The 144,179-nt window shown below is 29.6% G+C and overlaps 1 protein-coding gene across 4 annotated transcripts; it reads right to left on the bottom strand.

Moving 5' to 3' along the window:
* Positions 1–29,305: 29,305 nt before the first annotated feature.
* On the bottom strand, positions 29,306–142,610 carry LOC107455726 (protein tyrosine phosphatase domain-containing protein 1). 4 transcript variants are annotated; one of them, XM_043048992.3, is made up of 15 exons: positions 142,517–142,602; positions 101,419–101,516; positions 99,575–99,668; positions 84,447–84,590; positions 70,409–70,489; positions 59,973–60,088; positions 57,410–57,431; positions 54,086–54,164; positions 51,591–51,706; positions 50,588–50,677; positions 47,579–47,678; positions 43,464–44,156; positions 34,732–34,833; positions 34,560–34,643; positions 29,306–30,163 (listed from the first exon to the last, which is right to left on the bottom strand). In XM_043048992.3, the coding sequence occupies exons 3-15, from the start codon at positions 99,658–99,660 to the stop codon at positions 29,789–29,791; spliced, it is 2,088 nt and encodes a 695-aa protein (XP_042904926.1). In that variant the 5' UTR covers positions 99,661–99,668; positions 101,419–101,516; positions 142,517–142,602; the 3' UTR covers positions 29,306–29,788. The 4 variants fall into 4 exon arrangements, with proteins under 4 accessions (XP_042904926.1, XP_015928881.1, XP_015928882.1 ...); XM_016073395.4 differs by lacking the exon at positions 142,517–142,602 and adding an exon at positions 115,778–115,914; XM_016073396.4 differs by lacking the exon at positions 101,419–101,516 and having other exon boundaries at positions 142,517–142,610.
* Positions 142,611–144,179: the final 1,569 nt, after the last annotated feature.

The raw sequence follows: 144,179 nt of genomic DNA, 5'->3' as shown, positions 1-144,179 counted from the left end.
AATTTAATAAAGAAGGAAAATAAGTATAACAGCAACATCAATAGCAGAAAGCTGCCTACAAGCAGCGTTGCATAACAAAGACGGACTAAGATAGTTCTAAAGGAAAGAATAAGTCAATTAAATATTCTGGGACTTTTCCCGTTCAGACACTGGCACCATGAATTCCGGAACTTTTTCCTTGTAGTCAGTCTGGTTTGTTCAACAGGGAAGTAGGTGGTTTCGAGAATGATGGTCAATAATAACTGCAACATTTATTGTATCTTTTTTTAAAAGATTACATTTAATTTGTGGAAAAGTAATCTATTAAAAATACAAATGAATTAAGTGCTTCAATTGACATTGTATGACTTCTAGGTGAAAATTCAATACTGTTATTCAATGTTTTGAATATTTTACCATAATAAATATCTTTTATTTTTTAATATATATGTAGTACTAAAGTTATAAAAATACTTTAATATTAATAAAAGCATTAAAACTTTTTCGTTTTCATAAAATGTTTTAGTTATAAAATTAGAGTACATATATTCTATTTTGGAACTTCAAGGCTGAAAACATGCCAATGAATTATAATTAGATTTATGTTTCAAAAGAGGAGTTATTTTAAGATCTTTCACTTCCATATAAGGAAAGATTAAACGATTTTCTATGAGTATTAAATGATTTGCAATGAGGCGTAGGAATACAATTAATGCAATATGACTGCCCTGTTTACCCATTGTAAGTATCGTATAAAACCAAGGAGCGATGGTTTTTGCATGTCTTTTTGTGTTTTATGTTTACCATCTAAACTCCGTCTGATTTGAAGGGAAATCTGTGTCTCTCCCCCTCCGGCTGGAGAGTGGATGAGATTTCTGTTTACATCATATTCCAGTAAATAAAGCCTGTTAAAGTCTATCGGCTTATTATTTCTACGAATGTAATTTAAAAACAATAACAAAATATTGGGGTTTGTTTCCCTGATATGATATATACTTATATATATATTTTCATTTAATCATTTCAAGTTGCATTTTAAAAAGTTAGAAATTTTAAATTAGCTTATTTGAAATATAAGTTCTAGAAATGTAGTTCTTATTATACTTCAACTTAGTCCGTTTTTTTTAAAAAAAAAAAAAAATCTTTGCCCTTTACTGAAGTGGGCCAAGCTTGAAAAACCGGGGAGTGTTTTTTGGGAAGGTCCTTCTTTTTCAAGGTAGGTTTTTTTCAAAAATTACTGCACTAAATCAATATTTCTATTTCAGTATCAAAAGATTGCAAAGTATTGTTTTTAAACAAAGACTTCCAAACAAATGATAATAAATTAACTTGATAATTTAATTTAAATTGTAATATGATTTAGCTAAATTAGCTTGATGTATAAATTTAAATGTGTTTAACTTCTTTTGACAGCATACTAAAATGTGCTATTAATTAGGATGGAAAAGTGAAGTATGTAAGTAATCTTTATGAAAAACACATTGAGGATCATTCATGGCAATAATTTTACTTTCGCAAATTGTTACAAAAGTAAAAAGTATGTACTCATATTTCGTTACTTTTTACTTGTACTTTTCACAAAAAAAGTAATGATAAAACAAGTATTTTTTAAAAAATTTTTTGAAAGAAATAGTTACTTTTTTCCGAAATTTTTTCTAAGTTTTCTTCTTTAAAAAAAAAAAAAAAAAATGTAGAAATCTAAATTAATTTTGTTTTGAATCTTCGTTTTTTAGTAAAATTTTTTTTAGTTTTGTTTGTTATGAAATTTTTTTTACTGCCCACTCTTTTCACAAAGAAAACAGTCCTTTCTTACGAAAACAGTTTTTTTCACTTCCTTTTCTTACATATGATCACAATGGGGAATGGAGATGCAAAAAGGTCATAGGTCACAGCATAACCATCTGTAAGTTCCTAGAAACCAATATCCACCCCACCTACTTGATCAATTTTGTTTCTATTGGAAACAAAATGTTTCCAGTGTCTAAGAGTTTAAGCCATAAGAGTTTGTCTTGTGCTTATCTATAAAGAATACTTTTCCTTGAGCCATCGAATCGCTTTTTTGATATGTTAAGAAAATATTTATTTACTTTTCTTAAATGTCAAATGCTTGATTTAATATTGTGTTACCTATAAAAGTTGAATTAATAGAGTTTTCTTATAATTAAAGTTATGTTAAAACTTACTTGGGACAATATAACTAAAATTTTAAGGATTGTTTTTTTTTTATGATTGGTGAAGGTCAAAGTTATGGGTTAAAAGAAACTTAAAATTTTCAACTTCTCATTTTTAATTTGCTTAATATTATTAAAATAACTATAATCTTTAAAGTTATCAAGATCTACTTTACTCTTAGACTTAATGCTGGAAAAAATATTTACTTTAGAAATTAAAATATTTTTAAGAACTAATATATATTAGTCTAATGATTAAAGAGTTTATGATCGTTATTAAAGATGTTATTGCAAAATTAACGTGTTTTAATATTTTCCTACTATTTTGTATGGATGTGTTTGCTCAAATGTAACCATGGATGCTCGCCTGTCCATCTGACTGCTTGAGGGTTAAAACACTTTAGGTTTTGAATGATTGTTACATGAGTCACAGACAAAGTGGAAATGCGTGAAAATAAATTTTTATTAATGAAAAAAGTGGTTTGCCACCTATTTTTAAGTTTTTTTTTCTTATTTAAATCGACTAGTATTTTCCTATTTTAATCAAATTCAACAGATTTGAATAAAAATCTTGACAAATTATTAGCTATGTAACTGGACAACAAAAGTATATTTTTTCTAATAGTTGACTGAGTGCAGTAATTGAACAATTACCACCAGTTATTCTGAGAGTGTAGCTCTAAAAACAGACATTATTTATATATTTTTTGAAATAAATATAAATTTTTTCAATTAGTCAATCAACAAAATTATTAAGAAAATAAAAAATATATTCTTAAATAAAGGAATATGCAGCAATAATAGCAAAATAATCTTGGAAATAATGATCGCCATCTTTTGCCAACCCCCGGAACTTCTTACCAGGGTGACTTCCGATTGCTTTGCGATGTGGAATGGATTTCCTATAAAGTAGAAAGAAATCAAAATGTTGAAATGGATTGATGTAAGTTCACAAAAACAAACAAACAAAAAAAAAATGCAGCTTTACAATTTAATTGTTCCAAAAGTTAATAAAAATGTGTACAAATTAAGAAGAACTGTTCATCTTCAATTCATCGACAAAAGAAATAAAATTTTACTTCTTATAGTTTCCGTTAAACTAAGTAGCAAAATCAACTTCCTGCTTGCTATCACTCTCCAGTCCTCTCAAATCCGCCTTGGTCTTGTTTAATACCTCAGCTTTTACTCTCCAATGTATTTTGTATGAATTATACTAGAGGCTCTATCCCTACTTGCCAAAATTGTTCCATAATTTATTAGAAATCTTAGCAAAGTAAGACTTGTTTGTCTTTTTCAGTTTATCAGCAAAATATACCTCTTAACTGCTTATGCAGTAGGCAGCTCATTTAAAATTGTTTTTGCTCACTCAACTATTGTTCCATACCCCAGTTTTTATACTCTGATATCTTTTACACTAATGAAAGTAGATGAAATGTTCCTACTTGATTGCTCACCAGCCACTAAAATTGGGATGGATTTCCCCCTCTGTAACTGGCCCTTTTTACCGTTACTATTTTATATGTTGTAAAACATAAGTTTACAGATGTTTTGAATTCTGAAGTTGAAGTGTTTGTAGGGTGTTTTTGTTTCCCTAACAAAATATGTTCTCTCTATATTAAAAAAAGTTATGTGTATTATTAAAAGTTAAACAAAAATTTAAAAGTTTATTGAATTTGTTTAAAAAATTAATTTATTACTACAAATTCCAAAAGTAAAATTTCTAAAGATTTGGTAGCTTTAAAATTAACATAAATTATATCTCCTTTTTGTATACAAACTTTGATTTTTGCTTTTATAGTTTAGGGTCATTCCAAATGAAATCGACCAGTTGCTGTTGCCGTCATTGTCAGAGATGTCTAAGAATCTTTTTGTAGGAAAGTACTACCTAAAAAACCGGTAAAATTTTTTTCTCCAGAAATTTGTCACTTTGAAATCTGACTTATTTTAACAAAATGGCGTCACTTGATACCGTGGTTCATATGTTAGTAACCTCTATAATTTTTTTTTTGTATCATTAGAAAAATGGAGGTACCAGTTATATGTTAAACTATTAAAATGCTAAATATATATTAAAAAATGTTTTAAAATTAGTACTGAAAAAAAATTTGTAAAGACATTTTTGGCAAATTTTAAGATTTTTTTGTAGTGTGTAACAATTTTATCACTTAGATTTCTTTTTCTCATGATGCTTAATAACTTCCTTTTCAACATAGAAAAAAAAATTAGGAGGGTGTGTTTTGTTTTTAATAAAGTAAGCAGTGAAAAAAAATATAATTCCTATAAATTTCCCAATCTATTTGCAATTAAAATCAAAACATTTTATAATATGCTTTTATTATTTATTGAATGAGAGTGGTTAAATTAAAATAGCACATTCATTATGGCTTTTGATATTATATTACACTTAATTTTCTGTTCTTGGTTGAAAATTTTCACATTGAAAATTGTAATTTGATGTGCTAAGAACCAAATTGTTTTGTAATGTAATTATTTTTCATTCTTTTCAATTTTTTTTCTCTTTAAATTGGATTTTCTTTTAATTTTACTTCTTTTAATTTAATTATACAGGGCCTGATTATCACCTAGGCTAAATAGGCATGGGCCTAGGATCCACAATTTCTGAGGGACCTCAAAAATTTGTAATTGTCCTCAATATTACTGTTTCTTTTAAATACTGAAAGAAAAAAAAAAACAGTTTTTCTCAAAAATGCATTTATTTTATTACAAATTTTTTTTATATATCGTGATACAACCAAATTCACGTAAACATTGCATTAATCAAATTCGAAAGTGCAGCTGAATTTTAATTGCATTGGTGCATTTTTTGATTAAACGGCTTAAAAGAATGTTTGAAACTGATTTACACGCTTCTACAATATTAAAATTTTGGTTTTCCTGATAGTTTTGGATTGATGAAACCTAATCATCAATCTGGTTGTGCAAAAAGAGAGAAAAAAGGCTTTAAATGATGAAGCCAACAAAAAAATGAGAAATTTTAATCAAAATATTTCTCTGTTGAAAAATTAGAGCCACCTGTTACTGATGAAGCTGCTCTCATTAAGAGTTTGATTAAATTTTTTGTTTTAAGACTTTTAATTGAATTCATCGAGAGTATTAAATGTATCAATATTTTGAATATAACTTTTTCATTGAATATGAATTTAAATTTTTTAAAATGTGTTATATATAAATAAATTATTATTTAAACATGTTTTAATTTTCTATGAGTAGATTTAATTTTGGCTCTTTTTGGATATCTTTTCTGTGTTGAAATGTATTTTTTAATGAAAATTATTATTAATAACCTTAATATCTTAGCATACATGCTGAACTTATCGTTGAATCTAATGAAAGGTGGGCTAGTTTTGTGTTGGTTTAAGTACTAAATAAAAAAAAATTCAGCGAATCATTGACTTTAAGCAAAAACACTTATTTCAATTGTTTGTGATCACCAAATTATTTTTATTTTGACATAGCATTGTTTTGTTGTTTTATATTTTTCTTTGATGCGTAATAGATTAATGTGTAAACTTTATCTTAGAAAAATAAGGTTCAATTGTCTGCTTTTAAAATTTTTTAGAATGTTTCTCTTGAATCATGCAGTTCAAGAGATTTTTTTTATTGTTAGGACTACTCTTCAGAAATTTAATTTCAAAATATTTTGTTAGGGGCCCAGAAAATGTCTTGATCGGTCCCTGAGTACAAGCAACTTATATAAAAGACGGGCTAATCATGCAGTGAATTTCTTAAGTGCGAGCAAAATGAAACTTATTGTGTAACCTTTATGTGTTATTTCGTACCCCTTTGTGGGAAGCTGTTACTTCTGGGTTGGCATTTATGACAGTATTCATGAGTTGATGATAGTTATTTTTTTTCTTACATAGACTTAACTTCCAAAATCCGTCTTTGTTACTAATGTGCTTATCATTGGTAAATTTCTTAAAGGAGTGCTGCTGTCGCAAAGTTTTTTTTCACTTAAACTTCATGGTTATACTATGAAATTTAATACTTTAGTAAATTATAGTGCCTGTGTTCTGCTGATTATAAATATTATTGGATGAAAAATAATTATTTTGTCTTCTCTCTAGTTAAAGGCTTTTTTATTTTTGACTAATGTCAATGCAACTGACTGTAACACATTTTATAATTTCTCTCCTTTTAAAATGCTAATGTAGTTCTCCCATTTACTTAGAGAAATGTATAATATATTCCTGCATTTTCTATTATCAGCAAATTACGTTCAATAAAATTAGTTTAAAACGTTATTTTATACAAAATTAAATTATTCAACATACTAGTAAAATTTGGTTCATTAACGATTATTTAAGGCAATTTTTGGCATCTTTTTAAAGTCCCTGTAAAAAACTTATGTTTTCGCATTATATTTATAAGCATTTGTCTATTTGTGCAAAATTTTGAAACTAGGCATAAATAAAACTATTTGAAAAAAAAAATTGATTTAAATGAGAACTGTGTCCACTATTTAAAGAAATTTTCTATTACTATTTTTCTTATAAGGGAAACTTAAGTACTGAGTTATTACCTAAGTTTTGTCGAAGCAAATAGAACACGAACATACAGTATACATGTACTCAAACAGTATTTTTCTCTCCAGATTTAGTTGCAGGTCCTTTTTTTTTAAGGAGAAATTTCAGGTACGATAAAAATAGAGATAGATCCAAAGATAGAATTTCATTGATAAAAAAAAAGTTTAGTGGAAAAATACTTATCGTCGAAGTTTGGTTTCATTTTAATTATTTTCCTAGTTATTACAAAATTATTAAAGGAAATTGCGAATAAAAATTACAACAGAGCTGTTTGTAGGCTGGAAAAAAGGAAAAAACTGTTAGGAAAGCCATTTCATTGCTGCCTTATTTTCAGGAATGAGAAGAAAAAAATATCCCTGAGTACCTAAACTCGTAAAAAGTTATAACATATATGCAGGACTGTTTCTTACCCAGTAGAAAATAAATAATGGTGGATAGTTAAAAATAGGAAAAGCTCTTTTAAAAATTGGGGCTGTAAGAGTTTTTTCACTGATAAATATATACAGTGGAACCTGTAAAAGTGACCACCTGGGTAAAGTGAACGCCTGAGAAAGGAGACCATTTTCTACAAGTTTTATTTCAAGAGTCCTTTTTAAAGAGTCTTCGTAAAGTGACCACCTCTATATAGTGACCATTTGACTTGGTCCCGAGGGTGGTTAATTTAGACAGGTTCCACTGTATGTTATAACTGTAGAAAAGTTCTGAATAAAAGATATTTTCTTTTGAAAACTAACTAGAAATGATTTTATTAGCAGTTTTTTCTTTTTTCCGTAGTACAAACAGACCTGAAAATTTTTTTAGGCGCTTTTAAATTTTTTTTTCTTTCTTTCTACAAATAACGCAATGGGGATGATGGCCAGCATTAAACAACATTCGTTTTGTGAATGTGTGAAGTGCAAAGAAAAGATCTAATTTGTAGGTTTTAATAAAAGTCCTAAATATTGAGAGTTACATGAACTCTATTATTCATGAACATTGGAAATACAAAGATGCAATGAGTAAATTTTTTTTTTTAACTTATAGGGTTGGTTGTTTTTATTGCTTAAATTTTATAGTTAAGTAATTATTAATATTTTATTTTTTAAGCTAAGATCAGCTTATAAGTTTTCTTTTTTTCATGAAATTGAATTAAGCATCTGAAGTTGTATGAGAAAAACAGACACGTGATTGCGCGTCGAAGAAATAAATCTTTTTTTTCTCAACATGCAGTTTTTTTTTTTATTATTTTTTTAGTACTTAAGTTCTTTTTGTAGATGAAAGACTGTCATTTTTATGTACAAGAGTAACATTTATAAAATTAAAAGAATTTTTTTTTATCTAGTTAATTTTTTTCTTATTAACACCAACGAATATATATATTGAAACAAATTACATCCTTTTTTGTCATCGCATCAAAAAATAGATAGAAAGTAAGTCACATGGCTTCAATATATTACTATGTATAAAAGAAATTTGATAAAAAAATAAAAAAAAAAGCGTGAAATCAGCAGCAATAACTGAACTTTCATTCTAATTATCAGATTTTCATGTACTAAGTGCCAATCTGAATGGTTTCTGGGGGTGACCTCAAATATGCTAATTGTTTAGTGCTAACTATTAATTAAGCTACGAAATCGAACACAAAAACGTACTTTCTATGAATAAACATATATATTTTTTTGCATATTTGGATTCTTAATCTTCAAAATATAGGGGGTAGCCGCAATCTGGGAAATGTCCCCATAGTTAGGACCCCTTAATGTTAATTTTGAGTTTTTAGTAATATTTTAAAAACGAATCACGCAATTAAAAAAAAGAAAAAATTGCACCCACTCATAAATCCCATTTATGATAATTTCATGTTAAAAATAATTTTTTATTATTTAATGAAATTGAAGATAAAAAAAATGTTGAATTATAAGGTACGAATTTTTTTATACCATATTAATCTACATATTTTTCAATTGAAAAAATCTAAAGTTTCAATTGTTTTTATTTAGTAGAAGCTGAGAAAAATTAATTATTTATTAAAAAAAATAATTTGGCAATGAAGAAATATTTAAATGGGGCGATATTAATATTAAAATGTGATTAACTTCCCAGAGAGAGAGGAACTTTACTTCGCGCGTAGCGTAAAATTTCATATTGTTTTCGCTAATAACCGATTGCTAATCTTTTTATTTTTTTAAAACTATAAACTAGTATGTATCTATGTTTCTTTTTTAGTCGTCTAAAAATTTACTTGCAATTTAGTAAAGAAATTTGAATAAAACATTTTGTTGAATAAAAAACATTTTATTCAGCGAATGTCAAGTTTTATTAAAGCATGTTTCTGATAAAATATGATTATCAGGGATGAGATTCTTCCGCGGATTCGCGGATTTCCGCTTTTTTTTCAGATTTTTCCATTTTTCCCGCTAATTTCCGCTGAAATTTTTTTTTGCCCAAGTTAAAATGTTTTATGAGGAATTTAATTTTCCGAGGAGGGAAATTGTTGAAGTCCCTTTTCCTCCCTCTGAAGTTTCTCTAAAAATCATTTCCTTGGGATAAAACTGGTTGACCTTTATACAGGGATGAGATTTTTTTTGTCTCTCAAATTTCAGCCTTTTTATCAAAAACTCCGATTCTCTAAAAGTTTCGTTTTTTTAAATAAATATCCCGTTTTTTTTAAATTCAGTCATTGAAGTAAAATAATTATATTTATTTACGATTTTCAAAGATAAACAGAAAATTCAATCTACGCCCTAGCTGCTAACCCTTCCGCATTTTTACTTATTTGAGCTATTTTCTCCGATTTCACGCACAGAAAATCAGATTTTCCGTATTTTTTATCCGTCGTCTGGATAGCTCGTATTTTCGTAATTCAGATCTCGATTTTTATTCACGCGATTTTAATATCAATCATCGATTTTCGCATTTACCTGATTTAAAAGTTGCACATTGCGATTCTTATTTACGCTATTTAAATATCGTATATTATGATTCTTATTTACGACATTTAAAAATCCAATATCGTGTTTTGTATTTATGCATTTTTAAAATCTCGATTTTATTATCAAATCTCGATTTTCGTATTTACCTGATTTAAAAGTTGAACGTTGCGATTCTTATTCAGGCGATTTAAATATTGTACAGTGCGATTCTTACTTACGAGATTTAAAAAATCAATATCGCGATTTGTATTTACGAGCTTTTAAAGCCCTATGTAGCAATTCGTATTCACGTGAGCTTAAAATCCAATATCGTGATTCGTTTTTGTGGTTGTAATATCGCGCGATTTAAAAATTATGCATCGTGATCAAAAAATTAAAAAATCATGATTTGTATTTTCGCATTTTTTAAATTCGATGTAGAGTTTCATATTTACGTGATTTAAAAGTCTCATATCGGGATTTATATTCACATGGTTTACAAGTTTAAAAATCGCACTTTTTTGTCAAATTTTTGTTTATATATATATATATATATATATATACAGGGGTCTGTTTAGAAGAAATTTGGGTCCGTTAACGGACCCTTCACAAATTTGTTTATTTTCATTATTATTTTGTTAATCGAATAAACCCTTTCCAAGGCAGAAAACAAGAGAGATGGGTGTAAACGAATTAAGTTTTGTCTTCGGCAGACGATTCTTCCATTATTCGTCCGAAATTAATATTCTGCGTTCAGCAGTATAAGCTAAATACCAAATATCATATTTGTATGTTGCATCTCTAATTTAGAAGGAGCAATTGTTGTTAATTTTTTAAAATTTAATTTTTTTAATTACAATTTTACAGTGTTGAGCGAGCATAATCTTGTATGTCTATAAAATTTAAAAACTCCTTGAAAATTTTTTTTTTTTGCAATAACGGACCCTATTTGCACAAATTCATAAAAGCGGACCCTGGTTGAAAGAATGTGAGTAATTTTTTCACAATTTCACGAAAAACGGACCTTTCACAAAATGTCTGGACAGACCCCATATATATATATATATTTTCTTTTTTTTTTCTTTCTTTTTTTTTCTTTTTTGGATTTCCTCTTTTTTACTTTCTGACTACTCTCATCCCTGGATTATACACCAGGTTGTGCTTATTTAATATGATTATATTTTATTTTTTAGTTTGTTTTCTTAATAATTAATGCAATTTCAATAATATACATAGGTAAGCATAGATTTGGAATAATATATTTATCAATTTCTTCAATATAGGGTAAACTAACCAGTGAAGGAACACTTAAGCTTCGCTTGCCTTTTAAAAAATCATATTAATTTCAAAATTCGTAATTTCAGTTAAATGACAGTGTCAACATATTTGTTACTAATTGCAAACTATGCAAAAAAATTTTTTAGAGAACTTACATAATATTGTTTTAAAGTTTTGGAGGTTCAAATAAAAAGTAGTAAGAAGACCCAGTGAAGGAACAGCTCTTACCAGTGAAGGAACACAAAATTGCCCAGTAAAGGAACACTTAATTTTGGTTATTTTTAATGCTCTTTAGGAATTTTTTAGACATACAAATATACAAAAACAAGACTATTTGTGAAATTATAACATACAAGCACTTGTAAAATGCTAACTTTATTCTGTAATCATGAACTAGAAATTAAAGTGATGTTAAATTCAAAATAAATAAAAAAAATCATTCTTTCTTATAATTTGACAGTCAAATCTAAATCATTGTGTCATCCGATGCTGTTTATTATCATTATTATTTTATCACCTTTTTGTTTACTCTTTTTCCTCTTATTTCTTGAAGCTTTTTTCTTTTTTAAGAATTTTTTCTTTCTTTTTCTTTTCCATGTTCTCTTGTTTTAACTTTTTTTAGATCTTTCAGCCTTTTGAAATTTTTGCCATTTCTCTGAAGTTAGTGCAAAAGTTAATTTATTCGTTTTTCTTCTTATTTGACCTTTCTTTTTATCATCAATATTTGGCCAATGTAAATGGTTCTTCCAAACTTCTTCTGATTTTTCAGCAACATTTCTAGAATGCCTTTCTCGAAAATAGACAGGGGAAAGGTGTCTTGAAGTTTGAGGCAAATCCATCTCTTGTTGACTTATATCTAGAGGATCTTTAGAAGTACTTATTTTACTTATAGAATCATTTCTTTTTTCAACTAAGCATGAGGATCAGCATGAGGACTCATTTCAAATTCGATATCTAAGATGCATTCATTATCAATACTAGCTTCAGTTCCTAAGTTTGACTTAACCAAGTGGTCTTCTTTTAAAACGTACTTCTTCCATATTGAAAAAAGTACAGGCTCTTGGATATTTTCAATATTAGATTCTTCAGTCAATGCTGCGTTAAAAATTTGCAACATATCTTGAGGGATTTTCCTCTCAAGCTTCTGGAGAAATTGAGAATCGTTTCTGTTTAACTCTGTTTTTTGTTGAGGAGTTTGCTTCTAAATTCTAACATTGTAAAGTAGTTTTTATAAATTATATAATCACGTTGCTATCCTATAATGATAGCTTATTAGGAGTTCTTGGTGCAAAAGCCAGCGAAAAAATGTTCTATTCAAATTTTTATGATTATATTTGATTAGTTTTTGATTTGTAAACATAGTTTATTAAGTTGCCTAACATTTGATGTAACTACACGCCCCATTAATTACTATAAATTATAATTTTTTCATAAATTAAGCCATTAAATTAACATTTTGAACTGAAATTATTTCAGGAATTATTCATACAATTTTTAACAAAATTTTGGTTGTCCTCTATATAGCAGAATTACTTATCCTAGAGTCATGTAAAATCATATTTCACACATTACTGTTTATTCACTGGAAGTATTCCCAGTGAAGGAACATGCCTGTTTATTCACTGGTTAGAAGTTGTATTCTGTCTTTTAAACAGAATTCATGTATAATATGACTAAAAGTACAAGAAAATTAAAAAATTTCTTTTATTTTCCTTAACTGGGAAATGAACTCAGTAAAGAAACACTTGTTCCTTCACTGGGTTTTCATCGCTTGGTGATCCAGTGAAGGAACATGCCTGTTCCTTCACTGGTTAGAATTTTTTTTTTGTCTTTTAAGCAGAATTTTGATGTATAATATGACTAAAAGTACAAGAAAATTAAAAAAATTCTTTTATTTTCATTAACTGGGAGAAAAACCCAGTAAAGGAACACTTGTTCCTTCACTGGTTTTTCATCGTTTGGTGATCCAGTGAATAAACACCCTCTTATCTCAGTACTTAATTATGCTATGGTGCTTTAAAAAAAATAAAATGCAACTTCAATAACTATATTTTGAATTCTCTTTTTCACAATGAGAAAAATAAGACTACTACTTGCAATTAATTCCACTTCAAACATATAAATACGAACACTCACCTTATAATTTTTTCAACGAAACAAGGTGTTGCAGAGATAATAACAGATTCAAAAAATTTTCCAGAGAAGTCTATTTGACCAGGTAATCCAAAATATTGCTAGATGACTTCCTATTGTTTGGCAGTAAGCTATTGTTACCAATCAATCTAAAAAAAAAAACTTTCAAATTCTTATTTTTAATCAATATATATGAAATGTTCCTTCACTGGGTAGTGTTCCTTCACTGGTTGGTTTACCCTATATTTATATTAATTAATACGACATTAGTAGTTAACATTTTTAAGCATCTTAAAATTTCTCAACATCTTATATATCGTCTTAATCTTAAAATACATTTTTTAATCATCTGCCCTGGAGAGTTTCGCAGAACTATTTTACCAACGATTTAATTAAATTTTAACATTTTTAAAAATCTTATTCTTCACTTTACTACGTATATTATTTCTTGATTAATATACTAATTAATTTTTTTATTACTTTAATTTAGGTTTTCTTTAAAGTTAAGTTCAATTTTAAATTATTGTCAAGGTTTTTTTTAAAAGAAAACTTAGAAGAAAACTTATTGTCTGCTAGCTAAGTAAGAAACCTTGTTAAGAAATTCAAAACATTTCGCTGTTTAAAATTATTTCATACAAAAATGACTGATTATTTACTAAGCATCATACTATTTTTTTTTCTTTCGAAAAAAGAATATAAATTATTGATTGTCCTTTTTTGTTTCTTCAGCATAGATTATCTAAAATAGTGTTGATGTTTATAAGTCACTACTAAGAGTTTAAAGATACCGAACATAAAAACTGTCGAGTACGTAACCAAAATTTTTGTGCGGTATGGGTCCTCGTTAAACTGTTCTACCGTAAATTGCTCGGCATCGCGTGCAGGTCGTTGGTGTTGAGAATTTATAATAACAGATGGCGCTGAGCGCAAACAATTTTTTTATTATTTTTCTTCACTTCTTAAGTTTCAGTTTGGATTTAACCACTGAACCACAATGAAATAAAATCCTTTTTATTATTACAATTTGTGTAATTATTGTTGAATTCGAGTCAGTTGGGCTACCAAAGCGGGGGTGCCCATCCCCTCTGCAGAGGACCAAATGTCTTGATGGCGTGTCTTCGGATCATCCTCAGGGATGTTTCCCAGACGGTCGCCAATAGCCCATTGTGCAGCTCTAGTGCGACGTAAATTAACTACAACAACAAATGCTTTATGCTTATTTTATGTCCTTAAGGCTTGCAGCAACAAAAAAAATAATAATAATAATAATTACACTGCATTGATTTTTTTTTTCGAAAGTAGTGAATTATTATATTTTCAATTTGCCTATATCATACGTAAAAATTATTTTAATATCAAGTGAAATAATTTAATATGCTGTGTTACTAAATGGATAATCCCAAGAAACTGAATCGAAAATATAAAAACTTCATTGATTTAAAGAATAATAGATGATAATAAATTTTTATTGACAATAGCGTGTCTATTATTCAGAACATGTATATTTAGACATGTTTTGAGCGTCCAATACGTCGGCTTCGGTGGTCATATTTTTATTTTATTTCATTTGTTTCTTGTATTGATACTTTTTTCTGAAATTTCTGCTGCTTCTTAGCGCGTTTTTTCAAAGAAGTTTTATCCTTTTGAATTTAATTATTTGTGTTTTCTTTCAGTATCCAATATTTAAAGTCACTAATCATTCGCTCCTGACAAGTCTTGAGAATGGGCGCTTATATTTGAACGCTCGAAACATGTCGATTTTTACTATCCTCTTCATATTTTTTTAAGTCAGTTGAGTTTTTATCATCAATTATACTGTTTTACATTTGGGTCTTGATCATTAAGGATTTTACGCTCGTGAAAGTAAACATATGCATTTTAATATTTTAACAGGATTCATAAGGTCTTTAAAAACGTAAGAAAACCCTAGCATCAATGTTGTAAAAGTTACCTTTAACTTCACCATTAAAATTTTGAGACCAGATATTTTGAGCTAATGAAATTGAATATTTTATCTTATAGATAAAATATTATATCGATAATACATAAGTTTTTGTGCCCCCATTTCAGTATCTTTAGGACCTTACGTTTTAAAATGGAGAAATTTTTACTTATATACTGCACACACATATATATATATATATATATATATATATATATATATATATATATATATATATATATATATATATATATATATATATATATATATATATATATATATATATCTGTCTTTAATATTAACCTATAATATTCAAACTTGGTCAGGTATTATACTATAACACACCAAAGGAAATTATTACAGACAAATAAGTGAGACCACAACGTGGCACAATATTTAAGTATGTCTGCAAATATTTCTAATTGCGTTTTAAGGAGTTAAAATGAAGAAAGTGTTGCTTATATACTGCATACATATATGGGCCTAGATCTACCCTTAATATTAACCTTTAATGTATAAACTCGGTCAGGTATTAGATTATAACATACTATACTACCATACAAAAGGAAAAAAAAATATACATAAATTAGGGAACCCGGGAAATAATTAAAAGAAGGAAGCGTGGCTCTTTATAAGATTTACGTATAAATGTCCCTTAATCGCTCCTCAGTGGAGCACCCAGAAAGTCATTCTAGGGGGTTTTTAAAATTGATAATTTTCGTTTTACTAAAATATTTTAAATAATATTGTAATAAATATAAAGATGAATTTTTTAAACTAATAGCTATTTTTCATCAATATATTTAATTTATTACGCAACGAATAAATTGTTTATTAATTTACATGGATAAAATACAAAACATGGATTGAGTATATTTAAAGAAAAAAAAATCATACTTTCATTTTCAATTTAGTTATTTTCCTTGGTCTTTCGAGGACCTGAATTCAGAACCTTCTCTTCGGAAAATGTAGTTTCTTCATAATATGGAATGCCATGAATAACTTTTGATCCAATGATCAGATTTTCCACATACTAGGTCTCAAACTGAATGATTCATAGGGGTGACCTCTAGTATTCTATTTAATTAGTAGACGATATTTTAAGTTGCCACAATCTGGAAAATATGGTCGCTATAGTTTGATCAGGAGAGCGGTTCAAAGCTTGGTTCTCTTTATGTTCATTTTTGCGTATTTCGCCATACATAGAGAACTTTTTAAGCAAAACATTTTTGCACACAATTATAAAATTGGTTTATCTAAAGATAATTCCTTGAAAAAATTATTTTTAATAATTATTTAATTTTATTCTTTTTAATAATGGTCGGAAAAATTTGAATTGTAATATTTACAAACTTTTAAAGAATTTAATTTTACATAATATTTGAACAAAATCAGTCGAAAGATTCCTAAGAAATCGAATTTTAACTATACGACTTTTTTAAAATTCATTTTCTTAGGAATTATGCCACCGATTTCGAGCAAATTTTGCCATACAAAATGACATTCTTTGAAATTATGAAAAAAAATTGTATACCTTAAAATTCAAATTTTTTTCCTACTATTCTTAATTTAAGTAATAATAAATAATTATTAAAAATTATTTTTTCATTGAATTATCGTTGAATAAACGAATTTTATAATTGTATGCAAATTTTTTTTCAAATCGCTTAAAAAGTTCTTGAGATATGGCGAAATACACAAAAAGTAAAATTAACATTAAAGAGTCTAAACTTTCGACCGTTTTTCCTTTTATTTTTATCACAAGGTAACAAAACATTGCGTCACAAAATGAACTCATCCGTCATATTTTCATATAAATCATAATATCTTTTCAAGAATATTATTTTCATCCCTATTTTTTTGCCGTTATTAATAATGATTTGCTGTAGTAACTTCTAAGAATTTGGCATCATTTGAAAATTCATCCATGAAACAGTTTGTTGGTTTCAAATCTGCACTGCGGGAATATTATTTCTAATTGTCTGTCAGTGCGTGGCTTAGTTATTTGAATACCAAATTTAGTTCAACTTATTAATGATTTGAATACATATAATAAAATGGTGAATATACAATAAAATGGTGAAAAATAAGCCTCAAGTAAGATTTTTAAAAAAGTTCTTAATGGTTTTTTATAAATGGGTCTTGCGAAAAAATTTTTGACCGGTGCACGAATTTTGATTTTTCTTTAATGGTCCTCTAAATTCATTTTTTAATTATTCTTTTCCTTATTTATCTAAGATGTTATTTAAAATTCAAATGCCATTTTAAAAAAAAAATCAAAAATTTTACCCGTTTTTTAGATTTATTATATAATTTAAAATCCTTTCCCACCCCCTTAAAGGAAAGCATGTGGTATCGTGGTGGACTGTGACATGGCCAACTTCCAGTTGGCCATGGTTGTGATATCTGGCTATCAGTACTTTTATACTCATTTTGAACGTTTTCCTGTAAAAACTGATGCTATGTCCTCCTGTTTTTGGCTAACTTTATAATTAGACATCGTTATTAAAGCAAATCAACAAAATAGAGTGATTCAATTCTTTTCTTCTAATTATATTTCAGAGAAAGATATTCTAATTACATAACTCTAATAATACAGAATAAAAGACATGTTTTACCATTTGAATCATGCATGAATGGGCTTATAGAAAGAAACTGATGAATAGTGGATTGAACAATGGGTAGCTGTATCAATTCTGCTCCTTCCATTTGTTTTGCTTTTAAAATAGTTTGTCTCCCTTCTACATAATAGATTCCCTTTTTGAAAATATGAAAAGGGTTCAAAGAAGAAGTCTTTCAAACTGTTCTGATAATATATTCTGTTCAGAGATTCTTTACTCAAAAGGAATATTTAACTTCCTTACTCAAATGAAAATTAGCTTTAAAATAATTATTTTTCGTGTAAGTAAATTTCAGATAAATTAATGATTTACAAAAACATTACGTGCAATTCCTAGGGGTTTTAAACCCTGGAAACCCTATCCTGGGTGCACCCACTGTCGCCCCCTTAATATGTATCTATATTAACCCATAATTTTCAAACTCGGTCAAGTATTATATTATAGAAAAATATACTACGATATCAAAGGAAATTATTGTAGACAAATTAGAGGGCCCACAGCGTGGCACAATATTTAAGTATGTATGTATACATTTAAAAAATAGTTAAAATTGAGAAATTGTTGCTTATATGCTACATACACACATATGACCGTATATCTCCCCTTAATATTAATCTATAATATTCAAACTTGGTCAGGCATTAGATTATAGCATACTTACTATACTATAGTTCGTTGAGTTCGTTCACCAGGAGTTGGCACTTGGCTCCGCCTTCATCACGTGGTATCGGATGATACTATTTCGCTATTTTGGGGAGAAGGATGTGAACAAGGCTGCTATTTGGCGATCGTGTGACAAAAATATTTATTTCGCGATCTTTATGTGCATATTTTGAACATGTGCATTTTATTTCATAAACTTGTTGATATTTATCTCTTTTTATTGAAGACTTTGTTCTTTTTGAGATATTTTGCTGGGAAAAAGTTTTTAAATATAAATTAGCTAGAATAACGAAACGTGTAATAGCTGATGATAAAGCGAAGTAAGTGGCTGAAAAATAATTCACTGTTTGTGTTTGGCCATCACCTTCTACATCAGAAAACCTCCACACGGTTTCTTATAAGTAGTCTGCGCAGACTATTTAAAAAGTGAACAGTTTGAGCGCATGAAACCAAATTCTATTTTAAAAGTGACTGAGAGGAATTTGTCATATATATTTGAGAATAGAATCTGTAGTGGTAGACAAGTAACTAAGACTAACTAATCATATTCAAAAATTAAGCAAATTTTCAGACATATATTTGCTACCACTTTTTTGCTTTTACTAGATTTTCTGTTAAAGGGCTTTTTCGTAAACTGGTTTGCTTTTATAGTGGTCTGATTGGACTACCTATAACAGGGATGGGGAAACTACGGCCCGCGGGCCAACTGTGGCCCGCCGGAGGATTTTATCCGGCCCGCGGATAGAATTTTTATTTGCCGATCAGCGGCAAATATAAACAATATACATCCATTTTATTGTCGACTATGTTTAAAATTATTTCTGTTTTTCCTTTTTTAACAAAGTACTGATGACATTTTTACTTTCTCTATTTTTGTTCTACAAAACATAAATTGATGGAAATAGTTAGCACAGACAGCTTCTATTGGTAAAATGTTGAAAGCAGAAGTTCTTTATAGAATAGCCGTAGATTGGCTCCAACTAGCGTTTGTCTTTCTTGAGGAGCTGACTCATGGAATCTAATATGGGTAAATTGTACTTCACATTTGGCAGACTGCGCATTTTACGCTCCAAAGAGCGGACAATCTAACAATCATCTGAAGCAGTTGTTTCTAAATATGCCTAAGTTTGACAAATCATTACCAAAAGCTAGTTTCCAAAATTTAAAATTTCACGCCCAGAAAATCAGTGCTATGTTAGCTTAATCTTATATACGTGAACAAGAGTTTTCAATTATGAACCTTAGAAAAAATTATTTCAGAAGTAGACTAACAGAAAGGGATTTAGCCTTGTTCCTTAAAATAAGCACATCTCACTTCGAACCTTAATGTAAGGAACTTTTAGAAATGAAATCGCAATTTCCTTCATCCCACTAAATATTTAAATTAAAACTTGTATATCGCTTTTTTTTCTTTCTTAAATTTTGAAGATCTTACTTGGCCCACCAAACATTTTTTTTCTTGATTTTTGGCCCTCGACCAAAAAAGTTTGCCCATCCCTGACCTATAAAAACCGTGTGGAGGCTTTGCGCGCATTAGAGGATATCTCGATTTCAAGCGGGGAAATGTTTTTCCTCTTACTCCCGGGGCCTCCCTGGCCGAGCGGTATCGTCGGTCCAAACGCTCTGTTAAGCGTGGAGGTAGCGGGTTCGAATCCCGCCGTAACCCTGGATGTATTCTTTGTGATGTCTTTCTCTGAATTGTTCTATCTATATTTTCTACTTGACAATGACTTATAAGCCTATATTGAGCACACAAGTCAGCAAATGTATGTAATTTCAATAAATCATTCTCTTACTCCCCCATCGCTGAAATGAACTCTGCGTCCGAGAAGGTGGAGCTAAGTGCCAACTCCTGGTGATCGAACTATACCATACCATAAGAAATAATTATACACAAATTTGGAGGCCCATAATGTGGTATATGCAAATATTTCTATTTGCGTTTTAAAGCGTGAAAATTGGGAAAATGATGCTCATATACTATATAAATGCATGGTCGTATAGCTGCCTTTAATATTAATCTATAAAATTCGAACTTGGCCAGTTACTATATTATAACTTACTATAGTACCTTACCAAAGGAAATTATTATAGACAAATTAAGGGGTTTACACTGCGGCACAATATAGTTCCATTGTAAAATTGCAGAAATTATCTATGAAGCTTGTTATAAGCTGGAAGGTCACATGTGATCGTAGGATTAAGGGATAATGAGCCACAAATGGCTAGTCCCGAAGGTCTGAAGTTTGAACCACGGACATGGTCAGTATTAAAAATTATATATAATAAAAACAACTTTTTTCATTTATTCTACATTATTGTACAGTAAATAAAATGTTCCTTTGCTTGAAATTTTTCCTTTTCTAAGTATATATTGTATATACTTGCTTATATATATATATATACTCTATAACAAAAAAATCGACGCACCAAGAAGGAGTTGTCCGCTTGAATCGAAAATTGGTGGATAGGAAGACAATGTACAGAATAGTAAATGATTAAAATTTCAGAATAATTGAATAATTTATTGCAGAGTTACAGAAACAAGTTCAATAAGGTGTTGACCCACCTCTAGCCTTGATACAAGCTGCCACACGGCGTGGCATAGCCCGATAAAGCTCCCGGATGGTCTCTTGCAGTATTTCCTGCCAGATTCGATCCAATTGTCGAACGAGGTCATCCACATTCCGTGCCAGATGCAATCGCCTTCCCATCATATTCCAGGCATGCTCGATGGGAGAAAGATCTGGTGATCTGGCAGGCCAAGGAAGAGTTTGACAAGCTTGCAGATAGTTCATAGCAACACGTGCCGTATGTGGTCTGGCATTGTCCTGCTGAAAAACCAGCCCAGGGCGCTGCAAACGGAACGGTAGCAAAACAGGTCTTAGGATGTCGTCGACGTACCGCTGTGCATTAAGTGTACCTCTAATGATGACCAAAGGGGTCCGGCTGTCAAAGGAAATGGCACCCCAGATCATAATGCCTTGTTGAGGGCCGGTGTGGCGTGCAATAGTGAAGGCAGGATCCCTCCTCTGCCTCAGGACACAGTTGAAAGCGGGATTCGTCGCTAAAGACTATATGTCCCCAGTCGGCATCATTCCAGCCATATCTGTTGAAAACATTCATGCATACGAAATTTCAAAGCAATCGGATGATTGCTTCTTGGTGCGTCGATTTTTTTGTTATAGAGTGTATATATATATACACACACACATAGCTCCATATCTCCCCTTAATATTAATTTATAATTTTCAAACCCTGGAAGGTATTATTTTATATCATACAAAATCAAATGAATTAATTTTAAACAAATTAGACCGCCTAAAATGTGACACTATATGTAACTATGTTTATATATATATTTCTAAGTGGGTACAATAGTATTCAAATGGAGAAACTACTGCTCATGTATTGTATATAGTACGTTCTTATTGTTATCTGTACATTCTATTTGTAAACTTGACTTCAGTAATTCCGGGTCTTGGTTAAGCTACGATACAATTTACTTATTAAAAGTATTAATTTACGTCCTAAATTAAGTACTTTGAATAGGATAAACACTTAATCATATTTGCGAAATTTTCCTGGTAGACAGGATATTCTGTAAATGTTGAGACAAACTTTACTGGGACACATGATAAGGATAGCATAGGAACCCATGCCCGGTTATCTAGGGGCACTTTCCTACTCTATAACATGCTTTTGAACTTTTATTGATCTAAAATATCTTAATTTAAATTCGATTAATTATTTTCGAAAATTGCCTTCAAATAGGCTCATAAAATAGTTCTTTTATCGTCATTTTATAATTTGGGTCCAGTGAGTCGTCAAATCATTAAATTACGATAAAATTAAGACAATTTAGAAAAATACCAGCTCACAGGCACACAAAGAGACAGTTTATAAAAGGCGCCTAGTAATGTGCGGTAATGGTTGTTCATCTGCAATTCTTTATCCTTATGATGTGCCCTATCTTCCCTAATTAGATGATCTTAGTAAAAGTAGCCAATGTTAGCTATTATGTAGACTATCACCCTACTTAGTCAACTAAGTTGCGAGGTTCTGGGATGCTGCACTTTTTCTTATAAATGAAACATTTATACTGTAGCGTATCTACCATTACAAAATTACAACTACAATTCACTAGTATATAAAACATGTTAACTCGACTCTATACAGGGGACCAGCAGATTCTCTCTTGAGACTTCGAGGAGTGAGGTTGTTTTATGACTGAGCTCCAGTACTGAAATGTCTTCCTACCATAGATTTGGAAGCGGAGGCAAACGTATATGTAGAAAGCCACCTCCCATACCAGATCACGACGAGATTAGAAAGGACTGCTCCAGTTATGCCGGAAGAAAAGCATCTCCTGAAAACATAGACGACCTGATCAAATCTGCGAACACAAATCAGAATCACTACTTGCAGCAATATAACAAAACCGGAGACGAAGATTGCTACGAAAATCATTTTCGAATGAACTGTATGCTCGAAACTTATCTGAAGATCAAGGAGGAATGGAATGCAAAGGAATCAACTATGCCTGAAATAGCTGAAAAGACTGACCCTATAGAGATTGAAACTCCCCAGCAGACCGAGCCTCCTGAGACTCCAGCAGAACAAATGGAAATTCGTTTTCCAGACCCAGTTCCGACTCCCAGCCCCCAGACTGAGGAACAACATCTTAGCTCAACGGAAATGGAAATTTCAGAAACTCCGGCCAGCACCGAAAAGAAAAAGAAGAGAAAGAAAAAGAAAAGCAAAACTTGTGTCAACTCGGCGATGCAAGTAGACCCAGAATCGGACGGCGAAACCAGTAGCCAGAATCCACTGTTAGCTCCCGCTACCCCAGCGGCCCCAGTACCGGCGGAGAAAGAGGAAGAAACCAAAGCCCCGGCGGCGGTGGACCCTCCCACTCCAATTACAACTTCTAGTGACTCTTCATCGAGTAAAAAGCTCAAGACCCTCATCAGAGGATTAGATATCGATACCGATTCTCAGGAATTGGAAAAATACCTGAAAGACTTTGGACTTTTTCCGCAGAAGATCTCAAAAGGAGGTTCAACTCAAAAGGAGGAGTGGTCAGGAGCTTAGGCCCCTCCCACTTTTCTTGTTTTCCAATCGGAGAACAGCACCGCCAGAAACATTTTCAACATCAGTTCAGTCTTAGGAAAACCTGTGAGAGTAGAACGCTTCAGAGGAGGCAGATACCAGATTCAGTGCTACCGTTGTCAACAATTCGGACACACGCAACGAAACTGCCCTGCATCCAATCCCGCCTGCATGAAATGCGCCGGTGCACATTTCTCGTACCAGTGTACAAAGCCAAGGACGACCCCAGCCACCTGCGTCAACTGCAACGGTGAGCACCCAGCCTGTTTTACGGACTGCGGTGCAAGACTCAGGAAAGCGAGGAAATCTCATCCCGTGAAAGCTACCGACAACGCCACCAGATTTCTACAGCTCTTCAAGGAGATGAAAGAACTTTTGAAGGATGAGGAGCTTATTAAGCTTCTTCGTTCTTTACTCCCAGAGACCCAAAATTGATTTTGGACACACTCCTACCAGGATTTTTTTATATATCCTGACGTCACGGCTCACCGCTGTGAATAACTTTTTTCATTTATCTCATATCTTATAGGAACATAGGACTTCTAGTTTTACGACCTACCAGAATATGACGAATCAGTTGGTGGCCCTTCGGGCCAAATACTGAGATCCCACTTATACCAAACTATACAGGGGTACCTTTTCATAGATGATGGTTGACATGGTCGATAACTACTCTCCCCACATTGGTGACCTTCGGACGTGATGTGAACACGCCTACCTGGGCAGTAACGCCCACTTCGAAACGAACACGCCTATCTCTACAGTAACGCCCACTTCGATCTGAACAGGCCTATTTCGATGGATGGTCCACAATGAACAGTTGACTTGCTACTTGTGACTGCGACATTATCCACCTCCTCGCACTGTTGCTACTCAGTCTCGTCTCGATCACGCACAACGTCGGCATGCATACACCCGACTGCTAAAGGCAACACAGGAGCGGCTACGACTATGATCTTAATACAGCTCTCATGACTAATGTTCAAAACCCGGTGACCTTAATCCAGCTCTCCCGGTCTGTCACAAATACAGCAACTAATCGTATTCATGTATCGAATTCTATCACAGCTATAATTATGGTGGGGGAATACTGTAGCGTATCTACCACTACAAAATTACAACTACAATTCACAAGTATATAAGACATCTTAACTCGACTCTATGTCGGGGTACCTATTCATAGATGACGGTTGACTTTGTCGATAACAACTCACTCCCCACAATACCAACCTATTCTTGATAACAGTGAATATAACACCTATAAGTTAAAAATAGTAATGATGCACAAAATCAACTATTGGTGATATAAATTTAAATACCATATTGATTTGGTAAGATAGGAAGCATTCAGGGTCATCTTTAAAAGAAAAATATATAATTTAAAACGATTCCTCTTAAAAACTTTACGACATTTCTAAAAGATATTTCATATTCTAAGACAAATAAAAATAAAATAAAAAAATAAGAAGAAATTCTGTATTTCTTCAAACCAGTGACAAAATGGCTGATTAGTATAATTATTTTGACCCATTATAATGTATTAATTTTATTTATAAGAATTACTTTTTTTTTCATATACACTTAAAGACATATGCACTTTCATATCCTTTCATATATACTTTTTCATTTACACTTTTTTTTAAATGGCTCATTCATGATATTTACTAGGTATACGAGTTACACCCATAACAGAAACTATTATTTTCTATACCAGTGACAAATAATTTTTTACACAGAAAAGCTGTTTGAAGATCACTGTCAAACGAAAAAAAGTAATGAGTGGTAATAATTTTAGATTATTGGCATTTGTGTAGCAAACTGAAAATCTTAAAAAAAAGAATGAAAAATCTCAAAAATTGTAGATTAGTGTTAATATCAAATATAATAATAAACAAATTTGAATGGAAAAAAATACATTTTTATTAGAGCTAATAAAGGCACTTATACATATATACATATCAATTATAAAATATGCCAAAATTAAAAAAAATAATAAAGTTTTTTTAAAAAACGGACAAAACAATTTTAAAATTTTTTGATTTTAATAATTCGAAACAGTACTTGAATTCGATTGCTAAATTAATATTTACAAATTGTTATTTATATTTTGATAACATATTTTGTAGATGCAATTATTCCGAAAAAAAACATCAAAAGGAGAAACTAATAAAAATTAATGGTGTTGAATTAAAGAATTAAGGAGAAATAGGGATGAATATGAGACATTCTAGCATAACTTTATTTTATTTTATTTATTTATTTTTTTGCATAGGGTTTTCTTTCTCATTTTACGCTTTATTGTTAATTTTTCCCCGATATAGAAAATTAAAACGTGGTCATATACTTTTTATTGTCAGTAGTGGAAAATTTACTGTTCGATAACAAATTTTAATTTCAATAAACAAATCATCATTCATCAAATAATTTAGTCTGCATTTCGTTAGTTCTGAAGTAAATAAAAGAAGATTTTTTTAAAAAAAGAAAAAAGCTTTGTTTAATTTTTAAAAAAAAGTGAAATTTTTTCCTTAATTGTCATTGCATTGCTATTAAAATACGTTTTTAATGCCTTTCAGTAGTTCTTTATCAAAGAAAACTTACGCCTTAGGGAGAAATTTCAAGGGGGGAATGAGGTCAGTCTGATGATTATTACTACAGACTCCTTCGTATCATCAAAAATTGAATTTAGGTGGTCTGAATTTTTAATTTTTTTTTAAAAAATCCATTTAGTTTGACAGGCATATTTGCACTCCTCTTGTTTTTTTCAGTCAGAATCACATTTTTTATATTTTATGCACAACTTTTTGTGTAAGAGATTTTCTTTAATATAGAATTGCCGGAAAATTTAAATTGAATAATCGAACAAAAGCGGAATTTTGAAAATTTGTCCTTGTAAAATTCTGATTCATTTTATGAAATACAAAGGTAAAACATATATATTAATTAAAATATGCAAAATACTTACAAAACTTACTGTTTTATCTATTGTATATGCTTACACCAAATTTTCGTTTCTTTGCGAATTTATTTTTGCTATTTTTTTTTAAGCAACGAGTAGCACACTTTCGCCCGCAAAATGCTTCACAACTTGCTTGTATATTTCGCAGGAATATGAACAACTAAAGTCATTTGTTAACCCAGATCTGACTAAACAAACTTTAGGGAAAAGCTGAAATGAAACCATGAACGGGAAAAGAGTGGGTTGCACAGTTAAACAGACGGAAAAATGCCTCCCCGTGGAAATCGTGGGTTGTGCAAATTTTGCTACTTCAATGCTGTACGTGGAAATTGCGGGTTGTGCAATGAGAGAATGCGTCTTACGCAATAAGTGGCAGAAAGGCCATTGTTTCCATTATTGCAAGTTAATTTCGGTACAGAGGAAAAAATTTTTAAAAAAATATGTGCCTTGTGTATTTACGAAATATCAAAGGAAAGAAAAACAATTACAAGCAAAAAGTGATCCACTAAAATGAATTACTCCAAAAAATTGAGATATACTTGATAATGTAAGAAGTTGGTTACCTACAAAATTGAATTGTATGCAAAAATCGGCATCCTTCGGGAGATTGAAGCACGATTTTTTCCATCTAATTAATTTTTGAAGCTGATCAAGTTACATAATTAAATACTCCGATTTGTTGTGTTATTATTTTTTCTAATAATCGAAATATTTTTAGTTTATTTTGCTTAAATAATTGAAATTTAAATATAATAATAAACAAGAAATCTATGAAAGCGTTGAATAAATAATCCCAAGAAGCTGGAGATACACTTGATTAAAAACTTGATTGGCTTCAAAATATTTAAAAATGGTAATAAAAGTGTTTCAAGCGCTCAAAAATAGGCACTCATTACTAAGACTTGGCAGACGTGAAAACAAAAATGATTTATTTTCTTCATTCTCGAAGACTTGAAAATGAGAGGAAACATTTTGATGTCAATTAAGTATGAAAGATTTTTAGTTTTTTAAGTCTTTTGAAGGGGCTATAAATTGGAGTCATCTAAAGAACGTCTTTGTAAAATTTATTTTTCAAAAGGATTCACTTTTTCATCTTTACTTGTGAAGTGTAAATCCCCCCCCCCCAAAAAAAAAAAGAATTATGGACTAAATTAAATTAAAACTTTTGTAAGACTTTTACAGACACATTCAAATTAAACTCAATGATTTTGTTTGCTAATAGATTCATAGATTTTTTATCCTTCATATTAGTCCAACTTTAAAATCAAAGTACAATTTCTGAACATTATTTTCAAGAAGCATCAAAATTTTGATTTTCGTCACATTTAAGGCAATCCTCATTTAAGTGAGGCTAAATATTATATTAATACATTTGAAAGATCTAAATCTATGTACAGTAGTATAGATATTTAAAAAATGTTTTTTCTTCTTCTTAGAATTGCTAAAAATATTTTTAAAAATTAATTTAAAGCTGGTTTTCGAAGGCTTCACGTGCTTTTGTGATGATTGCTTTGAGTTGGCAACAGACTCTTATCCCTTAATGAAAATGGCAGAAAACGACACAAGATGAAGTTCTAATCTTTAAAAAGTTATCTGGGCTCATAAAGATGGGCAAAAAATGATTAATTTTGATACTTTTCAACCAGAGGAAAAAATCTCCCGCCAAATCGAAGATTTTTAAAATTTTTTTGTTCATTCTAAAGCCCAGATAATTCTTTCTAGCTAGATATAGTTTAAAATTATAGCTTGGGCACTTCTTCTTGGCAATTCTACTATGGTAAAACTTAAATTTTTATTAAAATTAGTTAGTGTTGCCAAATTTGAGAGAAATTTAATACTTTTCAATTAATTAATTATATTACAAAAATGCTCAATACTTTTTCTCAAGAGAGAGTATATATTTGGAAGCATAAGTTCACTACAATAATGCAATTATAGCAACAATAATTCTTATCAGTGGTTCCCAACATTTATCCTCCGAAGAATTTTACTGCGAAATGATTTCTCGTCGCAATTCAAATAAGAGTTTTCACTCTAATTAAACAACAGATCAAGAGGTTATATGAACAATCAATTTTTATTTCGTTGGATTGAAAAGGAAATTTTCAAGTTTATTATAAATGGAGAAGTTACCAATGCAATTATTTATAACTGCATTTATATTTGAAAAATATACATATCTTACAATATACATCTAAATATACATATCTATCTATTCAGTTAAGCTTGTAATTAAATATTTTTATTTTTTGTTCTTTGCGGTTCTCTCTCAATTCAACATTTTAATTTTCATTAGAAATCATATTTCAAAAAAAGTTTATCCATTCGTTTATTTGCTTTTTAAAAGTAAAAAAAGGAAACTTAAATAAGAACTATGCAGATTTAAATAAATAATCCCAAGAAACTGAGCTAGTAAGATATTACTTGAAACTTGTCGACTGTTATTTCCATTAAGTGTATTTTTCAAGCGGATGAAGTTTATATGTATATATATATATATATATATATATATATATATAGTTCAAAATGTAGAAAAAACATGGAAAAATTACAGAATAATGAAAAAAGGGAAAAAGAAAAATAATAATGAAAATAAAAGATATAATATTTTCATCAGCTCCCACGATTATATCCGCAAAAAAGAGTGCTTTCTAATATTGTATCAATATAGCCCAAAGCAAAATTTATCAATACAATAGTGTGTGGAGCACTCCAAAAAATTTGCAACAAATAAAATAAATAGAACACATTAAGTAAAAAATATCACGTAAAAACAGAAAACAAAATATAAAGAAAAAACAGAGTAAATCCGCTTTATATTTTTCGTTTTATGTTTTATTCTGTTTTTTTTTTTTTTTTAATATTTTATTTTCTGTTTTTACGTGATATTTTTACTTAATGTGTTCTGTTTTCCGGCTTTTTTAAGTTTTCTAAACTTTTTAAATTTTTTTAAGTATTTTCTAAAACATTTTATTTATTAAAATTTTTTCTTCTTCTCTTTAAAATTATATATTTTTCTTTTTTTCTCTGTATTTTTAATTATTTTATGGGTCTTTTATACTTACTGCTTAAGCGCAGTAAATAAAACTTATTATTTTTTTCTTATTTTTTAAAAATTTTGTTCGTTAATCTCTTTTCTTTTATTCTTTTTGTCTCATTATTGTGTTTATGGGCACAATAATTTTATTTATTTAATTCTTGTCCAAAAAAATGTATACTTTGAATTAACGTTGATTAAAGTGAAAGCAAAATAAGTGTGTTAAATGTTTTTCCATTTCTGATTTCGTGGAATCGCTCGTGGGTCAAAAAGGTCATAAAGATCAGAGGTAAACGTTTTGGGAACCGCTGATTATATCATTAAGAAAACTAAATTTGTAGTATAAAATTATTCCAATCTGTGCATAATTTGTATCCATTATTCCTGAAATATTTGGAAGAATTCTTTTAATCGTAGAAGCATTCTTCGAAAAATTGTGATTTATACTGTTTGAACTGTCAATGCGTGGTTGGCTTTCCAATGGCTTTTACCATTAGATTCAATCCTAAGTAAGCCCTACCCGCAACTCTGCTGAATTTGTTACCATTTATGACTGATCGAGTATTACTAGTAAGAGTTTCTTCTTTTGTTGAATTCTTATTTCCTGTAACAATATCATAAAGTCCTTGAACAAACATCATCATATGCCTTGTTGTTCCTTCTCGCATTTTGGGCCATTTTGATCCCACGGGACATAAAGCTCCTTTAATTGCAATACTCTGATGGGTAAGAGATGCCACCAGTCTTCTTAAAAGATCATCAACAATGTTACCTGAATTTGGCAGTAAGCGGGCGATAAAACGGATTAAATATTCCGTTGTGTACCTTGTACCCTAAAAAAAGAAGATCAAATTAACGATATTATAAGAAAAAAGAAAAGAATTCTAAAACGAGATGAGAAGAAATAGATGGGTGAAATATTTAAAATTTGGTCTCTGCAATGAATGAATTCTCAATTTTTGTACATTACATTTTAAGCTATGAAGGCCCAGCGTCCAATATATTGGACAACATTTGGTACTATTTTATCACTTCAAAAACAACATTTTAGGATTTTTTTGCATGTCTTTACAAAGCGATAGTCTTTTTAAAAATATAATTGGACGGGGTTTTTAATTACGAGGAAGAAATCATTAGAAAGGTTAGATTTTTTTTCCGTAGCCTTTTGGACAGTTTTATGGAATATCTTATAAGAGTGGATTTTGTGTTATGACCAAAACGTGAAGAAATACAATATCCTATACAATGCAAAAAAATGTTGAATATTTATCCCAATTTTACGTAATAATTGAAAGTAATTAAAAAAAGTTAGTTGAAATAATTGCTTTATTGCATTTCTGAGTTCTTCTAAATTACACATTTCTAAGTAAAAATATTTCACAGGAAATGAGGTTTCAACATTAACCATAGAAATTCTCAGTTTTGTATTCATTAGGTATTTAGAGGTTCTATTGCGTTCCATTTAGACAAATCGGATTTTTTTTTAGATTTTCAATACAATTTAAGAATATTTCCCATCTCATTATAAATTTTAAACGACTGTGAACATTCTACAAAAAATAGTGGACTGTACTCTGAATATACATTCATAATATATCTTTGAGTAATAAACTCCCTTAGGGTTACACTTGATTTTTACCTCATCAGGTGGTAATCAAGTTCCATTCAAACTATTATTGAGATTCCAAATAACAAAAGGGAATATTTTGTACTACGCATAAATAAAGCAAAGGCATAAAAATGGACACACTGTAGCTTCGGGTCTATAAGCCTTTTTCAGTGTCGAAACACAAAATGACAGAAGAACGTAACGAGACAAACACGTTGCAATAAAAAAAAGTAGTTTAATCAACAGGATAAAAGGAACAAGCTTGGAGAAGATATTAAAAGGGAAATACAAGAAAGGTGTGAAGGGGTTGGGTTATCCATCTCCTAACATAGTTAGAATTCTAATCAATGACTATAGTTGACTAAAATCATTCAACATCGTTTTAATACTACGGTCCTTGACTTTCAAGAATCATTCCATATTTTTCAAAAAAAAATAAAAATAATAATAATAATTTAGCTAATTTTTTTACTAATATAAATTTTTTTACTAATAAATTTTTTTTACTAATAACATATATTAATTTTTTCACTAATCCCATATATTAATTTTTTTACTAATATCATATATTAATTTTTTTACTAATATCATATATTAATTTTTTTACTAATATCATATATTATTTTTTTTACTAATATCATATATTAATTTTTTTACTAATATCATATATTAATTTTTTTACTAATATCATATATTATTTTTTTTACTAATATCATATATTAATTTTTTTACTAATATCATACATTATTTTTTTTACTAATATCATATATTTTCTCTATCATATACTTTCTACTATCATATATTTTAGTAATATATATATATCATATATTACTAATATCATACAATTTCATATATTACTAATATCATACAATTTCATATATTTCTAATATCATATATTTCATAAGTCTGGAAATCTGTTCTCATTTAATTTCTACATCTTGCACTTCGGCGATTCCACCATACCCCATCACACCTGTTTCTTCTTTCCCTTGTATTATCAAACTTGTTCCACTGTTAGTTAAATAATTTTTTATCTTATAGCTACGTGTTTGTCGCTTTCGTTTGTGTTTTTATGGTAGGGAAGATTCTTCTTTATAGAACAGAAACCATAGTATTTTAATAATTTTTGAACATTTATTTGTGCTTTATTTATCGCAGAGATCGTTAATACTCCGATGAGTTTAAAGGACGAAGTTTTATGCAATGGTGAGGGCTTGCGTGAGGCAGTTTCAACAGAGATCGAAAGTTATGATTATGTAGAAAAATAACAAAAAGTTATAAAAAAATATAAATAAATTTATGCATTTCTAAAAAGAAAAGAAATCTTACTTTTGGAATAAGTCTTGTAAATATGCAATTCAAATAAAATACAGTAATAAAACAAATACAAATTTTTAAAAAATTTTTTTTTAAGAATTTTTCTTTCCGGTTGAGTGAAACATTAGGAAGAATTTCTCACTCAAAATTAATACTAAGTAAATTGAATATACTTCCAAAACTTAAAAGTAAATATATTTCATTACAAGTTACTGTACATTTTCCTTAAACTAGTAACAAAAGTAATACATTTTAAAAGTAATGCAATACAAGTAAAAGTACATACAAAGTGCTCACAATAATAATAATATTGCACTCTGAGTATAACTTTGATTAAGTGAGCATATTTTTAACACTAAACAAGGAAGCAGAGTACGGTGTGTTAGGGCAGTTGCTTAGCAACCATGGAATCGAAGGGTCGCATCGAAAAAAGTTTATAATACAAAAATATGCTTAACACTAGAAAGACGGAAAATTAGTATATACCTATATTGCCTAAAAGCAGTCAAAGTGACAGGATTGTGAATGCGTAAATAAATTTGTGTAAAATTAATTTTTAACTTTTTTTATATTATTTACAGTTATTTAACAAGTTATTAGTAAATATTTAACAATAAAAAAATTATATGTTGCACAAAATGTCACAAAATTCAAAGAAATTGTGTCATTATAGACATCATTGTTTTTCTAATTGAAATTAAAAGCAGTCAAAATGACTTCCTTAGGCAATCTAGTGTTAACAGTAGATGAATTCCCTGAACTGTGTATTAGTTACCATAAACACCGCAGAATAGTCCTGTACAGGATTCATAATTTGAGGACCCAATCTAAAATGAGTGCAGATGAGTAATTTGTCTCATGAAAATTAGATACACAGAGGTTTTGTCTTGAATGGACTCCCAATTTTTATTTGTTTATTATTAAGTATTATTATTTTGATCTTTAAAACTTTTTAAGTGACTAATTTTCGTGTCATACCCCGGAAATAAATCAAAACAAGTTTGCACTCATTTCTTAAATTCGCCATAGATTAATTTTTATTATTTGATTTCTTAACGATTTATTTTTTGACGTTTTTTACAAACTCGCAATCAATGTTAGTTTAAATAACAAGGTTCAATGAAATTAGTTCAGTAGTTAAAAATTCACTACATTAAAAGTGACGATTGTTAAAAATGAATCCTTGAATGTGAAAATAAACTGTTTCAATAATACAGTGAAACAAGTTGAGGTGCGTTGATGTCAATTTAGAAATGTTATATAGGTTTTTTTTCCTTCTTATATCCTGTTATTCTTATACATTCTACAATTTTTCAAATTTAATATTAAATTAATTATTTTAAAATGCATATTTTGATAGTTATGCATGCCAATTATTTCATATAGATATTTTCTGAAAATATCAAGACATATATAAGCATTGTATTCATTTTAACGTTTTAAAATTTATTTTAATATACTTACAATCCTATTTGTTACAAAAAACTGTTGGAAATTCCGAGCCACGCTGCACTAAAAATTGGTATTTATTTGCTGGCTACATAAATTTGAGCTCAATTTCACCATATTTTGATATTTTAACTAGCTCCAAATATGAGTTGCACCAAAAGTAGATGTTACGAAGAAACAAAACACCTATTTTTATTCTTTCTTTTATAAAAGCAGAGGAATTTTGCACCATTATTAGGTATTTTTAAAGCACCCAAATGCAGGCCAAGTTACAGTAACAAAACTATTTATCCGTAAGTAGGTTAAAATCTCTAACCATTTTATACCGCCAACCAAATTAAAAAGGCAATATAAAAGAAATGCTTACGGCTTGTATAACAGGTGAACCATAATGTCGGGCTTCATTATATTAAAAGCCGTAAGGGTTAATTAATGTAAACAAAACATTTACCAATAAGTTGACACTTGGAATAACATGCATTAGTCGTCCCGATACACCGAATATTGGCTTCGTGAACAAATATCGTCCCGTTTACCGTCAAAATTGTGGGCCTTTTACTAAATTTTGGTGCAGTCAGTTGCACCATGGGAGTATTTTTCGATCACACTTCACAATTTATGGCGTAACTAAAATAAAATAAATTTTCATTTAACCAAACTTTGGGACCTTTCGTGAGAAACTTTGCACCAAGTACTGGTTGAGGATTTTTTTACAGTGTAGTTTTCCGTTAACTCACAAAAATAGCATTTAATACATAACATAATGGTATAGAAAATTTCAACATTTCAAGGAATAATTTTGCCTTATTTCAATGGTTAAATTTTTATAATTTAGGATAACAGACACTACTTACTTTATCCAATCTTACTAAAGCATTCACAGGTTTTTCAGCTCTTAAAACAATGTATGTTAAATCTTGCTTGGATAAAATTGGTTCCTGAAAATTAAATTAAAAAAATCTCCAATTATTAATTATAATCATATTTACTTATCATATTCACTCTTCAGAATAGAATATATTTTACTTTTAAGTGTTCCATGTAACTCCACATGAGAGCTGTCAAAAGTCTAATATCTTTTTCACGTTTCAATCTCTCCCATGCAGATGAACGATTATTTAGTTCCTTCTGAAATTAGAGCTTTTTATAGATAGAATTAAAGAAAAAAATATATTTTTGAAAAAAATTGTATTTATCATACAAGAAATGGTACTAATTATTAACGCCGCATGACTTACGTATGGTTTCGGGGAATGCTTAGCAGTAATATGAAAGAAAGATAATATTCTTACGTAAATTTCGAGTTTTAATCTTTACCTTACGGTTGGTACAACATGTGGACCATATGTGAAGGAAGAACATCGTACACCGTAAGCAAAGGGTTAATAGTCAGTGGCTGATGACGTTAAACGCGTTTAATTGATTGTTGAGACATCATTTTTCCAGATTGCGGCTGCTTCCCTCCTTTATTTTTTGAGGGTCAACTTCAAAGAAAGGTAAGTTTTGTATAGAGAAAATACGTTTTTGTGTCGGCTTCGTAACATCGCCTGCACTGAATAATAATTACTAAGGAAAGGCAGCGAAATATCAAGATTTTGCTCTAGTACGCGAAACTTATGTTGAAACTTTGTTAGGAATTCAAAAAAAGTAGAAGCTTATTGTACCTTGGATAAGTGTCAGTATTGTATTTTGTACAGGTCTGAGGTATGCACTATGTATATTTCTGAACGTGAACAATCCTACATATATTTCCATGTGGAATTTGCCGCTTGCAACATGCAAAGGTTTTTTTGTTCTTAGTAAATCTATATACCACTAAAGTAATTCGTTAATGGTTTATTTTAATACTGTTGAAAACTTTATTAAAACAGCAACTTCAGTAAACTAAAAAGTATAGTATAGTTCAAAATGAGAGTGATTCAAGGTGTAACATCCAATGATCTAAGGTACAATCAGGGGTAAAGTAGGGCCAGAACATAACGGAACAACGTTTCGGCATTTTTTAAACCGGATATATAACGAGTATTACACGTTTTTTTATTAATTCATAAGTTTTTCTACCTAAGGAGGTTAGTAGTATTTGCTATTTTTCTTTCCTTAAATAGTTCAAACTTCTAATTACATCATTCTAAATAAAACAGATTATGGGGAAAACTGCAAAGACTACCGAAATCAAGAGGACTCAAGCATTTTTTGTAATTTGAGCCTTTTATGTTATGGTGGTCAGCAAGGCAACATTAAAAAAATGTATTGCTTAAAGCTGGTGTCTTTAACGCGCCTTTTGTTTTGTCAAAATTATGATGTGGATTTGTTGAAAAGGTGTAAATTTGAGTTAAGACAATTTCTTTGTTTAATGTGAAGAAAATATTCAAATTTTTACAAGAGAAAAATATCACAAATTGGGCAGTTCAGGAAGTAGCTGCAAATTTCTTTTATTTAGAATAATTTTAAAAATCTTTTCTATCGGAAAGATATTTTACATTTCGGTACTTAATTGCAGTAAATTATTGCAAAATTTAATTATTATTAAAATCTTTTTGAAATATAAGATTTCATTTTTCGATACATTTTAAAGTAAGTTGAATCGCTGGTTTGTTATAAATCATTCTTGTCTGTTTCAAAAATGTTGTTTTGCTATTTTTTTGTGTTAAATTTAATTTTTTTTAAAGCGCTGCGCGAGCTTTCTTAGACAAAATTTCTTTATTATAGTAATTAATAGTTTTCCATCAATTATTATAATGAAATAGATGTTAAGTTTTAAAATTGTTCACTAATATATCATTAATAGCTTGTGAATATCACAATTTTTAATTAATAACCTACTATGTCTGCAATGCTCAAAAAATTAACTAATCACTCTGAATAAATTTTGATCTAATTATTGGATTTTTAAGTACCAGAACGTGAGTTTAATGGTTCGAGGAAAGTGACCTCAAATATGCTAATTAATTAGTGCAAACTTGCCGACCAGGTGGCCGAGTGGTTAGCGTGCCTGACTGCGGAGCCGATGGTCGCGGGTTCGAATCCTGCTCAGGACATGGATGTTTCTTTCTCTCTGTGTTCTATGTCCTTTCTCCTTTGTGTGTGAACCTGCCCTATAAACGGGTTTGTGGTTGTGTGACGTGGGCGACGCTGCTCCACTGCCGTGACTTCGCCACAGGTGCCCACTGGGTAACGAGAAGAGAGTAGCAGTTCTGGCATTTTCTGAGGCCAATGGGTCTTCGTCCCAGGTGCCCACCATTAAAAAAATATTAAACAATATTTCAAGTTACGACCTCAGACATAAAAAACATACGTTCTCAGAATAATCATACTTTTTTTTGACGGATTCCTGGCCTCTAAAATATAGCGGGTAACCGCTCTCTGGGAAATACGGTCCCAATAGTTTGGTCAGGCGAGCGGTAGAAAATTTGAACCCAGTAATGTTGATCTTAAGTTTCGCGTATTTCGCCTATCTCGAGAACTTTCCAAGCGAATTAAAATATTTTCGCACGCAATCTTCAAATTCATTTATCCAATTATAATTTCATGCATAAAATAATTTTTAATAATTATTTATTATTTTTCATTATTTTATTTGATAATGGGTGAAAAAATCTATTCCTAGGTATACGCATTTTTGCATCATTTTAAAAAATAAAATTGTCTAAGGAAAAATTCCAAATTTGAACAAAATCGTTCGAATTTTTCCTGAGAAATCGAATTTTAAATATCTGACTTTTAAAAAATTCGATTTCTTAGAAACTATTTGACCGATTTCTTTAAAATTTTATATTTTGCCACATAAATTTAAAAATTTGCATACTTTGCGATTCAGAAATTTTCAACCATTACAAAATGAAATAATTTTTATTTAAAACTAAAGGTTAAATAGCATGCTGAGCCTCAAATTAAAATTAATTAAATCATTGAAAAGTATTTCACATAATGAACTATTGATTAAAATTTTTATGAAGAATACAAACAAAAACTTTTACTCATAAATATTTCAACATGATAAAAAATATATTATAACTTAAGAGCTTAAATATTCTCCACTTAACAACCCAATAAACATTTAATACCGGAATCTTTTTTGCACATATGTAAAATTTCCACCTCGATTGTTAGCAGGGCATGATTTCATTTTTCAAAAGCAGAGTTTGCTAAAAAAATACATGAAATCAGGGTTTATAAAAGTGGTATCGTAATTCCTTACGCGATTCAGATCATAATCATTGTTGTTAGACTTATTGCAATAAAACGATCACTGAATGGTAAATATTTATTGTAGAAAATATGAAAGTTTAAATACTCAAATACGTGATTTCGAATAAGTCGATAATAATAATATTGTATTTAAAATATTGTATTTAAAATAAAAATATTTTAAAAACGATGTGGAAAGGATTAGTTAAAAATAGATTAGACAAATTTGTAATTCATGTGTCGTAATAACATCATATTAAAGATATCGCTTTTTGAAAAACTATGTGAAAAAGCCCAGTAAAACGAAAACTATCTGTTGAGAAAATGGTTACAAAAATTATATGGATTAAGGATGCAGTAGTCATGATTAAAACACGTTAAAAAATTTGAATGATCATAGAAAAATAACGTAAAATGAAATATAGCTAAAACAACTGTCGTGAAAACAATCAGAAAACGATGTGCTAACGACAGAATAGTTGTAAATCATGCTCATCGAAAAGTGATTATTCAAATTTGAACTTCGGGTGTTGCAGTATTGTATTAAAATACCGAAGTTTGAAAAATCATGCAGAGATCGCCCAAAAACATTTAATAAATATCGAAAGTATGATCAGAAAACAATGAGGATTTACGACAAAATCGCTAATCAAGAGCATCAAAAAGTTATAACTTTAATTTCGAATTCCAGTGTCGTAATATCATGTTATTAAAAACATCGGAATTTGAAAAATCACATGAAAAACAAACAAACTTATAAATGATCTAAAATCCAGATTATCAGAAAAAACTAGCAATTTTCCCTACTGCGTTTTTTTAAAGTAATTATTATACTACTTAAGTAATTAATACATTATTTAAGTAATTTTAAAAACTACAAAACATGGGACATCTATTTTATTTTAAGCATTTTTAAGAGACATTGATTTCTTTTTAAATTTGCTCACTTTATTTTACAACAGGGAGGGCAAGTTTCTTTCACAGTGGTAAAATCACTTCGGAAGAAACGTTTTTTCAAAAAAAAAAAAAAAAGAAGAAGAAAAAAATATTTAACAGTTTTTTAAATAGTTTGTAATTGTAATCTAGTTAAAATATTAATTTTAAAGCTATTTAATGTATCATTTTTAAATAAAGGAAAACTAAGAAGTACAAAACATTCTGGAGAATTTCTTCAAAAATTAAAATAAATAGTCTGTCTCAGAAGAAATAAGTTTCTTCCGAACGAAATGAGTATAAATATTTTAGTGGAAAACTATGCAAACATTTAAAAATTGCAATTTATATTTATTTGAAATAATACAAATTCCCATAAGCTGTTGGACTCAAAATTGTAAAAAATTTAAGAAAACTTCTTTTTAAATTTCTTTATAATCAAATGGGAAGAATTTATATAAATGAAGAAAAATTAATTATTTAAAATTTAAAAAAAAAAGACCTGGTTTCTTTTGAAAAAAATACCGTTAGGTTTAAACCGTAGTTAAAATCATGATTTAAACCACATTGCTTTAAATCAACCAGCCCTGGTACTAGAAAGTGATAATTTGATTATTACATCAAAAGCTATTCAGAGAGTTTCCTTTATTTATTTATTTTTCGCTGTGTACAACATCTTGTCGTCTAAAAAAATTAAACCTTGAAAATAGATATGAATCTGAAAATATTTTGAAGTTATTGAAGAAAAGAATATGATTATATATATAGGAGTAGCTATAATCACAGCCCTTTAATATATATTTTTAGAATTCTTGTCAAAAATGAAATCACAAATGCAATATATACTTACATGAATTTAAGAAAAGAAACGTTATTTTATTTAAAGATTGAAAACATCAAAATAAACCTGATTTGATGGATGAAAGAGTAGAAGGTGTTTCTTATAATTCTTACAGTCCTTTAATCTTGTCGCAATTTTTTCAGACTATCAAACAGGTTTTGATGTTTTTCACCTAACTTACCTTACTCAATGAGTTTTGAAAACGTTTTATTTTTTCCTCGCTTAAGTATCAATTCATGCGCACAAAGTAAATGAATAAATAATAAGAATTAATAAATAAAAGTAAATAAATTAATTTTTGACTTTATTTTTTAAGAAGTAATCTAAAGGTATAGGAAATTTTCTAAATTTGCACTGCATATATATATATAGCATACGCGGCGTTAAACGATTGCCTCTATGTCGATGATTTAATTACAAGTGTGAATAATTTAGAAGACGCTATTGAACTGTGTAACGACACAAAGAACATTCTTATGTCTGCCAACATGAACTTACGTGCCTTTAAAACTAACAGCATCAAACTGTCGCAATATTGGCAAGAAACGAAATTCGATGAACCTTCCAAAAATAGTTTGATTCCTATTAAGGTACTAGGTGTCATATGGGACACCGTGAAAGATGAACTGAAATTGGATTTATCTTCCATAAACTGTTCTCTCTCAAGTACTATTTGCACGAAGCGTGCCATTTTGCAACTATCATGCATGATTTTTGACCCTATCGGGTTTACAGCTGCATTCACGATTCGAGCAAAGATATTGTTGCAAGTTACTTGGCAAAGAGGACTTGGATGGGATGATGAGTTACCTAATGATTTGAGAAGAAAATGGAAGAAATGGACATTTGAAGTTCCGAAACTGGAAGACATTATTATACCTCGTTGGTACTTTCCTAGGTCTAGTCGAGAGAACATCGATTTTCAGATACATATTTTCTGCGATGCCAGTGAATTAGCTTTCGGTACTATAGCTTACTTCAGATACATCAATGAATCAGGACAGTATGAAGTTAACTTTGTCCTTGCAAAAGCTAGAGTTGCACCTGTTAGGAAAATTACGTTACCGCGACTAGAGCTTTTATCCGCTGTCCTTGGTGCAAGAGTGCTAGACTCCTTGAGAAGTGTTTTCCACATAACGAACAATTATTATTTATGGAGTGATTCCATGGTGACTTTACATTGGATCAAGGGGTGTGCTAGCAATTGGAAACCCTTTGTAGGGAACAGAGTAATGGAAGTTCAAGCGAAAACTGAACCAGAAAATTGGAGACATTGCTGTGGTATCGATAATCCTGCTGATTTGCTGACACGTGGGTGCAATGCAAGCGAATTGAAAGAAGGAGATAAATACAGGCATGGACCTCCTTGGCTGAGACTTGAAGAGTCAGAATGGAATAATGGTAAAGGTTTTAGCTCTTGGAATAGCGAACACTTGGACGATGAAGTTCGTATTGAGAAACGAATCAAGCCCATGAACATTAATATGAATGATTGCAAGGAAGAAAGCCAGCCTGATTTTATGAACGTCATAAATAAAATTTCGTCATGGACTAAATTGCAAAGGGTATTTGCCTGGTGTAGAAGATTTATTTTAAATTGCAAGTTTCCAGCTGCAAAGATTAGTGGTTGTTTAACAACTGCAGAGATTCAAAATTCTAGAAAATCTCTGGTGAAGATAGTTTAAAAATATGCTTTTGGTACTGAAATAGAATATCTGCATAAAGAGAAGACACTCCCAAAAAATAGCAATCTGTTGCCTTTGGCACCTTTTCTTGACTCATCGGGACTTCTCCGAGTTGGTGGAAGATTGAAGAATTCCAATCTTTCTGACCGTCGAAAACATCCAATACTTCTTCCAAAAGGTCATCATTTATCAACGATAGTTGTGAGATATTTTCATGAAAGCCATCTACATGGAACTATTCAAATGACATTATCAGCATTAACGCAAGAATATTGGATAATTGGAGTCAAGAATCTTGTCAGAAAGACTATCTCCAGTTGTGTAAAATGTCATCGTCAAAATGCTAGAATTTTGACACAATTTATGTCTGATTTACCTTCAGTAAGATACCTTCCCGAGTTTTCTCCATTGTTGGAACTGATTATGCCGGTCCTTTCCAAGTGAAGTCCAGAAAAGGAAGAGGTGTGAAGACTATGAAATGCTATGTTTGTTTATTTGTGTGTTTATCCACAAAAGCAGTTCACTTAGAACTTGTAAGTGATCTGACTTCTGATGCCTTCCTAGCTTCTTTAAGAAGATTTACATCTCGACGAGGAAAACCTGATCAGATACACAGTGACTGTGGGACAAATTATGTTGGTGCGTATAGAGAGTTGAAACGCCTGATTGCATCACTCTCTTCAGATGAAGGCTTTCAAGGCTATCTTGCAAAGGATAATATCATTTGGAAATTCAATCTTCCTGCGGCACCTCATCATGGAGGATTGTGGGAATCTACTGTTAAATCTATGAAGTCACACCTTAAAAAAACTGTCGGTGAACAGATCCTCACCTACGAAGAATTCCTAACCCTAATTGCTGAAGTAGAAGCTTGCCTTAATTCTAGGCCACTTACCCCTCTGTCGGATGATCCTGCTAATTGTGAGGCATTGACGCCTGGTCATTTCCTTATTGGTACTTCATTGACATCAGTACCGGATTCTGATCTTTCAAAGGAAGTGATTACACCTTTACAACGATGGAGGTTAGTGCAAAAAATGAAACAACAATTTTGGAAACAGTGGTCAATTGACTATCTTTCCACTCCTCAAAGGCGACCGAAATGGCTCCAAGTAAAGAAAAATCTTGCTGTAAATGAACTGGTGCTAATCAAAGAAGATGATTTACCTCCACTGAAGTGGAAGTTGGGACGTGTGCTAAAGACTTATCCTGGAGCAGATGGTAAAAGCAGAGTGGTAAGGTTGAAAACTGCAAATGGTGAGTTAAAACGTCCTATTGTTAAACTTTGCCCACTGCCTATAGAATACAAACTTTGAACTCATACGAACTTTGAACTGTTAATTTTAATTTTTCAGTCAAATTTAATTTTCATTTTAAATCAAAATTTTATGATGGTTGATATTTGTATGTAAGTGCATTTCATTAGATCAATTTTGTTTTTGTTATAGTTAATTTGTTTATTGTTTGTCTACGATTCACATATATTTCATTTAAAGTTGATTTAGTTTTGTGTGAAGATTCTTAAACTTAAAATTTTCTGTAATTGATTTATTGCTGCTTTATCTTTGAAATTAAAGTTTGAATGAATGTATAACATTTTATGAACCCCCTAAGGGTTCATGGCGGGGGAGGATGTTTATGCTTAAAGTAGTTTTCAAAATGAAATATAGATGGCAGTATAAAGTCACGTGAATAGTAAATGTTAATTTTTGTTTTATGTATATGTAGTTTTAGTTCTCTATGTGTTTTGTCTCAATAAAGTTGTGGAATTAAAACCGGCTTGGTAAGTGATTATTTTCCCCGAGAGAGACGAATAAACCTTTTTTCACTTTTATATTTAAACATACATGTTATGGGCTGTCATTCAGGAGATTTTTTATGTACTTCCTATTTGTATTTATTTTTAACGCATTACATCCCAATGTTAAGTAATTGATACACGAACATAAACTAGTGCAAAACCGGTTTCAGCCCCGTAAAAACAATATAGTTGTATAGTATCACTTGAGAATTAAGATTTTACATAGAATCTTAATAATTTGGCCATAGACTGTGTAATAAAAGTAAAAGAAGAGAATGTTCTTTCGATGTAATGAATGCATAATACTTGCCTGTATAGATTTGATTTTGTTTTGAAAGTCATTTCCTTGAAGTAAATGGTCACTCATGAGAGCTTTAATGAGATCTGTTGGGGTAACTCGATCTTCCATCAATAACGTTTCCCCATCATTTGTGCTGGAACCATCATTGGAACTGATTTCCATATGGTTATTAAGTTCTTGGTAGCAAGTATTATTGGCAAGATACATGGCTGGATGACCTTCCATAAGCATAGAATCGATACTTTCATCACTAGTTTCAAAATCATCATCTCCGTAATCATTATAATCATCAAGATATTCATCTTGGTACATTCGTCTTTCAGCAGATAAACTACCAGTACTGCGTCCATCTGGTGGTAAGCGATTTTGAAGATCAGGCGTAGAAGCATAATCACTCGAATTTTGATCACATCTTGAATCACAAGTGTCTAGATAGTAAGCAGCTCCTCGACTTGGGGGACCTTTTCCTAATTCTAAAGGTTTCAAATCTTGGCTTCCATCTGTTACATCTCCTGATGAACAGTCTAATTCCATTAAAGTAAGACTAGAAGAGGGCCTCCAATGAGAATCACTGCTTGATGTAGCTGATATGAAATAATTGCAAAAACTCACTGGACTATCCAAGTCGTAGCATATTTGCTGTAATATTGGCAGGTTGCAGTTAGCCAATTGCAAAAGACGTTCACAAACAACGTATAACATCTGAAAAAACAACAACGTTTGTAGTTATTTGACACACGGTTGTGTGAATAGGGTGCTCTAACAACAGTTAGGTTTAAATTTTATTCACAGTAAAAAATTTAGAGTACGTTTATAATTCTATTAAGAGACAGTAATTAACATAATTATTGAAAAGTTTTTATAAATACCTTTAAAAAGTATTTTTTCTAACCAAAAGATCAAATTCAGCAATTACTGATGCGCCAATACAACTTAAAATTATTTAACTAGTATCTAGATGTTAAAAAAAAACTAAGTGTTTAAATTGGATGGTTATTTGATAATATCTTAAACCATTATTGGTAATAGATAAATTATATTACTCCGTGAAAATTTTTAGAAAAAAACATTATAGTGTGTCGATGCTTGACAGAAACCATTCTATTATTTTAACAGATAAAAGTAAATGATTTAAACTTATTTATTCATCCTTAAAATAATTTTTCGAGTATTAACACATTTTTATGTTTTTTAGAGATTTCTGTACAAAATTCCATTTTCTTACTCTTGAAGTTTTGAAATACCCAAATTATGTGACGATATTTTCCCCCACAAATTTACTGTTTTAAGATTTATAAAAAAAATTGAATGAAAAAAGTTATCATAGTGTTAATTTCATAAAGTTTAAGTAGAGAATGCATAAATATCAAAATTAGCCCACCTTTTAGGAAGTGTCTCATCTAAAACTTAGTGATGAGAAAATTTATAAACAAACATTAATTAATTAATCAGATTAAAAAATTGTGTGAAGAAATGATTCAAAAATAAAAGTGTATAATATATAGTAAGTACCATTTACTAGATGTTTGCATCAACTTGCTGTTTATAATAGAAATTTTATTACATTAGAAAGCTTAAATGCAGTCTCTGGGGCACTTATTATTCCCGATATTATTAAAACTAAATACAAACACCAATACAACAGAAAGATATTATTAAAAACAATACAAACAGAATTTAGTTCAATAAATTGGGAAAGAAGTACGCGAATCATGAACATTATTCCATGATAACATTAAAAAAAAATAAGCACTAAAATTCTAGGGAAGTAATAAATAACAGTTCAGATTAAATATTCCCACAGCAATTGGCTTAAAATTTAATTGTGTATTTTGTAGAAGATGATTAATTTATTTGTAAAAAAAAGTGTCGGAAAAGAGGCATTAATATGCGAGCTACTTTGAATGTTTCTGTAAAGCAAATTTAAGTTCACAATGTTAGAGTTAAATTAGCCCTTGTAAAAAATGCAAATCGCATCACGAAATAATTTGTTTTGGAATTCCGAGAAGTCAAAACGAAAGTTTGCAAGAAACCGCAGAGAAAAATACGTTGAAAGGGGAATTTCAATCAGTTTTACGACAAACATGCGTAGCAAATTCGCAGTCGGTAGATCGAGGTTGTGGGTTGATTTTGCACCTAGAAAATTGTTTGAATGATTGATACATAATCGACAGAACTAGTAGGCTATATAAGATAAAAATGACATTTGTTTGGCAGAAAAAAAATGTGTTTTATTGAGCATTTAGGTGCAAAAGGAAAAAAAAAAAAAACACAATTTGTGCATATGAGAAAAATAAATAAAAAAAGAGGCGTTTCTTTAAAAGAAAATCGTTTTTAGTAGGGGGTATGGTTTTCCCGGACGGCCAGCAACGTTGAACATCTTTGAGGCATCGAGTCTATGAGATTATTTATGAGGGGCTGGGGTATTCTGTCACACTCCTTCAGAAGAGCTCATTCTAGTTCTTGGATTGTTTGTGTGGATGGTAAGCGTCCAAAAATTCGTCTGCCATGGATGTCCCAAACATGCTCGATTAGGTTCATGTCCGGAGAACATGCTGATCAATCCATTCCTGTGATTCCTTCCTCCAAAATGAAATTATTAACCAAGTTAGCACGATGTGGCCCATTAACATGAAGTCATCTCCAATTGCTGCAGCGTAAGGGACTACAATAGGTCTCAGGATCTCATTCCTATATCGGCTACAGGTCAGAGTTCCATTTCGAATGATACGGAGATCGGCGCGCGCACGCCTATGCCATAGACCATTACTCCCTCACCGCCAAATCTTACAATTTCGTGCACGAATGGGATTGTTGGAACAGGAGGGAACGTGACCCTAGAACAGGATTGTTTCTAGGGCCACGTTCCCTCCAGATGAAAATATGCCTATTATCAGGATGAACAGAAAAACGGGACTCGTCAGAGAAAAGAATATTGCGCCATTCATTTATCCACCAGTTCACATACACTGTTGCCCGCCCCTATTGGAAAAAATTCGCAAAACCAGTATCAAAAACCAATAAAAATGAAACCAGAACCAGTATGACCATACCGGAAATTTAAAACCTGGTATGAAACTATACAGGAAATTTTAAAACCTGGTATGGTCCCATACTGGAAAGTTTAAAACCAGTATGGCACCATACTAGAAATTTAAAACCAGTATGTATCATACTGGAAATTTTGATACCGGATTTCAAATATACCGGAAAGTGTGAAATCAGTATAAAATCGAACTGGAAATTTTGATACCTGTTTTGTAACATACTGGGAATTTTGAAGTAGTTTTAATAAAAAAAAATGTGTTGATTCTTTGCTTTTTTTTGGAACTAATTAGTAAGGGAAGCGGTTAAAAATATTGAAAACTCCAATTTCTGTTCAGCAAAATTACTGGCTATAGATGTGTATTTATAATTATGTAAGTTCAAAGGATGTGAATTGAAGATATAATAAATTTGACTAAAAATAGCCTTTATCAAAAAAGATTTTAAAAATAAAATCTCCTCTAACATGAAAAAAAACCTCCTCTAATATTAAAAAAATATTACCCAAAACTGTTTTTCAGTATAATTTTAAATCGAAAATTAAAAAAGTAATAATAAATAAATAAAAGTTTAATGCCCCCCCCCTTGAATTAGAGATGTAATAAATTTGGCTAAAAATGTCCCTTATAAAAATTTTTTAAAAAGTTTCTATACTAAATATTAAAAAAAATATTACCCAAAACTATTTCTTAGTTAAAAAAAATGACGTAAAAATTATCATTAAGATTCTATTTCCCTTAATGTTATAAGATATGAAACCGCTCAATTGAATTAAATAACCAATTCAAAGAATCATTTATACAGTTCAATGAATTGAATGTAATGTTAAGGTATAAGAAAAGGACTCAAAAGAGCCGATAAGAAGTACGAATCAACTCTTTGAGCCGATATCAATGTTAAGAGATACTAAACAGTGAGGCTAAATGATTAATTTAATGCTAATTAGATCCTTCATTCCTATACAAAAATGCATGTTTTTGTCCTCTGAACCCTCCCTCCATATGTGTCAATCACGTATAAGCGGAATTTCGATAAACGCAGTGAAATAAATTATTTTAGAAAATAAATAAAATACATACTTTTGGAATGAATTTTAACTGCCGAGCTTCAAGTCCATGCACTATCCGTTTCTGTCTCGCTAAATGCTGATTCAAAGTAAATGGTGTGCCTTTTGATATACTAAAAAAAGAATTTTTTTATTTAACACTAGATTGCCTAAGGAAGTCATTTTGACTGCTTTTAATTTCAATTAGAAAAACAATGATGTCTATAATGACACAATTTCTTTGAATTTTGTGACATTTTGTGCAACATATAATTTTTTTATTGTTAAATATTTACTAATAACTTGTTAAATAACTGTAAATAATATAAAAAAAAGTTAAAAATTAATTTTAAACAAATTTATTTACGCATTCACAATCCTGTCACTTTAACTGCTTTTAGGCAATATAGGTATATACTAATTTTCCGTCTTTCTAGTGTTAAAGATTTCATTATTTAACACTTGATTGCCTAAGGAAGTCATTTTGACTGCTTTTAATTTCAATTAGAAAAACAATGATGTCTATAATGACACAATTTCTTTGAATTTTGTGACATTTTGTGCAACATATAATTTTTTTACTGTTAAATATTTACTAATAACTTGTTAAATAGCTGTAAATAATATAAAAAAAGTTAAAAATTAATTTTAAACAAATTTATTTACGCATTCACAATCCTGTCACTTTGACTGCTTTTAGGCAATATAGGTATATACTAATTTTCCGTCTTTCTAGTGTTAATAAAATTCAAACATATTTGTTGTTCTTCATTTTCTATTGTAACCCTTTTTATTTGGGTTAAAAAATACTTTTGAGGGTAATATTACGTGACTTTCTATGTAATTGGATTCAAAGTTCCAATGAAATATTTTGGACATTATTATTTGAGTCTAGATGATTTTGTTTAATGACCAAAATGCAAACTATTAAAATAATCTACAATGCGCAAAATAGATATGTAATATTAGTTTAATGTAATAGTTAAAAACAACTAAAAAAATTTACGTTTACATAACTGAAAATTTAAAAAAAATAATTTTTTTCTTCTCATTTATGAGATTACTTCTAAGCTATATCTTCCTTGTAAAAATCACATTCTCAGCCATTCTTTAAAGTTTTCGTAAGATATCTTAAAAATTTCGCATGCCATTTAATGGTTTAGAAAGGCATGTTTTTTAGGTAACTTCAAATTATTAAAAGAGTCGAGATTCTAAAGACGCACAAGCTGCTCGTGACATTTGTGCTGTGCAAGTATCTCTAGAGTCAGGGGACTCTCATCCTCCTTATATATATATATATATATATATATAGCACAATAGACAGCACATATAGCACAATAAAGACAAAAATGCTAAAAAGAAAAGAGAGAAAAACAAAGAAAATTAGAAAAGCTAACTAAAAGAAAACTAAAGCATTTGAGCCTTATTGACGTTTAAAAGCAAAAAAAAATTCTTTTATTATTATTAATCGGGTTCAAGTTATCTGAGCTTCACAAAATAGCAATCAAGACTTCGAATTTGTAAATTTAACTTCATGCTTTGAATTCTTTTTCGAATCATGATTCAAATTGGATTTATGACTTAAAAATAAAATAAATTTGATCCTAATGACTGCCAGGCGCATTCTCATTGGACAAATACCTCACGTGGTTATAACTAATACAGTTATTTGAGCTGTGTGTCTTCCAAAGTTATTAAAATAAAATTATATGAAGAAATAATGAGTTAGTGACTACAGAGAATTAGATCTTGATGCATATATTCACGGTTATTTGATATAACTGTACGTATCATATTTTCACAAATCAAGACAACATGCTTTGAAATGACTTGTATTTTTATAACGAATCTATTAAATAAATAACCTTCTTGAAAACATGATACAATTTTGGAAAACGATGACATGATTTGCACGATGTTAAAATTTCTCACCAAAATGATGATTTTTGTAACCGCTTCCAATTGAAATGCTATATATTTGTTTACTTTATAATGATAAATAGATTTAAGTAAAAAATGTACTAATGCACACAAAGAAGAAATATGCAAGCCGATGTTTTAATTTTGTTAAAAGTAGCTCATGTGAACAGTACATAAAAAAAATCGAAATATAATGTTTGTAATTATCATATTTATTGGTAATTAAATTTCATACTGTATTTATTTTTCTTCAGTAAGTAATCGAAAACAGGCGCTGCCATAAAAAACAGCTTGAATTAAAAGTGCTCGTATGTAGGACTTCACAACGTTATCATTCCAATGGTTCGTATATGAGATGAAGACGCGGGCACGGAAAAAAAAGGTTTCGAGTGGGGTATATTTGTAAAAAAAAAAAATTAAAAAAAAAAACATCAGTTATTGAATATAAAATTTAAGAGGCATTAAAAATTACTTCTTTTCTGCGAGACTAACTGTAATTGTCAAATTATCTTTTTTAATTTTTGTTTCTTGGAGATTTTCATTTTTTGTTTTAAAGGTTAGTGATAAAAAAGGTTTTTAAGTCCAATTTCCTTGTTTAGACATCAAAGACTGCAAAATTTGACCTTCATCCAAAGTATATTTCGAACTCTAAATAATCTTATGTATCTCGGGGTGGGCTCGGGTGAGTTCGGATCTCCAAAAGCGAAATCGAGCTCATCTCTAATGAGAGACCTTTTTCTAATGAGAGACCGTGCTGATCTTTTATTTCCCTCCGCTTTTTTTTCACTATGAAATTTTTTATTCAGAGAAAGTACGTTTTTGTGTCTAATTTTGTAACTTAAAATATTGTCAGCACAAATTTTAGTTCATATTTGAGATCACCCTTTCGAGCCATTAAGATTGAGTCCTAGAAAGTGAAGATCCAATCATTAGATCAAAAATTAATCAGAGTTGTCCGTTTTTTTTTCGCACTGAAAGCGTCAGATGTTCATTACTGGTAAATCGCGCATTGAGTGAAAATATATCAATCAATTTGATTCAAAACTGTTTGGAGAGAAAAAGTAATTTTTGAACATACATTTTTAAATAATTCAGTCTTGAAATAAATTTATAATGTTCTTACACATTTGTGAAGACGATGAATAGGGGCAAGATAAATTGAGCAAACTGTTGCACACAAGCAATTTGACTTCTCGTTTGAATTGCACATGGTCTGAAAAAGATACATTTTTTAGTAATTTGTAAATAAGAACAATAAATAATTAAAAACAACAATAAATAATTAAAAACAACAATAAATAATTAAAAACAACAATAAATAATTAAAAACATTAGTGCCGGGATAGCCTGGTCGGTAGGGCGCTGGGACCGAGTTCGTGGGTTCGAACCCCGCCGGTCGAAGACTCCCCGTGTAGTAAAGTGACTGATGTACGTTAAGTCTGTCGAGTCGCAAAAGTCCTCCATGTTCCCATAACAAATCAATACCTCTGGGGGTACTGGATTAGAGATCGATCATTCTCTGATTCAGGTCAAAATTACGATCTGTGGATGAATGAATGGATGTATGAATGGGCTCGCCCTATAAACGGATGCGACGTATGGTGGGGCAGAAGTCGAATTCTTGGCCATAGATGGCACCACTGAAAGACAAGAAACGCACACTCTGCCTTAAATTTGCTTGGTTTCACCAAGCAGGCTTGCCCGTGTGGCAAGTGGCATTAGAGCCAACCAACCATAACAACATTATTTCCAATAAATAAAAATAATGAGCCTCGCTTTTATTGCTGTCACGGTAAGAAATATTTGAATCGCTATTTTGTATTTTCTTATTTTTATCAATTGCGAAAACTCATTAATGTATTAAATAAATTAAAATGTTGAATTCCTTTGCCATCACGTCTATGGAGTTGAAAATTTCAATTTTTCTGAGAGTCTAACTACGATTAATGCAATTCGAAGATCTGGTTGTAATTCTGAAATACTTCTGCCTTTTTTGATTAATTGTCATAAAATATTTTGAAGAGAGCTATTTTGGAACCTTTAGCATCTTCTGTTCGAATTGGAAACTTCTCAAGATTTCTCAATTAGCTCAATTATTATAATTTGAAATAAAAAAAAGTCCGTACCTTTTGATCCTTATATATCGGATTGCATCATTTGGCTTACATCTTAAAGAATATACTAAATAACAAGCTATCAATACTCCAGTTCGTCCAAGTCCTGCATGACAGTGTACTGCAACCTGAAGAAAAAGTTTCCCTTTAAAAGTAGCATTCAATTACACGTGTATTATTAGAGTGCGTTCTGTAAATGAAAATCTTAATCGGTACAATGATATTTTTAAAAAACTTAAAAAGTTCTTATTTTATTTAAATTTATTTTGCTAAATCTATTCATTCCGAAGATAATCAGAATCGACTGAGTGACTTGGCGATTCAACAAGCAACCCTAAAAAATTTCTTGTTTGGAATCTAAGTCGAGGAGGGTAAAAAATTGGTGAAAATGAAAAAACAGCAGCTTCTATACATTAAGGAGGAATTGATGTTTTTTTTACGCATCAATAATTAAAAAAGACAAGAAAAAATAACTCTAAAACTACTTCATCATACAATTTTTTTTGTTTCGTATTAGTTTGTGTTTCAGACGCACTGCCGAAGTAAAAAAATTTAATTTATGTTTCAAAGCAAAGTTGCATTGGCAATAAATAATATTTTGTACTTAGGCAACTTATTCAGTTTATTATTTTTGTTATTAGCTGAATTTTTGCTTTTCTTTTTAAAATAAAATTAAACAATGAATAAATCGGTAATGATCAACATTGGAAAATCATGCACAAAATTAAAAAAAAGATATGCGACCGCAATCATGCGGCATAATTCTATTGCTCGAGACCATCGAGATAGTCAAAAATTACCACAATCAACAATTTTCTCCAGTACTTGTCCCGTTCGGTAGGCTGTAAAAAACCTATTTCCACAGTACTCATAGTAGGTATCGTGATACGTATATTAGTATATATAGTACCTTTTAAAGCAGCTCCAAATAACTAATATCAGAAATACCTATTACCAAAAAGTTTTCTATTTTTCGGATTATTATTTTTAAATTTTAAATAGGAAAAGTCTCATCAACAATTTTTAAAATGTGTGCTCTCGCTTAAAATATTAAGTGTTCAATATGAAATGATAAGCGTATTTATATGTCTGACAAAACAAATAGCAACTTTTTCAAGAAAATTAAGTCTACATATAAATAGAACACAGATATAGATAGTCAAACTTTATCTTACTCCCTGTTACCAGAGATTTCTTAGCTGATGCAAATTATACTTTGGTAGAAACATATCAGAACTCCATTAGCATTGGGCTAACCACGAGAGGTTTTCGTAGCTCTTACCTTTATTTTGCATACCGGTGAAAATCTACTCAGTGAAAGTTGAGCTCGCGTTGTCTCTGAATCGTTTGAGATCGGTTTTCGGACTAACAAGGTGAGATAAAATTTGATACCATTTTGTTCCAAATTAAGATTGCTTAAGTTTTATTCTATTAATATAAGCCTAAATATAGGTATATTTATGTTATCTATTCAAGCAAAATTATATTCGATGAAAGACATTAAAAATCGTCGAAAACATTAAAAACAAGCAAATGCAACACACAAAATCATTAAAATCTTCCATTATAAAAGATTTAGAATCAAATAAATAGACCACTAAAAATTCTATGAGTTGTGTTTTCACAAACATACTAAAAACACAAAGAAAAGTATCGCTTAGCCAGTTCTTCCACTAAGCTTTTCAAGTATCGCTTTTAAAATATACTTGATGTTCTGTAAAGACCATATTGGTGAAATATAAACAGCGCTCACATCAAGATAACTTACATGACTGTTGGGCTGATCGAGAGAAGATATTTAAGCCTTCCAAAAGTTCTTTTTTGTGACCACAAAAATATTGTATAATATTAAAATAAATTCCTAATAATAAAATTTTATCACTATTTTATGTAAAAATTAGAAACAAACAAAAAAAGTTAAATAAGTTTTATTCAAAGCATAATTGTTAACTTTTGAGAAGTTAGTTTCATAAACGGGAGTTTCACCTTTTCTACCATTACTCAGGACCAAACCAAAACTGCGTCTAAATGGTTAAAAGCACACCGTTAAAACATTTTTGCTGGGGTTCAGCCATCTTGGAAAACAATAAAAATTGTTAATACCAACATACAAAAACAAACTTCACCCGTTTAGACGAACATTACACCTAATGAAAACCTCACTTTTGCAGCGACCTTTCTCGTTCCAGCAAGTTCATCGCTTCTTCTGAACTTTACTATATATTTTATAAAGTTAATTTTTATTTTTTCGTTTATTTTGAGGATTTATGCATATATGGTATAGATTCAAATTCTTCGATGTCTTTACATTGTTTGGTTTATCAAAATCCTCCTTTTTGTTGTTTTATCCATTTATACGAAAATATTTTTGCTAAATTACGTATGGTTTATACGAACAACTTTATGTGGTTTAGCTGTACTGTAGAAGTATTAGAGTTTGAACGCTTTGTTGTTTGAAAAATAAAAAAGAGTTTCAAAAGATGAGTAAATAATGGAAAAAAAATTACCTTTCCTTCGGTGAGAGCAAATGCCATTACTTTCACCATGTCTAGTATATTAGTTTCAGAAGCTATGCCATAGTCTTTCCTGAAATAAACTTCAAATGAGTTGTTGTATCACATTCAATATGCAAATAAAATATTTTTGTTTAAAAAATATGTTTTGCGGTTCAGTACAGAAAGTACAATTTTGATGACGGACTCAATTTTTATGGTTCAATTACCTAACATAAAATATGCTAATTAATTAGTGCAGACAACATTACTAAAAATTAGCTTAAAATGTTCTCGAGATATACGTAAAAAGGAAACATTAAGGGATCAATTTCTTGCCTCTACATTTTCCAGCTACTCCCTATATTTTGAGAAATTGATATACGTCAAAAAAAGGTATATTTAATTATCGAAAGTATGTTTTTGTGTTGTCTGCACTAAATAATTAGCATATTTAAGATTTGGCTTTCAAACAATTAAAATTAGGCCCTTTGATCATTAGATCAAAAGTTATGTAGGGTGTTATTTTGCGCTAAATGTTTTAGAAGATATCTAATATACTAAGGGTCTCCAACCTTTTTGTACTAACAGATTCAAATACGATGTATTTCACAGGAAATTCGTTGCGTCCGCGATCATTGAAAATTGCTGTTTTGAACAATGCTGTAAATGAAAAGAATAATTTCTATACTTCTGTTTCTCCTCAAATTGGCACTGCAGGGAAATGTAATTTAAAAAGCAGTGTTTTTTAAAAATTAATTAAAGTTTAAATGTGGGTTAAATTATAAATAAATATTTCATATTGAGAGAATTTTATCTCGAAACATATATTTGAAGTTTTTTCATGTCTAAATGTTTTTAATCTATAATATAATATCTTTTAAGTAAAGGAAATTTACAGCAAAAAAAAAAAAAAAAAAGAAAGAAAAACGGATTACCATTATTACTTTTGAACGGTAGGGTGGATTTTCATTCTGTTAAGTGTTATGGCAAATTTCAAAGAAATTTTTGAATTTCTATGAAATCGTTGGCTGTAATCGTTCAGGGGGGCCTTAAAAGAAAAATAAAGATATGGCGAAAACAAAAAAAAAAAAAAAAACAAAAAAAAAAGGAATGTTACCTCTACTTGGCATTGATAGAAACAGATTTACACAAATTATCACTTGGTCTGCCTTTAGGTTATTTACGTGTACTTATTTCGTACTGTAAAGTAAATGTATCCCCAAATATAAAATATAAATTAAAAATTGTAGTCCAAATTTTTAAAGTTATTAATTGCGTAAAGTTGTCAACTCGTATTCATTGCGCAAAGTTGTCAACGCGGATAAGTAAATCTAACTCCAGATTAATAAAGCAAAATAAAAAATGTTAGCAAAAATTTGTAGGTTATTTATTGCGTGAAACTACCCATTCGCGGTACAAAGTAAATCGCAGATTAATATACATATAAAAAATAGTAGTAAGATTTTTTTTTCAAGGAAAAACTAGTATTAATTACTTTCTTTTCTGACTGTTGGAATTCAAATGGGTGAAAAGATTTTATATTATTATTATTATTATATATATATATATATATATATATATATATATATATATATATATATATATATATATATATATATATATATATATATATATATATATATATATATATATATATATATACTACTGGCCACCGTAATGTAACACCCTGAAGGAAGCATGCAAATAACATGAAATTTACAACATGCATTAGCGGAGCTGAGATATGCAAATGATTAGAATTTCAGCGCAGATGCACATTACGCGCTCCTGTGGCGCCACTTCAAAGCGCTATTTAAGCCTTGGAGATTTCGACGATTTCAAGTTCGGCAATTGTGTTTTCTTGTGGTTTTTTCAAAAAACGATCAATTATGCCTCTCAGAAAACAGCGATCATCTTTTGATCAAGTATCCGAGTTCGACAGAGGAAGGATAGTGGCCTACCGAGATTGTGGATTATCTTTCAGGGAAATCAGTAGTCGTGTTGGACGAAACCAAGCAACTGTAATGTGATCGTTGGATGCAGGAGGGTACGACGGATCGACGTGTTCGATTGCATCCACCTCAGTGCACCACTTCACGTGATGACAGGCGAATTGCGCGCAGTGACTGATCGCTCAGTCACATCACAAACCATAGCACAGCACATTCAGTCTGTAACACATCATTCAGTGTCTGTGCGTACCATTCGACGCCGTTTACAGCAGAGTGGTCTGCCGGAAAGACGTCCATTGCTTCGTCTACCCTTGACGCAGAACCATAGACGTCTCCGCCGCCAATGGTATGATGAAAGAAGGATGTGGACGACAGAATGGAATGAAATTGTCTTCTGTCTGCAACAAATGGTTCTGTTTGCTCTACCACGATGGTCACATTCGAATCTGGAGACACCGTGGAGAGAGGATGCTGAACAGCTGCGTTATGTACCGCCACACTGGTCCTGCACCGGGTATTATGGTATGGGGCGGTATTGGATCACTCTCGCACTCCTCTAATACGCATTGCCTGTACTTTAAACAGTCAGCGCTACATCTCCGAGGTGCTGGAGTCAGTTGTCCTTCCTTACCTTCAGAGCTTGCCCACAGCGGTATTTCAACAGGATAATGCGTGACCACACGTGGCACGCATTGTCCAAGGGCTCTTCGTCAATCGCCAGATTGAATTGCTTCCCTGGCCAGCTCGCTCTCCGTATCTTTCGCCGATGGAAGACATGTGGTCCGTGATTGCTCAATGATTGACCCAGATGCCACACCAGATCAACTTTGGCAATCTGTGGAAGCTGCTTGGTTTGCTGTGCACCAAGAACACATCCAAAGTCTCTTTGAATCAATGCCGAGGTGTGTAGCAGCGGTGATCTCCAACAATGGTGTCTACTCTGGCTAGTGATTTTGGTAGGAGCCACACTTCACAGAAGTCTATAAATTTAATCATTTGATACTTGGTCAACATGTTATCTACAAAATAAATTTCGTTGTGATATCTCTTGTGTTTCTTGGTGTTGCAATTTGGGTACAAGTAGTAATATATTTTTTGAAAGTTTGATTGCAATATTTTGACTAGCGTTATAGTTATAATACAGATAATATGTGCAACTAATTTCTAGTGACAATAAAGGAAAATTATTAAGCTCGAAGAAGAGAGATTATTTTGAGAGTTCATGATTGCTTTTCTAATTTAAATAAATAATAGTGCAATATCTTAAAATGTGGTAAAAGTGGCCATAAAGAGCATTTTTAAAAAAATAAGCTTTTTCTTAAAGCAGTTGCATAGTGCAAATGAGCTTTTGTAGAAAAATGATTGTTTTTTTAGGAATACTTACCACCGGAAATTGTAGAAGAAAACTGAAATACAACAGATAAGAGATTCAAATTTAAACCATGTAGTTGTTTATCAGTTTTAAATTTAATATATTTATTTTTCTACTTCAGATTACGTTTACTTTTGCACGGGCAATAATTTTTTTTTGGACAATCCTACATTTCGACAGTTAGAAAAGGACATTCTTTTACAGAAATATTTCAAAAAAACATAAGAAAATACTTGAATACTTGAAAAAATATTTTCAGGGGGGGGGGCGGGATAAATTTTTTTAATTCTTACATAAATCTATTTTTTCATAAAATAGCAAAGCAGTTACTTTTTCTTGGACATGCATTAAAACGCTGAACTGCTTTTTCTAAAAATCTTTCACACAGTAAAATAACTTTCTGCTATTTGTTAAGGATATTATCAAGTAACCGTTCTATTTCAACTGTATACTTTTATTTTTATTTTTATACTTTTGGACCAAATATTGCGTACGTAGACCAGATATGGCTGATTTCCCGGGGAATTAGTTAAAATTTTGATATTTTTAGTTTTTCATTGAGCCACTTGTTTTATTACTTTTTAAAAATATTCTTCCTACCATTGCTTTGTTTACAATCTGTAGAATTAATTAATGCAACTACATCTGCTGTTTTAAAATAGCTTCAAATAAAAATCGAATCAATAAAATTTCAAATATTTCTGTTTAATATAAGAGTTAGGTATGGAAGCCTAAAATGGGTATAAAATTAAAGTAATTAATGCTAGATGTTTTTAATAGTATGAAATATTAGAAGTACCAATTAAATTTAAATTATATTATTAATTGTCTTTTTTGCGCTTCATATCCTCTTTCAACTTTTCAAACTGCATATATTTATTGCTAATAGTCATATACTACAGTAAAAAATTAGATAAACTGATTTCCATTTAGTGTTATTTAACATTATCAATCAAGTCCTTTATATTTGTTGCTTTCAATAATACACAAGGTTCATTTAAGCCATAACCAAGGTGGTATTTTACTGTTAATTCTATAGGATGCTCTCAAGGATAAAAGGACTCAAGCGTTGTATAATGACATCATAAGAAAAGCGGAAACTTGGTTTCCGATTCCTAACCCCTTATTTATGCGAGAACTGAAAAAAAAGCAGTTTCCTGACGTCACAAGCCTGAAAAAAGGCTAGTCAAACTTACGTCATTGTCATTCCTGATGTTAAAAATTTCACTTTGCTAGGATAAGCAAAAAGTAAACAATCATCACTCACTTGAATTCCGGCCTGACTTGAAGTTGTCTTCACCCGACAAAATGTTTGCCTGAAAGTAGGCTAGGAAAATTTGAGGTTTTTTTCGTTCCTCCTGTGACTTCACAAGCTTGTTGTCAGGCCTCGTGTAAATGGGGTGTTATAGCCTGCTTTCAGGCATGCATTGTCAGACTAAAATTCAGGTGCATGATGATTGGCTCTTTCAGTCACATGACTGTTTTCGCCTACCCTAACAAAGTAGGATTCTTAATTTCTAGAGAGGTGAAAATTTGACAAGCTTTTTCCTCAGCCTTGTGTCAGAGGATTGCTTTCAGGTGCCTGCTTTCAGTCTTTAAATAAATCCCCTTTACAGCATGGACTTTCATAGTTGATGAAGCACTAGTTACTTTAAAGTCCAAGAAAATGTCAAAATGGCATCTAAAATATTTTTTGTTTCTGATTCTGCCTTTAATGTCCTTAGTATTAAAGATGATTTTTTAAGCTTTGTTTACATTAAATGTAAGGGAATAAAATATCTCCTGTGTGACTTTAAAATACCTGTCACGTGCCACCTACTGGTGCGCGTGTCAGAGTTCGTCATCTATGATCTAGTCTCTGTCCTTTTCTTTAAAAAATCTTTTTGTGTGGTTATATTGACTCAGTTAACATAATGGATGTCCAAAATTCGCTTTTTGGTTGAAAAAAATCTATTTATATAAATCTTTAACTTCTTACTCTAGACAATAATCTAATCTTCAACTTCTTTCACTAGACAGAATTAAAAAATTTTCTGAAATATTTACCGTGAATTAAATGGAGAAAATTGAATAACTCCCTTGATGTCAGAGCTTAAAATTTAGATCTGTGTCATGCTCCAACTTTTTGAGAATTACGCACTAACATTTTGTTTTATTATTATAGGCATTGAATTCTGTTTTAGGTTATGTCAGGTTTATGATTGATTGATTGATTTTTAATTTACGTCACAATGGGCTATTGGCGACGGTCTGGGAAGCATCCCGGAGGATGATCCGAAGACATGCCATCACAATTTTGATCCTCTGCGGAGGGGATGGCACTCCCGCTTCGGTAGCCCGACGACCTGCGCGCGAAGTCGAGCACTTTACGGTAGCACAGTTTAACGAGGACCCATACCGCACACCCTCGGTCCCTACGCAGACTGATCCAAGTGGTCACCCACCCGTACACTGACCGTAGCTAGTGATGCTTGACTTCGGTGATCTGCTGGGAACCGTGTCTTAACGATCAGTCCACTGCGGGACGTCAGGCTTATGTGAAACTACAAAAGAGAATAGAATAAAAAATACTTACTATCGTGATCCATGAATAATTGAGGATTGTAAGAAAATCCAGAGGAATCTAAAGAATTTCCACAGTATGGATGTTCCCCAGGCATTTGGAGATTAATAATAGAAGATATTCCTTTACTAAAAGAGAAATAGATTGTAAAATAGGGAAAAAAAGAATTGGATTATTTGTCATTACAACTCTTAGAAATATACGCAATTTTAATCTAAGCTAAAGCTGAGAATCTGTTATTTTTATATAGAAAATGAAATAAAGACATTAACTGCGCAGACTTTTTATCAGTGGAGGCAACTTCATTATGTAAATAAATATTTCGGGACCAGGGTTTGAAGAATCAAAGAAATTTTACTTGTCTTGTATGGCATGTTAGTCCTTCAAGATACATTCCTGAATAAATTTTTTGCATGCCCGGACACCTTTTTTAATTCTATAACAATTAAACACTTGAATCTACCTATTATTTACCTGTCTAGAAAATTTACACCAACAACAATGTATCGACATTAACGCTTTTATTTTAATTTTATTTTTAGTATAAATCAAAAGTATTAAGCATTATTAACAAATATTTGCAGTAGATTTGCCCGATTATCCAAGAAATTAGTTTAAAAGATCACCGCGGTTAACAAAAATCGCAGATAATCCGAAAAACTAAAAAAATAAGGTGGATCGAAAAAGGAAAATAATTTTAAAATGCGTTCACACATGTGCACATATTTTGAGCATTCAACATATATTGATATACGTCTAAATCCCTGAAAATTGAATGGTAAAGAAAATATTACGTACATTCTTCATACAAGTGTTCATATATAAAAGTTCATTCATAAAAGTGAACAGTTACACTTTTTCTAAGGAAAAAAAAAACTCGTTTTCGCTTTTTTCTTTGGAAGCACCTTTTTTCTTAAAATTCGAAATTATTTTTACTTTTGAATAGACTTTTCACGTTTGATTTGACATGATATCTTCAACATAAGCTTTTCTACTAGTTGTTCCTCTAAATATTGCTTGTATCACGTGCAATATAATTTTGGATTTCTTGCAGATCTCTCCACTAAAGTTCACTGTTGGATAATGCACTTGCGGATAATTGGGGCTCTACTGCATTATTAACGAAAAGGTATTAAGAGTTGATTGAATATATGCAGAGTATTCTTGCTTGTAAATAAATGATATTATCAATATTAGTAAGTATAATATCGGCAAGTGCATGTTATTCAACATATGTTGCTTAAAAATGACATAATAAGCATATATTAACTATATTCTTGTGCATCGCGATTGGGGTAAAATTTGCTTCTATAAAAAGAAGCGTGACTAAAGGAATAAAATAGAATAAGTTCAGACTAAATATATTTTTGTTCTATAAATTCTGATTCTCAAAATATTTGTATTTGAAATCAAGAAAATATACTCACAGTAGATCAGCATTTTCTTAAACCAATAATAATTTCAAGTAAAAAAATATTTTCATTCTTATTCTTACTATTACATTTATTGTAGGTCGGAAAAAACGTTAATAGTAAGGGAAGTGTTGGAATTAAATGCAATTTACTCGAATGAGATGTTCTTATTTTGCACCATTGGGCATGTCATAGCTTCTCTAGGTGTATGCTTTCTTATGATATTCATATTTCAGCTCTCATTAGCTGTTTGTGGTGCTTACCTATATCTCTGTTTAACAATAAAATACGTTCCTTCTAACTTTGTTTGGAGCCAGTTCAGTCAATATTGGCTATGGGCCAACACATTCGACTGTGCAGAAAAAAGAAAGCTCACAGTGAAACAAAATTTGACGCCATTTTTTAAAACTGAGAAGACAAGCATTCCGCTGAATCACAAACCTAAAAGCAATAATGGTAATCACTTCTCCGACTATCGAAAAACTCGCAAAAGAAAATTCTCCAAATGGAGGCAATTTGAATAAAAATGATCGCTGGAATTTTGCAGCAGGAAACGAAAAGAAACCAGGAGAAGACGCTGATGCAATTGTCAAATGGATTTTCAATGTTAAAAAAGATTGAGCTGATATCCTATTTTCAATGAAGCTGGGGGATTCATCTGAAGCAAAAAACTGTAAAAATTCACAAGAATTGTGGAATAAGCTAAGGGAAACATGTGAATCGAAAGGTCCAGCTAGAAAAGCAAAAGTGCTGAGACAACTTCACAAAAAGGAGCAAAACAAAATTATTTAGTGACCATATAAATGAGTTATTTATTCTATTGGATAAATTGAAGGAACTATAAATTAATATCGTCAACGATCTGATGACTATTTTACTTCTATATAGTATTCCTGACTCATACGGAAATTTTCGAACAGCTATTGAATTAAGAGATGACGTACTTACTCCGGAAAATAAAGCTCGAATCGTCAAATGCGAGGAGAAATAAAGAATCTTCAAATCCTGAGTCACAACCTCCACACTATACTTCGACAAATCAAAAGCGAAAATAGCTATCGAAAACTAGAGAGAAAATGAAAACAGCAAAGCTTCCAATCATTTCGAATAAAATGCAATTATTGTTGAAGCATTGGAATGTCGATAGAAATTAGCCCGCATTTAATCATCCCTCTTAAATGTGTGTGAAAGTAGAAGAATGAACATCAAGAATTTGAACCCTTTGGTGACCAGAAAACTCTCAAGTGTAAATATGAAAAACGGGGCAGTGGTAACTTAGTGGTAGAGAATCGATTCCGGAGGGTCCGGAGTTCGATCCTCCACTCTGCTACGATCCACTCCACATGCGATAGACTTGATTCTAAAATCTGTGGAATCGAAGGTCCTGTGGTCGGTCGCTAAGCCGTGGTACAGGGATCAGGAAAAAATTTCATCCTCCTTTCTTATTTAAAAATAGCCTCACGAAGCAGTGATACTGCCATCCATCCGTACTTTCATTCTGGCTGTGCTCTCTTGTCACACGAAAGATGAATATCCTGACTTAATTCGCAATGCCTAGTGATCTTGGCTTGTGCCATTAGAAACGACAATGATGAAAACTATTTTAAGAAAACTGTTATGTAAAATTGGTTGTGGATCAGAACGCTGAAATTATTTGCAAATTATTATTTTGGATAACTGTTCAGAACGCCTGAACAATCCTTCTTAAAAATGAGCTTTTTGTCCCAGAATTAAAAAAAAAACAATTTGATTTCTACATCAGAAGCAACTAAAAATAGAACAGTAATTTTCCCAGAAAAAGAAGCTAAAATTATGGAATCCGATGTTCTTGTACCAAGCATAAAAATTGTGGTGGTGAAAAAAAAAAAAAAACTTTTTTTATTTCAAAAATTTTTGAGTTTAGTTTAAAATGAGATGCGGCTTGCTGCAACAGATGTTAAGATTCCTCACTTTTGTAACGTAATTTATGTAAATATATTAATCATATTTTTATACATTGTAGCAATAATATAATTGTAGCAAAAATAAATGTTTCAGATTTATTAAGATACTCATCTCAATACTGCTTAGCTGAAGAAAACACAGAAAAGGTAAGTGCCTTTATTTTGTACTCATATTAAGAATACTATAGATTGGAAAATTTTTGGCACCTGATTAGCCACCGAGAGTTAAAGCTTGTGACGTCATCCTCCGAAGTGCTAGCGAACGCAGTAATCAGATTTGTATTAAGTTAAAACTATAAGAAATAGTTCAAATCTTTTTAGAGTGAAGTAAAATATTTTTGCTTTAGCTAATTCATTAGCACTGAAATATTTTTAAGAAGTGAATTTTTAGTTCTTTATTAGAATAAATCAATGTTATTTATCACTTTATAACTCAAAATGAACATATAGGACTATTTGATGTTTTTCCTGAAGATTTATTATTTGCATTTCATAAAAGAAAATGATTTAATAAGAATCTTTTTTCTTTCAATTTTAAACTATGATTTTACGTAACTATTTTTAATGTCAAACGAATAATCTCATTCAAGTGTATAATTTATTATTTTTCAATATATAATGAAATATTGGATTTACTCATATATCAGAAAATAGGAAATGATACATTTTAATAGGGAAGCGATTACGAGAAAATTATAAATTTATATCTTGTTAGAAAAGAAAAAAATGAGGAAATTATAATTTTATTGGCCCATTTATAAAGTTGCTTTTTTAAATAGGTTCTAGAGAATTCTTTCAGAACTATATAATAAATATTTAAATTAGAAGTGGAAATAATATAAACATAAACATTATAATTATTTACAAATAAACGACACATATAATATAAAAAAGGTATAAAATAATTTAGCCAAGTATTCAAATAATAATAATTATTTAATAATAAATTATAAATAATTTAGAAATTGTAAAGCTTCAAAATAGTAAATTTATTATTTTCAAAAATAAATGTAGCTTTTATTTCATTTTTTTGTATAAAAATCAAAGTCTTTTCAAATATAAAATTTTTCTAACATAAACGTTTATTGATGACAATTTTTTTATAAAATTTGTCAGAAAAAAATATTACAAAATAGAGATTCCTCTGTATAATTATTAGTACAATATTCTGAGCAGATATCTTTCAATAATTAAAAAAAATTACGCACGGTAAATGACGAAAAAATATTGTATATTTCTTATGAAATGCATTTAAAATTGTCTACAGATTTGTTTTTGTTAAATCGCTTTAAAAAAAAATTAAATGTAACAACATATAAAGGCATTTATTAGAATCATTTTTCATGTTACACAATAAGATACATTTCACTAATTGATGCATTTTATATAAGATATATTTGAATGAATATGTATACACGTGAACAAACTATGATTTTAAGGCTTGTTTACATGAACTTTTCCAGACATAAGCATAAAAATGGGAAAAATGAGAATAGCACATTTAATCTGGAGATTCAAAATTTATTTATCTTTAGATTTTTCAATCTTAATAAATTTAAATTATTCAAATTGCAAAAATCTGAATTTATTTTTTTAAAGAAATTATATTAATTTAAAAAGTTATATTTGTAGTTTCAGTATAGAATAATAAGGCAGTTCAAAAAATAATAAAGAAAATAATAATTTATAATTGTGTTTTGCTAGATTACACGGAGGAAATAGTGATTGGATAATTTTAGAGAATACTATATACTCTAAGAACGTAGAGAAGATTCATTAATATGAGCAAACTACATTAAAGATTAATGTAAGTTTTAAAGTAAGTAAAATAGTTAGATTAAAGTAAGTAAAATAAGTTTTCCTTTAATTTTATTCTAATTAATAGTAGAATTGGAATAATTGGAATTATTTGAAAATTTAATACAAGCAATAAATTATTTTTAAACACTTTTGTCAGTACATGGTTAATGTGATGTAATTAATAAAAAAATATTATATTACAAAATTTAATAATTAATTATACAGCAGTAAAAAATTATTTAAGACTTCATCATAAGATACACAGAAATAATTTATCTGTGTTAGAAAGATTCATTTCATATGAAGCATGAATTACAGTTTCATTAATATTCATTTAAAACTATAACCTAAAAAACTTTAAATTGCTAACCATGAATTAAATTTCTTTCTATTATTTTTATTAGTTAAGGTTATTATTTACGCAGGAATTTTTTGTTTTTTGTTTTCTTGGATAAATATTTATATATATATATATATATATATATATATATATATATATATTACGGTCAAAGTTATTCTTGCCCGCTAACTCTAAGAAAGTTGCCCTTTTAAAAAGAATAATGTTGAAAAAATTTTCTTAAAAAGTTGTTAATATTATTTCTCAACTTTAGCACAGTTAAAAAAATATTGTTATATCAGGAAAATGCTCGATATTACTTATTTAGCTAAACAGCAAATACTAAAAATTGAAAATTGTAAAAAGAATCCAAAACCGTGCTAATTTTAGAATCATCTCAAAAAATGGTTCTTTTTCTAATTTTAGAATTTCCCTAATACTAAAATAAGATATATTAAGAGATTTTTAGATAACAAATTATTTTAAAGCTGTAATTAGTATGTTTAACAAATAGTTTAAATATCCTTTTTTTTAGAAATTATAAATAGAAATCGCTTTTTTATTTCGCCGTAAAAAGACAAGAATGTTAATATTTCACTTACTCCCAATTAAAGCGTGACAATAATTTTATTAACCCCAGAATTGAAATTTGTTTGGACGTAACATTTAATTGTTTGAAACAGTTAGAAACAATTAAATTTATTAAAATTATTAGAAATTAAATTAATTCCTTTATTCTGTACCCGGGGGAGAGGGGTTATTCCAGCGTCTTATTCGACTTTTGAAATTTCGATTGTAGACGGAATTGTTCAACACTCTAAAAATTGTTTTTCAGAGCAGTAGTCAAAAAAATAAACAAAACTAAACAAATTAAAATAAAATAAAATAAATAAAAATGTATTACTTTTAGTTTTTTGAATGTTTTGACAAATTATATATTATATATTTTTTCATTCTAACAGCTGTAACATAAAACTAATTTTGATATCGCGTTAAGTATTTTAATTTAATATATTGTGTCACTACAGGAATAATCCCCAAAAATTGAGGCAGTAAAATAAAAAATTCATTATCTACAAAAATTACGAAAATGCAAATAAAAGTATACGTGGTGTGAGCGCTCAAAAATTCATGTCATGAATCATTAACGTCATGAATCATTAACGAGAATGGCAATGCTTGAAGCAAATGTTAAGCTCCCTCAAAAATAGGAACCTATTTTAAAGACTCGGCAGACGTGAATGAAGAAAACAATAAATAAAAATAATTGAAATAAAAAAATTGTGGCTGCCAACGGGTAAAGGAAAATGAGAAAAAAAAGGCTATATTGTATAAACCAGACGGATTTTAAAATTTAGACTAAAGGAACACAGTAGATAAGTCCCTTTTCAAAAATTCGATAAATCTATTGCTACACATTCTTTGCATCTAGGGGGTAAATTTAATCTCGATAATGCTAAAATTCTAACCACCCCTGCCACATCTGCTAATCTTGATACCCGGGATTCTTGTTTTATTCATATGAGAGCCGATTCCCTTGCTAACTATATTAGTTTTACACCATCTTTAAATAGCACGTGGAAATGTATTTTACGCTGATTTGCCTTTCCCGGCTATCGCAGTTTTTTTAATTTTGTTTTTGTTATTACTTAAGTTTTTATATCCTATTTCTCTCTTGGGGTACTGTGGCTTTTTCCAGTTTTATTTTCCACTTTTATTTATGTTTTCTCGTTAGCAATTTCAGATGTCTGTTTCATATTATTTTTTTTTCTTCATTCACGTCATACGAGTCTTAATGGGCGTTTATTTTCTTCATATTTTTTTGAAGCCAATGTAGTTTTTACCATCAAGTATATCTTATATATATATTTCTTTAATTGGGCAAAAGTGTTACATCTTTTTTGATCATTATATTTATCAGAATCTTATGCTGAAAGAAGCAAACATATGTAAATTATTATTTCAACAGGTTTCGTGCTTTCCTTAACACATTTAAAAAACCGTGGCTTCTATATTCAAATAAAGAAGTTATCTTTAACTTTAAAAACTTCGAAACTTAAGGTTTTGTAACCATATATTTGAAGTTATATATTGAAATTGATTATTTAATAATGTGGTGAATATAAATTCTGTGTAAAAGGAGACTATCGTATCATACACACACACACACACACACACACACACACACACACACACACACATATATATATATATATATATATATATATATATATATATATATATATATATATATATATATATATATATATTCATTTATAATAATCGTAGGAAACGTAAAACATTTTGTAATAATAGGAATAAAGCAAATAAATTATAGTAGTAATATTTGGTGATCGCATCTGTTGAATACGTTGAGCGACATTGTATAGTGAATTTTGAAAATCCGTTTCAGAATGTATAAAAACATCAGGATGCTATTTGCAAATTAACTATATCTAAAGAAAGCCACGTAACTCATATATTTGGTGGAATAAAACGAATTTTTAAAAAAAGAATCATACAATATTCTTAAGCATACAATATTTCAATCTTTTTAAAATGTCACGTAACATTCACTAATTTCTTCAATTGTTAAAAAAAGAGAAATATAGTGAATTTTATAAATCTTGTGAATTTTGCATTATACTCTCTTGTAGTTGTTTTAAATTTTTTACTGGATCTTTTCGTGGTTCGCCCTACAACTCTATATATAATTAAAATAATGCAAATTTGGTTTTAGTATAAAATCTTGAAATTAAAAGAAGTTAGAAACAGCTTAAAATACAAAAAATTCCTTATAAAACATTCATCTGTTCAAATACTAAGATCTTGAAAAATTATAAATAATTTATAAATCGATTTAAATTTAATTTTTGAAAGAGCAATGTTTGCTTTTTGGACAGAAATCAACTGAAAACAAATCTGTTGTCTAGAAACTTCAAAATACTTTTCTTTTAACTATTTAAGAAAGAAAAAGAACTTTTCGGACCCGAGAAAACACGAAAAAGATGAATTTCTTCAGTTTTTATTTCATTCTTTTTTATTTTTTGAGCTTAGTTGCTTAGCAATGGACTATTTCTTTCTTGTCGATTACGCAGTTCAGTTAAAGTATGGTTATAGTAAATTTCTCTTTCTGCTACAAGGATAGTTGTTGATCTATTTTTGGGACGACTGCAAATGTATATAACTTCCTAGCACCCTAATTTTTGACAAATTTTTTTCCCAAATTTTGTCTACTCCCCCTATTTTGAGGGTCAGATATTAAAAATATCTGAAAAAAGAAAACATTTTTTCTCAGTGAAAATGCGTTTCTGAATAAACAGAAAAGGTGCTAGCTTTCAGCATTTCCACCCTGCAGTTTTGCATTCCAGGGTATTTGAATATATCTTCACCTCAAGTTGAAAAGTTGTGAAGGCCACAGTTTGCTGTTAGGTCAGATAAACATTTTACGACATATGTAAATTAAATTCACAGCATTTAAAAGAAAATTAAAAACTAGACGAAGCACAAAAGATTACCTGGTTTAATCATAACTTTGCTTCCCATGCGCATTAAAGGGATCCAGCTTTTGCGGTTGATAAATAAAAATGCACAGTCACAAAAGGTTTAAGTTCACAGTCTCTAAATTTCATGCATAAAATGATTTTTTTTAATATCTGCTGAATATTTACAAAAATATTGTTCATTTTTAATCTCTTTTTTCGTTTTTAACTTTTAAGAATTTAATTCGATGATGAGTCATACAAATTTTTTTTATTTGTTTGAAATATTGAGAGGGACTGTTAGAGATTTCTAATTATTCAGTAGGATATATTTTTAAATTTGTTTAAAAAAAACTCTCGAGATATAGTGAAATATGCAAAAAGTAAAATTAACATTATGGGGTCCAAATTTTGAAGCACTCTCCTGACCAAATTATGAAGATCATATATGTATGTTTATTCAGAGAAAGTACGTTTTTTAGTCTTATTTCATAATTTAAAATATCGTTTGCACTTATTAATTAGCATATTTCTGGCCAGCCCTACGAGCCGCTAAAATTGAGTCCTAAAATGGGATGGATCAAAAGTTATTCAGGGTGGTTCGTTTTTTTTTATTTTTTTTTATTTGGTGCATTGCAGATTCAACTATACAGTTCGCAGTTATAAATAATGTTACTTTAAAGGTGTTATTTTAATTATTCACAACACTTTTATTCAATCGATCGTTTTCGGTTTATGAAATGTGAACAAATTTTAATGTACCAAAAAATAACTTTTGATCTAATGATTGGAAATTCACATACTCAATCTTAATAGTCCAAAAGCGCAACTTTAAATATGTAAATTAATTTTTGCAAACAACATTTTAAGTTACGAAATCAGTCCTTTTTTGACCCTAAAAATATGAGGGGAGAGGGATTTAGACGCAATCTAGAAAATAGGTCTCAATAGTTTAGCCAAGAGAATTGTTGACCCGCAAACGTTAATTTAACTTTTTGCACCAGATTTTGTGAACTTTTCAAGAGAATCGAAAAATTTTTGAAGTTGCATTGCTAGAACTTTTTTTTTACTGGAATGCAAATCACCACATCGTAGGAAATAATCAAAGATAATTTTAGAACAATAATTATTAAATCATCAAAAGTTATTCAAGTTTTTTCATGCCCTCATGTATGTCCTTATTTTTATTTTATTTTGCAGTCTTTCTCTTCATTCACCAAATCTACTCACTCTAGTATATCTATGTTCTTAATATTTTCAGTTGCATATTTGTTTTGTTTTGTCTTTCTTAAAAATTAGTTTACGACATATAAGAGATTTTTGAATGAGGTGCTAAAAAAAATTCCTCTTCATCAATCATTCTACAACTAGAAAGGAATTAGATATAAAACTAATATCACAATGGTTTGTTCAAGAAATGTTTTTATTGATAAAGCTGTTCAAAAAGAACTAATTTAAAAAATTTGATACTTACTCTTTGAATTGCTGAATCACATTATATTTTTCTATTGCTTCTGTATTTGGTCTTGCCATCGCTAAAATATCATTCGTTATCCTGTAAAATAAATATTCCTTAATTAACACTCAATTTTTTTGATAAACATGGTTATACTGTTCTACCGAAGCGATGGATGAGTGAGACGTAAATCTACTTCTGATAGTAACCCAGAGATCTTGGGCCATTGAAAAGCCCCAACCAAAAAAAGTTAAGAAGCAGTTGGATGAGCTCTATATTTTTGAAGTTAAATTAATAATTATTTTGGAAGTATGATAGAACAGACATGGTTGAGCAAAATCGGACATAATAAAACAAGCTATTTTTCTTACTTAAATATTTATTAACATCATAAAATGAATACAATAATCTTCCCGCACTGAGAAACATACAGTGGCTTAAAAACCAAGGAGCAAAAGTATTTTCTCAATTTTTTTTGTTAATTGATTTATCTAATCAGATTTAAAACAAAAATCCGCAATTCAAATAAATTAAGATACTGTACACAACAGATATAAAATCTTAACTTGTGAGTAGTAGACAGGTCTAAGGGACGGAAGTGACGTCAGAATGTCAAGGAGTAATTATTTCTGCCATAGTGAAACGAAAATATGTTGTGAACTGGAAGTGAGCTTGTTTCTGCCCACTTGCTTAGTTCTGCCCATCTGAGTTTTAATATTAGTTTTTTTGTCATTTTAATATTATTTTTTGACGATGGCAACACTTGTTAAATCCGTTGTTGGACGGTTTCGGTTGGAATTCGTCAATTATGAAGTAATGGCGTCATGTGTTAATCTTGTATGAATCAATTACGTAATTATAATTATTAATTAATCTATTAAATCTATTATGCAATCACCCTAATGAGTAAAATAAATATAATATTTATTAATGTATGGTTTTGAAACCGAAACTAGCTGTTCTCTTTGGTTTGAGTTGAGTTTAGTTGTACATCTGCAATATTAAAAATAAGTGTTATTTATAGAAATATCTTGTTGGATTTTTGTCTGCCCCTCGTAGTATTATTATTCGCGATTGCAACGCTCGAGTACGCCCTCTAGTGGGAGCCTAAAAATATCAAACATTAATTTATCACGTTTTCATTTAGTTCCATCAAAATCATTGGCAGAATCAGACGCCCTTTGCTCAGCAGCAAATCAAAATCAAAATTTCCCTAAGGTAAAGCCGAAGAACTTGAAAAAACTCTCCAAAATATTGGGATATCTTTCAGACCAAGAACGTACAGAACTGTAATAGTTATAGAATATTCTTCTTCGTTATAGAATAGTATATATTTCTGTATCCATATAATTCGGAAAACAACAAAAAAAAATTATTCAAATTACTTGAAATAGTGCCATTTGTGCTGATTCTTAATTAATTTTTAACGTTTTCTTGGTAAGTATTTTTTAGTTTTGAAAGAATAATTTCAACTAGAATTCACTTATTCTGTTTTTAGCTACATATTCAAATTCATATCAAGATCTTACAATTATAAAATTTTGTTGCGTAGTATGTTATCTAAAAGTAATGAAGGGATAAACTATGTATTGATTATTTGAGAATAAAGTTTTTAAACGCAGAACATATCATTTTGGAGTTCTCTGGATTTATAAATCAGGTAAGTGTAATGATTTTTACAATAAAAAATTTGCTTGTAAATATTTTTTTTTCTCATTTGATGAAAGTTCTTTACAGAATGGCTTTTCAAGGCTGATTAAGAACTATAAGAATAAAAAAAGAAACAATATGGAAGTTTTTTATTTCAATATGAGGAATTCTTAAAATCGTTTTTTTAACCCTAAGAATTCTTTTTTTTCCTTTTTTTAGTTTATAATTTTTTGATAAAAATTGTTGTTAAAATAATTGTTTTGAAAAATTAAATGGTATAACATTATGTGTTTATGTATACTTCTTGCATATTCTAATGTTTGAAGTAATATGATTCAAAAAAGTATGGAATAAAAATTCGGTACTTACGTATTAACGCCACCGCAACTACAGATTTGGCGGTTTTAAAGTGCCACCAATCTATACCTAAAATTCTTGCGACAAATCATAAAATAAAACACTTTATTTAAAATCAAAGTAGTTTATCGGATTTCGGTGGGCAAAATGTTTCGCTCCTGAAAAAATAAAATTGCATCTTGTTCTATTTTTGGCAAATTCCAAAGACGCATTTTCGTAGCACTAAAAATTGTAACAAAAATCGAAGAACAAATCATTTTAGAATTCTTCTGATTTATAAAGCAGGTAAGTGTTAATTTTTATAAAATATAAAATTTTACTTTTAAATTTTTTTTTCCTTATTTGATGATAGTTTTCTATAGAATGGTTTTCTACGTCCGATTATGAATTAAAAAAGAAAAAACATGTAAGTTGTTTATTTTAATGTAAGGAATTTTTAGAATTGGTCTTTTCTTTCTTGTCTTGTATCGTAAGCTTCTTTATTTTACGTTTTTTAGTTTCTAAATAATGATTTTTATTAAAACTTAAAATGTTTTGATAAAAATTGTTGTCGGAAAACTTTTTTTACGAAATTGAACTATATAAAATTATGAGGCTTTATGTTCTACTTTTCGTTCATTTTAATGTTTGAAGTAATATGATTCTTAAAACTATGGAATGTAAAGTTTAAATAGGCCTTTCAGGTTATATCAATAAATTTAGTAACACTATTTCTCAGGCATTAGGTTTTAACTCTAATAAGAAGATACATATTTTTTACTGTTTATTTACAAATATTTTTCAAATGTGTTCTGGATGTTCCTTCCTTAAAAAAAGGATACCATCTTGTTTTCGGTTGCATAAGAAAAGATATAAAAAATTTTTCTTTTTTAAATTTAATAAACCACAATCTAGAAGGAACGTTACAATGCTACACGCTACAATAAAGACGTTGCCAGAGTAACTGAATGACTGTTCATATAGAAATCGCAGGTATTCGTCTCATACAGCAAAGCCAACACCTACTAGAAGGTTAGTTATGGCAAAGCCCCCTAAAGTTCCGGGTGTCAATGGCAGTTATCATGCACGTGTTGTTACTTTGATGTCTCTATCGAATGTAAAAACTAGAATAAATTAAAGCTATAAACTTAGTTTCTTTTAATATATCTATTTAATACACATAATTTTAATACAGATAATTTTAATACTATTGTTAATTTTATTTAATAAATTTATATTTAAAAATAATTTGTATTATTATTAAATAAAAAGGAAAATTATATTTATTGTGTATATTCATATGAATTAATAAATGATTTAAGAGAGCATCATTTATTAAAAACGTCAAGGATTTATTAAAAATAAAATAATTGATTTCATATATTTAATTATTATGAATTAAAGAATATTATACTTTTAGCAATGTATATTTTTTAAAAATAATAATAAATATTTAATAAAGAATTTTTTTAATCTACATAATTTTTGAATGAGTATAAAATAAAATAAATATTAATTATGAATATCTAAAAATTAATATTAATTAATTCTGTAATAAACTATTTTTTGAAAAAGTAAATAAATCAAATTAAATAAAAGCTTTCTTTAACTAAAAAAATATTAGAATTATATAATACTATTAGTTGTGATTAATAAATTAATTATTAATCTAATATGTATCGGATTTAATTATTTATTGGATATAAAATTATTCCTTATAATGAATTTCTATTTTGTCCAGTGTGGGGATCGAACCTACGCCAAAAGTATCCTAGGAACATTTGCCACATACTTATGTAGAAGATTGCTGGTAAAAATGAGTCCTACCTACTTATTTAATAGGGGTATACTACTTTATTTTTATTGGAAAATATGTTTTTATCAATATTTTGGTGTAGCATCAAAAGAGTACAAATTATTATTATTTTTTGGGCATTAGAATTTTTTTCTAGTATAATGTTGATCATTGAATGAATTGATATAATTCATTAATTGCATTTATTTTAGTGAAGATTATATTAATTTGAAAAACGTTGATCTTGATTTTTATCAGTGGTCCAAAGTTTTTTCACTGAAAAGTAATAGGAACATTTTTTATTTTTTTTTTCGAACTTAGAAAAATCTGTAATGTTTCACTATCGTTTCACAACTTTTGATAAATTAGAGTATTCAAATGATTTTTAAATCGTGTTTACTTTTAAATATTATTATTATTTCTATTATAAATATTGTTATTATTTCTATTATAAGCATTATTATTTCTATTCTAATTTTTTTCAACTTAACTTTTTTTAATTACAATTTCTAATTTTGTCACAATATTACTTAATTGATTTACAATTATTCTTCTACATTAAGCAAACTTTAACATTCTCATCTGCTTTTTTATGATGTTTTATAGCTTGAAAAAGTATTTTATAGATAACCATTCCCCCCCTTCACCACCTTCTTTTCATGATTTTATCTAATAAATGTTTTTTTTTTTATCAGTTGTTAGAGAAATGTCATCATTTAAAAGTAAGGGGAATATTTAAAAATTTTTTCCAAGCATAGAAAGTTTTTCGAATCTCATAAATTTTATTGCTTTTTCAATCTTGACACATGAACTAATTGAAATTTTACTGTTGACTTTTATCAAAAATGTATTATTTTATCACTGCACAATAGTGATGGGTTATTTAATTTTCTTACTGAGCGAAATTTGGAATATTTTATTTTGTTTTCAAATGATTAGAAGATTTCATTTAAAAGATTCTTAAATGTGTTGAATTTCTAGATAATTTTTTTTCTTCAACACTTTAACTTTCTATTAATACTTTTTTACTTTCAATTTCCTTTTAATATTATGTTAATCCCAATGATTTTACTAATTTTTAAGACTTAAACTTATTAATTCTTGTAAATTTATTCTTTCTGAATATTTATAAAGTTTTGAATTTACCTTTGGAATTTTTAAATATTCTGTTCAAAACTGGTAGCACCCGCCGTGTCATTGATTCCACAAGGTGCTGATAGGTAGTCTGAGATATCTGGTACCAAGCGCTCACCAACTGGTCCTGCAATTCCCTCACATTGCGAGGGGGTAGCGTGGCAGCACGAATTTGGTTTTCCAAGTAGGACCACAAATGCTCTATTGGATTAAGGTCAGGTGAATTTGGGGGCCAAGACATGACTTGAAAGTCACTGGAATGTTCCTCGACAATTCGACCCTTATGACATGGTGCATTATCCTGTTGGTAAACACCATCCCCAGTTGGAAAAACTGTTGCCATGAATGGGTGAACCTGGTCTGCAACTAAGTAGCTTACAGACGTCAGGGATTGTTGTATGAGGATTATGGGTCCTAATGTGCCCCATGAAAACATTGTTCCTGGGCGAGAAACCATGAAAACCTGGGTGAGTCTATTGTTATAGATGGAGGGTGGTTATAATGTAATGGCTCTTTGGTGCATATAAAATCTTATCTACCAACGATTTTTTCTCGTGAAATTTCTAGATTAAAAAAGCATGTCAAACGATAGTAACATTAGAACTCATATATTTTATAATGAATTTTAAAAAAGCGATTAAGTGAATTCGCCAAAATTGTATCTGTTTACGCGTTTCCATGAAAATGCATTTTAAAACTTTTACAATGCTGCAAAATTTGAATAATTTTACTAGAATCGTGATGGCTCAGGGTATAGGGCGTTCACTTTCCAAAGAGGTGTACTGTGTTCGAATCCCAGCGATGACGACGGTCTCAGTGACGAATTCTGAATACGGCTTGCACAAACCACAGTGCTGACGTAAAATATCCTCAGTGGGTCATATCATCATGGGTTAGAGTCCCCTTGCCGTCAGAACCGTGGGAAGATTTCATGGTTTTCCTCTCCATATAATGCAAATGCGGCTAGTTAATTCCAAAAGTCCTCCACGAAGGCAGATATCTCCTAATACTCGATCCAGGAGCTCGCTAGTTTCTGGATTGGATTCAAAATTGTATTGGGTTCAAAATTACAAAGCTACGGAGTTGAACATTAGTAGTTGTAAACCCAAAATTGGGTCGGCTGTTCAACGATGGATATAAAATACCTTTACTAACACAACAATAGGTGCAGTGCAGTAAATATCACTCTAGTGAAGTTTCTAGAAATAATTATAAAACAATAACGATTCAGTTTTGAGTACTTTATTAAATAAATGTGATTTCCTTTTCCTTGCTTGACTTATAAGTTTTAATTATATATTTATTTATCATCTGTTTGAAAATATGCTTTTTACTTTCGAGAAACGTATTTTATACTTTATGCATCTCAATTATTTACAAAATCATCATTTTCTAATATTTACTTAGATATATCTTATTCACATTACTCCGGTTTTTCTATGTTAAATGACTTTCAGTAAAATATTTTCGAATTTGTAATATTTAAATATTACATTTTTTAGAGTAAATATAATTTGGCATTTCTTATTAAAACTCCCAATATTGTATAAATTTCTAATTTTAAAATTGACCGAAACTTCACTTTTTTCTCATTTTTCCCCCTTAAAAATGTATTCAGAAAGCAGGTTGTTCTCAAAATACTGCAAAATTAAAAAATTGCTTTAATCCTCCAATGAAAGATTTCATCTCACTTGACAGATTTGATCAGTTTACAAGAAACGAATGAAATAAAAATAAAAATATGAACACCGAAGCCGACGTCTTCAGGGGGTACCGGCCTCGGTAGCCATTAAAAACAAAACTATTTCTATTTGAGGGAGAAGCAAATGCTTAAAATATATCCCTCAGTACCCCAATGGTTTTGTATAGAGGTCCAGGAAAAACAAGATACATTCAAATATTAACAAATTAAGAAAAGAAAATCAATCAAAATCATCAGAAAAATAAAAACTCACTAAGTCACAGGTCAAGCATCAACTTCAAAAGCAAGTAGAGGAAAAGAAAACACTAAAAACTGAAAAACCAACGCCCCCTACTATAATGCGCAGAAGAAGTTTAAAATGAAATGGAAAAGGTCAGGAGAAAGAAATACGTAGACAAATTAATAGAATGCTTTCAAAGAAGTTTTATCCTTTTCGAATTTAATTATTTGTGTTTTCTTTCAGTATTGATCAGTTTACAACAGTTTTGGGTGCAGAAATTTTTATTTTCTTGTTTTAATAGTTTTACGGTCAAAAAGTAAAAATAAAATATTTAAATTTCTTAAATAAGAAGAATGTTGCATAATATGTTAGTACAAAAGATTAAAATTCTGTAACTGTATATGGGTCATTCTCACGAAAACTGTCATTTTTCAGTTCATAAAATCCCAAAAAAGTAAAGTGAATAAAAAGCTTTGAAACTTTTTATATTAATAGAAATATGTAATGGTATTATAAAGAAAGTATATATCCTATAAATTATGCTTAATATTTAAATAAATTAATTAATTTCACTGTTTAAAAAGTGAGGGAATGATATTTTATTTTAATACATGTTTTTCTCTAAGTGACAGCTACCTCAAGTTTGAAAATGATAACATACTAAGTATATCTAACATTTATTATAATTTAGTTTTATATACTTAATAGTTTTTAAAGGTTTGGGAAATAAAATTGGCTGGCACGATTGAACAAAAATTTTTTTATAATATGCTCATCTTGAATCATTCCCTCACTTTAGCGTCATTCCCTCACTTTATACACTAGTGAGGGAATGACAAATTTAATAAAATTTAAAAATAGCAGTTAGGCCTAATTAATTTCTGAAATCAATCACATACCATTATATTCATACAAGAAAGCAACATATAATTATCACTTTCTCGATGAAGTTGTATTTTATTTTACTCTAAAAAACGACATGAGGGAATGACAAATGTAAAAATTTTTACCTGGTTTGATTCATTCAAATTTATTCCACAGCAAAGCTTCTTTAAGTTGAAGATGGAAACATATTGCAATTTTGTTCTATGATGCCAGTTGTTAACTGCTAAAGTTTTTATTAAAATATTTTTATTCTAAGAAGATTGCAGGTGATAAGAACATTGTTGTGAGGGAATGACGCGAATCACTAGGGACAAAGTTTAAAATAGTGCTGTGTTAATATTTTTATCAGAAAATAAATTTAAAATTGATTTTCTGAATTCTATATTTCAATAGTCTGAAATAAAAAACACGAATTTGTCAATTTTTTTATTTTTATTTCAGAAACAATTTTTTCTTTTTTTAAATCAACAGTGGGGACAAGTGAGGGAATGACATATTGGTATATTTTAATTACCTAAAATAAATAAAAAATAAAAATTGATAATTTTATTTTTATTCTTTTGTTAGCTTGCATTCTGAAGGACAAGTCTTTTTTCGTAAGTTGTAAAACAAACATAAAATATACTGGGGACATGAAAATGACTGTTTTTGTGAGAATGACCCATATATAGTATGTATAAAAAAAAGGTTTTTATTTATTCATTTTTTATTACATACATGTTGAGTAGGAAAAATTCTCTATACCTTAATACATGTACATGTAATATCTAAATAAGTTTAAGGAAAAAAAATATTATTATCAACTTCAACAATGTAGTTATTTAGTTCAAATACCTTTCTCAGACAAAATAATTTAAATAGTTAGAGGAAAATAGAATAGGCAAATAGTGGTCTCAATAGTTTGGTCAGAAGAGCGGTCCGAATTTTGGATCTCAGAGAAAGTACGTCTTACTTAGTGTCTTATTTCGTAACTTAAAATATCGTCTGCACTATTATAGCAGCACATTTGAGGTAACCTCCTCGAACTATTAAGAATGAGTCCTAGAACGTAGAGATCCGATCATTAGATCAAAAGGTATTCAGGGTGGTTAGTTTTTTATTTTGCGCACAGTACAACATAAATTCTTTGTTTATCGACAAATTTGACGGAAAGTGATTTTAAAACTGTATTCAAAAAGCAAGTAAATATATTACATTAATTAAGAAATGGCAGCTGGAATCTGAAATATATACTTTTATATCCCTATGCAAATAATATTTGCCAAGTAAAATTATTATATCCATGAACTTAAATTTAGTCATGATTCGGAAAATAATGTATTTTTAAGTTCCATGATTTAATCTAAATTTTATTATTTAGAAAATAAAGAATTGTGCTGGTTTTTGTTTTCGCATGAAAAAAAACAACATAATAATGATGCAAAAGTAAATAAAACCATCACATTATTAGTTACTTCAATATATTTTATGAATTAAAATTGTGGGGTACAAAGAGAAAAAAAAATTTAGTTTAAAAAAAACATTTAAATGTAAATCAAGCCTACAATCACTTATCTGCAGCGAATTGTGTGTTAAATTAGTAACATTGTGTGAAATTTTTATCTTGTTTACATCAGTGTGTTTTTTATAATTCGTATTATTTTTAAATATTGGTTCAATTTTAAGATTACAAATTTTATTCTTTCCATTTTAATTGTGCTTCTATCACATGGAAAGTATTGCAAATACATAATAATTTTTTTATGATTTTTAGATAGTTGTTAAAATTTTTCGGGGAGGGGGATGCTACAAGCGTAAACTAATCTTTTTATGTTATTCCTTTATCTAAATCTTATTCGTAATTTATTATTCTAATCTAAATGCTCTTTCTCACATTTTAATATTTACATCCTGTCTTTTAATCTATTTTTGGCTTCAAGTTAATTATCATTTTTGATTTCTCCCTTTCATGGAACCGTGAGAAAGACCTTAATTCCCTCAACTTTTTAACAGACCAATTATAATGTCCCCCTTTTTCCTTGAGACCTAAAACAATCTAGGGAAAAACTTACGCTACTTTCCCTAGGATAAAAACTCAAGCACACAGATTTCGAAACGCGATTTGGGCCTTAAATAGACGATGTGAAGCTCTTACATCTCTTTACAATCACTTAAATAAACTTCATTTTCCATCCAACTGTTTACCTGAGTTCCTGAGCATCTGACCATGGCTGTTAACATTACAAACCTAGCAGGATAAGGTAGTTGAATAATAATAATAATAATAAAATGAAATTTTTTCCACTGCTTCCAGTTTGAATGAATCTCAGAACCAGCCTCTATCTGAACCAAAATGTCTGAGGGCGAACCCAGTTTCAGAGGCAACGACTGGGGGTAGATGATGAATAGAACAGAAGTTATTTCTGAAGGCCACGAAATTCCTGTGATTTAAATACAGGTGATTGTCAAAATAATGGAAACACTTGTGAATAAAAGTGACATTTAAGAATTCGCTTCATAAGCATTAAAATATAATCTTAGATACCAGTTTTTTTTTAATATAAAAAGTACATATATTAGGTGGTATGAGAGAGCTTTAGCAGAGTTGTCTACGTTTTGATTTTTTGTCAGAAGCGTAAAATGTCAGACCTCACAGATTTTCAGAGAGACCAAATTGTAGGAGCCCGACTAGTTGGAGCAACAGTGATCGAAACATCCCAGCTTTTAGGTGTTTCTAGAGGTACGGTGTCTAAAGTAATGACAGCATACACACAGCGCGGAAAGACAAGCTCAGCAAAGCAAAATAGTGGACGGAAGGAGAAGCTGAGTGAAAGAGACCGACAGGTATTGAAGCGGATTGTAATGTCGAAAAAGAAAACAACTGCAGCCAAAGTGACTGCAGAGCTCAATCAGCATCTGGATTCTCCAGTGTCAACAGTTACAGTTAGGAGATACCTTCGTAAAGAGAACATTTACGGCAGAACAGCAATTCCCAAGCCTTCAAAATCTAGGGTGTTTCCATTATTTTGATAACCACCTGTAGTTACCTGATGCTGAGACATGAAACATCCTGATAAAAACCGAAAAATAAAGGAAGTATGGATTTCAACTTGATAGCTAATTTAAAAAAATATTCTCACTAAGGCGAGAATACAGCTGGAATTAAATGTTAAAACTGACTTATCGACTACTTTAACGTGCTGAATATGACATCCTGAAATAAAAAGGAAATCAAAACAAAATGGATCAAGAGTTTCCGATAAGTGTGAGTCACGCGAGACGTCGGAGATTTTTCCTTCAATCGAAAATGTGTCTTACTAAACAAAACGATTTAAGGATTTTATCATCCATTAATAATGTTTTTCTAAACTGACGATGTTGTGAAACAGACAAATAAGGTTTACATAAATTTCGATTCAACGAGAATCGCCTAATGCTAAACTGTCTCATAAATTTATTACGGAATCAGCAAATTAACAACGCGAGTTTTATTTGCAATATGCTTGAGTGTTTAAAGATAGATTTTATTTATTTATTTATTTTTTTTTTTTGCTTTACGATTGTGCGGTTTATTTTATTTTTGAAATGGTATTCATTCTCGATTGAACTTTTCTATAACAGTTAAAATTTAAAAATTAAATGCTTTTAAATTTATATTCATGCTCATATTGTGAATAATTTAAAATACAATTATATGGTTATTACATTTATATTAATATTTATATTTGATAATATTTTTATTTTTTGAAATTATTCAATAGTTTACCATATTATTTAGTTTTAAATAAAAATAATATTTTTAAAATTAAATATTTTCACTTTTGATTCAGTAAAATCATTATTATAATTAGTATAAAAATTATTTTAAGGAATTATTATCTTTTTATTGTATTATATATCACAGTATGCATAATTTATTGATTGTTTGGACAAAATTTAAATTTTTGTTTAATTGTGCTTAGAGTTAAGATAAATAAATATTTAAATTATTATTTCGAAATGTAATATTTAATAATTGAAATTTATTTGCAATGTTTGAATGCCATTAAGAAGTGGTAAAAATTATAAATTTAACATGGATAAGGATTTAACCCTAGTATCAGAAAGTGTAATGACTAATACAAATAATTGAATTAAATGCTGGTTTACAAAATTAAAATAAATATACTTGGAAATAAATATACCGGATCAAATTAAAATAAATATGCTTGGAATAGTATTGAAAGTCAAATTTCTGTGGGACATTATTCGAAATTATATCGAACCGCCATCTAATGATGTTTAAATATTGAAATGAAGCATTGACATGCTGGTGTAGGATACCGTGGGTTGTGCAGAGAGAATGGTAAAGTAAGTTATCATAATAAATGAGCCTCCCAATGACGTGACACAGGTTCGAATCCTAGCGATGGCTAGTTGTTTGAAATTCTGTTCCTGGCTCGGGTCAAACATGGAGCAGGCATAAAACATCCCCAATGGTAGACGGGTCACGGTTTATAATTCCCCTGCCGTTTGACTAACTGGGAGAAGTTTTCGTGGTTTTCTTTTCCGCGTAACGCAAATGAGGGTTAGTGCCATCAGAAAGGTCTCTAGGATGGTAAGTTTGACTCAATATTTGATCCAGAAATCACCCTGTGCTCTGTATTTTTTTTGAAACTGCACGGTTATAGAAATGAACATTGACAGTTGCAAACCCTAAAATGGGTCTACTGTCAACGCTGGTCATAAAAACAATTGTACAACATTGACGAAAAAATTTGCCAGAGAACAAATCAAAAGGTGTAACATGAAAAAATGTTTAGAAAAATTTAAGCAAAATAATAATAGAATTATTTGTAGATAGTTCACTTTAATGGTTCAAACTAAATTCAGGTAACAGTTAAAATTTGTTTTTTTTTTTTTGTTTCTCTCATAAATAATAATTTAAAGTTTCTGTAGACGACACAATTTTTGTTTGCAACATTTCTTTAGGTATTTGCTTATTGATTACGTATAGGCTTCCCAAGTAGCACAATTCACAAAAACGATATCGTAAAAACTTAGCTTTGAACATTGTACAATATCGTAGCGAAGCATTGTACTATATAAAAATGGACCCCTTTTATAACGTATATTCACTATCGCGAAACAATATTGTTCGATATTGTATAAACGTTGGGGAACGTCGATCGATATCTCTCAGCATTTCGGATATCTCTAAATTTATATTTTAAATTTATTTTTTGGAATTATAACAATTTGACGTCATTTTTTGTCTTTTAAATGATTAATTTTGATTTAAGAACACAATAAAGTTTAAAATGAAAAGTTTTACGAACAGACTTTTAATTTGAAATCGACGGGAATCGTACAATATCGTTAACACAATGTCGATTTTCGCCAATATTGACTATGTCGGTCGATGTAGACTAAAGCTGTTACAATATCCCTGTGCTACTTGGGTTTAATGACTCTTAAGAGTCTCGATGGTCAAACCACTCTGAAGTACGCTCTAAAAAATTTCCGTAAAATACTGAATGTTAATTTATGCAAAGAACTTAAAGAGCCCGTAATCATAATGAACTTCAGCAAAATTAGTAGTGTTAATTTATATCGTTATTATATTAAACTTCTTTACTCAAGTCGGAAGTATAACCTTTGCTATGGTTGTTACATCAAAATGAAGGAACCTAGTTTTTGAATCCAGTCATTGTTCAAAAAGGCTTCACTCTCGCACTTTTACTACATTGGCGACCATTGATATGATAACAAACAAGCTACTTCTCGACAGATGGCAGCATTTCACTATTTCCACTCGTTTCAGGGCAAATGGATTACGCGGATTTTATAAACAAATCGCCTTAATTTTAAACAGCGTCAAGTCTCGAACTGAAGGTAACTTTCGTGAGCACAACTTTATAATGTAACTTTACTAACTTTAACTTTAAGTAATGGTCAGTGGCCATACATTGAACGAGAAAAACTTTCCGATTGGCTCTTTATTTTTATGATCATGATAACTTTAAGAGTACATATTTATTTTTACAGTCAGTAATTAAAACAGTTTTTGCTGATCACTGACCATAATGTAGAAGTCAAGATTTTAGACATCCAAATGTTTCACTCTTGAAAAATCATTCATATAAAGGGGATAAAATATAAAAAAGAAGCAGCACTATTAATCGACAGGTTGCTTTTTAAAAGATGGGAGGCTTAGTGACAACTATAACTTATAAGATATTTTTTTAGATTAGGAATGTAAGGTTCTGTTTGAGTTTCTACTTTTTTCTTCAAAAAGTTGAACGATTTTCGATTTTTAGTTCAGTGAAATGTCTTAGGTTATAACCAAAAGTATAAAAAAAAAAGTATTATTTACCAATGTGAGTATATGCCGTTAACTGCCATATCTTCTTTATGCCATGTAGCGCTGTCATATTTACATCTTTTACCGCCACAAAACACTTGACACTGAAACTCACCAGGGGCTGTTCTACGAATCTTTTCCGATAATTTTCCATACCTAAATATATAAATATAGAGTACATTTAGAATAAATTCATTAAGTTCTTATAACTATCGTAACACTTCTCTACCCAGTTAAGAATGTCGGTGTTATCACCATTTTAGGTGCTGAGGTTAACTAAATACATTTTTATGTACAGAACTGTAGTTATCCTACAAAAAATTATATAAAATTTAAAAAAACATCAATTGTTTGAAAGAATTAGTACGGATATATTACTAAAAATGTTTTTTCGAATGAAATTCAATGAAGTCAAAAGAGTAAACTGATGAAATTATACGTGCCGAAAGGTATACAAACACGAAGTATTAAAAGTAAGGATTTGGCAAGTAAAGTAAGGTAAGGCAAAACGAAATCTATAAAGCGAGTAGCGAATTTAAAATGAACTTACATGTACTGGAATCATTCAAGAATAATTTAAAATATTTTTGTAATAAGATTGCGAGAATACAAAATATAAAAACAGAAGCTCAAATGGAGTTATAAGTGTAAATGGGGGAATAAGTTTGTTTTATGGCGAATTCTTACTGAAGCCCGTTTGATTTGTGTTATCAAGGATTGGTCCGAAAATGGATGTGCTCAAAGTAATAATATTATACTGGATAATTTAAAGAAGTTTATGAATAATAAGGTTGATATTTAATCATGCAATTTTAATGATTTTAGAAAATTAAACAATTATTTTAAAAAAATTGTGTTTGAGTTGATGAAGAGACTATATCTTTTCATTTTTTGTTTTCCTGCTTTTTAATACATTTTTTAAAAATATTTTTTACTATTTCTTAAAAATATTTTATTTTAATAATTTTTCTTCTTCTCTTCTTATTAATATTTTCTATTTTCCTTGTTTTTTCTATATTTTTAACTTAATTTATGAGTTCTATATACTTGCAGCTTATCCGCAGTAAATAGAACTTATTCATTTTATCAGTGTTTCTCTTTTTTCTTTTTATCCTTTTTGTCTTTATTGTGCTATATATATTTATAATACAACATATTTTACAACTTTTAAACCAATTTAAAAATACTCGTTTCTGGTTTTGCTTCATTTACTTCAAAACCTCCCTATCTATAAACTATGGAGACAATGAAGCTATATTAACCCATGTCAATTTCAAGGGGAAAATGTTTTATGTTTCTTCTCTTTAACATAATGAAAGCTATTGCCATTCAGAGTCTTAATGGCGATATTTTGTTGTTTTCGTTTGATGCACGCAATTAGTTAAAGTTCAATTTCTTCTGAAAGTAGAACACGAGATTTTAGGAAAAACGATTCTCCTATTGATCAACCTTTATACTTCCCTCCTCAGTAGAAAAGGAAATAATTTTTGAAAAAACCAAGGAACAGAATTGAGAAAAATAAACTTAGACATGATTTAAAAAGCTGACTTTAAAGAAGAAGATTTGATAATAATGGAAGAATTTAAATATCCTAACACTAGAAAATTAACTTCTCTTTAAACTTTGAAATAGACAAACTGAACTTTACTCTTCCGAATTATAATATTCAGCTGAAGAATTCTGTCTAACACCAGAAGGTAAAAATAAAGAGTGCATTTTATGTACATTTCAGTCAACTTCTGTTGCGTTCATTGAAAATAATCCTGGATTGTCATAAAATTATATTGAGGAGAAGAATAGTTCTGGGAAATCTGACCCATAATTAGGTGGAAACCAATGTAGTGTTTACCCACACCTGAGATTATGCGAGTAAAGTTTTCTCTTGTTTTTGTGGAAACCACAAATATATGAAAATGATTTAAGGCTGTTCTTCCATAACACGGTGATTTTTCCTCATGAGGAACAGAACCCCTTATCAATTTCAAAATTCCCGTAAATAATATTGGAATCCAAATTACAGACACAATAAATGTGTCCAGTATGAGGTGAAGTAAAATTTGTATTTTTGTACCCACCGTCTTCCTCGCCAATAGTTGAAACTACCCTTTTTTTTTCTCTCTTGTTTGAAAGATATCAAACGAGAGTAAAGATTGTTGATAATAAAGCAGATAATAGCTTCAGTTAAATCTAAATAAATGAAAGAAATATAAGCTCAAATTTATTAATAAATCGTAATTTACTTGTTTATAAATAGTTCAAAACACTGAAAGTTCTAGTCCTTGGGGAGAGGAAAAACTAAGAGACTTTCCCAAAATTCCATCTGTAGACTCCCCCTTTTTATTAAAGCTTAATATATCTCTTCTGTGTAATTATAGATATGTCTGTCAGTGACAATTTATGTTAGAAATTGGAAATTATACTGTAAATATTTCTAAAAATGAAAGAGGCAATTTAAAGAATATAGTGTAAAATGGCTATTATTTAGAGGGGTTAGAAAGCTCAGTAAAATAAGTAAAGTAAAGGAATTCTTTGCGTACATTTTTCTTCGGTAAAGAGAGCGTTTTATTGTGCAATTAAGAGACAGGGGCAATAACAATTATATTATTTATGAAAACATTAATTTTTTGAGGCGTTTTTCCCCAAATGCCATTCTTCGATAAGCTGATTATTGCTCGAATTCGCTGATTGTTGCTCGAAAGAAAATATTAAACACTTAATAACAGCATGTTTTCCAAGAGCAAACGTACAAGTAGAGCGTATTAATCAGGCCATCAGATCAATTCTTTCAAAATTATCACTTCACTACTCCATTAATATTTAATTCCATTAATAATTACTCCATTAATACTTAAAATTCACTACTCCATTCGAATTACTTTTTGGGACAAAAATGAAGAATAATAAACTGGGAAAATTAAAAGAAATGATTGAAATTGAATTCCATGCTCATTTTGAAGTCCAAAGAGAAGAATTGAGAAAAGATGCAAAACAACAGATTTTTAAAATCCAAGAAGAAAATAGTAAGACGTATAATTTAAAAAGAAAAGAGCCGAAATCTTACAAAGTTGGAAATTTAGTTGCCATTAAAAGAATTCTATTTGGACCTCATTTGAAGCTGAAACCAAAGTACCTTGGCCCTATAGAATAACTAGAGTTAAAGGAGGAAATACGTATATTGTGGTCAAAGAAAGAAATCAAGAAGGACCTAACAACTCAACAACATGTGCAGAATATCTTAAGTCATGGAACAGTTGCCTAAAATTTTAGTGCATGCCAAGACGAGAAAAGAAAGATTTTTGAAGATGAAAAATAATTGCTAAATAATTGCTTTTGAAGATGATTGATTTTTGAAGATGAAAAATAATTGCTAAAGAAGTGGATTTGATTTTTTTGAAAAGTAGAAAAAAGACGAAACACTAAATAAAGAGGTAAATAACGAAGACGGAAGAAGTTCAAGACGAAAAACGTTAAAGAAAAAAAGAAGACGAAAGACGTTAAAGGAAGAAAAAAAAGATGAAAGACGTGGAAAAAGAAAACGAAAGATGTTGAAGAAGAAGCAAAAGACGCGTAAAAACGGAAGAATGAATGTGCATGAACAGATTGACTTTTGACCTGAGAGACTTTTTGATAAATGTAAAAGACGATATTAACTCGAAACATTTGTTTTTCAGAAATCAATTATATTTTTCAGTTTGTTCTGCTTTTTCTTTTTTTTCTATTTTTAGAGTCGCTCTAGGACTAGACGAAATCCAGGATGACTGAATCTGTGGTGCCAGTCCCTGAAAGCTAAGAGCTAATCCTTGTTGTGAGAAGCAAGACTAATCTTTTAGACACACCTTCTGCGCACATGACAAAAAATCAGTAATAAGGCGGTTTGGAACGGAGATAGAAAGACGTATGTACTTTAAAGAGAAGTACAGTTCCAATACTAAGATGAACTCTTTCGAATTTATTATTTGTATTACTTGTTTGTTATATGAATCGTCCACATTCGCGTAAAGTTATTTGTCAACATATAATTTTGCTTACTAGAAGAATTCCTTATTTTCATATTCAAAGACGCCTGACCACTCCTGCATCCCACACATTTTATATATATATATATATATATATATATATATATATATATATATATATATATATATATATATATATATATATATATATATATATATATATATATATATATATATATATATATATATATATATATATATATATATATATATATATATATATATATATATATATATATATATATATTCTTCGTTTATTCATTTAACCCCCTAACTTTCCTTCCCCAAAAATTTTTGGGATTATTGTTGCGATCCCTTTGTTAACTTATCAGTGCTTTCTGACGCGACTTTCGTAAAATTATTTACATTTTCTAACATAACAAATTTCGTGAATTTTGCTGATATTGATTGATAGTTTTGTTAATTAAATACCTAAAAATAGTCTTACTGCATGCATTGCCGTCTCATTCATTTTCAACTTATTATATAGTTTGAATAACATCATTTTACAGTTTAAGCAAAAAATGATTATTTACTAAAATGTAATTGATTAAGCTTTACGAATTTGCATCGAGCTAAAACCTTTAACAGATTAAATATAAATAGAGCATGATCTCAGATTTTGACATTTAAAGAAGAAAGTAAATTATCAAAATAAACATCAGTATACGAATTTAGAATAATTTTTTAAAGAAACAAACCTTTTTGTAACAATTATAAACTTTTCATGGATTTTTTAAATATTATTTTTCTTTCAAAAGAATTAGCACACTAATTTCCCAATGTCATGTACTATGTAGCCTTTAATGGCAATTTTAATGTGAAAGGAAAATTCAAAATAATAAGGAAAAAAAAATAGCATAATTAACTATAATTGATTTTGTCTTTCCTGCAGATATTATCATTTGAGGATATATGATTCATTTTCTTCAAAAATTGAAAATAAATAAATCTTTTAAATAGCAAAATAATAGGCAATGCCAGAGAGACATGCGATTAGACGAAATTCAAAGAAATAAAGAATCATTTTTCATATGTAACATTGATTGAATTGCAAGACCAGTGAAATAAAGGACTCGCTTTCGGGTAAAGAGATTTGGATCTTCAGAGGCTTAAAAGGGAAGCTGAGAAGATGACCCCAAAAGAGTAAGTGGCGTAAAGTGGTGCATGGATTCTCGAAGTAAACTCCTTGGTTAAATGTCCCCCAAAAAACGATTGTAATTAATGCAGTAAACACTGTAGGGGGCAAAAAAACCAGTTAGAAAAATTTAAAGCATTTAAATAACTGTAGTGCTATACTTTTGATTCATTTTTAACTAAATGTGGGTTGAAGTTATTCTATTGTATACAATTTACTATTTACAAAAAAATATTCCGAATTTTTCATTGATGTAAAAAAATATATAAATTTAACACTAGAGTGCCCAAGGAAGTCATTTTGACTGCTTTTTTAATTAGAAAAACAATAATGTATATAATGACACAATTTCTGAGAATTTTGTGACTTTTTGTACAACATATAATTTTGTTTTATTGTTAATATTTACTAATAACTTGTTATATAACTGTAAATGATATAAAAAAAACCTTAAAAATTAATTTTAAGCAAATTTCTTTACGCATTAGTAATTCTTTCACAATCCAGTCATTTTGACTGCTTTTGGACAATATAGGTTTAAACTAAGTTTTTGTCTTTCTAGTGTTAATGACCTAAAACTTTATTATTAAACTTGCTGCTTCATTACTAAATCACATTTTATTCTTCATAAAATATTTTGTTTGAGCCAAACATCTCCCGCTAAATAATTTCGTAATAAAAATAAGCAATGTAATTAATTTTAGTGTCCTTAATCTCCAACTGTATGGTTCCTTTGGCTGGATTGTTTCTCCCTCTTTTTGCATACTATTATTGAGGGGAACGATAATAGATGTTAAGGGCAAAATGCTTTAGGGAAGGGAAAACTCTAAACTTCGTTTAAAATAACACAATTTTCCTCTCATTACTTTCATTTACGTTCCTAATTCGATAGATAAAATATACAGCAGTAATTTTATCGTTCACAAAATATCATTTCATAGATAAATATGTATTTTTTTTACATACTATTGTACTACCATTCATCCTCTCTGTACTATCTATTATACTACCATTCATCCTCTCTGTACTATCTATTATACTACCATTCATCCTCTCTGTACTATCTATTATACTACCATTCATCCTCTCTGTACTATCTATTATACTACCATTCATCCTCTCTGTACTATCTATTATACTACCATTCATCCTCTCTGTACTATCTATTATACTACCTTTCATTTTTCGTCATCTGGGTAGACATCGAAAGTCACATCGAATTTTTATATCCTAATAATTAATAACCAGATGTTTTTATGAATTTCAAAAATTATATAAAAATATTGTACTATGTTGTTTAAATGATTCGGTGTTTACATGAGTTCAGCATATTAAAGTACTCGGAGTGCAAAAAGATATAGTTGGGGAGAAAAAGTAAGCGGTCCTTGAATTCACATACTGAATATAGTTTTAACAATTTTAACACCTCTTTTTTAAAAGTTAAAATATTTATTGCCTTGTGTGAAGAGAGAGTATAATGCAAGGCTGAGGAGAGAAGAAAGGGGACAATAAGATCCATAGTTTGTAAGGAATTTTTGTAAGAATTTTTTTTCTATTTTCCAAAAGAAAATATGTATCAATATCAAAATTAGGAAAATATTTAAATGCTTATCTACTTTTTGCAACACAGAAGAGAATGAAAATAAGGAAAATGCAATTATAAGCAACATGACCCCAGATGACTGAACATCAAAAGGGCATTTCACCTACCAGGTCACCATGCCTGGTATTCCTGGTATCTTAACTTGCTAAAAAATATTAAGCAAGATTGTGACAAAATCCTAGTCTGTTCAACCTGTTCCAAAATACTAATCTGAGACAAAATACCATCTGTTCCAAAATACTAATCTGAGACAAAATACCATCTGTTCCAAAATACTAATCTGAGACAAAATACCATCTGTTCCAAAATACCAGCCTGTGACAAAATAGCAGGAACTTTCGAATTCTTTGACTAAACCGATCTTTTGATCTACGAATTTGGTTTTTTTGTTATTAAAAGAGTGGTTTCAAAAGTTGAAACAGAAGAAAGTTCGAAAGTTTAGGCCTGTTAATTTAATGTTTTTATGCCTTTTAATTTTACTTAGGCTCGTTAATTTTACTTTCACATAATCGTTCGAAATTTTTAAGCGAATAAAATAATTTTTTCATTTAAAACTATAAAATTTGTTTAGCTAAAAGAAATCTAATTTAATTTTTTTTCATAATTTGTTTATTAATTTATATTAATTTGTTTAATAATGGTCGACACAATTTTGAATACCTTAGTTTCTCCAAATGATGTAAATTTCTGCTCAGACAGATCATGCGCAAGTGACCGGAATAGGTGATAATCCAAAGGGGCAAGATCTTGCGAATACGGTGGGTGGGGTAGAACTTCCTATTGAAGTATTTCCAAATAGAAAAATCATTTTTCATGAAAAATAGATGTTCAATCTCTCTTGGCTTCAGTTCGTACGGAACCCAACTTCCTTGCTTTTGGATCATTTCCAACGATTTCAAACGATGTGAAATTGCTTGATGAGTCACTTGTATTGTAAGAGCTAGATCTTTTTCTGTTTGGGACGAATATTCTTCCAATAATTCTTCCATGTCCATGTCTTCGTACAATTTCGACTTTCCATGGTGTTCTTTGTCTTCCACGTCAAACTCACCGTTTCTAAACTTATGAAACCACTCACGACAACTTCTCTCACTTAAAGCACCATGTCCTTCTCCAAGAAATCGAAGTGCCTCAGCTTCAGATTTCTTCAAATTAACGAGGAAAATCAAAGGTTCCCGCAAAGGATGCCTATTTGGCATAAAACTCGACACTTTTGCACGAAATCAATTGCGTAATGCAAATACGGAATCACCAAAGCTTTAAGGTTACGTTGTTACCAGATGAACAAACATACAATAAGACGTTTTACACCATTACCTTCTGGTAATGCCATCGTGTGACGAGTGGCGGGAATTTATTTCTACACCCAATAAAATCAAATGAATTAATCTTAAAATGGTTTTACACAGCGTATTTTCTCAGGTTCAATGGTTTGTATTTCTATGCTTAGTTATTTCGCATGATGCCTCTGAAAATGCCTTCAAAAACCATGCCTAGACAATCATGTACATTTTTTAAAAAAATTCTACTATAATTATAACAAAAACTGCCTAGGAAATGCGGAACAAATGTACGAATTCCCTCTTCTCTTTGAACCAGACTTTTTTTTTGGAAGAGGGAGAAACACGGCTTTACAAAAAGCATTACAGAAGTTACCTGTTGCAGAAAATATTAGCCAGCTTTATTTTGGTGACTAATAGAATCGACTCACTTTGATGATTCGAATCATTGATTCAAATCACTGATTCACTTGTTGATTCAATTCATGACACAAATCAGTTACCGATTCGAATCAGTGAGTAGTTTGATAAAATGATTTATCGATTATAAAATAGACATTTTTTAAAACATTTTTACAGCAGTATTTATATGCCTCAATATAATTTTATTATATTCTGGTTGGTTGGTTTTAATGCCACTTGCCACACGGTGAAGCCTGCTTGGTGAAACCGAGCAAATTTAAGGCAGAGTGTGCGATTCTTGATTTTCAGTGGCGTCATCTATGGCCAAGAATTCGACTTCGCCACACCATACGTCACACCTATTTATAAGGCGGACCCATTCATACATCCATTCATTCATTCACAGATCTTAATTTTGACCTGAATCAGAGAACGATCGTTCTCCAATCCAGTACCCACAGAGGTGTTGATTTGTTATGGGAACATGAAGGATTTTGCGACTCGACAGAATTTTAACCTGCATCAGTCACCAACTACACGGGGAGTCTTCAGCCGACGGGGTTTGAACGCACGAACTCTCGGGCATGGGCCCAGAGCCCTACCGACCAGGCTATCCCGGCTCATTATATTCTAAAAAAGCTTAACTATTGTAATTATTCCTCGTATTTGCCTTTCTCTTGAAGAGATGATTCAAAAATATCTTTTTAATTTTGATACGAATACAATGCAAAAAAAAAAAATAGACCTTGCTCGTTGCGTTCACTAATCCCCAGAATTGCTTTTGTATTTCCTTCGGAATAGCTTTTTTAATACTAACAGTTCTAGTTCAACTTTTTATGAACAGTGATACATTTTCTTATACGCATCCTCTGAAACCTTTGATTCTTATACTTTTTAGTGGGCCGAAAAAAAAGGTGTTGCTCTTGTGGTCGGGCTAACCACGGGAGGTTTTTGTAATTTTATTCCACATGTGCTGGTTAGTTTCATCAAAAAGAGCTCCTCGAAACTAGCTCGATCCAGAAGCTTTCTTGTTTTGCAATGGGCGTAAAATTTCTGGGCTATGGAGTTGCACTTTAATAGTAGTAAAAAAACACTAACCTATTTTGTAAAAATTAGTAGTATTAAAAAATAAAATGAACCCTAGAATACATGGGTATTGCTAAAGAGAGAGAGAGAGCCACAAATCATTTAGAAAAATAAGGAGAATCTTTTTTCTTCTCATAAGGTTTGATTTTCTGACCTATTAAATTATTAATCACACTTCTTATCGTAAACAACCGATGTTGTTTTTTTTTCAGCCTCCGAAATTCTAAGAATATTAATTTCCAGGAAGGATAGGCAGATTGTAGGTTCAGCATTAATTTAGATGACAGTAGAGTTTTTATTGTTGTTTCCTGTTTCAATTGATTTGCTTTTCTTTTTTTCTCAAAAATGCTATTTACAAAAAAAAAAAAAAAAAAAAAAAAAAAAAAAAAAAAAGGTGATTCTTACTTCATATACTCAACTTTTTTGGTTTTTGCGCTTTTTGTCTTTTTTTTTTTTTGCCTTTTATTGTTCTGACGTCACATTTCATATTTAAAACTATTTACGTCGCTACTCTTAGCATGTTTCTATTAGTTTTGTGACTATGAAATTGATAATTTTTCTTTAAAAATCAAATATGGGACATGACACAAATTACAGTGAAATACTCGGTTAGCGCTAAAATAACGCTGTGAAAGTGCCGAAATCGAATCAAGTGACTCAGATCACTGATTGGATTCATGTGATTTTGATTATTGATTCAAGTTAAGGAATTCAAAGCAGTCATTCGCATCAAACAATTCAGATCAATGAAGCGAATCAAATAATTTGTAACAATAATTCAAAACAAATGATTTGGAGCAATTATTCGAATCAAGTGATTCAAATCACTGATTTAAATCATGTGATTCGGATCATTGTTAAGTATAAAGATGATCACTATTTGAATGAAATGATTTCAGATCAGTGATTCGAATCATGCTATTCGGATTAATGATTAGAATAAATTGATTCAAATCAAGCGATTCCGATCACTCATTCGAACCATGTGATTTGGATCACTATTCGAATCAAGTGATTCAATTCAGTTATTAGAATCGTGCGATTTGGATCAATATTCAAATCGTGATTCAGATTACCCTCTTGAATCACGTGATTCGTATCACTGATTCGAATCATGTGATTTGAATCATTGATTCCTATGGAGTTATTTAGATCACTGATTCGAATCATGCGATTCAGATCACTATTCAAATCAAGTAAATCAGGTCAGTGATTCGAATCAAGTGATTCAAATCACAGATTCAACTCGTACGATTCTGATCAATAGTTTGAAGCAAGTGAATTAAATCTCTGATTTAAATCCTGTGATTCAAATCACTGATTCGAATCATGTATCATGTAATTTGGATCACAAATCGAATAAAGTGATTGAATTCCTTGATTCGAATTACGTGATTTGGATCAATATTCGATTCAAGTGATTCAGAGCACTGATTCGAATAAATTAATTGAGATCACTGATTCAAATCAATTGATTGAGATCCCTGATTCAAATTATGTAATTCGGATTACTTATTCTTATGAAGTAATTCAGATCACTGATTCGAATCATGCTGCTTGGATCAGGTGATTCGAATCACGTGATTTAGATCAGTGTTAGAACGAAGTTATTTATATCACTGATTCAAAAAATGTGCTTCAAATGAAGTGATTTCAATCACTAATTCAAATCAGGCGATTCGGATCGCTATTTGAATCAAGCAATTCGGTTCATTGATTTGGATCGCTATTCGAATCAAGTGATTCAGATCAGTGAGTCGAATCATGTGATTTGGATTAATATTCGAATCAAATTGTTCAAATAACTGATTCAAATCATGGGATTCCTATCAATATTCGAATCAACCGATTCAAATCGTGTTATTTGGATTATTATTATTATTTGGACTTTAAAAAATATATGAGTTCCATGCTTAGACTCTTTCTCATACAACTTCTGATGTTTAATTCAATTTCATGAAAAAAAGAAAACTTATTAACTGATATTAGCTTCAGTTCTTAAAAATTTAAAAAAAAATAATTAATAGCTAACTTAAAATTTTAACATTGAAAACAACCAATTTTAAAAGTAAAAATGAAATGTTTACAAATTTCATATAAATATTTGTATTTTTAATGTTCATGTCTATAGTGTCTACTCTCAATATTAAGAAGGAATTAATAAAATTTTTTAAACTTAGTTTATGTACTCTCCTTTGTTCTTCACACAGAAGCAAGCTAAAATTACCATTAAATTTTGCTACATTATAGCAGTAGTTGACAATCCGTGACATAAATAATACAAAAAAAGAATAAAATGACATCAATATATTATGTTGTAACACTACTTGTAAGAAATTTTGTTTTTATTCCGCGTTCTATAATATCAAGAAATGTCGTTTATTCAATTCAAATTGAGTGTTTCAACAGCTTATTTTAAGGGAGTATTTTAAATACAAATGAGATAAATATGAAGACTTAATGAGAGATGACAAATCTATATTCTTGGAAAAAATCTCGAATAGGGTTAAGTTAAGTAAAAATATAAATTGAAACTCAGGGAATGTACTAAACTTTTCAATTTAGTTTAATATCCTATGTTTCACTTGATATTCAATATAAAAATCAACGAAAACTGATGGGGCATTATATTAAGTAGTTTCTTATCATTTTCTTCGACTTGGACTTCTTTCGATTCAGAAGTTTTCTTTCGATTCAGAAATTTGTCAAAATCTGCTGAGATAATAGTTTGAATATACTTTGATAGTCTTAAGTCAAAGCTGACGACAGCTCTAGTTTTCATTGTGAGTTCATCAAGAAGAGTCCACTTTCTTGTCTCAAAGTAATGATAGATGATATTAGTAAAGGCGGATTCAGGGGAAATATGATGCAACAAACAGTGGTCGTTATTTTATTTATTTTTTTTTTTTTGACAAGACTATTACATACACTTTTTTGTTTTTCTGTTTTCTCCATTAGACTGTCAGCACTACCAGGACCTAGTTAGGTGGGATACAGAGAAGGGATTCCGTGCCAGTTAGGGGGTTATAATTTGTCTACGGTAAGAACTCCCCCCGCCCCAAAGTCTGAGACCGTCAGTTGCTGTAGGAACAAGAATAGCTCATTTTAGGGAGGGTAGCTTTTCTTCACTCTATTCCCTTGCAAAAAAAAGATTCCCTTTCTCTCGCAAATCCAAGCCAAAACCTGTCCCAAACAATAACCCCCACACCCTTAATTGAAATAGTTATACCTCGTTTCCACAGTCACCGCCACGGGTCCAGACGAATGGTTGGGGGAATTCCTTTTTAAGACAAACTATACCTGTCCTTGTTTTGTTTAATTTGCTTAATTCACTCGGAATTGTTATTTAACAGATGTATAAAGGAATTTATTTGTCCGTATGTTTTTTTTCCTTGTATTGAAAGCACTTCGCATATTTTTTTTTTTTTTTGCTTTTGTTTTTTTTTTTTTATAAAATAAAGGAAGTGAGCAAATCTTAGCCCCAATTTTGCATAGGAGTAATATAGGTCATGTTGTCTTCTCGGCACAACGTTCTTAATAATGTACTTCCACACGATTATTATTAGGCCAAAATTCATTATTTATTGTTAAAATTTGATTTAAACTTGGCTGGTGATGTTACACTGAACAAAAAGAATAAATTTTTGCAGTATAAATAATTATTTAACGTACATACACAGTATGTATTCACTTGTGACTCACTGTTTCCACGAGTTGATTTTTAAGGTCAAAGGAACGTGCTAAGATCATTTCTGCATGAAATTTTGAATATTTTTTTTTATCATTTAAAATATAAAGTTACATTTTTTTTAACAGTTCTTTATGACTCATGGGTTCATTTGCAAATACATTATAGTCTAATGATTTGGGAATGTGACTATTACATAACGACCATCTGAAATGAATAGATGACTTTAAAAAAATTTCTGAAAATTTTATTAGATACACTAAATATGAATTCAAATCTACTTCCGTCTTTGTATAAAATATGATCCCAAACGAGTGTGAAAACGCGAAACATAAACTTAACGAAATATATCAAATACTGATAAATGTATTACTGAAGTTATTTAGCTCCCAAATCCTTCAATAGTATTTGCAAAAATGCTCAATCAAATGGTAATAAAAGACTATTAACCCTTTCGCGCCGACTATCACAAATACGAGCCATCATAAAACCGTATCAATCAGGGTAAAAAGATAAAACTGGTAGCTAAAGTAGTTCTCTAGCAGTTTATTTGTGGGAGGGGTTATAATTGCTTGATTTATTTAATTCACCATTACCTAGTTCAAAATAAAATTATTTAGTTATACTTTGAACTAACATTGATTATATCTATGATAAGGGGCCGGGATAGCCTGGTTGGTAGGGCACTGGACCCATGTCCAAGATGTCGTGGGTTCGATCCCCGTTGGCCAAAGACTCCCCGTGCAGTAAATGGTGACTGATGCACGTTAAATCTGTCGAGTCGCAAAGTCCTCTATGTTCCCATAACAAATCAATACCTTTGGGGATATTGATCCAGGAGTTTCCTTGTCTTCTGGATTGGTTCAAAATTACAAGGCCACGGAGTTGAACATCAGTAGTCATAAACCCAAAAAATTGAGTCGGCTGTTCAACGACGGATATAAGATATAAAAATATATCTATGCTTAAACTACCAGTAATTAAAGTAAAGGCAAAGTAAGTTTGTCAAATTAGCAAAGCCTACATTTAAGTTACCGTTTTTTATTTATTTACATCCTGATTCTGATTTTGTACAAATGCTTTTATGAATCACCCGTCCCCAAGGGGTTAATGAACCTCTTCACAAAACATATAATTTTACTTACATACTTAATTCTGTTTAATGTTAGTAAATAATCATCATAATAAAATCTTTTTGTTAGTCTATGATGTACATACATCTTTTTCGATCAATATGTCACTTTTATCATTACAATTATTAACATTCGATTAGCATATTATTGGCATGTTAGTCTACGAAGAACAAGCATGTTTTTCGATCAATATGTCACTTTTATCATCACATTTATCAACATTCGATTAACGATTCGAAAACGGACGTTATATCTCGAGTGCCCCATAAATATTAACTAAGAAATTAGTCGACAAATTTAAAAAAAATAATGCAATTCATCAACTAACAAAATATTTGGCAATCTATATTAACATACGTTTTTAAAATACACTAGATAGGCGTGCATTAATTTGATGGTGTAATTTCTGAACATACATCAGGGTGTTTGAAAATAAAGATTTCGCAAACAAAAAAAGCATGATTAAAAGTACAGATAATGAGTAACCACAAATTACTTAGTATAAGAATTGAGGGGACCATTCAAAGGGATTATCCTAGTAATAAATTTTGCTTCTATCTTTTACAATTTGTTACACACTTTATTATTTTTGATACTTCAAATAGCAAAAAATACTGCACATGAATTATATGAAAAAATTACTTTTTTTATAAATAAATTTTAAAAAAAAGCTCTAAAATTTATTTTCTTGTTATATCAGAAATTCGAAAAAGATTTTTTCTTTTGTATTTTTTTTTAAATGAGCATAACAATCAAAAGAATTTTTGGTAGTCTAGAAATATTTGGTATCATACCTCGCAGAAGGTGGATGACCATAATTAACCGGCTGACGGCCAACAGTTGTAATTGGTGGCAAAGCAGCTTCTAACTCAGATGCCATCTTTCATTCTGGAAATTAAATCAAGCACGATTAATATAAACAAAAATATTTATACAGTTAAAGAAAATATCATTGTTGGGTATTATCATAATTCTATCTTGATACTCTTCATGTACATTTCAACAATTTTAAGCATGCATATAAAAACTATGAAATGATCCAAAATAGTGGGGAGAAGTTTGTTGGCTGCATCTCTAGGTTCATCCTTTTAAAATGAGATGAAACAGAATTTGCCATGAAACGTTGTATAGCGTTCTTTTAACGACGCGAGTTCCTAAACAACCATGTTTCTGAAATTATTGGTCCTCGTTAAACTGTGCTACCGTAAAGTGCTCGACTTCGCGCGCAGGTCGTCGGGCTACCGAAGCGGGGGTGCCATCCCCTCCGCAGAGGATCAAAATTGTGATGACATGTCTTCGGATCATCCTCCGGGATGTTTCCCAGACCGTCGCCAACAGCCCATTGTGCAGCTCTAGTGCGACGTAAATTAACAACAACAACAAATTTTAATTTTAGTTTTATTTTCCATTCTTACTGTCGGAACTTCGTGCACTTCTTTTTAAAATCTGTTTTCTTCATACACGTCTGGTGAGTCTTGAGAATGGGTGTCTGTTTTCGGACACTCGAAACGTGTCGACTTTTTCACTTAAATAATTTACGAAGCAAACTAAGTAACACTTATCAAATTAATTTAATCTGATCTAACAAAACTCTAGCGGTATCCAGACTTTCAGAGATATTTCAATGTGCATTTGACATAATTACCTAATAGATCCTATTATCACATACTCATGATTTGAAGAGTCACATGCTAAATAATTAGTTCAAACGTTTGGATTTATAAATATTCTTAAATAAAATTAAAAGTGCGTCATAATTTGCACGAAATTGTCGATAAATAAAAGAGTTTTATAATTGTGAGCGAATATTTGTTTAAATAGTTCCATGAATATGGTGACTTACGTAAAAAGAAATATTAGCATTAAGGAGATTAAACGTTCTTCAGACTAAACTAATGTGACAGCATTTTAAAGACATCCTATTAGTTCTTCGAAAAGAAGTCATTTATTTAATATACGTGTCACTTTAAACATCGCCTACTTTAATTATTCAACATTATCTTTCAAAAGATCGTATGTTGTTATATGAAAATTCAATCATTCCGCTATTCCGCTTTATTTTATTTTGCACTTTCTTCATTTAAATGCGCGAGTCTACAAAATTTACCCAATATACATTATTTATGCTTTAATATATATATATATATATATATATATATATGAATCCTTAAGGGCGCATTAAATATTCGTTAGTCTTAAAAATCAATTCATTTTTTCGATCCATTTCGATTCATTTTAGATTCGGCATTGAAAGGTTGTTGCTAACGAGGGTGAATACATTATTGATTAAAAGTAAAATCTTGATGACAAATATCAAATGCACCGTAACGACATTACTTTCCGGTCTACTTAATATATATATTTAGATTAATACTATTTAGATATCGGGCACTGGGAACGTTAACAGCAGCAGATTTCTGTCGTTGTTTATGTTATGTGCCCTAAATATGCAATATACTTATCGATTTAAATAAAATTAATACTATAATAACTTTTTTCATTAAATTTTTAGACTTAACTTAAACAATAAATTTGTGGAAAAAAAATTATCAGCGTTGATCTTTTGGATAATTCTATATTTACGTGTAAGTAAATAAAATTTTTCAGAAATATTGAAAAAAAAAACATAAAAAAATACCTCTTGCTTATGCACCACCTCTTTTATGCGCCTTTTTCTTATACGATGGTTTTTTCTGATCATTCAATAGGATAATTATCTTTCGTTTATGCGTCGCTCTGAAAATAAATTTTTCAATTATGCGCCAAAATTTTTCTTAGAATGGACAAAAGTTGTAATTTTTTTCTTTAAATAGAAAAACACACAATTTCTTTTTCTCGACTTTCTAACTATTTTAGTTTCGTGAAATTTTTTGCTATTTTGAATAGGGTGTCTCATCTGTTACACCTCTCACATTGAAAACCCACATTTTTTTAAGGAAAGAATCTTTGCTCAAGCCCAGCTGTTAACTTTACTCCCATGCTGTTTCCTGGGAAAAGGACAGCTGGAATACGAAAGATGAAAGTGACCGTCACTTGTTTTCTGTCAGATAGACTGTTAAGTTTACTGTTAAGTCAGACTGTTAAGTTATAGCGAACTTATAGCGATAGCTATTATTCAGTTTTAACGATAAAGAAGTTAATGAAAAAGTTCCACCAAATCATACAAAAGCGTTTGAAGGTTTAGCCATTATTCGTGATTATTTGCAGTGTAATTCAGCTACTGAAACTCTCTTTTCCTATTTTTATGCACTTTAAAAAACTGTTTTTGATATTCATCGGCAAAAAGAAAAATAAACATCTATTATGGACTATTTAATATGAAAATAAATTGTTATTAAGTATGTTGCCATTTTTGTTTCTTTGTATAGTTACAGTAAATATCAAACCATTATAAATATTAACATTTAATCTTTAGAAATAATTTTATTCATACTCTGATTACAATTTATGTTGCATTTTATAACTTTGAATGGGCTTTTCACTTATGCGTCTCTTTCACTTATGTGCTTTTTTCCCCCTTGGTCCCTTAGACCAGTGACTTGAAAAATTACTTAATGGGAAAGCATTTAGACAGGTTGCCTGCCTTCCTCTGATTTGGAACTCAGGAAACCATTTTTTATACGATCATTTCGATTGCATCGCATACCGCGAATGTGGAGTCATTTTGAGTTCTTTTCCTTTTTTTTTACATTAACGATGTCTATTTTTTAAGGTAAAAGAACTTATTAGTGTTTGGGAAAACACATAGGATAAAATAAAACTATTAACATTAAAACGTTATAAATAATTAATTAAATAAGAAATAAAATAAACTGGAAATGCGAGAACAAGTTTTTTGTTTCAAATAATATTTCATTTAAATTTCACATAAGTACTAACGGAATTGTCAGAAACTTTCTTCTTCAGCAACACAGCTGACAAAGACATGAGGAAGAGGTTTAGAACAACATTTTTCATAAATAATATTTGTCAATATGTTTTCTAAGTTGGTTTTTCATTTTATCTTTTCCCACATGCATTTTTTCAAGATTTTTATGATACTAGGAAGTTCCGCCCCTTGCTCACCAACCTTCGTAATAGCTACTCATACATCTTAGTTTGTTTTTCCCTATATCGATATTTTCTTAAAGAGAAAATATATAATTATTGAAATTTTATGTAAGAAAATTTTGTTAATATGTCAATAGTAAAAAATTGCATGTGAAAAAAATAAACTGAGCTTGAAAGATATAAACATTGGAAATATATAATTTTTGATGAAATAAGAAGTAATTTTTCTAGCTAACTAATTAAAAGATTTATGTATTTCTGATTAAATTCTTTGTGATCACCACCATTGTTATCATTGTAAAAGTTTGTTCCTTTTTTTTTTACAAGATTTTAAACTGTATTATTGTGAATTTCTCATTGTGGGGGAACATTATATAAGTATAATTTTCATTTTATCGACAGAAAATTTTTGTCGCTTAAATAGCCTGTTAACGAAAAGACCTTGTCAATGAAATGACATATAGACGAAGTAGTTTTATTATCTCACAGATTCATTATATACTGTCTTTTTCTCCTGGCTAACTTCATCCATCGTTCACTCCCTACATCAAGAATCATTCACGATAGTTATTGCAATTGCTTTTGCGATGCTAATCTTCAATACAGCACGTTAAAAAATTAATCTTCGAAATAAATGTGTTAAATATGACTAGAAAAAAATTGTGTAAAATACAACATAAATGTGTAAAATACAATTAGAACACCAAATGTAAAAAAGGTTTTATTTATGCAACGTGATGTGAACATCGGAGTAGGCAATTTTCAAATTAAAAGCTTCTTTTCTGTCAACTTCAACATATTATAAAGATTTTGCATTAGGCTAGGCTAGGATTTAAAAATTCCAACACAAATATACTAAATTACAAAGAAGTGAAAGGGGCATAACGTCTAAAAATTCCAATCTAAAAAATCATAAAAACAGTTTCGAAATTACGCATGACTTTGCCTACGAAATAATCTTTTCTACAAATTGTCGACGAAAATAACCCTGTCGACGAAACGACCTTGACGACGAAATGACTCTGTCTGCCAAATGACCTGGTCGATGAAGTGACCCTGTCAACGAAATGACTTGTCTACGAAATGATCCTGTCGACGAGATGTCCTGTCGATTAAATAACCCTGTCGATAAAATGGCCTGTCGATCAAATAAATAACCTAGTCGATGAAATGATCTGTCGATGAAGTGTTGTCGATGAAACGAACTGTCGATGAAGTAATTATCGTTGAAATGAAATCGACCCCTTTATCTATATCTTTAGAATTAACAAAGCGAATCAGAAAATGTTAACACACACTTAAAAAAATCATATGTTTAAAGCTAATTTTTAATAGTTATTTAATTTATTAATAATTGAAGCATTTTTGATTTGCTAGGAAAATTAATTTTTGCAGTGCAACTTAATGTGACCTTTACATTACATGATGATTCCTTCTTTTCTCAAATTCATTTTTAAAAATTTTAGAGAAATACTAATAACCATTAACGTTTGAAAGTTCTTACCACATTCTTCTCATAACTAGTGGGGAAAATGTTATTTTTGCAAGTTACTATTTCAGACACTAATGTAAATTTTTTTTTGCTTATTTTTTAAATTTCACACAACGTTTACTAACATTTAGAAACCATTTCGTACGATTCAACAAATTTTCTTAATAGCAGGGTCCTAAAAAAATTAAATTAATGGTAGAGATAATTTTTGATGAAATGGGATATTTTATCTACCATGGTATGTCAATTAAAGCGAAATCTAGAAAGGAGTGATTCAAATATTATTTCATTTCGGCAATTTTGAGGCCTTTCTCAGCAAAAAAAGATTAGCCCCTTCACTTGCCTATGTGAGAAATTCACCATCTCCTTTTTTTTCTGCTTTTATTTTCTTTATAACTGTCGTTAAACAGCTGAGCTAATTTCTGGGTTTACGACTACTAATGTTCAACTCCGTAGCCATGTAATTTTGAACCCAATCCAAAAGACAAGGGAACTCCTGGATCAAGTACTATTGGGAGAAATTTGCTTTCGTGGAGGACTTTTTGATGGAACTAACCCGCATTACAATGAAAGGAACACTACGAGAACCTCTCTCGGTTAGCCTGACGGCAAAGGGACTCTATCCCATGATCCGTCTACCACTGAGGATATTTCTCGTCAGCACTGTGGTTAGTGCAAGCCGGATGCGGATTCGTATCGATCAGCCATCGCTGGGATTCGAACCCGGTTCACCTCGTTGGAAGGCGAAAGCTCTATTCTCAGAGTCATCGCAGCTCCTTGACTTTTATTGTAGTAATCTAATATCGAGTTTTATTTCTTAAAACTAGAAAGGAGCTATTCAAATATTACATCATTTCGGCCATTTTGAGGCCTTTCTCAGCAAAACGTCCCTTTCCTTGCCTACATGAGATGCTCCCCTTGCTTTTTGCTTTGACTTATATTGTAGTAATCTAATATCGAGTTTTATTTCTTAAAACTAGAAAGGAGCTATTCAAATATTACATCATTTCGGCCATTTTGAGGCCTTTCTCAGCAAAACGTCCCTTTCCTTGCCTACATGAGATGCTCCCCTTGCTTTTTGCTTTGACTTATATTGTAGTAATCTAATATCGAGTTTTATTTCTTAAAACTAGAAAGGAGCTATTCAAATATTACATCATTTCGGCCATTTTGAGGCCTTTCTCAGCAAAACGTCCCTTTCCTTGCCTACATGAGATGCTCCCCTTGCTTTTTGCTTTGACTTATATTGTAGTAATCTAATATCGAGTTTTATTTCTTAAAACTAGAAAGGAGCTATTCAAATATTACATCATTTCGGCCATTTTGAGGCCTTTCTCAGCAAAACGTCCCTTTCCTTGCCTACATGAGATGCTCCCCTTGCTTTTTGCTTTGACTTATATTGTAGTAATCTAATATCGAGTTTTATTTCTTAAAACTAGAAAGGAGCTATTCAAATATTACATCATTTCGGCCATTTTGAGGCCTTTCTCAGCAAAACGTCCCTTTCCTTGCCTACATGAGATGCTCCCCTTGCTTTTTGCTTTGACTTATATTGTAGTAATCTAATATCGAGTTTTATTTCTTAAAACTAGAAAGGAGCTATTCAAATATTACATCATTTCGGCCATTTTGAGGCCTTTCTCAGCAAAACGTCCCTTTCCTTGCCTACATGAGATGCTCCCCTTGCTTTTTGCTTTGACTTATATTGTAGTAATCTAATATCGAGTTTTATTTCTTAAAACTAGAAAGGAGCTATTCAAATATTACATCATTTCGGCCATTTTGAGGCCTTTCTCAGCAAAACGTCCCTTTCCTTGCCTACATGAGATGCTCCCCTTGCTTTTTGCTTTGACTTATATTGTAGTAATCTAATATCGAGTTTTATTTCTTAAAACTAGAAAGGAGCTATTCAAATATTACATCATTTCGGCCATTTTGAGGCCTTTCTCAGCAAAACGTCCCTTTCCTTGCCTACATGAGATGCTCCCCTTGCTTTTTGCTTTGACTTATATTGTAGTAATCTAATATCGAGTTTTATTTCTTAAAACTAGAAAGGAGCTATTCAAATATTACATCATTTCGGCCATTTTGAGGCCTTTCTCAGCAAAACGTCCCTTTCCTTGCCTACATGAGATGCTCCCCTTGCTTTTTGCTTTGACTTATATTGTAGTAATCTAATATCGAGTTTTATTTCTTAAAACTAGAAAGGAGCTATTCAAATATTACATCATTTCGGCCATTTTGAGGCCTTTCTCAGCAAAACGTCCCTTTCCTTGCCTACATGAGATGCTCCCCTTGCTTTTTGCTTTGACTTATATTGTAGTAATCTAATATCGAGTTTTATTTCTTAAAACTAGAAAGGAGCTATTCAAATATTACATCATTTCGGCCATTTTGAGGCCTTTCTCAGCAAAACGTCCCTTTCCTTGCCTACATGAGATGCTCCCCTTGCTTTTTGCTTTGACTTATATTGTAGTAATCTAATTTTCGAAAAAAAAAATTTATAAAAAATGTAACTTTTCATAAAACTAAATTTACGTTTCAATTAATTTTATTAAATTTTGAGAGAGTATTCCTTTTTGTGTATTCCTCTGAGATCTTGACTTCTAAAACGCATAAAAGAAATTTTGTTCCCCTCGTCATGTACCCTCGTACTTCCTGAAATATTTAATTGACTGGTGTGCCAATCACTAAAAAGGACTGATAGTTTCGTACAAAAAGTAAAATTTTTTATTTGATTACACATCTAAACAAGTTGATCACTGAGTCGAATGAAACTGAAAAAATAATGGAAAATAACATTATAATAAATAATGGAAACATTTCTAAACTAATACATTCTTTCATCCTTCTCAAGAATTATTAAAAGAATAATTTTATAACTTCAGACATGTTTAGATCATGTGATTTCTCATACATGTCAATAAAGGCGTTTAGAGGTTTGAGGGACGAATAATAAATAACGAATGGAAAATAAAGTTTTTGAACACCCTATGACAAAAATGAAACGCTAGATTTGTAACTCGTGACAGTTATTTTGTTTGTCATGTGCAATAATTGAACAAAATTTCGTTAATCCTAGCTTAAATATTTATGGCGATATGGACATTTTTATAAAAAAAAATTTTTTTCTCGCGTTTTCTGCTATTTCAAAACGATTGGACAAAATTTTTGGAGCAATTTGAAATAAATTACAAAATTATTGCTTTAAAAATTTAAGAAAAATTTGCTTAAAACTGCGCAAGATATGAGCAGGCAAAGCATTTTTTTTATACTGCGCATGCGTGAAAAAGATATTTATTTTCATAATTTTGTAGTGAATCGTATTTGGTAACTAATGAAAAAAGTCCGATTTGAATGCCTTAAAAATTAAAAAAGTTTCAATCAATTTTCTACTTAGTTTGTGTACTAATTAAAAAGAGCTCAAAATGATAAAGGGATTTCTACAAATAACATTTGTATCATAGGAGAAAATTTAATAACAAATGATAATACCTTGCAACAAACATTCAAACCCGAAAATGTGATTTAATAAGGAAAGAAAACAGGTGAAAGAAAAGATGCTTTTATGATCCCAACAATGCTGTTATTTTTTTTAAATAAATCTTGAGTACAAAATAAAATATATCCGCCTATTATTTTGAGCTTTCTTCTTAAAGGAAAGAGAAATACTTAGAAAATTGCTTGAAATTTTTAAAATTTTTAAGATATTTAAGTCTGACTTTTTTTTCATTAGTTGCCAAATACGATTCTCTACAAAATTAAGAAAAAATATTACTTAATTTTTCCTGCTCACGTGCAGTATAAAAGAATTGCTTTAATTAGTCATATCTTGCGCAGTTTTAGACGAATTTTTCTCAAATTTGAAAGCAATAATTTTGTAATTAATTTTAAATTGCTCCAAAAATTTTGTTTGATTTTTCAAATTTTTTTTTATAGTATTATGAAATAAAACGCAAAAAAATAGTCTTCTTTTTATAAAAATATTCATATCTGCATAAATATTTAAGCTAGGATTACGAAATTTTGCGCAATTTTTGCATCAAATAATCAAAACGACAAATTTATAGCTACATTTTTTGTCATAAGTTGTTCAAAGTCGTTTTCCCCTTATTTATTGTTGGTCTCTTCAAAGTCTTAAACATCATTGATATATATGAGAAATTGAATACCCTTAACACTTGTAAATTTATGAAATGACTTCTTTAGAAAGATCAACAATGTGTTAGTATAAAAGTGTTTTCAATATTTTGTCCAGTCCAATGGTTTGTATGAAAACATTGATACCCAGGGAACATTCCAATGTAAAATTTCATTCTGAATTGAATTGTACTAAACATTAATAATTAACAAGTTATAAGGGATTTATGAGAAAAAAATACAATTTTGTTCTTATTTATGCATCTTGCGATGAGTTGTGGAAGCAAAGAATTGTTACCATTCCGACTTGTGCCCACGACGAATTGTTCTATGTCTGGAATGAATTGTACGTCGAGCTCTGTGTAACGAATTGACGCAGAACTCGCAAAAAGCAGATTATTAGATCAAAAGTTATAAAGACAAGTTAATTTATTTAATTTATTCTTTTTATTTTTTGCATACTCTACACTTCTTATGTGTTGTGGGATATGTTAGTTTTAAAGATCAATAAAGTAAAAAAAAAAATATTAAAAAAATAAATAAAAAAAGTAATCTCTCTGAATAACTTTAAATGCAATGATTGTTTTATTTACTATGACTCAATCGTAATGGCTCAATGGCTTAACTTTATATATTCTGATAATTGCCAATGTTTTAAGTTATGAAATAAGAAAAGAAAACGTACTTTCTCTGAGCAAGCATAGCTTTTTGTTTTTTAATAAAGTCAAATGCTTGAGGCTAAAAATATGAAGGGAACCACAATGTGGGGAAAGCAGGTAATAGTTTGGACTCGTTAATGTCAATTTTATTTTTTGCGTATTATCAAAAACCTTTTAAGCGATCTGAAATATTATGAAATTTGTTTATTCAACGATAATACCATGCAGAAAACAAGTTTTAATTAGTTTTTTTTATTATTTTCTTTAACAACGGCAAAAAAATACTACATTTTAAGACAAGCAAATTTTTACGCCATTTCAAAGAATGTACTTTTAAAGAGCACGTTTTGAACGAAATCAATCAAATAATCCATTATATATATTAAATTTTAAATATACAACATTTTTAACATTTTATTATTTAAGAACTATTAAACCAATTTTGCTCATTTACCGTTGATATTTGCATTGGTCAAAAAAATGATAAAAGTTTCAACACATTCGACTATTATACTAGCTTATGGTACAGCTGGATAATAAATTAAATATTTATTAGGATCGGTGCTTTTCGAAATCGTTTTTTGGTGAAATATATTATATTTATCAGTGAAATCTTGTATGCAAAGGAAGTGTTAGTTAAATTCGATTTTCATTTACTTAAGTGAAGGGAAATACTGATTGATATTATTATCATAATTATGTAGGACTACTTTGGGGGCTGATTTCTAGTTTTAAATATTTTGATTAAAGTTTTTATAAATTTCAATAAGAAATAAATATTATCAGTCTTAATATTTATCTGACAAATAGTATTGCTTTTCTTAGATGGTATTTATATTGATGATTAATGATTTTAGTTATTTTTATCCGTACTTCTGCTCTAATAATAATTTTCGAAATATTTTATGATTATGAAAGTAATTGATGTTTAAATAGCGAAAATAATTATTTATTTTGATGTAAAATTATTTTTTTTCTCATTCTTGATGTTTCAATTGATAATTTATTTATATATTGAGCTTATTTTCATCGTTTAACAGAATTGTTTATTTTTACAATTCGAAAATTTATTACAATTATTAAAAATACTTTCCTTTTTGATAAATTTTTCTTTTTATTCGATAAATTCAGTCAAATTTAATATTACAATTAAAATAAAATCTATTTAAAGGAATTATCATTTATTTTATTGCTTCATATGTTACGGTTCCTATGGTTTTGGTAAAATTTAGATTTTTATTTTAATATTGTGCTTAGGTTAAAACAGCGTTTCTCAACCTTTCAGTATTCGCGGCCCAGTTTTCAATCATAATTTTCATCGCGCCCCCCACTTGCAGTAAAATGTATGCAACAGTAATGTATATTGAGTATTTTTAGTTCTGTCTTTAAATTATTTTTAACTGACTACCAAAACAAAAGTAAAGTAAAAATCAGCAGCAATTGAGATTGTAGAAACTATGTTTGGAGTTAATTTTTCAAAACAATTACAGTCCATACATCTTTCAAATGATACTGTTGCTCGTCGAATTGGTGATACAGCTGAAAATGTAGTGTCAGCTTTTCACGATGTTGCGTGACAAAATGTTTTCAATAAACTTTGAAGCAAGAGATATTAATAAAGATGCTCCTTTCATTGCCTATGTTTGATTTTGTGATAATATGTCAGTAGTAGAACTACTTTTCTGCAAATCAATAGAACTCAAAACAACAGCGCTAGCATTACTTGCTATTTTAAATGATGTTATCAATGATGCAAACACGGAATGCTAAAATTGCATCGGAATATGCACTGGAAAATGCATCGGAATATGCTTGTTCAATATCCGGAAGGTTCGAAAGTATACAAGCACTAGTAAAACAGAAATCGCCTTAATGCGTCTGGACACATTGCATGATCCACAGAGAAGCTCCGGATTCGAAAGAAATACGTCCTGGTTTAAATATTGTATTAACAGCGGTTGTAACCATTTCAAATTATATAAAAATAAGAACCCTGAGATCGAGAATCTTTTCTGCTCTTTGTAATGACATGGGTTCAGTACATTCAGAGTTACTATTTAAAAGTGAGGCAAGATGTTTATCACGTGAGAAATTTTTGCAACGTGCTCATGAATTAAGAGAAGAAATCGTCATTTTCTTAGAAGATAACAGACCGGAAACCGGGAATTTATACTATTGTTTATTTATGATGAAATTGAGATACTTGGTCGTCATATTCGAGAAATTAAATAACTTGAATCTTTAACTCCAAGGAGCAAATACACATATGTTGGATACGAGTGATGAAGTTAATGCTTTTTGTAGAAAATTAGAATTGTGGGGCAGAAATTTAAAGCAAAAAAACCTAACAATGTTCGCAAATGTGGATAATTGTACTAACACTTATAAGGCTGAAGAAGAATACATGAAAGTTACGTTTGTAACCATTGAAAATCATTTAGTCATGCTGGCAAAGAATTTTAAAAAGTATTTTCCTGCTCATGACAAACTGCTAGCAAGTTACGAGTTGGTTAGGAATCCATTTCATAAGGCTCCCGAAGGACTCTCAATTGATGAGGAAGAAAAATTCATAATCTTCACGACAAGTGGCGAAACTGAAATGCAATTTAGTAATAAATCACTATTTGAATTTTGGCAGGAGGAGGATTTTTCTGCACTGAAACAAAGGACATTTCGCATTCTATTACCGTTTTCAACATTCTACCTTTGTGAAACTGGATTTTCTGCTGTGGCTTCTTTGAAGACAAAATATAGATCACGGCTAAATATAGAAACAGGACTGAGAGTGGCTATTTCTAATATTAAGCCTCACCTCAAAAAACTTTACTCTGCCGGACAGACCCAAGGAAGTCACTAAAAATTATTAATTTTTTTTAAAAATTTAGTATGTTTGATTAAGTAAGGTGGGTAAGCCAAAGGTGGCCAGTGCTCCTAACGTACCCCCCCCCCCCCCCAAAGTAAAATTAAATTTATTTTGAATCATAAGATGTCCCTTCTGCATTGTAAATCTTGTATCTGAGGTGCACGAGGCTGAATTGGAAGATATTTCCTTGAATGGCCTCCATTGTATGAAGTGATTTAATTATTTGCAGTTGTCGTTCTAATTTCCAGGTGAGAAGATAATGTGTTTAAATTCTTAGAACTTTGAGTTAAAATATGTTTTCTGAAAGTTTATTTCTTTTTCTTTAACCACATTACTTCAATTCGATTTAATCTATCAGATTAATAGTTTTATGTCGTGCAAATGGTAAGAGAGACCTTATGTATGTTCCCAAGTGGCGCGATACTCGGGCCACCTTCGGAAGCAAACGTGAAATCTATAAAAGAGTTAATTATAAATCATTACGTAGCATATTATTTCTCAAAAAGGAATGCTTGAATTAAATGCCAATTGATTTATTTCATTTTAAGAAAATGTGGAACTTTGGTATTTTTTAAATTTTTATAATATTCTGACGTTCTCTACACTTTAGTAGACTTTGCGATATTTTGTTTCATGTTTTTTGTTTTGTTTGCAATTTAAAGTCATTTTTCAGGAATTTTTTTATTTTTGTGGTAGTTATGAGTGTTTTTGTGGTCAATTCTAGTATTTTCTTGCAAATTTGGGTATTTTTAGATAAGTTATGGGTTAAGTATAGGGTTATGGGTTAGTTAACTCTAGTTTGGTTATTTAACTCTTACTTGTTGGCTAATCCTTCTGAAAAAATTAACTCAATAATTCTTCTAATGAGTTAACTCAAAAGAATCGCTAGTGACTTCACACAAGAACTATCAAAGTAAAATCAATAAAAAAATAATACACTCTGAACACAAATATCTTTTTTAAAGTCGGGAAACTTGTTCCTACCAGCAGGACACTTAAAGTGCCTTTTTAAAAGAAGTTTGCCAGTCCAAGTGTTTTTTCTAAAGATAATTTGAGTAAGTGAAAAAGTGATTTCAGAACATGCCTCACCTTTGGAACCTGTGCGAAACCTTAGATGCAGAAGCTAAAATTTTAAAATTGTACTATAAAATAAATGAAATTTTATTTTGCAATTAAAAGTGTACGTGATATATAGAGATAGGTGTAAGATGTTACAGAAAAAATGAAATTTTATTTTGCAATTAAAAGTGTACGTGATATATAGAGATAGGTGTAAGATGTTACAGAAAAAATGAAATTTTATTTTGCAATTAAAAGTGTACGTGATATATAGAGATAGGTGTAAGATGTTACAGAAAAAATGAAATTTTATTTTGCAATTAAAAGTGTACGTGATATATAGAGATAGGTGTAAGATGTTACAGAAAAAATGAAATTTTATTTTGCAATTAAAAGTGTACGTGATATATAGAGATAGGTGTAAGATGTTACAGAAAAAATGAAATTTTATTTTGCAATTAAAAGTGTACGTGATATATAGAGATAGGTGTAAGATGTTACAGAAAAAATGAAATTTTATTTTGCAATTAAAAGTGTACGTGATATATAGAGATAGGTGTAAGATGTTACAGAAAAAATGAAATTTTATTTTGCAATTAAAAGTGTACGTGATATATAGAGATAGGTGTAAGATGTTACAGAAAAAATGAAATTTTATTTTGCAATTAAAAGTGTACGTGATATATAGAGATAGGTGTAAGATGTTACAGAAAAAATTCAGATACACAGACTTAATCAGAAAATTATAAAAAAATCCTTAAAGCCAAGCCACCCTTGGCTCCCCACCTTAAATTTTGATTTAATAAGTTGTTTCACTTTAATAAATTATTAAATGCGTCAAAATGTATTTTGTTTTCTGCGTATAAGTGCGCTTTCTTTTCATCCAGTTAATCAATTTTTTTAAATAATATTTTCTCTTGAATATTCTCGCGCCACCCCTCTGGTGTGCTCGCGCCCCCCTAGGGGGGCGCGCCCCACAGGTTGAGAATCGCTGGGTTAAAAGAAATAAGCAATTGAAATAATTGAACTTTTTTCTTCTACATATAACTTTTAATTATTGAAATTTACTTTTAATGTTTGAATATTTCTCACCTTGTTGAATTCCCCTGTTTGGAAATTTTCCACTTATATGGAAGCATCAAATAATGGAATAATTAATACAAATAATTTTTAAGATGAATTAAATACTAGTTTTCAAAATTAAAATTTTAATCGAAATAAAACTGAAGAAAAACCAGATATATTAATCTTTGAATTCGACATTGGTGTTCAGCTTGCAGTCTGGCTCAAACATTTCCAAAAATAAACTAAAGACTTTAAATTAAATGAAAAGTGGAAACTTAAAAATCTTCAAAATTGCATTCGGTGTTCATCTTTGAAATTATTTATTAATAACTGTTTAAATTGTAATTCTTTTCAGGGAATATTCAAATTTTTTCAAGAACATTATTTTATATCACCTTTTGGCTATTTTTCAAAATTTAAAATTTTCTGGCCAAATCAAAGACCTAAACTCATACAGAAAAGGTGAAAAAAAAGTAATGAACATATAATTGGGGATTTGCCTATGGGATTAATCCCACAAAGGAAAACACTTTTAGTTCTAAAAAAACCCAAAACCCCAGTTGATTGACTTAAATTTTTTCAAAAATATTTCATGATGTACCCACTGCCCAAAATGAAAATGAACGAAAATGCCAGAATCAAAGTTAAGTGGGTATAGATAACAATTTCAAGGCTGGACAACTAGGCGGCCATTCATTAATATCTCAGATAGTTCAAATTATTATAATAATCTTCGACAAAGGCAAAATTTTTCCCAGACCCAGTCATAATTTCAACAAACAATAACAAAATAGATCTAGATTTCATAAAGTGGGTGACAGATTTAACAAAAATAAACAACAAACAATACATTTCACCCAAGTTTTTCAAGAGTTACCTCCTAGTCCTTGTAAATATTGTGATAAATTAAGGACCACCAATGTTTATTAAGGGGGGTAACATTGTATAAGCAAACCATATTTCTTTACTGCTGAGAATCAGTTCCAGCATAAAGATAAACAATAGAGAGCAAACACAAAGTTGACAATTAATAATATCCGAATACGCTCAAAATAAATAAGAAAACAATAAAAATGACAAACACCCGATTGTGACTAATAAAATTATGTTTTTAAATGTCAACACAGGTAGTACTCTAAATATAATCCCAACTAAAATTTTAAAAAAATTAGAAGTTCAAAAAGAAGGAAAAAAAATTGCCAACGTAATACAAACGAACGGTAATTTGCAACTTAACCAAACTTGCACTTTAAATTTAAAAATTGGAAATATAGCTAGGCCAGTTGAGTTTTATATTTTAAATACTGATTTACCATACGCCGTATTAAATTTAAAAGCTTGTATTGGATTTCAATTGGTGATTAATTGTGTTAAACAGGTTGTAATGCAAAATTGGAGAAAATTTATCACTTTTTCGGATTATAAAAATGACTTGTCCTTACACATTTCTTCTGAAATCCACGTTAAAAAATGCTATACCGATAAAAAGTAATGGAATTAAAAATAATATAAAGAATGTTAAATTGAATAGCAATAACAAAATAGTGAACATATTTGTGAAGATATTAAAGAAAATTAAATTTTAAACTTAAAAAAATAAGGATTTCAAAAATGTAAACAAAGGAAACTTAAATAGAAATAAAAAAAATAGACTTAAAAATTATCGAACCATTAAGATACAGGATAATCCAATGAGATTGAAAGTTATTCAAGGAGTTTTTTATTCACTGCACTATAAATTAAAGCAAAAATATATGAATGCGTCAATATTAGAAAAAAGTATTTAACCCCACTGAGAAAAAGAAGTATGGTCAAAACAACTAGAATATGGTCAAATTTACCTTGTTTCTGGCTCTATGGGAACACTAAAAAAACAAAGTAATTTTTACTGAAGTGCTTTGGTAATGACTTTTTAGTAAAATTAACAATAAAATATGCTTTTTATTACGATTTTGTTGGGTAGTAAATGGAGCAAAATTTGGTAATTTTAAGCAAAAGTTGGTAAGTAAGTACTTTATTTACTCTTACCTAGAGCTGAACAAAGGGCTATTGGTGACGGTCTCCTGAGGATGATCCGAAGACATGCCATCGCAATTTTGATCCTCTGCAGAGGGGATGGTTCCCCCCTTTGGTAGTCTGACGACTTGCACACGATATCGAGAATTTACGACAGAACACTTTAACGAGGACCTATACCGCGCACACTCGGTTCCTACACAGGCTGATCAAAGTGGTCACCCACCCGCTTGCTGACCGAAGTCATTGATGCTTGACTTCAGTGTTATACTGGAAATTGTGCTTTTACGATTAGTCCACTGCGGGGCAGATAATTTTAAGCAAAGTAAGTAATTTCAACAGTGCAGTAAACTTGTCGGCATTGTTTTTCGTCAGTGCGTTTTTTTTTCTATGAAAGCTGCAGGTTAACATCTACCAGCATTTAAAATTATTAAAAATCTGCAGTTGCGGTTATTTTAGTTGTAGTTTATTTACGTCGCACTAGAGTTGCAGAATGGGCTATTGGCGACGGTCTGGGAAGCATCCCTGAGGATGATCCGAAGACATGCCATCACAATTTTGATCCTTTGCAGAGGGGACTGCTTTTGTATATAAACAAATACCAAAACATGGCTGAACTAAACCAGTAGCTTAACTGTTACTAAATCACATAAGGGTAAATAAAATAACGCATCAGGACTGTTCCAACATCCTAAAATGGAAGCGTACAGGTAGTAGGTTCAAATTCCACTTTAACTGACCCTGCATCTATTTATTATTATCTAGATGCATCTGTTTATTCATTTATTGTTAGGCACACATACGCAGTCTTGTATGCTCTTTATAAAGCTAGGCTAAAGTGCCCTTGTCAAATTGATATACAGATAGCACAAGATAGAGAAAAGCAGCACACACATACACGCTTGGACACAGTGGAATTCGAACTCGTTACCTCCACATTACAATAGATGCATTTTTGTGTATTTTTTTTCCTTCTCTAATTTGAACAATCTCTTCTTAAACTTGATTGGGACATTTAAAGGGTCTTTTGTAATGAACACACTTATCTTCACATGCTAATATAATAAGAAACAATTTTATTTTACATGCTTACCGTGTATTGAATATAGGTAGATAGGTACTTTATTTACTTCGCACTAGAGCTGCACAATGGGCTGATGGAGACTGGGAAACATCCCTGAGAATGATCCAAACACATGCTATCGCAATTTTGATTCTTTGAAGAGGGGATAGCTCCCTTGCTTTGGTATCTGGACGACCTGCGTGCTAGTCGAGTACTTTACAGTAGAACAGTTTAGCGAGGACCAATCCCGTGTGCCCTCGGTCCCTACGCAGGCTGATCAAAGCGGTCACCCACCCGCTTACTGACCGCAGTCAGTGATGCTTCACTTCGGTGTTCTGCTTGAAACCGTGTCTTTACAATCAGTCCACTGCGGAACTGTATTGAATATAAAAATAGTCTTCTAAACTCTTGTAAAATTGAATAACAGAGATTTCCGTCGTAATAATAAACTAGAGATAAAATATGTCTGTTTTTATTCGATTCCCTGCAAAGGTCAAGAGTAGAAATTATGCTGACATATAACCGAAATAGTATCGCTAAAAAAAATTTAAAATTTTGTGAAAATTTCACGGTTATCCAAAAAACTTTCCAATCATTAATGTAAGTATTTTCTTCTAGGGAACTTAAGAACATCTCTGAAGTTAATAGGTCCCTCAGTGGACTGATCGTTAAGACACGGTTCCCAACAGATCACCGAAGTCAAGCATCACTGGCTGCGATCAGTGAGTGGGTGGGTGACCACTTGGATTAGTCTGCATAGGGACCGAGGGTGTGCGGTATTAGTCCTCGTTAAACTGTTCTACCGTAAAGTGCTCGACTTCACGTGCAGGTCGTCGGGCTACCGAAGCGGGGATGCCATACCCTCTGCAGAGGATCAAAATTGTGATGGCATGTCTTCGGATCATCCTCAGGGATGTTTCCCAGACCGTCACCAAAAAGCTCATTGTGCAGCTCTAGTGCGACGTAAATGAACTACTACTTCTTCTGAAGTTAATAGAATTCAAAAAAGTTTACATCTTAGTTAAAAGCAGATTTTCTCATAAGGATACTTCAATATATATATATATATATATATATATATATATATATATATATATATATATATATATATATATATATATATATATATATATATATATATATATATATATATATATATATATATATATATAAGTAGCATATTGTTGAATTTGCGACTGTTGGAAGTAAATGTAACAAATAGGTCACAAAAATCACTGGATCAGAGGTCAATGAGCTCAAGTAATCATAATAATGCTCATTAAAATACAACGTATTTTTTATGGTTATTTTCTAACGTGTGATATCTCTTTTTCAACTTGATAAGGACTTATAATAAATCATACTTTGTCATGAGATGAGCAAGCAAGTCTGCATATGTAAGTATAACAATATTTTTTTTTTAAAATCTTAGAATAATAATGGTTTTTAATTATTTTTACACCAGTATTGTCTTTTCACCAAATGCTAAATAAAATGCAGGTTTGAATTGAAGCTTGGATATGTAACGATATAGAAACATATACATAATCATGCATAGAATTGCTTCTCAAATTTCTCAAATTTCATTTTTTTCTGATAGAAGCCTCTATCTCGAAAATTATCCCAACAGAATAATCGGATATCATTTTTTATTTTTTGTTGCGTATTTCGCTACATCTCAAAAACAAAGTTTGTTCAAAATTCGTTTATTTGAAGATGTGGAAAATTAAATACTATTCGTTATTTTCGATTATTTTAAGGTATATTTGCGATATTTTTAAGTATGTAATTTTAAATGACAAAACACAAAAATTTTATGTAATTAGCCTAACAATTTCTGATGTATACAATATTATAAAGTCGTGAACGTATTTTGAATTAGATATCTCCACTACTACTTGAAAGATTTCGTCAAATTATGCTATTTAAAATTATGCTATTTGAAATTACATTTCTCAAAATGATTTATGAATTTGTATACCATGGAATTCAATTTTTTCGACTGTTACCAATTAAAATAATAAAAATAATAAAATAAGTAATAAAAAAAATTGTTTTTTGCATGGAATTATGTTTGTATAAATGGATTTAATTGCGGAAATGTTTCGATTCACTTAAAGAATTTTTCAAATATAGTGAAAGACACAAAATATTCAATTATCATTTAGGAGTTGCCGATTTCATGTCAAAACAATTCGAAAACTATTTTGAGGGTCAAATCGAAAAAAGAACTGAATGTATGTTATTCAGAATAAGACACCCAGTATATTTGAAATATTGTTTGAACAAATTAATAAGCAGATTTAACTTTAGTACCTCAATTTATGAGATTGAATTATAGTGTGTAAATATTTTTAATGGATTGAAAGTAATTAAGGCGTTCCGTTTTATGTTTTGCGAGCTAATATGTTCAAATGGTGTTAAAAAGCCTGTCTGATGCAATGAAAAATATAAATAAATAAATCAATAAAATTAAAAATACAATAAAATTAAAAATAAAGAGAGAGCAGAAAAAATTAACAAAAGATAAAGAAAATATAAATTATGATTCCCCATGTAAAAATTAAAGATTCTGCAGAGATAAAAAGAGAAAGGTCACTTAGATTTTTTTTTTATATTTCCTTTCAAATTAACATCAAGGTATCATTTATGAAATCAATTGATAACATGCATTTCAAAGCCCCAAACTTAATTTTTATTCGTACCCATAATTAAAGTTTATCATTTATTTGCAAATTCGTGTGAATCGTCCTTCATAATTGATGCATTGATGACAATGAGTTTTTTCCCAGGTGAGAATCGCAATTTAATTTAGTAAGTGCTCTATTGCTATCAGCTCTTTTTAAATATGTATGAAGTAAGTAAATGAAGCCATAAACATATCACCTTGGAATCAAAGAGAAACAAATATAGAGTTAGTTTTTATACAGAACTTTCAAATGGTTTATAAGACTGTATTAAAATTAAGTTAATGTCTATAATTCTGAACCCAATTTAATGAAACTTATGTATCAAACAGTCTTCACGGAGGACTAACCTACATTAGCGTTAGGACGACTGTAAGGTAACTCATGATTTGTCTACTATTAGCACGGTGGTATTGACCAGCCATTGCTGGGATTCGAATCTGGGTTATCTCATTTGGAGGTGAAAGCAATCCACGTCCGCTACAATATTGCAGATAGGCTAATTAAAACTAAAATATATGTGCAATTGCAGTAAACAGTTATATATATATGATCAAAATTGCACCCAAAAACGTTAAGAGTTATTAAGGCTACAATACTTAACTTAAAATTTTCGCGAATTAGATAATCCATACTTAACTATTTAAAATATGTACCTAGTCCTAAGTTTTTTGATTTATAAAAATAAAATGTTCGTTTAAAATGGATTTTTCACTATATTTCATCACAAAATAATTCTACCCTTGGGCTTATTCTTATTATTCTACTCGGGTTAATTTTATTTATATTAAAAGTACGTACTTCTACTAGTATTTCGCTATTTTTTAAATTTCGTACTTTTTCATGTGTTTTTGTGTTACTTTTTGGCTCAAAAATTGCAAGTATTTGTAACAATAATGTCGAAAGATATCGTTACATTTTTCTTTGAAAATTATTTAAAATTTTCCTCAAAAAAATTATGAAAAAAAAAGATAAATTGATATTCATTTTACTTTGAGTTTTTGTTTTTAGGAAATTTTTTTAAAATTATATGTATTGAAATTTTACTTCATTGTTCGCTCATTTTGCATCGTTTACTCTTCTCGAAGTGAAGAGTGAACACAAAGAGGTCACAGCATAATCACCTGTAAGTTCATAAAAATTAACAACCTACCTAATTGCTTCATCAATTTTATTTCTATTGGAAACAAAAGGTCGCAAAAAATGCTTATGGTTAAAAAAAATATCCATTTGAAGAGCTACCAAATCATCCCTTACTCATCTGACTTAAATTCGTATCTTTTTTCACCGAATTTCAAACTCAAATTTCTTCTTGTGGAAACTTTATGGGGTTCTTTTTTGTTGCTGTCGTCGGTCATCAAGGCAGAGGGAGTGCGATTGCTCTTGTTTTTCAGTGGCACTATCTATGGCCACGAATTCAACTTCTGTTATATCCGTTTATAGGGTGAACCCATTCATACATCCATTCATTCATCCCCAGATCGTAATTATGGCCTGAACCAGGGAACAATCATTCTCCAATTCAGTACCTCCAGAGGTATAACTTGTTATGGGAACAGGGAGAACTTTGTGACCCCTCAGCATTCTTTACGGTGCCAAATAATATATTTTGTAATTGTTAAACTTATGAAGAGAAAAATTGTTCTTGAATCACTGATGAAAGGAAAACCAGCGTTTAGGGATAATTTCGATGTCTTAAAAAGTATCAAAAAGGATATGCAAATTTTGTACGAAACCACATAATGAATGGAACAGACAGGCTATAAATAATGAGTCGAAAGAAGAAAATATTTTGTTTCAAAATGAAACAATTTCTTCTTTAGCCTATTTGATATTTGGAAGTAAAAAGAAATTAGTTGGAATGCGATTCCGGTAGTCATCGTAGTTTTATTATCCTTGTAACTAGTTTAACGCCATAAAACCTGAACGGTTGCAAGTTTTCGGATTTGAAGAAAAAAGCTCAAAAGGGTGTTTGTACAATTTAATTAAAATAAATGTTCAAAACAAAAATAATGAAAAATTAAATGATTTAATAGAAGCATAATGCAGTAGAAAAAAAATCTTTTTTCAACACACCCAATTAGATGATCAAAGAATAAAAATGTTTCGGATAAAGTAGAAATCGCTGATTGGAGCTGACATCCTGTTATTGTGTTTTAAAAGTCACTGCAATCAATAGTTTTGTGATCCAAGGAAAATTTATTATTGAGTGTATCTGATGTTGATTATACTTTATTTTGGAAGGTAGTAAAACGATATTATTTAACATTAGAAAGGGGGAACGATGGTTCAATGGAAAGCATGATAGATGCAATGGGTATTCAAACTGACTGATCCTGATCGGGTCGCATTCATTTCATCAACAATCACTTCATCGACAGGCCATTTCATCGACAGACCATTTCATCGAAAGGTCATTTTGTCGACAGGCCGTTTACTCGACAGAGTCGTTTCGTTGACAGGGTCATTTTGTCAGAAGGGTCATTTCGTCGACTAGTTATTTCGTTTACAATTTGTAGAAAGTATTTCGTAGGCAAAGTGATGCGTAATTTTGAAACTAGTTTTATGATTTTTTACATAAGACGTTATGTTCCTTGCACTTCTTTGTAATTTATTATATTTGTGATGTAATTTTTTAAAAATAGCCTGATGTAAAATCTTAATAGTATGTTGAAGTTGACAGAAAAGAAGCTTTTTATTTGAAAATAGCTGACTCTATTCACATCCCGTTGCCCAAAGCGAAACATTTTTCACATTTGGTGTTCTAATTGCATTTTACAAATTTAAGTGGTATATTACACAATTGTTTTTCTAGTCATATTTAACACATTTATTTCTAAGATTAATTTTTAATGTACATTATTATAGGTTAATTAATTATTTATAACGTTTTAATGTTTAATAGTTTAATATGAATTTTATCCTATGTGCTCCCCAAACATTTATAAGTTCTTTTACCTTATAAAATAGACTTCGTTAATACAAAAAAATAATAAAAAATAAATCTCAAAATGACTCCACATCCTCGGTATACGATGCAATCGAAATTATCGTGTAAAAAATGGTTCCAAATCAGAGGAGGGGAGGAAACCTACCTAATTTTTTTTAACTAATTTCGTTTTATCTAAATTGGTTTAAACTAATTGTCAACTAATTTCGGTATAATAAATAAATTGACTTTTGAGTTTATTATTGAGGAGTTTTGTCCATATGCATCTGATTTTATTCTCATTAATGCTAAATTAAAAATAAGTTTAGAAAACTTATTTTTTTACTCAAATATTAAACTGTTTTTCTTTTCGATTTACTAGAGAATAAAAAAAATTTTTAATTAATAAAATTTGCAATAAGATTATATATTTTAAAGGCGAGCAATAAGGAAAGTCCTTTAAAATGTGTAATCGGAAATTGAAATGTTTATAAACATCATGTTTGATAAGTGTACTGAAAAAGAAATGTTAATTTTTGTCACCAAAACGAAGAAAGTGGAATTTTAAATGTTGATAGAAGTTCATTGTAAAATTTTGCACTTGTGGTTTATGTAATGTGTGAAAATGTTTATAAATTTATTTTCTCATTTTTGGTCTACTGAACAAGCTTGATATTTTAAATATGTATAAATTTTTTTACTTTCCTTTTTTCTACATTTTAGTTTTCAGTCTTCTGACTTGTTCAGGCCGAAAATAATCAAAATTTTGAATGGCGATAAGTTTTGCTAGTAGTGATCAGAAAGCGTTTGAAAATTGTGCTTTCATCCTGTACAGAAAACCAGTTAAAAATTTGAGCACTTGTCAAAAATTGGTCAAATTTTAATTGCAAGATTTTTCTTTTCTTTCTTGTAGAGTAATAGTTATTTATTCTTGCGTTTAAATTCCAGGTTTGATTTTTTGTTCATTTCCTTTTAAACAAAATGTGTCTAATTTAAATCCCGCAAATAAAAAGGAATTAATTCATCATTTATTTACTACTATTATTATTCTTATTAAATTATACTATTATTATTTAATTAGAATAATAATAGTATAATATAGTAATTTTAGATTAGAATTTAATAACTAATACTATTATTAAATTCACTATCCATAGAAAAAAAAAATTGTGAAGAGCAAACATTAACGCTCTTGCAACGTTTGCTCGTTGCGTAGAATTTAATAGTATTTTCTATGTTAAAATTGCTTGGTGCAAAACCGACTGATCGTAGTAAATAAGTGCACGCTTTTCTCTAAGATTGAACAAAAGAATTATTTATTTATTTACTTTATTGTTTCCTATTTGTTTGGCTTGTGAAAATTAAATACATATTAGTGCAATTGAAAAAAATCACAACTGTTTGCTTTGTTTTTTAAAGAAACAAATTTGGCAGCAATTTTCTTATGACGATTTGTATATAACTTTAAGACTTATATATTACACAGTTAATTTTAACAAAATTTCTCTTTTTAAAAAAAGATGTTGAAAAAATTTACTTTTCTTAAAAAAAAATGTAGCACGATTCCCAAGATATTTTTATAACATAATTTGTTATTTGGAAAATGCCTTATTTTGCTAAACAGCGAATACCAGATATTAAAATTTGTAAAAAGATTCCGAAAGCACGCCAATTTTAGAATCCTCATCTAATTAAAAAAATGCAATAAAAAATACTCGATTTTCAAACTTATTTTGATTAAAAAATAAAAGTAAAAAATACGCGGAGAGAAGGTTAACATACTTTTTACAGAAACTGTGAAAACCAATTTTTCCTATATATTTTGTCATAAGAGGATAAAATTGACATTGCTCCAAGAAACCTACACAATATATTTCGCTTTTTCCATAATTGAAATCTGTTTGGTTGAAAGCTAAAACGAGAAAAATTTAAGTATTATTATTTGTCTAAGCTTATTCCATTTATTTAATGATAGCGGTAACTAGGTTAAGGATATGCGATGGAAGCCCCGTTTACTATTACGCTTCTTCCCGTTTACTATTATGCTATCAACTTCGAGTAGGACGGAAATGCTAATTTGTTTGAAATAGCTGTCCTTGTAACTATTTAATTTCGATTCCTGGGACATTCCATTTTCAAATTCGACTTTTGAAAATTTCAATTGTAAAAGGATTTTTTTTTTAAATGTTATTAAGGCTTGTAATAAAAAAATTACTTCATTGATTTTTTTAGAAAGTAGTGACCAATTATTATTTTTTCAATCTAAGAACCTATGCCTATATCTTACATAAAATTTATTTTAATATCGAGTGAAGTTATTTATCATACTGTGTTACTAAATAAATGGTCCCAAGAAACTGAATCGAAAGAATAAAACTTCATTGATTTAAAAAATAATTGATGATATTAAAAATAGAGATGTTTTGAGAGTCCCATTAATTAAAGTCACAAGTCATTCACACCTGACGAGTCTTGAGAATAGGCGCTTACATTTGAACGCTTAAACATCTCAACTTTTATATCCCTCTTCATATTTTTGAAACTAGTGAAGTTTATTTTCATAAATTATACTGTTTTACATTTGGGTCTTGATCATTATTTTGATAAGGATTTTATGATCGTAAAAGTAAACATATGCATTTTAACATTTTAACAGGATTCATGTGGTTTTTAAAAACATAAGAGTACCGTAGCATCAATATTGTAACTATAAAAGTTATCTTTAACTTTTAAAATAGAATTATTAACTTCAAAATCAAATCATTAAATTAAAATATCTGATTTTTAAAATTAAAATTTTTTAAAAATCAGATATTTTGAGTTAAAGAAATTGAATATTTCATCTTTTAAGTTTTTGTGCCTCCATTTCAGTTCAGTATCTTAAGAACCTTACGAATTCTGTTTAAAAAGAGAGTATCGTATCTGATATATATATATATATATATATATATATAAAACAAAGAAATCATAGTATTTTGTGATGAGTGTAGCTAATCGTAATTGAAGAACATGTTGTACGACATTTTATGGTGAATTTGCAAAAATAAGTTTCAAAATGTATCGAAACATCAGGCAATCTAATCAGCAATCTAAATATGTGGCAGAATGAAACGATTTTTTAAACAATTAATCATACACTCACTATGCAACATATTAATTTCAATATGTAACCCGCGAATGCGCATAAGAATTGCTATACAATCCACATTTTATTTTCCAGGCACTTTTTTTTTTTATTTCTTCAAACTTTCTTGCTCGATTAAAACCTGTAAGAATGACTATCCCTGAAATTCTGTATATAATTATAATAAATTATGTAAATTTCATTTTAGTGTGCAATCCTCGTATAAATAAAGTAAAAACAAAATAAAAAAACCCAAATAATGTCAGATAAAAAAGCTTATGTATTCAAATTCAAAAAGCTTAAAAAATCATAAATAATTTATAAATCGATTTAACTTTTCCTTTCTTAGGAGATAAAAAAGATAAAAATCTTTGCCTTTTGGACAGAAATCAGCTTAAAACTTGTTTATTGTCTAGAAACTTCGAGATATTTACTATTAACTATTATTAAAAACCTTTCCGAGCAATCACAAAACATTATTTCAATTTTTTTTGTATTCTAAAATTGCTTGCTTAGCAACCGAGTAAAATTAAGTACTCCAAAATTGAATCAGTCTATGTGTTATCTTGAAATATTCATTTGCGGTGGCGACTTTACTTGACTGTTTTCAGGGACTACAGCAAATATATAAATCTTTATTGCGACCCAATTTACGACCCAAACTTTCGAAATTTTGCCTACTCCCCCAATTTCAAGGGTCAGAATTACAATTATGCAAAAAAATAAATATGTTTATTCAGAGAAAGTACGCTTTTGTGTCTGATTTCATAACTTAATTAATAGTTAGCACTAATTAATTAGCACATTTGAGGTCATTCCCAGGAACCATTAAGACTGACACTTAGTTCGTGAAAATCCGATCATTAGAACGAAAGTTATTCAGCGTGATATCTTTTTTTTTCTTTGCCGACTGTACGTTTAAAAGCCAAAAAAGTCAATGCTTTTTAAATGGTCGCCATTTTGTGAAAAAATGACATTTTTTAGATTTTTTTGGTTCTAACATTCATTCATAGTCGTTAGTTTTTTGGTTTCAACTGTTTTTGATTATACGGTATGGACCCTTCATCTGTATTCCATCTTCGTCATCATTTTTATATCTTAATTTATAATTATTTTGGGCTAGAAAAAATTAAAAATATAACTGAAAGGAATAAATCCTGTCATTTCACTGATAAAAATTGTTAAAAAGTTAAAAATGAGGTTTAAATGGGACCTCTGGATCCCCTTAAAGAGACTTATTTGCATTTATATAGTGAATTGGAATACAAAACTTTCATTCAAAACTTTCATTTCATCAGCATTCATTTTTGATGTTTCTCTGAATAAATAGACAATCTTTGAGTAATAGTAATTTTTTACAAGCTATATTCTCTCATTATAGTTTTAAAACTTTTGATACAGACTTACGTTTTAGGATCTGGTTGAGATATCTATGTTTTCTGATAAATCATTTTAAAATTGTAAGAAGATTGAGAATTACAAATTGCAATTACTTATAAGACAAATGTTAAAACGTACTTTTCATCATATTATGAAAATTTAAAGTATATAATCGTAAATAATTAAAATTTGTAATTAGGCAAATCTTAAAAATAAAAACTCATCATCAATGTATCCGAAATCGTTTAAAATAATCAAAATAACTATTCAAATCTATTTTAGAAATAATGCTGTTAATGGAATATTTACCGAGTTCAAATAATATTTCAGATGAGTGCGGACACAAATATCTGTTATAAACGAAATTCTGAGAGGACGTTAATTAGAAAGCCACAGTTCTCTCCCATCCCGTAGTTGAGAAAACGCCTTTTTAGGTAGGTTGGTAGGTACTTTATTTACGTCCTACTAGAGCTGCACAATGGGCTATTGGCGACGGTCTGGCAAAAATCCCTGAGGATGATCCGAAGACATGCCATCACAATTTTGATCCTCTGCAGAGGGGATGGCTCCTCCACTTTGGTAGTCCAACGATCTGCACCTGAAATCGAGCACTTTACGACGGAACACTTTAACGAGGACCGATACCGCCCACACTCGGTCCCTACGCAGGCTGAACAAAGTGGTCTCCCACCCGCTTACTGGCCTCAGTGAGTGATGCTTGACTTCGGTGTTCTACTGGAAACCGTATCTTTACGATCAGTCAACTGCGGGACATAAATTTTTTAATTGGGGGGAAAAGAATGTTGCACATGTGACCTGCTTTCCTTGTTGGGCAATCCTTATACCTTGATGAAGACCTAATTTTACAGTTTAACTGCAGAACCGTTTACGATTGTATAGCGATAGAAGTAGAAGAAAATGATAATGAGATGATAAAAAAATGTAGAAAGTGGTAATTATTCAAATATTTGCAATTTATTTTTATAAGTAACTATTAACAAACAAGAACTAAGCTGAACTACTGCTGAATTTTGGATTTCAATCTTGGAATTAGTAATTGCTAGTACGAAATATTTACATCTCTTAATTAAAAACTAGTTTATCATTGTTCAATCAGCGTATTATTTACATAAAACTGTCTCGAAGTGTTTGTTACATATAACCAAATTTTTATCTTCCTCTATCCCCCTAGTTTCTCTTTACCACTGCCATTAAACGGAGAATATCTGCTTTATGATTGGTCAAAAAAAGCTCTGAACCCTCGAAGCTAAGGTATCATACTGTCACGTGATAAAACAATAAAAAAAAACGTACGAAATGTTTCAGATGAATGAGAAAATAGTCATTTTTTCTTAATCAATCGAGCGGAAACCAGTAGGTCGATCGAATTTTGCTTCAGTTGCATATTGCAGCCGGTATGAAATCGCCTAAAGATTTAAGTACACTCTTTAAAGTGAAAATGAATGCTCGATTTGATGGTAACTAGAAATTAAAGTGTTCTTTCCAACAATTTCTTGTGTTCTTCAGACACCACGGTTTGTATATACAGTGCGAAAAATAAAGAACGGACCATCCGGAATAACTTTTGATCTAATGATCGAATCTTCATGTTCAATTCTTAATGGTTCGAGGGGGTTACCTCCAGTATGCTAACTAATTAATGCATATTTTAAATTACGAAAAAGGACACAAAAACGTATTTTCTCTGAATAAATATACCTCTTTATCGAAGGAATCGGATTTTTGACCCCAAAAATATAGGGGTTAGCGACAATGTGGGAAATATGATCTTCATAATTTGGTCGGAAAAGAGATCTAAAGTTTGGACCCCTTAACGTTAGTCTAACTATTTGCGTATTTTGCCATATCTCGGGAACTTTTGAAGTGAAATAAAAAAAATTTGCACACAATTATAAAATTTGTTTATCCGAAGATAATCTCAAGCAAAAAATTAATTTTAGTAAAAATTTATTATCTTTCATTATTTTATTTAATAATAGCCGAAGAATTTTGAATAATAAGGTATACAATTTTTTACATTTTTTTAAAAGTATTTAACTTTACAAGGCAGAATCCAAAATTTGAGCAAAATCGGTTGAATAAATCCTGAGAAATTGAATCTTTAAACATACGCTTTGTTCACGTTTTTTTCCCGAAATTTCATCGCCAAGATGGGTACAATAAAACCAATTAGCCTTATTTCTTTTTTATCTGTAATAGGGCTTTCATCGTACTTGCAATTAAGTATAAGCTTGTTTTTATTGAGGTTAATAGAACAAATATTAAAAAGATACTTAACCAACTCGAAGTTATTTTATTGTAAAATACTGCAAAGAAAGCTAGTTAACAGAAAAGCAGTGGTATCCCAAGTTAATTAAAAAAAAAAGTCCCTACAAAATATATTAAAGTTTTATTACTCAAAAGCAAAACTAGGCGCAAAAGGATGTTACTTTTGCATTGTAATGTACTATTATTATTCCTGGCATAATTTGAATGCAAAATTCTCTTTTCATAATTTGTACAACACATGATTAGGAAAGAAGAGTCTTAGATTCTATAAAGTATATAAATCAACTATTTTTTTAAAAACTCATTATTAACTTCGATTTAGTTTGTTAAAAAAAAGAAAAGAAAAGAATGTGCTGAGGGATATAAAAATATTGAAAATGCTCCAAAAAAAAAAAAAAAAGAAAAAAAAAAAAAAAAAGGAGAGAAAAGAAAAAGAAAGATAGCACAGTCATGACAATGCTCGTTATCATTGACAGCTTTCAAGATCAATTTTATTTACTTTATATTTTTTAATAATTTTAATTATAATAAATAGCATAAGGTTTAAAGTTTTTTCCTGTTCTTTTACTTTTCTGTCAGAAGGGAAGCCACGTTTCACTTAAAACCTAGTTTTTCGACATTGTTTGTAGCGTATTGGTTAAATAATTTTAATTCGTATAACTAAGAAATCTTTAAGAGTTTTTATTATTCTTTTCTTTACGTGCAAAAAGAAAAAAAAGACTCAATTTCATTCAAAAATGCTCAAAAATACCAGCTAGTCAAAATTTAAAAATATAAACAAGTTAGTGAGTCCCCTGCTTTGATTCATTTGACAAAGAAATAAGTGCTTAATTATTTTCAGGTTTCCAGCATAAGCTTGTAAACTATTATCATTTATCACATAGGATTTAGCATCGTATCCTTTTAATAAAATGGTCCGAAAAATTCCCAATGGTATTGGCTCATTTAAAAAAAAAAATTGGTCCCGCAGTGGACTGATCGTTAAGACATGGTTCCCAGTCAAGCACCGAATTCAAGCCTCACTGGCTGCTATCAGTGTGCGGCTGGGTGACCACTTGGATCAGTCTACGAAGGGACCGAGGGTGTGCGGTATTGGTACTCGTTAAACTGTTCTACCGTAAAACGCTCGACTTCTCGTTAGGCTACCGAAGTAGATGTGCCATCCCTTCTGCAGAGGATGAAAATTGCAATAGAATGTCTTCGGATCATCATCCGAGATGTTTTCCAGATCGTCGCTAATAGCCTATTGTGCAGCTCTAGTGAGACGTAAATAAAGTACCCACCTATACTTTGCTTTATTTCTTATAAGGATTCTATACATATACATATAATATAATGTACTTAATATATGCTTTTACATAATTAAATTCAAGTTTAACTTACTGTTGTTTTATAATTAAAGCAAATAGATTTACTTAACTTGATTTTATTGGATATGATCAGCAGCAGAGCCTTTAAAAAACACTTTATAAAAATGTTAAATTATGGTTAACACAATTGATCAGAAAACACATATAATAAACGAACCCTGTTTCGTCCCGTTATAGAGTGCATTAAATTAAAATAAACTATTATAGAAAATGTGCTGTGACAAATGGAGTTTCGTTAAAAATCAAATGATTTCATGTTTGCTGAATATAACGAATCTCTGCTAGGATCACAAAATGAAGTTTTATTTTCCAGATCTGTTCTTAAAAGCATCATTTATTATTCTGTCTAGTGATAGAAATTAATACAAATTATTGTAAGATTTTTAAACAAATAAATAAAATAAAAAATTTCCTAACCAAAAGGGCCAATTTAAGACATTTATAATGTTAACTGAGACAATGGAACGAAAAGAAATTTTTTTTTCAGTAGTGTTTAAATATTTATAAATGAGAATATAAAGTTCATATGTTACTTGATAATATCACACAGCAGAAATAGAAAAATTATGTACGAAACATCTCTATTATTATTTTAACAAAAAATAGATTGAAGTAAGTATTTTTAACTTGTTTTAAAGTATTTCTTTTAGATATTTTTGTATTTTTTTGTCTGTTTATGAAATATTTCAGTAATAAAATGCCATTTTTTAACACGTGATGATTGTCCAAAAATGCTACATACGCAAACGCATATAATTTTTTTTATCATGAATTTATTGTATATAGTTTTACATATACATTGTATATAGTTATTGTATATAGTTAATTATAATGTTAATTTTATTTAGAGTACAAGGTAAAAAATTTTAGTATATCTTTACACCAAAAATGGTGACAACTACCTAGAATAGTGAAACACCAGCAATGTTTTCAACACTAAAAGTTGCTGCCACCATTTTTGGCACTCAGTAACAATTAAAAAAACAGTAAGATAAGAAGCAATAATATAAGATACCCATAAGAAACAGTAAAGTTATTTCTATGATGCAATCTAAAGTAAGAATCATTAATTTCGGATACATATTTACAATTATTCTTGAAACAAAATTAGTTTTTAACTTAAACATATAAGTAGTGCGAAAAAATATAAAAGCAAATTTGAACGAGGCATAAAAGCACCGAGGCGTATAGAAATTATACATTATAAAATTACTTAATAAATAGTTTGCTAATTTAATTCATGATATTTAATACATGGTTTACATAGACTTAAAAACTAAATTATAAATAAACTTACCTATAATTTTATATTATGAATATCATTATAAAATCTGCATACATATTTTAATTGCGAACTTTTGTTTCAGTAGATGCATAGCAGCATTGAACACAGCAAACTCTCGCCAAATTGTATTCAGATATAAACAATCTACAGATGATATCTAAAGTTCTCTAACGTCGGTGTTTTCGAAAAATATAACATATGGTGTGAAAGTGATTGATTTTGGCTTAAACATTTCCCGTTATAAGAGTTTTATATTTATTAACATCCTTTAAATTGCATATGAAGACTCGATTCGGTGTGAAATAAAGTGTTCCTTCAAAAAAAAAAAAATTCTGGTGGAAGGGGGAGTTCAGCGTAAAATTTGAAGAGATGTTTTTACAATGTATATTGCATAAGTAAGGAGTATATATAACATCAATAGAATTTAAAATTAGCTGCTGTTAACCATTTGAAAAATGTTAGAGATACTTTATATACTTCTTGCAAATGTATCACATAGAGTTGTGAAATTTAACGTTATGTTAGGCATTTTTAGTGACAAACGAAATTTTAAGGGTTTTTTAATTCTTACGTTTAAAAGCAAAAAGAAATATTCAATGAATTCGTTGAAGTAAATTAGGAAAGTGACTTTGAAAAAAGGTAAATCTATTAAAAAATAGTAAAAAGTAATTGATTATTTTGAAATATTCATACTAAGCTAATTAGTAATTCAATTTAAAGATTTTAAAAATAAATCGTATTTTGCGGTAATTTATAAAAAAATTTGTTTTCAACATTATGAAAGATTAATGTTTATATTAATACGTTTTTATGATCTAGTAAACCTATGACCTTTTCTATTTTCTCAATGAATCCTAGATATTACATTTATATTTATTACCCAACATGCTTCTACATTTTGTCAATGAATCTATGTTACTATACAACTTGCTCACGTAAATGAATGTATTTGACATTTAAAGCCTAAATTATTATGAAGGATGTAATCGTAAATTTTCATGAGGAATTACTGACTTTAGTGGATCTAATGCTTTTAAAATAATATTTCTATGATTCATTTTCTAATTCATGACTGCAGAGTACATCATTAATAATTTTTCATGGCATATTTATATTTGTCTAAATGAAAACACTATATTTTTCATGTTTTTTTTTCTCTCAAACTAAATAATGTCAGATGAATAAAGTAGAGGAACAATTCAGGTTTATATAAATGCATAGTAAAATGCAATTTAAAATTAATATATTTTAAATAAAACCTTCTTCTTTTAACTTAATAACTCTATTTTACTTCCTATTTGCTAACTATTTGTTTTAATACCTATCACCACTATTTATTTATTAACTCTCACTTACGAAATTAAAGAGTGTTTCGTAATAAACTAAAAGAAATTTTCGTAAAATTCGTTGGCTGTTAAAGCTTTCCTCTTTTATAAAAAAAGAAGAACCATAAACCTTTCAACAAGTTGATTTAACATTTATTTTAAATGAACTTTTTAAATTACTACGAGCGCTATTTATTTATTAAAGCTTACTAAGGAATTTATAGAGTAATAATTTCCGTGACAACTTTTTGTTGCGGACACTTTCTACATTGGTGTCATATGGAATTCTGCTTCGTTCGTCCTCTTACTAATCGTGTAATTCTCAAACAATCATTTTTTCGTTTAAATAGCAAAAAACTTATTATTTCAAAATGTTTCATGATGTAACCATCATTACACGATTAATAATATTCTCTTATTTGTTTTTAACACTGGAGTCTACGTAAGCCTATTTAGAAATTCTTAGTAATAATTCAAATTATTCAATCCTAGTATTAAAGAAATTCTAATTAGTATGTTTAATTAGAAATTCTAAGGGTCATTAAATCAGGGCCGGACCCTGATGAACTTTGGTTTAGAAAGGTGTCGTTTTTAATTTACAAATTAAAAAAGTTTTAATTAAGAAAAGCCACACATTTTTAAAAACATTTTCAGAATATTCGCGAAAACCGTACACATTATTAAAATAATATTTTTTCTGCTCTTTAAAAATTCTAAATCTTGTGTAGAATATTAATAGAAGTTTTCAAAAATATGTAAGAATATTGAATTCATATAAATATAGCATAAAACATAGAAAATAAAAACTTTTGGTGCATTAAAATAATTAATAATCAATAGAGCTATTATTGTTTTGCAAAACATAGAGTAAGCATATCAAATATTAATTGATGAGTAGAGATAGAATTAAAAAAATAGTGTCAAAAATAAATATTAATAGCAAACATTTATTGCCTCTCTAAACACTTTGCAAAAGTTCACGTAGGCCCATACATGAAATACCATTTTTTTTAAAACAATGGAAGAAATGATTTTCAATAACGTAATTTTTGTCATTCGAACCATTTTCTTCCCACCATGTACACGTTCTCACTTTTTGCTAAAACCGTTCTAAACTTCGGGATATTCTTTTGAGTTTAGCACACTTTTAAAGTCAAAGCCTCTTTTGGAGACGTCTGAATGTTCTACTCAAACTTGACACAGATATACTGCAGGATTTAATAATGCGATGCAATTTTCATCTTTTAAATACCAGCAAAGTTGATGCATTCAAATGGGTTTACAGGTAATGGAGCAAGAACCTGATTTCCATGTTTAAATCGCCTACCTTTAAAGCACTTATTTAAACAAAGTTTTACAACTTGTTTGCCAAGGATAATGCTTTCTCAATTGTGTTGGTAAATCGCCAGAGTGGCACAAGTTTTTATGGTCATTGAATATTAAAAGTTCAGTAAATTTTGTTTTGTTTGGAATGAGGATTGGATGTTTTGATTGAATATCTAATTCTGAATTTTGTATCAAAACTATGATCTGCTGTCAAAATTGGATCATATAATTTGGATTTAGGATGGATTGGGCTATTGTTTTTTAACTGAAGGTATTCTTTTTCAAATTTTAATCTTTTCGCGTTGGCTAATTTACTTGTTGTAATTGTACGCCTGTTGTCTTTTCACACGCATGCTTTACAGTTATGAATAAAACACAATGTGTATTTTGTCCCTCACTGCAATTAGAAGGATCCAGTAATAGCTGGAATATATTCGTTTGCAAAGTCGAGTTTAACGCTCAGTATATGAGATGGTTTCATTCTATAGGATTTCTCTTAGCCATGATAATCAAACCTTTAAAAGAGCAGTCATTCCTCTTTTAAGTTTATTATCTGGGATTATCCGGATTTGATTTCTTTTTTCTTAGCTTACTGCTTCCAATCATTGGATTGTGTATCTGCCCTGTAGAATATTTTTTTCAACTTGGAGAAAGTGTCTTTAAGATTAAGTGATAAGTGCTTTAAGTTTCACGTAAAATTATGAAAAATATTCATAAATAGTTTCAATCGTATAACCATATTTTTTCTCAGAGTTTTTGTGTCTGGCGGCTAATTTGTATCCATTCTAAGGTTTTCATAATTTAAGTTTACCTTTGTTTAAATTTCCCTTGTAAGACGTCAATTGAAAACTTTAAAATAGTTCCATTATTTTAATAAAATATAATGAACATTTAAACAATTTCAGTTAAAAATACCCAAACATTAGACTTCAGAGAAAACAGGTCATTTAATTAACTATGATGGCATTAGAAGAATAGATAACTCGCTAAGCCTATATTCGGAAACTCATCACTTTATGTATGGCAAGTAGCCCACTAAATTGCACGCAAACCCATAGTTCTGAACAAGATGAACATGGAACTTGGATAATGTATTTCTCTTATTCTTCCGATCTTTCTTTCATTCAAGGTTTTCTTTCTTTCCCTTTGAATCGAAATTTTTTTCTCAATATTAGTGGACACTTCTCAATAACATCACCTCATTTTGCTATTTATGCTATATGCTTTTCTGTTTAAATCAAATTAATACTAAAATAACTTTTTTTAAAATAATTAACACTATAAATTAATAACTTAAGATATTAAAATTTTTTATAACAACTTAACTCTATAAAAATTTAATACTTTAAAAAATATTTTAAAGAATAAGTTGAAAGTTACTTTAATCTATTTCCCGTTAAAAATAATAAATAGGATTCATGAGATACTTTTTTACTTTTTTTTTTCAATCCGCGAAATTGCTTTCTTTTAACATTTAGCATAGTAATATATAATTTATTTGTTTTTGCCATTTGTTAAGAATATTATCAAGTAACCGTTCTATTTAAATATTAAACTCTTTTTTCTTCACTTGTAAATATCTAGATACTATTAAAAAAATTTTTAGTGTTACATAGCTGAACATCATGAATATCAAGTATTGGCTGGAAAAAATATTTTTTTAAAGTATTTCTGGAAAACTTTCGTAACAATTTATTCCTGAGTACTCTAAAAGTTTTACAATTAATTTAATTTTTAATTTTTTTGATCCATGTTTCCTGATCCCATCTTCTGAGTTCTTATTTTACAATTAGTTATTATTTTTTTTTTCTTCTTATGCCCGCCTGTCTTAACATCCGTCAATTCAGGCATCTACAGGGTGATTTTGTTGACCTCTCTTACAGGGGCATCACATTAGATGGGACAACGTCGCTCCCACAGTAAGGACAGATAGTACAGAGAAGGAAAGAACATCCCTACCTTGCCCGGGATTCGAACCCAGAAACTTTCTGATGCAAGGACAGTTATTAGGACAAAAAATAAATTTTGATTTAATGTCTATAATTCTTTTAACACCCTCTGAAATCCCATTTTTCTATTATTATTCGTTTTTAATACCTATTTAATTTTATTTAAAGAGTCTTATTTAAATTTTAGGATTTTATTTGAATTACATTAGTAAATATTTTAACAGCTTATGAAATCCCATTTTCCCTATTAATATTAATTTATTATACCTATTTTAAAGCAAAAATTGGAAAATTAGAGATTTCACGAACTTCATCTTTGTTAAGATTTACAAAAATATATGTAAAGAGTAAATGCTTTTTTTCACACTTTATTTATAAAATTATAAGATAAATCGCTTTTAACTTTGATAGAGCAAGTTAAAAGAGAAGAAGAAAAAAATTATTGAAATGAAATATTTCTGAAAAATATTTTTTAAAAATTTAAAATAACATGCATTAAAAAACCGGAAAACAAAAAAAAAATTAAAAGATATAATCTCTACATTAGCTTACACGATTATATCCGAGAAAAGGAGTGCTTTCTAATATTGTATCAATATAGTCAAAGCGAAATATATCAGTACAATAGTGCGAGGAGCACTCAAAAATTTGGAACAAAATAGAACACATTAAATAAAAAACATATCACGCAAAAAACAGAAAATAAAATGTAAAGAAAAAACAGAACGAAACACAAAACGAAATCTATAAAGCGAGTAGCGAATTCATATGAACTTACATGTACCAGAATCTTTCAAGATAGATTTAAAGTATTTTCGTAATAAAACTGCCAGATTACAAAAAATGAAAACAGAAGCGAAAATGGAGTTAAAAGTGTAAATTGAGGTATTTTGCTTTATGGCACATTCGTATTGCAGTACTGAAGTACGTTTGATTTGTTAGTTAGGAAGGCTTGGCCCGAAAATAGATTTTCGCAAGGTAATAATATTATGCTGGAAACTGGTATTTAATTATATAATTTAAATGATTCTAGAAAATGACTATTTATTTTAAAAATAGAGAGATAGAGAGAGATATTTGCCCCTTTTGTACAGATTCTTAGCAACGGATTTTATCGAATTGGATGTGCACATGCTGAAAATATAAATTAACAAGGAATTTTTAGTAATTTATTACTAATAACATGCAATTAACTCAATAATTTTATATAGAATTTAGTTACTTTAGTTTTTTTAAATCAAATTTTGAAAGGGTTTGTCGACTTTTTTTTTTGGATAAATAAACATTATTTTCATTGCTTTAATTTTATAAAGTTTATTAAAATCTTTTTCCATATTTGGAATATTAAGCGTTTGGAATGTTTGTCACTATTAAGCGTTTATCTTTGATGTGAAAAATTGTGTAAGTTAAGGAATCTGTGTATATTGGAAGGAGCCCATATGTTTTGCATAAAAGCTTTTTTTAGTCTTAAATCGATACTGTGTATAAAATATTAACTGTTAAAATTATACAACCTTGAAGGATTCTATTCTAGGTTACTCTTTATATCTGAACGATGTTCATTAATTCTAATATTAAGAAAGTTACTGTGGTTTGTCCAAAATATTTCAAACATATAAATAAAAATTTTTAATTTTACAAACAGATTTTGAGGTATCGTTTTTTGAATTGCATGTTTTTTCTCAATATTAGGGCAAGTTCATTCAGCTAATTAAGAGGGGATTTTCGGATAGACATCCTGCTACTCTGAAAACAAAAGATTTTTTGAATTGCATTCAATTCCAGAGTTTTTTCCGCCTTATAAAGCATGTGGTGATAAAAGATGTAAAGCTTGCCCTAATATTGACAAAAAATATATAATTCATAATAACGATAGCTCCAAATCTGTTTGTAAAAATAAAAATGTTATTTATATGTTCACCTGTGGGTTTTGTAAGATGAAATATGCTGGACAAACCAGTAAGTCTCTTAATATTAGAGTTAATCAACATCGTTCATATATAAATAGTAATAAAATTATCACACATCAGTAAAGTTATTTTTACGATACAATTAAAAGTAAGAACAGTTATTTTACGATAGACTAATTCTTAAAACAAAAATAGTCTTTTAAATCAAATGTATACATAGCAAAGATAGAATTAAGACGGCACAAATGAAGTAAATTAAATTTTATAAATATGTTTAATATAATAGAGAGATGTATAAAAATGAAATATTTTTATTAGACAGCTAAAAACAGATTTTGTTTTGGTGGACTTTTGTTTCAGTGCATAGCAACGCACTAGACAGCAATTAAATCACCCAGTCTAGTACTCGATAATACACCAGCTACAATTAACAGTTTTGGAAGCGAAAATAAATCATAAATAGTGTATCGTTTCATTATTGAGCGTTTTCGATTATTGGTGTTTTGAATTAATTACATCTTCTAAAGACAAAGCGTTCGATATTCTTGTTAGAATAAAATGCCTAAAATATCTCGTAAAATAGGTGCACTTATAACGGACTGATGCTTGCGGCATCATACGGACAAAAAAATATATATATAATAAAAAATAGCCACAAAAAATAATGTGGACCAATGAAAAGCAGAATGAAGGAAGACAAATGAATAAAGGCGAATTCTTTGATAAAGATTGTTGAATATTAGTTCATTAATAGTTGAAGAAGAAGATGATGGCGAAAATTTAAATTTCTTTCTTCTAGAACTTGAAGTAATTACAGTTAGAAATAAATAAATGATTTCTTATATAGAAGAGAAATAATTTGAACGAAAGCCTTAAACGAAAAATGGCATTTGGTTAATAGTTTTACTGTGACAGTTTAATTATGACTTAATCAATGTTTTTTTTCTTGGTTTATAATTTTAGTAATAGTAAATTATTATTTTGAGTAAATTATTATTTAGTATAGTACTTTGTTCAGCGGGGCTACTTCGTGCAAATTCGAATTTGGCATTTTTCAAGTGCTGCTATTCAGTATTATGTTTATTTCACGTTAAAAATGTGTGGAATTTGAAGATAGAAGTCTCTTTTATTACTACAAACATTTCTTCGAATTTTAAAACTATCTCAGAGTGTGTTTCGTTCATCCAATGTCAACAACTTTCCGAGGACGTCGGATGTCGAAAAGTGTGCGTGGAAACTTTAGCTGTGAAATGCAAAGACGTTGATAAAACAACTGTCGTAAGTGCAAAACTTTTTATTTATATATTAATAAACAATTATATCATGTTAGCGTTAAAAAAATTTGAAAATTAATAACAAATAAACGGAAAATGAAAAAAAATTCACTTTGGGGCTACTTTTTGCAAAGTTTCATTAGTTTTTTTTTTCGACAGAAAAATGTTCAGACGTTATAAAAAAATACCTGGAATGAGAAACTACCGTGATTACACTTTAGAAAAGCTGCAACAATGTTTGCAAGCAGTTGCTGGTGGTATGTCGATAGCAGAAGCTTCTCGGAAGTACAAAATCCACAGAAATACTATCTCCAATAAAATTCACAAGAAACACGTGAAACTTCCTGGTAAACTATTATTTTTCTTCTACAAAGATTTTTCTAATGAATTAACACATAAAAATATATTTTATAGGACATCAGGTGATTTTGACAGAAACTGAAGAGCAAGTTCTGTCATGTTCATTCAAGGATGTTATGTTCAAATTTAACAATATTATAAATGTTAAGGAATATGTAATAATTATTATTTTTAAAATTTCCTCCATTTCAATGTTTAAAAATGTATATGGTTTCCTTTTGTTTAAACTCAAATGTTTTGAAATAAACATTCTGTTTAAGAAAAAATTCTTCAAAAAAAAATGATTTTTTAACGCTGAAAATTATTTTTAAACTAATATCTTTACATATCTTGATGTTTTTGTCTTTAAAAATGTCAACAATTAACTTTTTTAACAATTTCATATCAATATTTTACTAAAAACATGATTATTAAACTGAATTCCTATCGCTGCACAAAGTAGCCCCATTTGGGGGCTACTTTGTGCAAGGTATGTTTTGACTTATTATTCGCAAATATTACATACAAATAATGCCAATATTGATCAAATTCACTCATCTGAGTCCAGTTATGAATATAATATCGATAAATTTTACTAAAGTTTGAATTAACATAGTTTTCTTACGTGTCAAAGTTCAAAAACTGCGAAATCCTGCACAAAGTGACGGTACATTATTATTTTTGAGTTTTTAGTTGTTATTTTAAAACAACAGGCGTTTATCCGTCAATAATAATGTTACTTTATTTTAGGAAAAAGAAATAAACGTATAATATAATAAACATATGTTACTATGGTATTTTATGTTCTATTGTAAAATGTTTACATTATTATATGTAACATATTATACGCAACACATATATTATTTATTTTGTGGATTGAATTATATCCGTAAAATATGTGAAGAACATTTGAATTTTTTCTCAATTGTTTTAAGAAGTAGTTTATTTACATACTTTTGTATGAAATACTATTATTTTTACAATTATACCATTATTTATACAATTATTTTCGCAATTAATAACTGCGAACTATTTTTTAAGAAAAGTGAAAAAAAAGGAAATTTATTAACAAAACTATTTTCTACGTCTCAATTTAAATGCATTTAATCTCCTTTTTAAAACAATTGCAATATGTTTGAACATAGTAAAAAGATATTTCTGAAAATTAGAACCTTTTGAACCGAAGAAATATAATGTAGTACTAAAAAGTTGAAAAAAAAGTTTTTTTTTTAAAAAAATGCAGTTGTAAAAAGCTATGAATATGTTGATGAAATCTCATTTCAGTATTTAATCTCACACACAAAGAAAAAATTGCTCTAACATTTATCAATTTATCGAGGCTCATTTCTTTTAAAAAAAATATATCAGAAAATATAATCTGTTGTAACAAAATTAAGACATCAGTGAGAATTTCATAAAATTAGTTATTTAAAATATTATATAATCAAATATTTTCCCTACAGGCAATATAAACTAAATATAAACACAATTAATTAGATAAACAAACCATTAACCTCCAATATATCGGATAAAATTTTTAATAATTTTATCGTTTAACGTTTTTAATAATTTCTTACAATTAAAAATAATACTTTTCGATTTTTTCTGTTTATATAACTTTACAAAGCGATTCTATGTAAAAATATGATTTTGTTTATCCCCGTGCGTCTGAGTTTTAAGTCGCAATGAAAAATTATGCGGAAGGTGAAAATCTTGATTCAAGTAAATATTTATTAATAAATCTTTTGAAATATTTTGCGGCATATAAACATCTCATTGTTTGAATCCTATGTATTTTGTTTCATGACGAAAATGGTAATAAAAATACAATAAAAATCTGCATATCTAATCTGCAATTGCATATCTCTTTTAATATTCAAAAATAGTTAAAAATTAAAATTTATCAATATTTCATGTCATCATTAATAATAACTAAAAAAAGTTGAACCAAATGTAATTAATCAATTTTTTAAAAAAAATTTTCATCACATGAGTTTTCCTATGTAAATTTCGTATTATCTGTTATTATTTGGGTCTGTTATTAGATTGTATTTTGTATCACGTATTTTCGGGAGTTTTATTGAATAAAACAATTTGAGGTAATATTCCGATAAAAATTATAAGATAAATATGTCAACGTACCTTTAAAATTCTTTCTAATAAAAAAGAGGTAATCATATAGAGAACTGTAATGACCGAACAATTTCTTGGACAGAACTCAAATGAAGAGCGAAAAATCTCACCAATGACGTCATGAATCAATTACAATAGAGTTGCTATGCCAACAAGGAAACGCGTACCTAATTTTATTACAGCACGCGTGCAAACAATTTTTATGAGATAGTTCGTAAAATGTTTCTGAATTCGGAACAGAAAAATCTCTCGCAAAACATGCAAAAATTAAAAATATTATTTAAATTAGGTCTAATTAAATTATGGTATAAAATATATTTTTTATAGCTTATAAGATTCGATTTCTTTTATTTATAAGATAAATAATTAAATTATAATAATTATAAATTCAATTTGAACTAGATCTATTTAAACTATAGCTTACAATTTTTATAAATAAAAAGAGCTTAATGAGCAGAATATTTGAGGAAAACGTTTTCCCTCAATTATAGATTCAATGGTTAAGGTATAATATTTAAAAATTTAATTTTAATTATATCTGATTGAGTAGTAGTATACAGAGTGTAATTTTTATAAATAAGAAAGAGTTTAATGAGCAGAATATTTAAAGAAACCTTTTCCATTAATTGTAGTTTCAAAGGTTAAGATAAATAGAATATTCTTTTTCTTTAAATTATTATCTTTTTTTAATGCGATTAATAGCGCTAAAATGGAGAAATTGTTGCTCGTAAAAAGTATATATAAATGGCCCTTAATATTAACCAATAATTTTCAAACTCGACCATGCATTATATTATAATATACTACACTACTGTACCAAAGGAAATAATAATAGAGAAATTAGAGGACCCACACACAATATTGTTCCGTAGAAAAAGCGCTAGATATTAAAGTTTGTTTTAAGTCGGACAGTCAAGTATGGTGCGTCTTTTAGGGTAAGGAAGCAACAAATTTCTAGTCCTGAGGATCTGGGCTTCAAATCATGTTTAAAAATTATATTCAATGAAAATAATTTTTTTAAATTTATTTTATAATATTGTAACGTAAATAAAATATTCCTTTTCTTAAAATTATTATTTTTCTTTTTTCTAAGTGCGAAAAATAGTGCTGTCTTTGCTCATATACTGTACATAAAAATGGTCTCGTATCTCCCTTTAATATTAATTTATAATTTTTAAACTCAACCAAATATTATATCATAACATACATATTAAACGATATAATTATAGACAAATTAGGAGCTCCAAAATGTGGCACAATATGGTTCCCTGGAAGGAGCGTGACATTTGAATTTTAACACTCATAAGGAAAAGTCCTATTAAAAATTTGCTCATTTTTTTTCTTTTCCATTTAAAAAAAAATTGTATATCTCTTAAATTAAGTGAAAAAATTTTATTTTCAGACAACAGTAAAATTATTTATTTAAATTGTATTAATAACATTAATGTCTAGTAATAAAACATAATTTCACTTTTCAAATTTATAGTTACTTTTTTTAACTAGTCATTTTTACCGGTATACTTACCCAGTGCATCTCTAATTCAAGGTCCTTAAATGCGACATTCAAGGCATTTAAATGCGGCATTTTTACAACGTTTCATTCACTTGTTTTCGTATCTCTTAAGAATGTAATCTTGAAATTGCGATTCCTTTCCAACTAGCTAGAAGGCAA

Source organism: Parasteatoda tepidariorum, chromosome 11, assembly GCF_982258835.1.
Source record: "Parasteatoda tepidariorum strain Cologne lab strain chromosome 11, Ptep-v5.0, whole genome shotgun sequence".
Classification (NCBI taxonomy): Eukaryota; Metazoa; Arthropoda; class Arachnida; order Araneae; family Theridiidae; genus Parasteatoda; species Parasteatoda tepidariorum.
This window is presented reverse-complemented; position numbering and strand designations above follow the sequence as displayed.

Coding starts and splice junctions, on each gene's coding strand:
- LOC107455726 (XM_016073396.4), bottom strand. CDS start 99,660: ATGGCATCTGAGTTAGAAGCTGCTTTGCCACCAATTACAACTGTTGGC. Junction 70,490..84,446: donor AACGGCATATACTCACATTG/GTAAATAATACT, acceptor TTTATTTTACAG/GATAACGAATGATATTTTAG. Junction 51,707..54,085: donor TTGCTCTCACCGAAGGAAAG/GTAATTTTTTTT, acceptor CTTTTTCTTCAG/GTTGCAGTACACTGTCATGC.